Source organism: Myotis nattereri (assembly GCF_964212035.1).
Source record: "Myotis nattereri genome assembly, chromosome: 6".
NCBI lineage: Eukaryota > Metazoa > Chordata > Mammalia > Chiroptera > Vespertilionidae > Myotis > Myotis nattereri.
Window position 1 is genome coordinate 59,536,813 of NC_138081.1, and position 144,179 is coordinate 59,680,991.

Sequence of the window (144,179 nt, forward strand, 5' to 3'; positions counted from 1 at the left end):
AACAAATTACTTAAATTTTTTTTTATAGGTAATAGTTTGAGGAATGATACATCCTCCTAAGAACTCAGGGTGGTGGTAGGGGATCCAAACCCATTTGTTGTTTTTTTTAAAAATCCTCACCTGACGATATTCTTTTTTTAATTTTTAATATATTTCTTTTTTAATCCTCACCTGAGGATATTTTTCCATTGATACTTTTAGAGAGAGTGAAAGACAGAAACTTCAATGTAAGAGAAACACATCGATTGGTTGCCTCCTGCATGCACCCTGACCAGGGCCTGGGCCTGGGCCTGGGAGGAGCCTGCAACTGAGGTACATGCCCTTGACCAGAATTGAATCCGGCCGGGATCCTTCGATCCGCCGGCCGATGCTCTACCCACTGAGCTAAACTGGCTATGGCTGAGGATATTCTTTCCATTGACTTTTAAAGAAAGTGGGAGGGAGAGAGGGGGAGACACACACATCAATGTGAGAGAAACATGTGCCTCCCACTTGGGCCCCCATTGGGGGCCCGGGATCAAACCTGCAACCCAGGTATCACGCCCAAGACCCTTTGGTGCGAGGCCAGCTGAGCACCACTGACCAGGGCAAACCCTTTTTTTTTTCTTTTTAAATATGACCTTTTCTATTTCCAGAAAGTGGTCTATGGGGGGAAAAACAGCTGGGGAAATGCTGAAATTTCTGACTATAAATTTGGATAAATGTATCTGTTTGGATAGTTCACTCATGTGGTCTCTTATTAGTTTTATGTCCTAGTACTATACTCTGATTCCCAGTGATACTTTGTAACCAGATTGATAGACAAGCAGGTGCATAATCTTTACTTTCTGGCCCACTCATTTTTCAGAGGAGGCATCCAAACCTAAGAGGCCCAGATTCTGAGCCGACTGAGTAGTAAATTTTAAGACGATGCGCCACCTCTAACAGCTTCATCACGCACAAACCATGGGCGCAACTCAACTTGTTTCTAGTGCTAACATCCCATGACTTCATTGTTTAGAAATTAATGTGTGTGGAAAGGCGAACTGCTTATTTCCATAGAAAAGCGACAGGATCCGGGATGACTGCACATCTGGAGCTGCCCCTCAAGACAAAGGAACCAGAAACCACGCCTCCCGTTCTTAAATAACATTTATTGTTGTTGCAAAGAAGTCATTCATGAGAACAGGCCTCACATTTATGTAGAGATATACTGGTTATGATTATAGAAGCAGATTCCATGAGGTGCTATATACGAAGGATGCCCAACTACGACTCTTAATTCAGCAACCTAATATTCACAATGTGTGTTGACTGCCATTTCCTTAGTTACCCAAACATGCCTGTTTTTTTGTTTTGTTTTTTAAACATGTGCCTGCACAGGGTGAAGGGGAGAAAACAAACACAGAAAACGCCAAGGGCTTGCTAAAAAGGAGGAGGAGGCTAAAAAAGATAAAATGCTTCCCGCAGCAGTTCTGCTCAACGGCAGTCTGTGAGCGCAGGAACAGAGTTCACGTGGGAGGCAGCACGCCCCATGGTTTCTGGGGTTTAACGGTGGGGAAGCCCTTGAGGTTCTGTGTGGCTGTCAGGAGGGCGCGGGCAGCTCCGTTACGGAATCCAGTCGATGTTCAGGCACCGCGCTATAAATGCAAACATATCTGACACTTCTTCTATCACTTTGGCTGTGGGCTTCCCGGCCCCGTGGCCCGCCTTCGTGTCCACGTGGATAAGCAGGGGGTTGCTTTGCTTCCGGCTGCGGCCCACGATGTACTGGAGGGTGGCAATGAACTTCAGGGAGTGAAGCGGGACCACACGGTCATCGTGGTCGGCGGTGAGGAGAAGCATGGACGGGTACTGGATTCCGTCAGCCTCCGGTAGCTTCACGTTATGTAAGGGAGAATACCTGAAAGGCAAAGGCACTTTCATGATCTAAATAGCAAAAGCGGAGCTGTTTGTTCACTAGGACAATGAAGGAGGGCAGGGGGACCTAGTGGTTTACCAGCCTAACGTCATTAGCCACAGGCCCGCAGCTACTCTATGGCGACGACTGCAGACTGCTTGCACCGCCATTTCGGCCTTAACTGGCCAGGGCCACTGGAGATTGGGAAGAGCTCTGTCGTTTATTTGGCTCCTACTTTGAAGGACTGAATAAGAAACAAAACTCAACGGGGCCGTTGAAATAATCACACCTATGTGCACACTGATCGTCAGGAACTGAGTATTTTCAGATTCTTATTTTTTTCATTAGTATTGAGTGGACTGACTGTGTTTTTATTTAAACCCCCCCCGAGGATATGTTTTTCTTGATTTTTAGAGAAATACTGACCAGTTGCCTCCTGTACGTGCTCCGACCGGGAATTACTGACCCTGCAATCTCTGGTGTACTGGACGATGCTCAACCACTGAGCCGCCCAGCTAGGGACCAACTGTTTTTTTAAAGCACTGACTGTGGATGTAATAGGTGCAAGCCTTTCTTTCATTGAAGAACTTGAAATCCGCTTTCTGCCCTTTAATGTCTGTAAAACCTTTATTACAGGCTCAGCTCGGCAGTCTTGGGAGGATCACAAGGCCTACTTTCCTGCCCGTGCACCTGGGCCGGGCTGCTGGCTCCAGCAGAGAAACCGCCTGTGGCCAATGGCGAGAACATCCGTGAGAGAGCAGAGAAGGCACCTTCTGAAGTATAAGGTGAGTTGCCAGTCACGTTAACAAAAAGAGTTTTAGAAGGAAAGCACAGTTGAGTTACACAGTGATTCATACTAGTTAAGTGAAGGAAATCTCTGGATATTTTTTTTTTATATTTTATTCAATATGGGTGTCATGTTTTTCTTTTTTTTTTAAAAAAAATATTTTATTGACCTTTTACAGAGTGTTAGAAACATCGATGAGAGAGAAACATCGATCAGCTGCCTCCTGCACACCCTCCACTGGGGATGTGCCCGCAACCAAGGTACATGCTCTTGACCAGAATCGAACCTGGGACCTTTCAGTCTGCAGGCCGACGCTCCATCCACTGAGCCAAACCGGCCAGGGTGGTGTCATGTTTTTTAAAGGGTCAGCAATAATGAACATAATCAAATATTTTAGTCGAGTTTCATTGCTCCCAGTAGATGTGATGGGGACAATGGACTGTTTTCTGATCTCATTTCAGAGTGTTTCTGGATTAACCCCAGCCCTCCAGATAATAGTTCTATGGGGAAACTCTGCCTATTAACATTACAAACCTCCCCCACTCCTTTCACATGCCACATTTATATGTTAAAGATTCTAAGGCGTTCTAATCTGTTAGGCTTCATTTATCCAGCTCTCTTTTTTTTGGGGGGGGGGGCATGGTGCTTCCTGGGACACACTCCAGGCCAGGGGTGCAGGACTTGAGCAGGTCCTTATAGGGCCCCTTCTGGCTCTAGTGTGTGGGGCTGAGCTCTCTGCTTAATGGGAGCAGCTGATAAAAAGGTAAATGCAGGCCGATGAGTGCTAGGCTGGAAAATTCAAATCCAGAGAGAATATATAGGTGTGGGCAAAAGTAGATTTACAGCCATAATACAAAAATCAATAAATAATAATACAAGAGTAAACTGTTTTGCACTACAACCATTAACCTACTTTTGCCCACCCCGTTTATCACAGACATCTTAAGAGCAACAATATTTAGAACTTTTTCTCTTTTTTTGCTTTCAAATCCATTTTAGAAATATCAGGTTCCATCAAATATTTTGTTGTCTTCGTTGTCCAATTAACTCAGTATTTTCAGTTGAGTTTAAAATGGGACTTATCCCCCCAAAATGCTTATTTTTTCTAAGTTAATTTGAACGATGGCTTCTTCAAATATTCAACTTTTACTAGTATGTGCCAATGAGGCTATTTGTACACTTAATAACAGCTTTACAAAGTAAAGTCCCCCCAACTCTCTTGCCAAAGAACTAAATTTAGTAATTCAAGTCATTTTAGCTGAATTTCTAACTGGAGAGACCTCGCCATAAAAAGCCTATAAAATGAAAGAAAAAACTTGATAACTTTATAATTGACCAAGAAGACTGGGACACAGGCTTCTTGTTATTCCAAGGGCAATTCCTAAATACTGTTGATAATCCCGGAACCCCTACATGTGGGAAGTAAAAAAAGAATGTAGTTCTCAGTCCTGAGAATCTATCTGCCATTGTCTCGCTATCGCCAAAGTGGTGGAGGGACATGAAAGGGAAGCTGCACAGTATTTCCATAGACAGCCTGTAGTTTCAAACACTCGTGGTTATACTGAGAGCACAAGGTAAGTTTAACTGTATTTGCACATAGTCCTATTTTCTTATTTTTTTAATTTAAAAAAGGAAATCCCATATACATTGCTGTAAGGTATAATGGCACCTTTTAAAAAAGTGGTTTTTGAGGGATGTATCACAAATTTAGTAGCTTTTTAAAACAACCCTGATTTTTTATCTCACAATTCTGTACGTCAGAAGACTGGATTGGCTCAACTGGGTTCTCTGCTCTATATCTCTCCAGACTAAAATCAAGGCGTCAGCTGGCTGGGCTGAAATTCTGGAAAAAATTCTATTTCCAGACTCATGTAGGCTGCTGGCAGAACCCAGTTCCATGAGGCTATGGGACCGAGGTTCTAGAGGCCCCTCCTCTCATCTTCAAAGCCAGCCCTAGAGGGTCAAGTCCTCCTCATGCTCTGATCTCTGTGGCCTCCCTTTCCCCTGCATCCCTGACTCCGGGGGAGAGTGCTCTGCCTTTAAGGGTATGTCCCTGTAGACTGGGCCCACATGGACAATCCAGGATAATCTTAATTTAATGTCAGATGATTAGTAGCCTTAATTTAATCTGCAAAGTCCCTTCACAGCAGTGCCTCGATTAGTGTGTAAGAGAAGGAGACGGATATCTTGGGGGGGGGGGGCGGGGGAGGCACATTTAGATTCTGCCTTTCACGCCTCTGTAGTTTGTTTTTGCTAAAGACAAGATCAAAATAAGGAAGACAGGTATTCCCATCACTTCCCTTACTTTTGCAGTAAATTATATGCAAATATGAGACACGGAGGAAGGAGTTAAAGACCATACTAGTAAGTCTGAACAGTCAGTCAAAAGGATAGCAAATCGCTAGCAACATATACATCAATATGAATTAAAACCTTACTTGATAAGCCATTCAAAGTGGTGTTTGCTGTCTGAGCACCCATAATCAGTGGTCCAGGCATGGCCGATGGTGTATTTATGGAATTTCAGCATGTCCATTACTCCAACTTGGGCAATAACACAACCAAAGAGGTCAGGCCGCTGATTTGCACAAGCAGCTAAAAACCGAGACAGAAAGAAAAGGGAGGCAGTCTATTACTAAACAGCTAAATAAACCAGAGCAAAAGAACACGTAGGTGCTTTCAGAACCTTGGCTGCCTTTTTTCTTGGAGCACAGAAAGAAACCATCATAAATCACCTGCCTAATGGCCCACAAGCTTTGCCCTTCCTTCCAGTATATCCGAGGTGGGATAGTCTCATCAGCAACAGAGATTTACTCACCAAAGTAAATTTCAAGGGGGGGGGGGAGGGTTATTTGAAAAACCTGTGTCCTCTCCTCCCTACTTGCTTTCACAGGTGAGGGAGGTTAAGAAACCTGTTGGGGAGGGGTCTCAAAACAAGCCTGTGATATTGCAATCCTATCCATACTAATAAAAGGGCAATATGCTAATTAGACCAGACACCTTCTGGACAAAGCCATGGTGGCAGGAGCCAAGGCAGAGGTGGTTAAGGATGATCAGGCCAGCTGGGGCGAGCAGTTAGGGGGCAATCAGGCAGGCAGGGGAGCAGTTAGGAGCAAGCGGTCCCGGATTACGAAAGAGATGTCCGACTGATGGTTTAGGAGGGATCAGGCCTAAACCGGCAGTAGAGTTTCAGGATTGGGATCAGCTGCTAGAGGAATCAATCATGTGCTTGGAAGGTCGGAACTGTCATCTCTCCCTCAAAACTTCTGGCTTCTGAGGAGGGAGAGGGGCTAGAGCTTGACTCAATCACTGATGGCTAATCATCTAATCACTTGTGCCTATACTAGACCTTCATAAAACCCCTGAAACAACAGAGTTCAGACAGCTTCCAGGTCAGGGAACATACTCAGGAGCTGGAAGGGTGGCGTGCTCAGAGAGGGCATGGAAGTGCCACACCCACGCCTCTTTATACCTTACTCCAATCGGCTCTTCCATCTGACTGTTCCTGGGTTCCGTCCTTTAGAACAAACTGGTAAAGGTAAGAAAAGAGTTTGAACCTGAGGAGGGGGTCCTGGGAGGCCCAGGACTGGTGACTGACATCTTGGGAGCAGACTTGTGGGTGTGAGCCCTTACTCTGTGGGGTCCGTGCTATCTCTAAGTAGTGTCAGAACGGAAGTGAATTGGAGGATACCTGGTTGGTGCGGAAAAGTGTTGTGAGTAGAAACAGTTTGTACAGCCCAAGGCAGACTAGGCCTAAAACCCAGCTCAGGGCTCTGTCCTGTTTGTATTTATTGAACATCTGCCATGTGCCTGGCACTAGGCCTGGGAATAGGTGGGAAAGATAAAAAACCGAGGAAGCAACGACAGTGTTCAAAAAATTTAGGTGGGGTGCAGAGGTACCTAACCAGGTGTAAGGCGGTTAGGAAGGAAGTCACATCACAGCTGGCAAAAACATCGTGCCCACCCCAATTCTGATTTCAGGGCTTATTCCTCATGCTGAATCCCGAGTCCTACCCTTCGAGATCCCTGTCCTCCCCCTCAGAGGCGGGGGGGACAGGAAACTGTCCTCTAAATAGCACTTAGCATCCAGATGGGGGACTCCATCTCTGCAGGTTCCTTAAGGGACCAGGTGTGTCAACAGACACAAACTAATGCCTAAATATAAAGGGGTTACTGGGCGAACCAATAAATTACAAAGCAATTCTCCCACGACTGGAAGCAGATGGCATTTTCAATAGCTTCTCCTATTAAATCTTAAATTTGCCCTTAGTTCTTCTCTCTCTTACACCTGACCTGTAATCCACATGCAAATTCAGTTGTCTCCGATTCAAAATGTTCCCAGAACCCGACCACTTCCCAGGCCTTCCATGACAGAGCGCTGGCCTGTGGACTGAAGGCCTTCTATCACTACACCCCAGGGCCAGGCAACACTGTTACTTCCTGTACAGAAGTCTCCTACCTGGCCTGCTTTTTTGCCCTTGACTCTCCTTCCATCTGCACTAACACTGTATAGGATCAATGCATGATCCTATGGAAAAAAATAAGTCAAATTATGATACTTCTCTCAAAACTCCCACAAAGGCTTATTTCACAGTAAACCAGGTCCTCTAGCCTGGCTCTGAGGTCCTGCCACGGCTTACTTCCCCCTTGCTCACCATGCCCAGCCACAGACGTGGGTCTCCTCCCGCCTGCTAGACCCCTCCCAGCCTGTGTTGGGCTCAGGGCCTCAGGTGTACTGCCTGCTCCTAGGACGAGAATGAAAGCTCCAGGAAGGCAGAGGTGCTGTCTGTGTTGTTCCTAAGATTGTTATCAATACACTTTCTAAACTTAAAATGGAACATCATTTTGGACATAAGAGATTTTACCTCCAAAGGAAATTTTTTTTTTCTTTCCCCAACACTATATTCTATTGAGGTAAAGAGTCAGGACAGGAACTCAGATTCTGACATGACTCAGTATATTCACAAAACAAGGAAATTGAGTGTATGAGCTGCTACTTGCCGCCTTCCTCCACAGCCGTGGATGGAAAACCCCGAAAATTGCCATGTATGTTTTAAGTTGAGCTTATATATGCTATTCTACATTTGTATAATGGCCCTTCATGTGCTAATGACATTGGATGTAAGACCCAGCCAGCAAAGTTCAGGTCCACTACAGATTTCCATTACAACGTTCAGTGCTACTGAGAAAAATGCAAACTCAAATTTCATTAACTACCAAAAATTAGGTACTTAGAAGCAGTGCCACAAAATGATTAAAAGAGCAGAATCTAAAACCGCAGTGCTAGCCCCAGCCTCACCACTTCCAACCGTGACACGCTGGGCAAGCTACTCAACCCCTTGGCGCCCCGGTGTGTCCTACGTAAGATGGGCCATTGCCAGTCCCCGTCTCCCAGGCTGTGTGTACATCAAAGTCTCAGACTGGGCCTGGCACATGAGGTACTCACTACTTTGGGAAACACTTCTGTGACTACTTCATTACGCTTATGCTGTAGATCCATCTTTATACTTACCTCATTTCCCTCGCGACTTTTCTCTCTGTACTCACAGCATTTAGCATCACCGGGTATAGTTATTCAATAAATGTTTAGTGATAATCACATCGTACAAGTCCTACCACAATCAGAGGGGTTATCAGGCTCAGGACTGTTGTGCCTGGACTCTAGAAACCTGTGGCTCCAGTGTGTGGGGGAAGAGGTCCAACCGGTTGGAGAGAGAATTGCAGTCCAACCCAGAAGAGCTCAGAGCAGGGAGGCCAGACAGGTTTTGTAGGCTGTCATAAGTCAAGTTTAGGGAATGTAGCAATAGCTGGGCCTTTAGGCCCAAATACAAATGGGTTTTGTTTTCTCTGTACCACTGCTGCCATCCATGAGCCAAAGTAAATCAAGAACTGTCAACAGTGTACACAAAAATCCCAAGAGTGGTAACTAGTAAGTACAATGAATAAAATTCAGTCCTTACCCACTAGGAGGCCTCCATTTGAACCTCCATTAATTGTCAGCCTCTTGGGAGACGTGTACCCTTCCTTTATAAGATACTCAGCAGCACACTGAAAGTCATCGAAGCAGTTTTGTTTGTTGGCCAAGATACCACCTACAATGAGCCAAAGTGCAAGATAGTTAATCAACAGCACAAAACATTAGAAAACATGGCAGGTTAACCTAAGGGAATTCGAATGATGACGGGGCATAGTTTCAACTACTACTCAATTTAAACATAATGGGCTAGAACTACATTTAGAAAAATGCCTCATCAAAAATCCATCATCAATTCCACAATTGCTAATCCACCTGGTGGATTTATGCTTTCTCTAAGAACTCCTAGAATTTAAAAGGCATGTGCCCCAGAGGGAAGAGATGATCTGTTACATGAGTGAACCATGAGAACAAAAGAACCTGGACTTTGGAAAAGCGGAACTTAAAATGAACAAGATCAGAGCAGGGTTCAGTCTTCTCTGAGCTCCACCCAGCACACCTGATGGGTCTGCGAGGGCTCCCCTCCCAGGGAAGACGAAAGTGCTTTGCAGGAGTTTGAAGTGGGTAAGTGAGGACCAGATTCTCCAATTCTGCTGTAAATAAGAATTCGGTAGGGAGGTTTCTCAAGTCTTGAATGAAGAGGGCCCCAAACATCTTCCCAGGAAGCTGGGCTTTCTCATCTAGAAGTCATTCCAATGTGTAACACCACACAAAGCAATTCCTTAAAGAGAGAACATCTGTATGGTCTTGGAACATCTAAGAGTAAAAGCCAAACGGCCAACGCATGCCCCCAGAGGGACGGATGTCTAAAATAACTGCCTATGAAGTAAGAAAGGCAGACATCTAATTAGATATCTGAGATTAACCACGTCTGCAGAAATTCAATTAAAGATGAAGCAGTGTTACTGAAGAAACTTTTTCATATCAAACCAAATGTAAGGTTTTAATAAGAAATTATCAGTGAATTAGAACAGCTAGGATGACTCAGTTTTCAGGAATAATATCATTTTGGGTATAGAACTATATTTTTTAAAAGAGCATTACATTAACAGAAGGGAATTTAGCTGTATCAGTATGTTCAGTTCTAACTGGGAAAAGGTTCATTTCTGGTCCTTACACTGCCTAAATTTGGAGAAAGCTTATGAATCAGTCTAAACATGGTCTACTCTTAGCCTGTCAAGCTCCCCAAGGCTTTTGGGTAATAAATTCATTCTAATTAACAGAGAGATGAGAAAGAAAGTGCTGACCAGGACCAAGGGCCCTCGGCCCTATCAGAGCACGGTGGGTACCTGATGGCTAGAGGGGCCTTATAGAGTATGGGTTCTCTGAAGACACCACAGGAGTTTGTGCAGGTGTGTGTATTTTGGGGTATACCGCAAACATTTAAGCTAGGAAATCAGGCAAGATTAGGGGTCCAGAGGGAGCATGTGGATTTGGAATGTAAACTAAACCTATGGTATAGGGAGATTCTATTCTTAAATATTCTCCTTTTATCAGTCACCTCTTAATTATCACAATTTCACAGTATGATTTTAGTATAACTAAATTCTAATACCAGGTCAAAGTTAGAATTACATAATGAATTCTGTGCTGTTTCAAATACAATGACAACTGGTAAGTCTTTGGGGATGTCATGGCAGAAGCTGGCCTGGGATGACAGGCAGGCCTGGAGCCCATGTATCAACTAGGAACTCTTGTCAAGAGGCTCACATAGTTTGTCGTCAGCCCTTGGGATGCATGCGGATGCCCGGGGGTCAGGCCTGGGCCTTTCCTATATCTTGACACCTAACAGGCTCTTATGAAACATCTCTTTACAGGTCTACCATCATCTCTGCTGATTTGACTTATGCAGAAAACCAGGGCCACTGGCCTCAGGTTGGAGAAGGTAGAGAAGAACAGGTGGATGAAGGGTGGTCTCTGAGGTTCCTACTGTGGGAGAAGTGCCCTCTCACCTGGTGCAGCTGGCCACGCATGAGTGGCTCCCTTTGCCCCAGCAGGCCTTCTAGAAACACTGGGTGATGAGGAGGGAGCGGAGGAGCTGGTGGAGTGAGGTGCCACACCCTCCTCCATGGGACACAGGAATAAGGCAAGTGAGAAACATCGTCTTTAGGCTATTGGTTCGTTTACGAATTCCAGGTACACAAAAGCCCGGGAGAGGGGGTGTGCTCCATGTATAAAGAAAGGAAGAGGTAGGGCTTTAAAAGTAAAAATTATTATTCTTTGAGCAAGTTGTGACAATCCTGGAATGAAGCTGAGTACTGAAGCAATATCTTCAATCAACTACAACACATGCTCAGGAGGCCAGAGAATGGAGACGGAATCATTTAAACCAGAGAAGAACAATGACTTAGCTCTGTGTCTCATGCCTGCAGGTGCTGAAGTCACAGCAGCAACGCTGGGAGGGTGCGATTTCTCAGTAACTTTGGGGAAATGAGAATACCAGCAAAAGGATGCCCACACTGAGAACAGGAAAGCTCTAGTTTAGGTTGTTCTTTTCTTTTAAGAAAAAATGACTCGCTTTGAGGTCTGAGAGCGCCAAATAACGAACAGTAAAAGTCAGGTGTACAGGAGACAGAAAAAATGCCAAAAATGCCCCGCCCGCTTACTCTGATAGCGATAGATAAAAATCTACTGGCTGCACCGCCAACAAAGCAAATAGTTCTGATTATGGTCTAGAGCAGGGGTGGGCAAACTTTTTGACTCGAGGGCCACAATGGGTTCTTAAACTGGACCGGAGGGCCGGAACAAAAGTATGGATGGAGTGTTTGTGTGAACTAATGTAAACATCGTTACATAAAAGGGTGCGGTCTTTTTTTTTTTTTTTTTAGTTTTATTCATTTCAAACAGGCCGGATCTGGCCCGCGGGCCGTAGTTTGCCCACGGCTGGTCTAGTGCATCGGTCGCCAACTGGTGTCCGCAGACCACTGGTGGACTGTGAGGTCCGAAAGGTTGGCGACCGCTGGTCTAGAGTGAGTGTTTCTGAAAAATAGGCAAACAGGATACAAAAGAAAAGAAAATGTGTGAAGGCGAAGTTGTGGGGGAGGTAGAGGAAGGTAAAGGGGGATATATGGTGATGGAAGGAGACTTGACTTGGGGTGGTGAACACAATACAACATGCAGATAATGTATTGTAGAACTGTACCCCTGAAACCTATATAATTTTATTAACTGATTAAAAAGGTAAAAAATAAAAACAACACAAAGTTATTTTTAAAGGGGGAGTGGTACCTGCAATGTGTTTGAAAATATCCTTACTTTTCATTTGTTTAGTGAAATGCTCTTTCTGCTCATTCAAACATAGCTCTGACTATGCCAGTGATGGCGAACCTATGAACTCCTTTTTTTTTGGTTGATTTTTCTTTGTTAAATGGCATTTAAATATATAAAATAAATATCAAAAATATAAGTCTTTGTTTTACTGTGGTTGCAAATATCAAAAAATTTCTGTATGTGACACGGCACCAGAGTTAAGTTAGTATTTTTCAAAATGCTGACACGCCGAGCTCTAAAGGTTCGCCATCACTGGACTATGCCATATTTGCATTTCTGTGGAGAAAAGGCCTCACCTTTATGCCATGTCTCTCCGTATTCACCGCCGCCTCGGATGTTGGCCACTGCGAGGATGCCACCCATGTGTCTCACAAAGATAAGCCTGGACACACTGAGAAACAATAAAAATAGTGAACCTTCCATTAACCGCCAAGTAAGGACCACATTATTTCCCTCCATTTCTAAAAAAAGAAAATGTATCCCCCAAAACACTATGTGTGATGTCCTCTAAATCGGAGCCCAACATTTTTATATTACCTGATTGAAGCAAAACGTGTAACTTCTGGTTAATGTTTAACTGCAAAGCTCATACATGCTCATGAGCATTCAGAAGACCTCATTGGACTATATTGGCAAATATTTCACCATACAAGGTGGGAATACAAAATTCATAATGCAGACAGGGAAAAACAGAGGCCCTCATTTCGTAACGAACATCTTTTAACATCTATCTTGGCAAACAAGATACTGCCAGCCAGGTGACACAGGCCTGGTGTGAACGGTGCTGGGCTCGCAGGAACACCAGTAACGGCCCCTGCTCTGCTACCTTTATTTTTTTTCCAGTCTCTCTCTCCACATTGTTCAAATTGGAAAAAAGGGAGCTCTTTCTGAAGCACGGATTTTAAATAGTTTTACAGAAGCTCAGCTGTTAAACTAGACAACATACTTTAGGAGAGGTGGTGGACGTAAAGGACACACAGACTAGAACGTAAGAATGGAGAGCTCATGGCAGGAGAATGTTTTCTAGAAATAAACAGAAGAAACTACAGCACCAAGTTTCTAGGGAAAAGAATTAAGTCCTTTGGAAAATGTGGATTTCATGTTTTTCTCCTCCTCTTTCCACTCTGGTCCTAAAAATGCTGAGTGACATTTCTTTTTCTAGCTGCAGTTAGTTTAAATTAAATTTTAACTATTTGGGAACTATTTTGAGAAGTTTATCCTTCTTCCTTACAGTAACTGGGGAAACCATGGGCTTCTGCAACCTGCAGCCCATTTCCTGGATCTCGGGGATGAAGAGGAAAGGACAGCCGGGGTAGGTGGTGAGAGCATGCCATCATGCTAGACTGTCCAAATGGATCTTCAATTGCTTGGTCTTTTTCTTCGATACTGTTCATGCACCTCTGAGGGTCTCCACTGAAACCATCAGCACATCCACCGGGTTCTGGGCTGAAAGTGGCTAGGGGCGCTTCTTTATTCATCTCCTGATTCTCAACACAGCAGGCTTCATAAATACTTGTTGCACAAATGACCAAAGACAAATGATGTTAACTTCAGATCTGCTCAGGTACCAGTGTTGTCTGGCTCCTTGCCACCCTGTGGAGGCCAAGGATATGGGGCTCAAGGTACGAGCCTCTGCCTTGTCCATTAGATGAAGCACATGTTCACTGGCCTACACTCAGGTCTCACTGCAACTGCAAACTGAAGCTTGCATTTCATCACTCTGGGTGGGAAGAGGGGCAAACAATGACATACTGTATAGTCTGTTGTAAGGATTAGGTGAACAGCTATTGCTCTGCATCCTTAGACTAATAGACACAGGGAATAAATATGGCTTCTGGTTTTACCACAGACATAGATACTAATGAAACAGCAAATCTCACTGCCTGGGAAACTCTGCTAAGAGACAGAAAGCCCGTCTGTGGGCTCAGGCCTTGCCTAGCATGGTGCTTGGTATAGAGAAAGCAACCTAGAATGTAGAATGGTGATGTCATTGTGCAATGAATGAAGAGCAACTCATACAATAATGCCTCACTAATCTGCTGAAAATACTGTTCTACACAATGATTTCACACCTTTTCAGCTACTCACTAACAAAACCAAATTCTTTAGCCAGATGTTCAAGACAGTTCACAATTCAGCTATAAACCACTTCATTAAACCCTACATAATTAGCAGAATGCACTACTGATACCAAGTACTTGAAATAAAGTAACATTTAAATTTGGAATCTACTCTGAATTCATGTCCTAATAGTCACACTCATTTCTTTCCAAATAAGAAAGATGAATCTGAGAATCATATTTCATGGTGGGCACTATTTGGAAGTTGGCTTAAAACTGATCTTGCTGGTAGGAGTTGCCTTGCTTTTATTAAAAACTAGAGGCCAGGTGCACGAATTCGTGCACAGGTGGGGTCCCTTGTTGTGGCCTGTGGGGATTGGGCCAAAACCAGCAGTCCAACACCGCCTGCTGCTCCCGCTCATCCTGGCCCCACTGTGCCTGCTGTGGGCTCGTGCCCAATCAGTCCTGATAGGGAGAGGCTTGTGCTGCTACAGCGGCGCTCGCCAGCCATGAGCCCTGTGTCTGGTGCCCGTCCCAAGGGGGTTAAGGGTGGGGGGCTGGGATGTGATCAGCCCTCCAGGTGAATGGTGGGATGCCCTTGCTGGCCCAGGATCCATCCCGCTGACTTGTCAGGAGCCACATGGCGGCTGCTTTTATATTGTTTCTCCCTTGCGGAGCATCTAGGGAGGGGAAGCGGTCGCAGTGCCTAATGCTGACTGACTTCCAAGAGGCGGGGGGCGCTGTTGGGATCGTGCCAGCAGCGCCGATCCATTGGTGCCTGGCCCGTCCTCCGGAGATTGGACCTACAGGACTAATGAGGGAGTGAGTGGCTGCTGCCGGGCTGGGTTGGTTAGCTGAGCGGCACTCCCACTGTGGGAGCACACTGACCACCAGGAGGCAGCTCCTGCGTTGAGCGTCTGCCCTCTGTGGTCAGTGTGTGTCACAGCGACCGGTTGACCGGGTCATTCAGTTGTTCTGGTCGTTCGGTAGCTTAGGCTTTTATATATAGAGATGCTCAGCAAATTCCATTTTATACTGTGACTGGGATAGTAAAATCAGGTTTGCAAAGAACTGGCAGGAGACATTTATATAAACAATAGCAAATGCTTAAATTTAGATTTTTTTTTTCTCCCTGAATGTAATTACTGGGACATAATCACAGAAACTGTGCAGGACAGTTTAAAATGGATCAAATAATAGAGTACACAGAAAATATATTTATGGCTGAATGTTAAGATAGTCTATTTTAAGACTTGGCTGCTGAAAAAATATCATCAGAAGCTGCAAAATCCTTCCTTATGAAGAGAATACTGAGGGCAAATGCCAAACACGGAAGGTAGGCGCTTCCTTTGTTCAAAACTCCATGGATACTAACCTTCCGTACTCTGGCAGCTCAAGTTTCAGCATTTAGTTCCCAAACAACCTGTTCCACTAAAGACATCAGCTTGTGATGACCCTGGAATTCCTGACCAAAAATGCATGTAATTAACGTACTCCTATCCCTCCATGAAAATGACAAGCCAAGAAATGTATGGTTAACTATATGAGAAAAAAGCATGATTTAACAGACGAGGTTCTGGTTTCCTTCCACTGGATGGAGGGGATCATGGTCCATGCTTACCTGTAGTTGGGTGTGATCGAGATGTTGAAGCCGCCATAGCCATATAAGAAGGCAGGATGAGAGCCGTCCAATTTTATGCCTTTTTTATGCACGATGAACATTGGAATCTTGGTACCATCCTTGCTAGGGTAGAAAATCTAGAACACAAGAGAGCAGAATGGTGAGAGTTAGCACCACCTCGTCAACACCTGCAGGCTTTTCCATGGGAAACACACACAGGCAATAGTTCTCTCTTCCAGATGTGGAGCAGCACAGTGGAAATCAGCAGGGTCTCTGACGGTGGAGCAGCTCTCGGCTTGTGTGGCAGTAGATAGTGTGGAGCAGTGGAAAGCACAGGTGTCTGAAAGTAGGGAGACTTGAATTTGAATTCTTACATCACAGCTGTCTAGCTAGGGGACCTTGGACATACTGTTCATCCTCCCTCAGCCTCAGTTCTTCATCCCTAAAATGTGGCCTTCACAAGGTGCACAGAAAACACACATTTGTTTTCCGTTCCCAGCATTGCAAGAAGTCAGATTTGGCCACCCTGCCAAACAATTCAGTTTAGGGAGATTTATTTTCTGGAAAACGAAGTTCACATTCAACCGCCTTTCTAAATATTAAGATAACTCGACTTGCCTTCATTTTTCTATGTACAACAGTTAAATTAATGTTAGCAACAACAACACATATTAGCTTAGAAAGTAGATGGAGAAACACAGAAATCCTATTACTTAAGGTTAAACAAAGACATTTTTCTCCAGTATTTTTAATTAAGGCTCATAAAACCTTCCTGAATCTAAGCAACCTCAGGCAAGTTCAGTTAAGATTTCTATATTCTTCACTTTTTTGATAAGAGGAGTAAAAGGATAAGAAAGAGAATATTAAATGCTATGTAAATGATAAGCCACAGAATAGCGATAAGCCATCAAAAGCTGATAAGGCCCCTTTTGGACAGAAAATCTATAGAGAGCCTTCTCTTTGGGTAAACATGGTTTCTTTACCCCAAAATGACATCTACGACGTGCCCAGCTTAGAAATGTCACAAGTTACAGCTCAAGGACAGAAGCCTTTACACTTGGTGTTACTTGCAGCCATATTTTATCCAAAGCTTTTTTAGGTAGCAGTCCTATTGTAGAAAGATGCTACAAAATGCTTGGAAATAAAGGGGGGCGGGGGGCGGCAGCAATGCAGATTTGGAAAAAGGCATCACAGGCCACAATATGTGCCTACAAGTCTGGCAGGTTTTTGAAACCTGCCAATAGTAGTATAAGAAGCATTTGTTTCTGACTTGGATAAAAATACTAAGAAACAGATAAATTTGACAGTTTAGGAATCATGGAGAAGAATACTCCGCAGAGTTCAAAATTATCAGAGGAGCACAGTTTTATTTAAAGCTAATGTAGTGGCAATTAGCAGCCTCTGATAAAGTGTAACTCTGTGGGTGGTACAAGTAAATGCGGAGTAAGAGTGATTTGCAGGGGCTGATGAGCTAAAATTGAGGGCCTTCAACTCAGACTGGGGGAGAATCTGAAGCACTCTAACCACAGCATCACGACTTTATCCAGTGACTTTCATCAATGAAATTGATGACCTGTCTAGCATGCTGACCTTCCACAGGCTTAAATCCCTCAGTGTCGAGACCTTTGCTTCCATCCCACTCATTCAAATATTTGCTCAGTCCATTATTTGCCAGGCACGACACTAAACACTGGAGACGAAGATGAACTTAAAGTCGACAGCAACAAGCTCGCACTACAAACACCCATCGCCTTCGCTTTCCCTTTGCCCTTAGGACTTCAAACTCTTCTTCAAGGAACTCTGGCATCACACCCCCCCAAGACTCCAATCTGTTCTTTCACCACCTCCTTCCCTTCCTTATTTCTGGGGCATCCCCCCCCCCAAACTCTTACTATGACATTCAGTTCCTTCTACTCTATCTGGCTGTCAGCTTCCCTGGGCTTTCTTGGGCAGCGTGGGACCCTTGGCCAGACCTCTAAGTGTTACTAATGCCGAAAAACCTCTAATTCTAACCTAACCCACTGGGTTCCTTCTCCTCTGGGCTGCTGGGCACTCAGGAAACGCCAACTCGCTTCATTGAAAATTGATAATACTTGAACTCATGGGCTTTGAACTTATGCCTTATGCCTCCCCTGTCCCCCAAATGAATTCCTTATGTTTTGCTTCATATGTCTTTTAAAAATGTCTTCCTTATACCTTTTTTTGTTGTTGTTATTCCTCAATCAATTCCAGAGTAGTTGTTTCCAATATTTTCCATTTTCTTCCATTCCCAACACCACTATTTGTATCCCCCTACTCTGTATCTGGCCACCTGCTAGGAGTTCTTACAAAACCTTCTTTCTGCCATCTTCACTCACTGTCTGCAACCTCAGGGAAGGATCACTTGGCCTCGAGTCCATTCCTTACCAACTCCACCACTACCTCACTCTTCCAGTTACCACAACTTCTGTTTTGTATTCTCTTCCTTTCCTTGCCATACAAGCAAACTAAAATTTCTCCTATCCTATGTAACAAAAAGACCCCAAACCTTTTGTATTGCCCTCTCTACCTCTCAAGCTAAATTTCCATCTTCCTCTTCCTTACTGATCAAACATATCCGCAATAACCTACACCCACAACTCATACTGGGTTACCCTGTTCATCCCTTTGTCCCTACTACTGCTCTTTCAAAGGGCATGAATGAAATGTTTTTGTCCCTCCATCCCTACCTCTACCCAGTGGTGTATACCCTTTCCCACCTTTTCGCAAGTTTATAGAGACACATCTATGTATAATTATTCACACGCAATTATATATGAACTAGAGGCCTGGTGCACGAAATTCATGCGGGGGGGGGGGGGGGGAGGGGACCCTCAGCCCGGCCTGAACCCTCTCTCAACCTGGGACCCCTCGGGGGATATCCCTCTCACAATCCAGGACTGCTGGTTCCTAACTGCTTGCCTGCCTGATCACCCCTAACCACTCTGTCTGCCTGCCTGATCGCCCCTAACCACTCGCCTGCCTGCCTCATCACCCCTAACTGCCTCTGTCCCTGCCGTGGCGGCTTTGTCCCGAAGGATGTCCGGAAGGTCATTCGGCTGTCCAGTCTAATTAGCATATTATGCTTTTATTATTATAGATTATTATATCATTTGTTATTATAAGACAACACAGAATCAGGCTAATATTGGGCTACAACTTACTCCTCCCACTCCTCACTTATAAAACATCATGGACTCCTTTCCAGTTTAAAGCACCCAGATTTATCCCATTTTAAAAAAATTGCTGCCTAGTATTTCATTGTATAAATGTACACAAATTTATTCAAACATTTGTTCACTGACAAGACTATTCTTTTTTTGTTATCAACGATGAAATACATCCTTTTAAAATAAATACTATGCACTCATGCTAAGATTTCTAAAGGACATATTCTTTAGACATGAAATTGCTAGATCAAAGTATATGTGCATTTGAAAATTCAATAGATTCTGACAAATACAATGGTGTATCAACTTAAGCTCCTAGTGACAATGATTATCCAAGTGTCCATTTCTCATCAGCAGTGGATGTTAAAATGGATTTTAATTTTTGCTAGTTTAGTAGGCAGTATCACCTCATTATTGCCTTAAGATTCAGTTTTTAAATTAGCAAGCATTTTCATCTATTTATCAGTTATTGTATGTCTTATCCTCAGAGAATAAAGTATGCCTATCCTTTAAATTGTGTTACTGTCCAATTAGTTTATAGAAACTCTTCCTACATTAAAAGTAATAACCTTTTTTCCTGTCATGTTTTGTTTGTATTTCTTTTCAGTCTGTAACCTGCCTTTTAACTTTCTTTGTTTGGCCATTTTCTCTAGCTGGTCTTCTCTTTTATGTCTGTAAATCCCTTGCTGCCATGTCTCAGAGCTCCAATCAGCTACTGTGCTATGGACCTTCCTGTCCACATTTGCGGGCCCGTGCGAGGGGCTGTGACCTCCCCCTGGTACGTGCTCCTCTTCCACATTCTTTTATTTCACTCTCTCCTCAGCCACCCAACTGCCAGCTCCCCAAATCATATTTATGCCAAGGGTCCCCAGGCCCTCATTCAGTCATTTCAGTTCTCACAACCAGAGACCACTCCTCTCTCACTGGGCAGACCTGCTCAGAATCCTCTAATTCATTCGCCTCAAACCAGATGATCTCCCTGACTCCTCCTACTTGCTAAAGTGATGGAATAGAACCTCTATTTTTAGTAGCATAAAAAATTATAATGTAATTTATATATATAGACGATCCCTGACTTATGATGATTTTACTTACAGTTTCTTGACTATACGATGGTGCAAAAGTGATACACACTCAGTCGGCACTGTACTTTGAACTCTGCTCTCTTCCTGGGCTGGCTATGTGTGGTATCTACCCTCTTGTATGTGGGGCAGCAGCAGTCAGCCAGCTCCTGGTCCGCCACAATCACAAGGGTCAACAACTGGGACTCGACAGTGTAGTATTAAGTGCATCTTCAACTTTCGATATTTTCAACTTATCAATGGGTTGGTTTATCGGGATGTAACCCCACTGTAAGTTAAAGAGCATCTGTGTATATAATACAGTAGCCATCAGTGCTAGATAGGCAGACAAAATTAGACAATTGCCAAAGCTTAAATCTATGTGTTATTTTTCCATTTGCAATAGCTCACTGCTACCACAATACTCAGGTTCAAGTTAAAAAGCAAAAACACCTTTTTTTTTCTCTCTTACTTGTAACCAAATGAGACAGCTGACATTACACATGCATTCTTCTTGAGTGTCCACTGTAGGCACTGCCCTTTAACTGGATGACGAAGCTTTTACGGGACCCTTAATGGACAGGGAAATAAAGTGCTCACATGGGATCTAACAGGCGCCCACTTGAGTAACAGAAAAAGTGTGTCTATCACACAGGTGCATTACATGGAGCTGGCGGGCCCCATCCTCCCTTCTTGCTGTCAGCAGCGGAGGGAATGGGTGTGCAACAGATCCAGGTCAGCAAGGAGCCCGGGAACCAGTACTAGCAACAGGTCTGCCCCCTCCCCCCGGCATACCTCTCACCCTAAAAGATGATAAATGCCACCAACGTACCCACAGCAGACTGTCTTTGCAAACACCCATGAGATCTCCTAAGAGAGACTATTTTAGCATGTTTTGATATGAAACTTTCATCAGGAACACCATAAATCTATATATATAAAAGGCTAAGTGACTGACAGTCCGCCCAACCGACAGGCCAGTACATACGATGCACACTGGCAATCCTATATAATAAAAGCCATGCAAATTGTCCCCTTAACCGGGAGTTTGACCACTTGCTATGATGTGTGCTGACCACCAGGGGGCAGCACAAAATATGGCGGGTGCCAGCAGCTGGCAGCAATGGAGGTGCTGCCAGCACCGATGGGCCCCAACGAAAGTGGGACCACAGCGTGATAGTGGAGCAGGTGAGCGGGCGGCGCCAGGCCAAGGTGGGTGCAAGTGGGGCCCAACTGCTCTGCCGATCACCCCGCAGACGGTGATCAGAGGTGGCAGTGGGGGGCAGGGCTGCCTCCCAGCACCGATCAATCGTCCTGCAGGCAGGATGGTGGAGCAGGTGAGGGGGTGGTGCCAGGCCAAGGCAGGGTGCCAGGCGGGGCTGTGGGGCTGCGAGGCTGGGGTGTGAGCTGGGGTCCAATCCTTGCAGGCCACCCCGAGGGACCCTACCCCGTGCAGAAATTTGTGCACTGGGCCTCTAGTTTAAAACATTGACTCGCACATGCATGATACATGTAAATAGTATATTATATATACTATTTTGACATGTAATTTTTTGCAGTAATGTAATTACCGCACAAATCTTTCTTCTAATTAATTCCCTTTCAATGTGCACGAATTCATGCACTGGGCCACTAGTAAAAAATAACCATCACAACAGTGAGTCAAAGAAACAGTTCTTTCTAAACATGAGTGAGCCAGCCAAAGGCTGCTTTAACTTTAAATTAAGAAAGCTTCTTTCCTTAAATTTTGTTTTCCTCCGCTTAAAAAAAAAATCTTCATTTTGGAGCCTCTCACTGCAGCATAACAACGTCACTCCACATAGAAAACCAAGAACATTAGGCACAACGAGGCATAAGGAGCCGCGGCCTTTGTGCAGGATGGGCTGGTTCCAGCAAGAGGACAGCGACAGGTATTTTCTGAGCAACTGCAAGACTGTATCCCCTGGGAAAGCAAGTTGGTGTGTTATTTCTCAGCCCCGAGAAATTGAGATGACAGTTCCAAACTCTGGAGATTTCAAAAGATTCAGATATGAGGAGAGGTGGTCCTCCAGGACTTCATCCAGCCGGTCATCTCTCTCATTTTTACACATAACAAACATAACCACAAGAGTAAGAAGCCTGCTAAGGTAACCCTGCAGCTTATGGAAAATTACCACTCAGGTCTCCCAAGTCCAGAATTTCTCTACTGTATCACAAAGCAATTCACTTCAAATTATGACTTCTTTGTAAATATCTTTATTGGGAGTAATTTTGCAAATTTTTGAAACTGTTAAAACCTATTTTAGCCCCCCCCCCCCCCAATGATTAATCACATCTCTAGGGAATGCAGAAAACAAATATTCTCCCGAGAATATTGTATTTTCTTTGCTTTTCTGTTTTGTTACCCTCTTGAAAAGACGACTCAAGCATATCAAAAGCCATTTTCCAGATAAAGGGGTTATTATTTATTTATTTTCAAGCTAATGGGCCTGCTGGAAAGATGATCCTTCTCCACACAGTATTCACTGTCGCCATTTTGAAAATAATATTGAAATAATAAAAACCCCACCATATCCTGTCATGCTGTTCTAAAAAAACCCGAGTTTCAATAGTATTTTTAAAAGGCTTAATTGACATAATTCATTTCACAAATGAAACAAAAAATGCCTAAGAGAACCATAAAGAAAGCATCCCCAAATTTCTAAGTAATTAAATTTAAAGGAGCTTCTAATTTTGTACACTTAAAACCATATTCTAATGAGTGACTGCTTAACAGGTAAGAGCTCACAGATCTTTGAGTTCAAATCCTTTAAAGAAATGACTAAGGAAGAGAGAGAGAAAAGGTTTGCACGGAAAGTGCGTAGCTGAAAATGTCAGAAATGACCCATCCTTATGATCAAGCATGACTTTCCAGAGACATCACCAAACAGACAGGGTTTTACTCTGGAAGAGTGTTTTACTGTGAGACCGCAAGTCACTGAATGCGTGTCCAGCTGACTTAACATCTGAATATGGTTTCCAATAGATGAAATCAAAACATCTGCCTTTAAGGAAAAAAGAGGAGCAAGGAAACATAACAAATCCAGGGAATGTTCCTGTTCTTCAAGAGAATGACATCAATTATGAAAAAAATCAGCTAGTCTCTACCGAAACGATTACTTTTCTTGAGAGGAACACATTTAGTAACGAAATCAATCTTATTAAGACACTCAAAGCTGTGCAAGCATTTAAGCTCCTGAAAACAGTCTTCACCTCCGCATTTGATCCAGTTTATATTTGGTGCTGAGGCAGGTTCAGGACTCGCATAATCACCAGCAACGGGGACCTGCTCCTCCACGCAAGGGGAAGGGAAAGGCAAAGGGCGAGCCCTTCGGAGAGAAGAACGTCTGGTGATAGCAACTCCTGCCTAAGTTTAGAGCCTGACAGGTTTACAGGAGAACGTTCATAAAAGGGTGCTGGGCTCCCCCTTTATCCGGGTTGACAGAGGCCGCTTGTGTGGCCCGTGCCAGGTGTGGCGAAGACATCTGACAAGGAGCAGGGCTGCTCAGGATTCCTACGGTCAACACGAGCAGGGACTAAGAAGGTCCACCGCCGAAGAACCAAGCAGAAGGCAACCTCGTGCTCCCATTTTTGTGAAACAAGTCACATTCGGAGAACTTCATGGGTCTTTGAGCAGGCACTGCAGATTTCTGTAGAGTGCTTGGGTTAAAAACATGAGTCTGGCATTAGATAGTTATAATCCTGTCTATTTTATAGGCATTTAATTCCAGAGGGATGGGGAGGAGCTTAAGAGCGACCTTTAGGCCAAAAGGAAAATTTCCATTCTGTTTTGGTTTACCTTTCAAAGGATGGAGGAAGATTTAAAAATTACTCACGGGACACCTCAACCACAATAAAGTCAGCCTATTAGAAATCTGTTTTAATTTTTGGTACATTTCTTGATCACTAACTATGTGCTAAGTGCCCTACTGAGAGTCTGCAGAAATGCTTCAGCTCTCCAAGGCTCGGCCATCTGTTCTTCTGAATAAAAAAACCTATTCCCAGTCTCAAACTGTGGAGCCAGAAGTGAATCAGAGGGTGGAAGGTTCTGGAACCAAGAAAGAAAAGACAGTGGTAGAGGCACAAATAGATCTTGGACTACTGGCACTTTGATGAGTTTATTTTAGAGGCATTCAAGGGTTTTAAGGTACACAGGCATTCAGGGCTATGATGAATCAATATGACTTGACTGCAGAATATAAAAGCTGTCTTCAGTGCCACTGCTTGGATTTGCGGTCAATGCAAACACTTAATCAGACATTTTCACTAAAGTAAAGCACCTACTATAGGCAGAGGTCCAGAGAAAGCAGCACTGTTTTTGCAGCAGGCACTGTCTCTCGGGCGCTTGCAGGATGCATCCATTGTCCGGTAATAAGGCTCACTACAATGGGACTTAAACTGAATGTGGAATGCACATTTGCTGGTTTTGCTCTTAATGAAAACAGCAGGATAAATCCATCATCGAGGCTATGAGCTCTGCACTGTCTGCATTCAATAAACATTTGCTGAATGAATAAATGAGTTAGCATTGCATGTGAAACGCGCTCTTTCTAACCCAGTTGCCTCAGTTCCTGAGGCTCAACTTCATCTTGAATGCCTCTCACACACCCTCTTCTCCCGCCTGTCTACATGGCAGCCCTACCATCCCACAGGCCTCCTGCTTCCGATCTGGCACCTGTGACCAGATTATCCTCCCTGAGATCTTCCTTTTAATGTAGGCCACTCCCCACGCAATACCTCCCCATTCGCTACAGAATGGATCCCACATTTAGCTCTCAATGAGAGCTCTCCACTCTCGGCCTTCAACCTTTGTGAGTCCTTCTCAACCTCCTCTGTCCTCTGCACTGAAATGGCCACTTCACACCTCCAGACCCCCTGCTCCCAATGTTTACAGACTAAAGTATGAGCTCCTCTGCCACAAAAAAAAAAAATAAAAAAATTAATTGGCTTTTAGGCATTCACTTGTTTGACCCCCTCTGCTGCTACCCAATGCATCTCAGGCAGGTTCAACCTCTATGTGGCTATTTCTAGTCGCGAGAAAGGACTTTACAACAGCACAAACAGAGCTCATTTCCTTTGGGGGCCTCTCTTAATTGTTGGAAAGTTCTTTCTTCCCTGAAAACGTCAAAATAACTGAAAGTATAGAAAACAAAAATTAGCCAAGGCGCTGGAGACAGAACCTACCGATAGTAAATGCCTATAGAAGCTGTCAACTAAAATTTCCATACATTTAAAAACAAATAGTAAAATACTGCCAGTTAGTTTCTATATTTTTCACAACAGAGTTTTCCTTAGTCCTTATTTCGGTCAAAATACATGTTATTTATTTTACTTGATCTGTTTAAAACAGTTACATAGTTCTCACCAGGTACCAAGCATCATTTAAGGGCTTTATAAATAGCCCCTCATGTTAACATATGAGGTCTGTACCACGAATGCCCCCATTTTTTAGAGGGGATCACTCTGCCTCACAGAAGTAATTAGTCCAAGTCATATATCTCCTAAGTGATGAAGTCAGGATTTGAGCCTGGGCCATCTGAAGCCAGACTTCATGCACTTAGTCACCATAAACAAGGGATCAGCAAATCCCCTGGCCCCTCCTCCAGGGGCCCCTTCTCCAGGGATTACCCCCACCCCCCATGTGTCTCCCTTCGAGAGCTGTGCATCTATTTACCTCTGTACCTTGAATTGCACTTGATACAGCAGGCACTTGAAAACAAAAGCTAGATAAATGCATGAATGAATGCTCAAACTAGACCTATGCTTCGTATCAAACAACATAAGGGTATTTTAAATGGCAGTTCGTTATAAAAAATAAATCCATACAAACAGAGCAGCCTAGAGTCTGGCAACAAAATGCCTGTAAGCTGAGTAATAAAATACAAATTAATTCTGGCTGAGACTTAAGAGACTACATAAGCATGGATAAGGTTACACATTTCCAACTTATTATTACTGAAAAATATTTAATATCTGACGTTTTCCTTACACACAGCTGTTAATCTATTTTACACACAGGGGAGCTCTGTGGCTCCTGAATTGTTCAGTTATGGTAATTTACCACACGAGACAGTACCTGCATCATAAAGCCAGACAAGAATACCTGAAATCTATCTCAAATCCTCATTAACTCAAAACTACAGCAGACCGCTTACTTTATTGTATTTGAAAACATAAAATCAATAACCAAAATGTTGAAAAGACAAACCCTGGGCACAGCTTTAAAAATGTGTGGCTGGAAGTTAAGCGATCCTTAAAAGAGGACATTACAGGGAGCCAGATGCTAGTGAGGCGAAGGGAAGGCAGTGTGCAATCAAGCCATCCAGGCAGGGTGGGGGGACGGGTGAATTGCATAACACAGAGCTGGTCCTGAACTGAGGACAGCAATAACAGAAGCCCAGGAACCAGGAAGCTGGCACAACTGTCCAGGTATCATTTGCTGTTTGCATATCCAGGGGAAACAGATGCAGCAAAACACGGTGAGAAGCAAAGGCGCACAGTTTCATTGCAGAAAGATGATCGGAATACTGAAAAGGTGCATTTGGAAGTAAAATTCTCGGGCACAAAGACACTGAGGCCAGTTTCTGTTGGACACATCTAACGCTGCTATTACACTCCGAGCCCCTTCTACCTAGAGTCTTCCAGACAACACAAACGCAAATCACCCAAATAAAGCCTTTGGGTGAGTAAGAGGCAAGAAAGAAGCCCATCATAAAAGCCTCTGAGTGGCCTAAACAGTAATCATAAGAAGCCGGCTCATGAGCACCACCTCGCAGGTCACTGCCCCCACTGGGAACCCTGAGCCAGGAGCGGACTCACGCTGGCTGGCGAAGGCAGGTGCAAAGAGGTGGCCAATTAGAGGAGATGGAGCCAGAGGCTCGGAGGAGCATCACAAGTAGCTGGTGGGAGGCCACTCGCCAGGGGGCGGAGAAGAGGAAGCCGGAAAAATGGAAGGCAAATCACGAAGTTCACAGATCCTGCTGTGAAGGTCCGAGCACAAATTCTTCTGTGATTTAGGATCCCAACTTGGCTGTGCAAAATGGTTTACATTTGTGCAGTAGAGTAACAGTAGCAAAAATCTCATCATGAAACCATATATAGCTTCTTCTCTTTTGATGGCTATGAATCACTCTCCCCCCCCCCGCCCCCCCCACCCACACACATTTACCCCAGCACTACCATGATAGAAAGATCTCGGCTATTCATTTTAAAATGCAGAAATAATGTATTTTTAATCACACACACACACACACACACACCCCTTTTTATTATCACCAGTAATCAGGGTGGCATTAAGATAATAAAAAAATCAAAGTCTAAAGAAAAATGAAAGCTTCAGATGAATCAACGAATGATGGTCCACGGAAGATCTAGGAAAGAATGCTGTGTTGTGCTGATGACGGATGGCATCCGCGAGCGCTCGACAATTATGAAGTGTCAGGATCTGTGTGCAGAAAAGCTGGCTAAAAGCCAGCACACCAAGTACAAAAGCTTTCACTCAGTGAATTTCGCGTAATATCTGTTAGGGTCACCAAAGGAGGTACGCACATGGCGGAAAGGGGTAAAGACTTATGAATTTATTAGGTCATCTGGAAACCAGTTGGGCTGAGCCCCCAAATGGCGGCAGCCCCAGGGCAGGGGAGTCAGACTGTAAAGGACTGTAGGGGGCTTTTCCGGCAGGGGATTCTCTGGGTGGTCCTGATCCTGGGCAAGTGCGGAGGGGAGAGGTACTGGTCTTAGCAAATGGAATGTGGTCTAAGCGAAAGGGCATGTCGGTTGTGAAATGATCTGAAAGGTCAGTTTCCCAGGGGAGGGGGTATTGATTTGATCATTTGATCAGACTGAATAATATCTACTACCCAGTAACTGACATACAAGGCCCAGGGTTGGAAGGAGACCCCTCACTCCTGGCGGCAGCTGGGATCCCCGGCTTCCTGCAGCCTCCTAGGTCCACTGCTACCTGACGTTCACTGATTGTTCTCAAATGCTCATGGCCCATCCCAACACGCAAGCTGTGTCCCTGTGACTTCTCTATTCCATGCCATCCTCCTTGAAACCTCTCCCCTGACTCCCATGATGCAATCTCTCAACCCCCACTCCCCCAACTAACTGTTAGTGCCTCCTTGAGACGGTACACACCATTGTGGTTTTCAAGCCAAGCCCATTGGTTCATCTGCCCTGACCCTGGCAGCCTCAAGATGCTCCTTGACTCCTGACCCTAATTCTCTGAGCTCCTGGTAGATACCAGTGCCTCTGGCACAAGCCCTTTCAGAGGGTCCCCATCGTAGAGGGGATCAATTCTCACCCCATCTGGGTGCACATCAGACCCTCTGGGTTTGGACCAGCTCCTTTTCCAGGCTCGTTTCCTACTGCTGGGTTCCAGTCCTGGTGCTGAGGATTCCTCTGCTTTTGTACCAATCCTCCTCCTCCAACACCCTCCTCCTGGCTGCCCAAAGCTCTTCTCTAGGCAGCCTTGTCCCCAAGAGCAGTCCTAGCCACTCTTCCTCCTCTGGGTTTCCACAGAACCTGTGACCAACTTTCATATGCCAACCCCCTTGCCCCTGCCATCAAATTGCCAAAAAAGTTTGATTATATCCTCACTTCCCCTAATAAGTGCCACTCCTTCTTTATATTCCCAGCACTGCCAGATCACAAGGTAGTAGCTTAATAAGTGTTTGTGAAATAATTACACCTATTTATTTACTTAAGCAATCTTCTCATTTGAAAGTTCCATGTTATCTGAATTAGGAGGAGTAAGTATAACTATCGTTATCTTAAGCACCATGGAGCACAAGGACCCCAGAACCTCGAAGACTAACAGCATGGGGGGCATTACAAGGAATACAAACAATGAAAAAGAAAAGGAAAATTAAATGTATGAAATATGCTGCTTTGAAAAACATTAGAAAAACTAAAGGTCTTTAGAAAGTAATAAAAAAATCCAAAGTAATGATCATAAACTTTCATGAAACACAAGGAATGGGTTAACTGAATTTACATGTTAGTAGAATTACTTTTTTTTTTTTACAGGTCAGCTTGTCCAAAAGGTTCTCACACATTTGTGAGCAGGCAGCCTTGCAATAAATATGTGCTAGAAAAATGTTTTAAAAAATTACTTTGATGCTCTAAGAGGGAGGGGCAGTAGTATCATTTCTTGCTTTGGTCACAGACTATAACCCAAAATACTCTTAAAGATTAGCTCATGCAAAAAACTCCACAGAAGTACAGATGGTAGTAACATTCATTTTCTGACAATATTTGTTGGTTTTGAATGGGCAGGACCAGTTATCATAGGAAAGAACAGGCAGGTGTCCAACACAGAAATTCTACAGAAAGGAAATGTCCCATATATTTATAGGTTTTTCGCAATCACAGTAGATAATTTCAGAATGCATCATCTATCACAGCCTCTCTCACTGAGTATTACATGCATCTACTCTGTGCTCTGGGGACACAGCAGTGGGCAAAACCACTTTCTAAAGAACACAAACCAACAAAAAGATAATGCCAGCTGGTGATGTGTGCAATGGGGAACCAGTAACGCTGGGCGTGGGAGGAGGAGCTGGGAAGGACTGCTATCTTTGCAGCATGGAGAGGGAAGGGGTGCTGATCGGCGCAGTAAAAGGAAGCGAAGGACTCGGGGTGAACATGCTGGGGTGTGGGGAGTGCGTGCTCACTTGCAAAGCAAGGAAGCCCGTCTGCCTGCAGCTGAGTGGATAAGGGAAGGGCAGGGGCCTGACTGTGGGGCACACAGGCATTACTCCAGGCTGGTCACACTACCAGACACACATGATCACAGGGATATACTATTTAGTAAGAAGCCACTTTATCCTCTGAAACAATAGCCAGTAGTCACTTCCTTCTGACTGCTGATCTCAGAACTGGCTGCCCTGCCTGCTAATACTGACCCCAGCCAGGAAGTCTGCTGGCTAATGTATTAAGAAGAACATAAATCATTCCCCAAACTGACACCAGCACCAACTCTCAATACAAGAGGAGACTGAAATTCACCGTCACCTCAAGGAGAGGGTGGCTGGATCACACACATTTTTCCACTGAGAAAAATGCAGCACAGGAGAGGCACTCTAGCAGAGAGAGCCAGTTTCACCCCCACCACACACACCCCTGCAGTGGCCCCCAGGCCTGGGGCCAGCCCTGTGCTGAGGAGGAGGAGGAGGCCTGGGGCCAGCCCTGTGCTGAGGAGGAGGAGGAGGAGGAGGAGGAGGAGGAGGAGGAGGAGGAGGCAGCCTGGGGCCAGCCCTGTGCTGAGGAGGAGAGGAGTTGCAGAGGATCCCAGCCCTCCAGGGAGGGCTCTACTCCCCAAGGTTGGGAAGGAGAGGGCTGTGTCCCGAGGGGTAAGACAAAAAGACAGGTGGGCAAAGGGGAGAGAAAAACCTAAGCAATGACCAGATTCGCATTTGTAGACACCCTCCTGGTGCTATGAACAAGGCAAAGTGAACAGGCAGATGCTGGAATGGACACGCTCCCCTAAGGGACAGCAGATAAGAAGGGCGCCTGCTTTGTGTACAGCCGTTGCTTTGCAAGTTCACAGCACAAGAAGCAAAGGTCTTGGGTCAGTACTTCTAAATTAAACCTGTGAATATTCTCCTGAATTTGAGTTAGAAGCCACCTGGTGCCAGTAGGGGCATCAATGCCAACCCCAGTAAGAGAGGCCTTGAGGTCCAGCAGAAATGAAATGAAAAAAGCAAAAACATAAATACATAAGTTTTATTTAACTTCTGAGCATACTTTAAATGAAATTTCAAGTATGACCAACATTTAAGACTTAAAGCCCCTTATATTAAAATATAAATGTTATGTATGCATATGTATGTGTATAATATATATGATATAAATGGAAAAGGTAACGAGAATCTCCATTAACATGCAATAAGGAGACTAGAAGTGAACACTAAAACAATATTTACAAATCATTAAAAATGAATCTATGGGTCCGATTGTCTCCCCTTTCATACAGAGGGTATTTTTATTGTTTAACAAGTCCCCTAAGAGCTTACAAAGTACTCACTAGATACATGATAGGGAAACATTCTTTTAGAGGTAAGGAATCTTAAGGATTTATTTTAGAGGTGAAAAAACAACCGCAAAGCAAACACACTCCCAGACCAAAACACAACTGAGCTATATAGAGAGCGCAAATAACTTCCCCTGCTAACAAATGTGCGGGATTTGCACAGCTCTGGAGTTCTACCTTTTTGTCTTGGTTCTGCCAATTATTAAGGGTGTGACCTTTGTTAAAACACATCGAATGAGTTTTAATTTCCTCTCTGTAAAACGAGAGAGCTCTGCTAGTTGAACACTAATGTATATGCAATTGGAAGGCCTCTGACTTTGTCCAGAGCCCCGAACCATATTGGCAGAAAAATACACACCGAGGAAAAAGCAAGAGAGCAGCTATGAAACTAGGGACCTGCCCACCTCCCGGAAGGCTGACGCACGGCACGCTTCCATTCCGCACAGCAGGCGCCCTTGCAGGTAAGTACAGGAGGGCGGCTCGGAGTGGGTTATCCCAGGCAAGAATTCTCCCGCCCGAATGAAACCCCTGAACAGCCATCCAGACCCTGGCTTACCTCGCCTCCTCATCCTGCCAGAGATAACCCCTCGGAGTTCGTCTGGCTTTTAATGCTCAGAACACTATACACTCTTGTATCAACACTTCTGCTAACGTCAAGACAAGAGTTTAGGAATGGCACACACTCGTGTTCTAGAGGCAACGCTAAATGTCTGTCTTCGTGGGAGGAGAGCCTTTTCAAAAGGTGCTTCTCTCTCAGGAGCATATGATTTCTGCTGGTCACAATTAAATTTGAAAATTCAACTTTTTTGGAGTCTGTTTTTCCAACCCGGATCCTGAAATTTAGGTACCTGGCCACCAGGTGGCGTTTCAGTTTCTTGGACTCAGGGTATACAACAAGAAGTTGTAATTGAAGGCCTGTTCTGCCTTGTGTGGCAGATTGTTAGTTGTCCCTCAACATCCATTCCCGTGATGAAAAGGCCCCAATTTTTAGCTGGGTGCTGTTTTTCTGGCATACATCTCTAAACCTCCTCTTTGCTCTAGGTGTGGCCACGTGTTTCTGCTAAAAATAAAAATGAAATCAGACAAAATACATGTGCCCTTCTCACAAACATCCTTATTAAACAGCTGGCATGCACCTTCCCTGTCCCCCTTCCCGCTTTTCCACAGCTGCCTTCCTGCTGTCCGGGGAGTGGATGTAACATGGCTGGAACCCCAGCAGCCTTCTAGGGCCATGAGGTAGTGCTGGGAGCAGAAGCCATGGTGATGAAGCCACAAGAGAGAAGCAGCTTTGATTCCTCACTCCTTGGACAAAAGTCGGCCCCTGACTAATTCACTCTCTGCTTCTTTTATGTGCGAGGGACACAAATGTCTGTCTCCTTTAAAGCTATGGCTATTCTTACTGCTTACAGCTGAATGTAATCTGAGGAATATACCTTGAGATTTCCGATTCTGTTTTAAAAACAAATATTATTAAATAGCAAAAGATAAGTACCATCAGCACACATACTATTCATAGTTGATACTATGCTACTGATTCAGTTCTAATAAGCAGGAAATGACTTTCTACTTTTTAAAAAATAAGAAAATGAACTATAACATTTCCCCCAAAACATAGTTTTCTAGCAAGGAGCTGTTTGTAGGTGTGAGTAACCTGAAATCTACCCACCTCAACATCAGCAAAGCTCACCAACCTGTAACTTTCATACAATTCTAAGACCAAGGTAAGCAAAATTGAAGCCTTTAAACTCGGTATCATCTATAGATGTGTAAATACTAAAATCTCTGTGTATACGCCTATGAGTAGAGTTGTCACCTATGGAACCGAGTTGACACAGAGCCTGATCTCTGAGAGTGATGGCCTCTAATACAATATGTAAAGAACAATAAACCTAGACTGCCTCCCAGAAGTCAATCTAAACATTCAAATTAAATCAACACCTATTCCAATCTAACACCCTGGCGAAGCAAGCTGAGCAAATTCCTGAGACGCGGAGTCCCCGCCATCCCCCAGGTGAGCCCCCAGGAGAGCCGGTGATGGGGCTTCTTTCAACGGCGAATCCCCTGCTCTAAGTCACGGGCTGCGTTCCCGGCCTCACCTCGCTGCAGTCCCCGTTCAACATGTAAACAGGACCCGTCCCTCAGAGCAAAGTTCAGAGACATCAGAGGAAGGTCAGCACAGGCCTGGGTTCGCCTGGAGCGCTCATCCACCTACCACAGGGAAGGCGCAAGGAACCTTCCCAGGCCTGTCTTGGGGTTTGGGGGCTCAAAGCTCAAGGCCACCTTCTGATTTTTACTGAAAGTGGGTTACATATTCTCAGGTTGCTGCAAAGTAATGTACTTTTTAACCTCCGAGAAGGATTTATGTGCAGTGATGCAGAGACCGAAGCAACTACAGATGTGGGCCCCACAGCTCATTTCTCTATTATCAGTCAGCAAGAAAGCAGAGACTCTCTTATCACTCACAGTCACACTATCGTAACAGCTGCCATCTGCAGGGGAAAGACTCACAAATGTGCCCTCTATGGAGAATGCCTGCATGACAAAGAGAATTCTAAAGAAGGGGAGGAATCTCTTTATGCAATGGTACTTATGGCACAGCGAAGCATGATATAAAAAAATAACACAACTACTTAGGCAATAAACTGTCAAGAACAACTGACTAAATGCAAAGCAGTTTTCTGATTCCAAGCATGGCGACCCTTACAAAGTTCTGGAAATGTTTCCCCACTCACTCTTCACGGCCATGTCCTGAAGATTTCTGAGAACATGGTGTTATAGATAACAATGTCACTAATTCAGCTCTCAGCTCACTGAGGATGTGGATGAGTCAGTTTTCTGATTCCAAGCATGGCGACCCTTACAAAGTTCTGGAAATGTTTCCCCACTCACTCTTCACGGCCATGTCCTGAAGATTCCTGAGAACATGGTGTTATAGATAACACTGTCACTAATTCAGCTCTCAGCTCACTGAGGATGTGGATGAGTCAATATTCAAAAACTGTATGTGCTGCTCAGTGCAGAAGTTAGTATCAAAACACGAATTAATGTTCTGAGAACATGTTCTCCGAATTGGAAAGCCTGCATGCTGGCAACCAAACTAGTTATCACCACTAGAAACATCTAGACTAAACTAAAAGGAAAAAACTTCTTTACCCCAAGGCATCTTGGTAAACTCAAAGAATCATCTAATTTTAACATTTCTGTTACACTACACAGCAAACCACATTTGGGATGTTCTTGATGTCTCAAGGGTATTGCTGTGGGTAAACATCAAAAGTAAAATTCCTGTCTAGTGGTGTGGCTCAGTGGTTGAGTAATGACCAGGTCACGGTTCGATTCCCGGTCAGGGCACATGCCTGGGTTGCGGGCTTAACCCCCAGTAGATGTTGTGCAGGAGGCAGCAGATCAATGATTCTCTTGCATCATTGATGTTTCTCTCTCTCTTTCTCCCTTCTTTTCCGAATTCAATAAAGATATATTTTTTAAAAAGTGAAATTCCTACAAAGCGTAAGAGAACAGGAATCAGGATAAAAATGTATGTTATGTATTTATAATTCTTACTATTTTTTGTACTATATTGATTTACATTTGTTCTTGCCCCATAACACTGGTTCCTCCTTCTGAAAAATTGTCTTTTATAAAATGTGGAAACTACTAATGGAGTTTCTTCACAGTATACTCAGTTCACTGTTCTTTTTCACATTTATAAAATTTGTTTCATTTTGGGAGGAGAACAGCCAACTTCTCAGCTGGCTGAACAAAAAGGAGATACTGAGAAACCAAAAAAGTGCGCTGTTGCCCCACTCCACTCCTCCGCCGCACCACACTCAACGCAGCACAAACACCACTCCATTCACAGACGGAGCAACCTCTGCGCAGGCCACTGAGGGCACGAGTCCTTTCTTTCTCGAATTTTCGGGGAAATTGGGAAATCGTGGGGCTACGAAAGGGCAGAGGCAGTATCTGACGAAGGGTGGTGGGAAAGTCGTTCATGAGTATCAGTGGGGAGCGAGGAGCTGTGAAAGCACCCCAGGGCCATGGCCAGCTTCCACCCCCGCAGTGAAGGCTCCCTCCTCAACCCCGCCAGGAGGGTCCCTACCTCGCAGCTGGGACTGAAGCCTGCACCTCCCCCTCCATCACTGTGGTAACATACTTGGGGTGTTTCACCTTTCAGATCTCTATGTCTCTGTTTTTCAGTTTGACTATAAATTTCCAAAATTAATTTATATAAATTAATATTAATTGCCTGTGCCTGAAATCTCTCTATATTCCACAGCACCACCTGGCATTGGATGTCGTGTCATAAATATCTGCTGAAGACTAAATTTAGCTAACATTTCCCTATTACTTCACTGTTGTTTAAAAGGAAACACATAACTAATGATAGATGTAGACAGATTTTTCTGTTTATTAAGTGTCATTTCTAATGTTCAGTACTTCGACTTCTTTTTTGTGTTGTTGTTAATCTTCACCAGAGAATATTTTCCCATTGATTTTTAGAGGGTGAAAGGAAAAGGCAGAGACAGAGAACCATCGATGTGAGAGACACATTGATTGGTTGCCTCCCACATGAGCCCTGACCAGCACCAGGGCCTGAGCCTGCAACAGAGGTATGTGCCCTTGACCGGAATCAAACCGGGACCCTTCAGTCCACAGGGTGAAGTTCTATCCACTGGGCCAAACCAGTTAGGGCTACTTCTTCTTCTTTTTAAGGACATGGGCACAGAGGTTGTAAGCAAAATTATGTGGTCCTGTCATTCACAATAAAAAGAAAAGACTGGTCGATTGTAGATTTGATAAACTATCTAAAACTAAATTCCTAATGTACCCCAGACTGGAAGAAAAATGAAGTTTTCTAGGATCTGATTTCAAAATTCTATTTCTTCTTCTTCTTTTTTTAAAATGATTCAAGGATTTATTAAGTCATACATGCAAAACATATTGCTAAATGCATTAGCAAAAGATCAATGTAAAAACATTCCATAATTCTGCAAATGTCACTGTAAAAAATGTTGTTCTAGTGGTTGAAAGGTCCAATTTTGTATTCTTGCCAATGGGTAAGCTGTACAGAACATCTTAGCACAGGCACAAAGCACAAAGTTACAATCTGCCACCCAAAGAAACATGGTTAGGCAGAGCAACAGGAAGTGTGTCCACACAGGGAGGTGGAGGGGGGCAGCAACGGTCAAGGTACAGTGCTGGGGATCTGGCAAGACAGGGTGGTAAGAAGGTTCATAGTTTAAGAATTTCTAAAATACTTAAAAAAGTGTAAAAATGCAACACGTGATTTTTACATCTAGTTACTAGAAAACTAAGAAAAGCACTTATTACCTTTGAATAAAAGAACGTGAAAACAGGTATGCACTTTTACTAATGTACAAAAAAACTAATGCATTATCAAGAAAGATTTTATACCAGGAAGCATATTGCTCATTGAGAAGGGGGGGGGGTCTATAAGAAAAGCACTAAGTTAGCAACGATGGGAATGACCAGTTCCAAGATGAATTAAATGCCCAATTGTGGGAGAGATTAAAGGTTTAAGAAAAAGGAAAATCTTAAGAAAACAATGATTAATACCAACTTCCACCATCGACTGCATTTGACGGAAATTAACCTTTTTCAAATTTTACCCATGACACTTTTATTCAGTTTGTTACACGTACAATGTGGTGCAAGTTAATCTCCACTTCACATTTTGTCAAAATACTGTCTTCATCCTTGGATCACATAGTGTTCCCCACACTCCACCCCAGGGTGCCCGTGAGAGCAGAATACTTCATCAGAGGAACATGTGAGGAAGGGTTCTGTTCACGATCTCAGCAAAAGCTAATATACTGATTTTTTTAAAAATCTTACTACTGCCTTAACCGGTTTGGCTCAGTGGATAGAGCATCGTCCTGCAGACTGAAGGGTCCCAGGTTCGATTCTGATCAAGGGCATGTACCTGGTTTCGGGCATATCCCCAGTACGGGGCGTGCAGGAGGCAGCTGATCGATGTTTCTCATCTATGTTTCTAACTCTCTATCCCTCTCCCTTCCTCTCTGTAAAAAAATCAATAAAATATATTTTTTAAAAATCTCACTACTAAATAAAAAAGATCAATCCAAGGAGTTGAGTTGATATACAGAACAATATTAGGTAATGAACATGGGTTGATAAATTATAAATGGCAACATTTTGTAAAGGAGGCTGCGTGTGAAATTCGTGAGCAAGTGTCTGCCTTCCCTAACTTCAGAAGCTGGTCTCAAAGACAAAGGCCTTGAAACAGTTTAGTGCAGTGGTTCCCAAACTTATTTGGCCTACCGCCCCCTTTCCAGAAAAAAAATATTAGCGCCCCCTGGAAATTAATTTTTTTTAAATTTTAATAGCAATTAAACAGAAAGATATATGTATTAATGTTTCTACCTTTTTCATAAAATATAGTAAAGAAAGGTGTAAATTAGAAACATTGAAGTTTGAAATTATGAAACTATTTATTGAACTCAGAATAGAAAGGCAATACAAAAAAAGTTAAAACAAATGCACCTGTGGCCGTCACCGCGCCCCCCCTGGATCGCTGCAGCGCCCACCAGGGGGCGGCAGCGCCCACTTTGGGAATCCCTGGTTTAGTGCTTACTGTTCTTAGCACAACAATGCAACTTAGTTCACAAGGAATTCTGGCAACTCTTTATCTGAGCATGAATAGGGGCTTTTGAAAAATAAGGCTTTAAGAAAGCTTGTCATTTTAGGGCTAAATTTTAATAGAATGTGAAAGTTTGAATCCTTACACTTACTTGTTTAAATAAAACCTAAAAATTACTGATTGGTTCTAAACGCTTTTATGGAAAAGCTAATTTGTAACAAAATCTTGGCACTGAGTGCGAAGGCTCCATAGTTTTTGAGCAAAGCATACAGGGCAACGGGGAGAGGGCCCAACATTAACGACAGCAGGCGTTTTCTCTTCCTCTTCTTGGCGGGCAGCGGGCAGAGAACGGCTCGAACACTGTTTTGAGGCCTCGCTGTGTGAGAGCCGCCGAGCACTCCCGGCATTTTACAGCACCGAGCTCCTTGGCCATGGCTAAACCCTGCGGGTAGGTGGTGGGTGTCAGCTTCTTCTCCCTCAGTTTCTCAATCGTGTCTTTATCATCCCTAAGATCAAGCCTGGTTCCCACCAGGAGGATGGGAGTGTTGGGGCAATGGTGTCGAACTTCAGGTACCACTTTGCACAAATGTTCTCACATGATGCAGGACTCACAAGAGAAAAGCACCACAGTGGGGCTATATTTTCCAGGAAATACACTGGTAGTATCACTGATCAGTAGGCAAGTTATACCTACACCTCAAAATTCTATTTCTGATACAGATCAATTTTCTACCCACAGCTGCCGTCAGGAATGGATAAAGGCTATGTAGAGCGCAGCTTTGCTCTGCTGTCAGCAAAATACGATACCATATCCTTCACCCCTGCCCCACCCCCGCCCCACTCAAGGTGCTCTGGGCCCTGCCTGCGTGTAGGTCACACTAAGCGCACCCTCTGTGGCTGCTGTAGCTGCCTGTTTCTCCGCCCCTCCCTCCCCCTCTCTTGGGCACGGTCTGCTACCAGCTACACCGCCAGGCAGACGCGCAGCGTCTTCACCACTACTACCGGCACTGCCCAGCCAGGCAGGGTCATCGGTGCTGCAGTACGTGCTTCAACACGGCCACGGTGCCTCACCGACTGTAAAAGGGAATGCACAGCCCGGGAGAGTCTTTTTAAATTACATACGGAATAAACATAAACACCAGGGTCGTGTGGAATCGGAAGTGGCATCACCCTAACGTGAGTGAAAACAAAAACAGAGTATCTGTTTCTCAAAACGCGGTGGCTCCTTTCACACGCCGTCAGCATGCTTTCCATTCATACGCAGGTCCCTCTGGAGGGCAGCTTTTACAGCGGTCCGTCACTGTCGGCCAACACGGCCGAGAGCCTGATCAAAATGCGAGGACATCTGTCACACTCACGTCTGATGTCCGAGCTCCGCTGCCCACTCAGATCTCAACCACGGCGACACGGATGTTCAGTGAAACTAGTCTGTGGTGCTGTGCATTCCAAAGGCACCTTTACACATGGACAGATTCTGTTTTAACGACTCAGCGCAGTATGTGTGATGTGTACCATCGATAGATATGAAAATCTCCTGTGGGTATTATACACGGGCACAGCTTTGTTTTCTAAAACACGGAAGTGAGGAGCAGCGCATTCAGACTGTAAACCAATGTGTTCTGTCCAGGTACCAACTCTCTGAATATTTACCATGAACTTTCTCCCCGAGTGCAGCAGTACAAATAAAAGGTTGTAAGTGTCTGTGCAGCCAGGGAAGTTCTCACTGTGAAGTAAAGAGTTGGACACAGAGGAATTCAGGGAGTTTTACTATGACACGGGCAACTGGCATCACCCAAGCGCCTTTCCTCTCCATTTTCCCCTGGAGACTGCAGGCTGCTACCTATGTCCGCGGGGCAGAGAGATTCCTACTCCACACAAGCGCTTGCTCGGCTGCAAAGTTTTATCTTTCCCTTTGTAACTGGAAACAATACACATTAGGTGACGGGTCTCTCTGTGCAGCACCTGTGAGCATCACCAGTGTTATCAGAACAGGAAACAACAGCGACTAGTACTTGACAGGAGGGACGATCCCAACCACCCGCACTGAGAAGAGTTTCGTCCTGGTAAGAAGCTGCCTCCCTGACAGCTGTCACCATTCCAAGTCCCCTCCCCTCCCTGAACGCCAAAGGAAACTGCACAGGGGGGCAGTTTGGTGTGGGAAGATGGAGAAGATAATTTGTTTTTTTAATCTAGACCTGAGGGGCTGGGTAGCAGATATGAGCAGGAGACAGGGGGTCTCTTGTAGGCAGCTCTGCCCAGTTCTAGGGCAGAAGATGCCACTATTCCCGGGCATCCCTGCCACTGCTGATCTCCGAGGCAATGAGGTGCGCGCACACACATCCACGCCCTGGGGACCAGGCGAGGACTAGAAGTAGGCCCTGAGATGGCCAAATGTTACAGGTGACAGGGACACATGGTCTACACGTGGAGAAAAGGAAAAACAGCAAAGAATGACAGCCTAAAATACAGGACTAGGCTGAAATGGATATGGAAGACTGAAAGTCTGTTATATTTATTGCCAATACTAACTGGAAAAAAAAATCATTTTATTCTATGTGCCAGACACTTATTATACATCTTCTCATATAATCCTACAGGAATCCTGCAAAGTAGATACTATCTGTATTTTACAGCTGAAAAAATGGTGGTGGAAAGGTTAAGTGACTCGCCCAATGTCGCCCGACCAGGAAATGCAGATGTTAGGCCTGATGTGGCTTCATGACAAAGGCCCTATGCATCTCCTGAGAACATTCTGAGCTTATGAATCCTACTTATACAGACCAGAGAGCAGCTCACTTTTTCTTTGAGGGCTGTGTTAAGTGTTTAGGCTGTGTGTGCCGTACAGTCTCTGTTGCACCCACCCAGGTAAAGCGAGAAACAGCCACAGAGACTAGGTAAACAAATGGGCATGGACGTTCTCCAGCAACCGGAGGCCAGTCCGCCAGCTCCAGATACAGCTCAGGGGTTGGCAAACGCAGAGCTGGGCCAGATCCGGCCCACAGCTGGTTTTTGTAAACAAAGCTTTATTTCTTTTATCATCAAGATCTAGCCCAGCATCTAGACCAGCGGTTCTCAGCCTGTGGGTCGCGACCTCTTTGGCGGTCGAACGACCCTTTCACAGGGGTCGCCTAAGACCATCCTGCATATCAGATATATTTTTTTTTAAATATATTTTATTGATTTTTTTTACAGAGAGGAAGGGAGAGAGACAGAGAGTTAGAAACATCGATGAGAGAGAAACATCGACCAGCTGCCTCCTGCACATCTCCTACAGGGGAGGTGCCCGCAACCCAGGCACATGCCCCCGACCGGAACCGAACCCGGGACCCTTCAGTCCGCAGGCCGACGCTCTACCCACTGAGCCAAACCGGTTTCGGCATCAGATATTTACATTACGATTCATAACAGCAGCAACATTACAGTTATGAAGTAGCAATGAGAATAATTTAATGGTTGGGTCACAACATGAGGAACTGTATTTAAAGGGCCAGAAGGCTGAGAACCACTGCTCTAGACTATTTCTAGACAGTGAAGAGTAACGGGCCGAGCTCAAATAACGCCCTCGTTGCACAGAAACACTCTCAGGAGCATCGGTGCGCTTTGTTGTAACCTTCCTTCATTCCTAACTTCCTAGTCTGCGGTCAGTGGGGTCCAGCCCTCCAGGTGGGAGAGCCCTGATAAACACCTGGTGCCCGAGTCACCTCTCACTGCGAAGGGGCAGGGCCATTCTGCGCCATCGACCGATAAGTGATTCAGTTTCTGGGAGGCGTAGGACCTTGGGCAGCTGAATAGATAAAAAATGGAGATTCTTAACCTAAAAAGATGGTGACCACAGATTGAGTTTGTGGTGCCATGACAATGAACTGGTTAACTCACCCATTCTAATATTCTATGTTAATCCTCACCTGAGAATATTTTTCCATTGTTTTTGTTTGTTTGTTTTAAGAGAGAGTGAAAGGGAGGAGGAGAGACAGAGAGAAACATCAATGTGAGAGAGAAACATCAATTGGCTGCCTCCTGCGCAGGCTCGACGAGGGCCATGTGGGGATGGAGCCTGCAACTGAGACAGGTGCCCTTGACTGGAATTGAACCTGGGCCCTTCAGTCTGCAGGCTGACACTTTATCCACTGAGCCAAACCAGCTAGGGCAGTGGTCGGCAAACTGTGGCTCGCGAGCCACATGCGGCTCTTTGGCCCCTCTTCCACAAAATACCACGTGGGGGTGCGCACGTACAGTGCGATTGAAACTTCGTGGCCCAGACGCAGAAGTCGGTATTTTGTGGAAGAGCCACACTCAAGGGGCCAAAGAGCCACATGTGGCTCGTGAGCCGCAGTTTGCCGACCACTGGGCTAGGGCATGCTAATATTTTATGGTGTGCCCACTCTGTGCCAGGCAGAAACACATATGAAATTCAGACTGAAAAGACTTATAGCACCTGAGTAAATACTTCACATAGTGCAAATCTATGTTGCTATTTATGACACCATAAGACTTGAGCCAGAACACAAACCACTGCAAGCAAACAGACTAACACAGACAAACTGTGTTGCTTTGATAGCTACCGTAGTGAGATCCCCCAGACAAGGGACTTTGGCTTCTTGTCAAGAGTTGCAGCTATGGGAGAACTTGTAAGATCTGGGAGGACAGAAGCCATCCTGGCTCAGTGCCCAGACCCGGGAACTCCGAAAGGATCTGTCATCCGTATTTCTGTGGATCACCTCCACAGCTCCTGACGAGCTGGGCCGGGAAGGCCCAGCTTAGAAGTCAGATTTTCTAACTCGCATTATCAAGAGCAAACACTCCTCCATACCTGGACGGTCTGGTAATCGGAAGCATCGATTCCTTTCACAGTCACCTCTCGGAAGACTCTTGGCTCCAGCTCCTCTTTGGTGAGATCACAGTGATAAATGATGCCTAGAAGGAAGCGGAAGTCTACGTTTAGTCCACGAACACACCAGACACAGGGGGACAAGGATCACAAAGCATAATCAGATGCCATGAGGAGCGGGAGGAGCATCGGAGCATGAGAAGAGGGAAGAGCTAACTGTGGAAATGTAACAGGTCTGCTCCACACCAAGTCACGTAGGAGCACAGGCAAAATAACATGGGAAATTTCACACAGGGCCGTTATGTCTGAGAGCCGATTACGACGGAAAAGACAAATGAGTGCCCCAAAGTCAAGAGCCAGTCAGGGGTCTCTTGATGGCAATCTGGGGCTCTTGCTACCTATCCGCCACCCACTCATTCACGGACACACAGGTGGACAGCAATCAGGGACCAGAGATGATCGGGGAGCCATTCTCAAATTTGCTTTACCATTTTGATTACCCCAGTAATTGTGCATAACACAAATTGAAAAATATGCACCAAGATTTCCAGCTTATTTAACCACTAATTAAAATTCTATTTCCTGAATTTAATGCTGACATTTAACAACTAAATCGGAGGAACAATAACTAGGACAAGTCCCACTGTTTGAGAAAAACAGCACCGCTGTGGTTTATGAAACAGAATTAGTCATCCAGAATGGCTGGTGTGGAAACAGCCCTCCCACGGGATACTTTACACATACACTGTCAGATATATGGAAAATCTGCTCAGTGATCCCCATGCTTGCTGGAAAACCAGAAACCAAACGGTGCTCCCACAGGACACATTCTAAATGACTGATCTGGAGTGAAACCGTGGCTTGCGTTCTTCTCAACTCCTCTGTGCATGTTCTCCGCTAACAGTTGAGAAACATACTCTGCCCCCCACTGGCAAAGAGAAGTACATTTAGATTCCTTAACAGCATGACTGCTAATCCTGACGAATGCTATCCCAATCATCACGCTTACAGACACAGTGTGTGAAGGCACGATCACAGGGTGTATGATTAACATCAACAGCGGGGAGATAAGTAACATGATTCAAGTATTGGCTTTCTTCGGTATGAAGTATAACTTAAATACTTCCACGCTGCACTCTGGGCAGACGCTGAATTTTCCTAGATGAATGTCATCTTGAGGGAAGTGTCTATCTTCAGATTTACGTGAATTGTGGAAAAGCTTCTTGTTCAGTACCTGCTCCCCTCTTTCCCAAAATACACAAACCACCTGAATCTTTGAAGAAAAAGCACACCAAACCACCAAACAACTACAAATAGAGATGGCAGACCAAGCACGTACCCCGTGAGCAGCTGACTCGCCCTGGCATCACCGCTACCTCTAGTGCAGGGACTGCCAGGGACCCGGGAGCCAGGACTCCCAGTGCTGACAGTTACCGGGCCAGTGAGCTTAGACAGCCACCAAAGGACTAGAAATGCACATTCCCTAGTGAAATAAATGAATAGAAAATACACTCTAAATGCCTGTTTATCCAGAAAAAAGAAATTCAGACACTCAATCCTCTAAGAGTGGAGTGAAGTAAGTATACCACAGGGGCTGGCTACTGCCTGATCCCTATTCTTCTGTCTTCTGGGAAGAGGCTGTGTTAACCCTGAAGGTACCACTACTTAATATAGTTAGCTGATCAATACTTTCTATTTACATATTCGCACATTCACACTGTAATGTAAATCCTTATAATGTAACGATGTTTGGTGTCCAAGTACAAGTGAAGGTGGGGTTTGGAGAAATCCTAGATTCATGAACCAGAAAGGACTGGTTAGGTGATCTCTAGGAAATCAATTCCAGAATTTAAGGGTGAAAGAGAGATTTGGTATATGGGAGTCCCTTAAGGTGTCTGGACTTGAGGAGATGGGTCACTGATGAAAACAAGGCAGGGCTGGTCAGCTGGGATATTCCTGCTATAATCTGAAATAAATGTACAGAGGTGAAAGAAATGGGAGTTAGGAAAAGGGGTAACTCTATGAGAAACTGTGAAAGAAGAATCAGAAGGATAAGAAAGACTGGATATGTAAAGAAAAGGCAAAAGAACTTTGCAAAAGGTGACCCACGTAGAGACTGCTTTGTCTGATTGAGTTTGGGTTTTAGGGTTTTTAAAAGAAAAAAATAAATAAAAACTAAAACAAGTCTCTTTAAAAAATTTGTGCTCCTTGGTATTTTCTTAACAGAGTTGAAAATGTATTTATGTCCCCACAAAAGCTTGCTCATGGATGTTTACAGCAGCTTTATTCACGATTGCCAAAACTTAGAAGCAACCAAGAGGTCCTTCAGTAGGTGAATGTGTAAATGGACGATGCCACATCCAGAAAATGGAATATTATTCAGTGCTAAAGAGTAATAAAGACACGGAGTATCCTGAAATGCCTATTACTAAATGAAAGAAGCCAATCTGATAAGAAGCCAATACTGTGTGATTCCAACGATATGACATTCTGGAAAAGGCACAATTAAGGGGACAATAAAATAAACAGTGGCTGCCAAGGGTTGGGACATGGGGTGGGTTGAAACAGCAGAGCACAGAGGATTTTTAGGGGAGTGAAAGCATTTTGTAGGCTACCATAATGATGGATGCATGTCACTGTACACTTCTCCAAACCCACAGAAAGTACAACACTAAGAGTGAATCCTAAGGTAAGTTATAGACTTGGGGTGATCATGATGTGTCAGTGTAGGTTTATCAGCTGTATAACAAATGTAATACCCTTGGAGGGGTGTTGATGGTGGGAGAGACTATGCATGTGCAGGGGCAGGGATTATATGGTAAATCTCTGTACCTTGCCCTTAATTTTGCTGTGAACCTAAATCTGCTCTAAAATTCTTAACACATTTCGTACCGCTCAGGAGTTTTCTCCTGTTTCGCGCGCCATCTGTTAAGGACTGCTCACGAGTGTTCTCGTTTTTCACGCCCATGGAAAAAGGAGTGAATCTAGATACTTAGGTAAATTTTGTTTGGTCCCTCTTCATAGAGGAAAATGTTTTACGTAGTACCATACGTTAAAAAAGTACTAGGAACTTTTTAATTGTTTAATTGTTTTTGTAAATAAAAATGTTATAATTATTGAAAAACAACACCTAAAGTGCATTATGATGATTTAAATAACGTGCAGTTTGCCCAAAACGTGCGGTCCCTGGCGTATGTCTTAAGAGATTTCTATGCGGTACACAATGTGTTAATATATATATATATATATATATATATATATATATTTGCCTTTCCCAAACGGTTTGAGAAGGTTCTTTAATTTCTGGTTCCCAGAGCCATGCTCTGCTGTATAGGATTTTTACAACGTGCAAGTCTGTCTGGAGCTCACCTTAGACAACCCGCCGAGGTTTCCTGAGTACAGAATTAATCGGCTCGACAGCTAAGTGGTTCGAGCCACAGGGAATAAGAGCCTTGTCCGTCACGTGGCCCAGGCCGCCTGTTTTCTCCCAGGTGTGACTCAGGATACCAAACTCCTCAATGGCTTGGGCATAAGGCACGTCTGCACTAGGCACCTCCTTGGGGACCACAGCCAGCTGTGGCCTGCACCTGCCAGGTGGATCACACGTCCACAGCAGCTGGAGCAGCAGCGACTTTGGGCCCCGGGGCTTTGCTTCTAATTTAGTCAGCTGTCGTGGACAGCCAACCTTCAGAGGCCGGAGCGAGACGGCCTTTAAGGTGATATACACATGCTGACAATTAATTACATGGCCATTCTTACATCTGGACCAAAAGGCCTGAGTCTGGAAGTCCTGTTCTTTGGTTTTAGATATCAAATTGCATTAAGGAGAGAAAAAAACAAAGCTGGAGGCAAAATGAAGAAGAAGAGGAACAAAGCATGACAGCCGCAAATGAAAGCTTGTTCAGAAGCGGCCTGGCACTGCAGAACGAAGAACACGCTTCTCTTTTCAACCTTCACAGCCACGGTCACGGATAACATTTCACTGCTTGGCACAGAACCCACCATTCTGCACTGGGACAATGAGTTCTTTCTTCCCCAGTAATGACGACTTTGTTTCTGTAATAAATGGCCACGTGGGGTCATGGAAGGGGGTTTACGGGCCTCTGGTGACTCTGGCTTTTATTAAGTGTAGGTGAGTCACCCTCTACCCTGTTCTTCTCAGCCCTTTATCCATTCGTTTCAACTATGCGATTTTCCAATGTTAAACTTCTAGAACCGCTGTGACCTGAGTGAATGAACTGTGGGCCCTGCAGCAGTGGGTTGGGAATGGCTGTTCTGGAGGAAACTGGCTGTTCTTGGTTCCTGTCCATTAGCTGCCACTGTACCTCAGTACCAGGGGAGAGAGGTGAGGCACAGGACACCCGTCCGTCCCTGACTCCTGGCCCTGGTTTCCACATCCTTGTGGGCACTTTTCCTGGGCCCCCTAGATCTTCCGAAAGGCACATGGGAAAGTAAAGCTTACTAGGTGTGCCATCAGACCTACTTACAGAACAGCACTCTGGATTTTAATAACCCTGAGAGCAACCTGCCAGATGATAAGGTTCCTATGAATGGCTTGCTCTGTGACTTTGAGGTGCAAAAAAAAAAAAAAGAAGTATGAGGCATCACCATCATCTGGCCAAACCCCAGAGCCAAGTCAGTACCTGCCCAGCTCTCCCCTGTTTGCTGTACTTGCCAAGGATAAAACTATTGCAACAAAACTGGGTAGGACCAAAAGGGCTATGGAGGAACTTGAAAACGAACAAGGAAACGTGCACAAACTTTTTCAGCCAGACTGATCTCAGGATAGGGCCTGCTCGGTCCAAGGCAAACTGCCAACTGAACCAGGCTCCTGGGACAAGTCGGAGTACATGTATGGCTTCGGCAATTGCAAAAAACAGCCAAGGGGAGAAGCAAACAAAACCAAAACAAAGCAAAAGAGAGTGACCGACTTTTTAAAAGTAAAAAAGATAGCTATGTTGACTTTGGGTAAAATTAACTACATGAAATTTACATGAAAAGTAAAACTACAATTGATGGGCATTTTTTTCTTTATATTAGACCAAATAAGTTTTTTTCTATATGATGCAAGACTATATTTTTAGACTTATCTTTATTCAGTTCAACAACTGCAGGATCTATTCTTAGTTTATTCTCGAAAACAATTGTAATGTCAGATGTGAGTACAGATTTTTATTTTAAGCTTTTCGTTCTGTGCACTGTGACTGCCCTGGTCCATTCAGACCAAGGCTGAATCTAAGATTATATGTGCTCCTGCGGATTTTTTTCATCAACCTAGAACAACAGTTGGTCCTGTCCCCAGAACAGAGACTCAGGACTCAGGACTCAGGACACAAGATTAATGACGGTACAGTTTCGGCGGCTGCATTTCCCTTGGTTCTGAGCGTCTGTTTTTCTGTTTTACTCCCATTAAGTGATGTGGCTGTAATACAGCATATGTGATTTTCAACTTCATAGCATTATATTCCCATTTCCCCAAAGACACCCAAACACTGGTCTGGTTTTGGGACTGAGCCGCACTGGTGGGGAGACTCACCTGGAGACAGGAAGGAAGTGAACTGGTAAAAGATCTCGGTGTCCTTCTTCTGCCCGCTGTAGCCCACGATGCTGCCCACCTCGAGCGGGAAGGTCTTCAGGAGGGCGCCTGTGGCCAGGTCGTGGAGCTGCAGCGTGTTCTTCACGTCGTGGAGGTAGCACAACACCAGAAAGTTAGCCCTGACGCAGGCTACCCATTCTGAAAAGACAAGAACAGACAAAGCCTCAGGGGGTTTTGCAAAGGCGAGGACGGCACACCGATGTCGCTGGACAGTAGTTCTGGAGCTCCAGGGTGCTATGCAGCAGTGCGCCTGGCAAGGTGACTGTACAACTGCTTTTCATCATTCACCTAGCGTCCAGCATATTCTCTTAATAGTGACTGTCACTGTGGTGTCTAGAGGAAACAAAATACTCTCCACCCTGGGCCAGGGGCTGCGATTACCCGGATAATGTGTGTCCTATACATAACCTGCCTACCTACTCTGTGTTCAATATCACGCTACAGGAAATACAAGAAAGAAACAGCAAAAACAAATCAAAATCCATTTCCGTCAGGGTTGTTTATTCGGCAAAAATGTATCAAGCCTTTGGAACATTCCAGGTCCTCTGCAAGGTGCCGGGAGACCAGCAGGAAGATGATGGCACCTCTGCCCTTAAGATACAACCACGTAAAAACACAGCTAGTAATGGGCAAGCAAAGGTGAGGCACCGGCTGGCTGCAGACCCAAAACAGTGAGAGCCTTTCAGCAAGTGCTGAATTGAGTCTCGAGCACAGGCCAGAGCTAGGAATGAGGAGAGAGAAAAGGAATGAGAATGAACCAATGAATGCACAGCAGGAAGGGAGGGAGGGGAGGGAGGGAAGGAGCTAATAAAACAGGTGAGAGGTCTGTTTTTAAGAAGAAAAAGGTTGTCCAGTCTGGGGGTGAGTGGCGATGGTGGTCTGAAGGGGGCTTCAGTGAGCTGAGTAGGAGCGGAGTGTAGGTCAGACTTGGCAGTTACTGAGGAGCTACTGTTTGGATAAAGGGGATACAAATAGAGATGACATCCACGAAGGATACAGAACAAAGAGATGCACAGGGATGGAGGGGAGACCAGGAAGAACACACCTGCAGAAAGCCAGGGAAATCACACCAGTGTGGGTCAAGTCTGGAGATGTAAGAAAATAAATGAAAGGAAAAAAAATAAAAAAATAAAAAATAAATGAAAGGCAAGTTCCCCCCCAAAATCCCAGGGCTTGGTGATCGTGGGGAAATGGGAAGTCAGGTAGAGAGATGAGTCCTCCTCACTCCCAGGGTTGCAACGTCAGAATCGGTATGGTCCTGCGGCAGCACTGGGAGAGTGCAGGGGGGCGAAAAAAACAGAAGGGCAGGCACAGAGCACAATCTGTTTCGTTCTGGACAAGATGAGCCTAAGGCAGTGGTCGGCAAACCGTGGCTCGCGAGCCACATGCGGGTCTTTGGCCCCTTGAGTGTGGCTCTTCCACAAAATACCATGTGCGGGCGCACACGTACAGTGAGACTGAAACTCCGTGGCCCATGCGCAGAAGTCAGTTTTCGGCCTGGGCGAGTCTATTTTGAAGAAGTGGCATTAGAAGAAGTGGGGGGTGTCGATCAGTTGGGCGGGCGGAGGGATACACAGTGCAGGGAGGCGCGCACAATTCACGCACGAGCTGAGGATGGGAGAGTTGGAAGGGGTCGACCTCAGCGAACGTACCTCAATCAGATTGAGGATGTTTTTAGCAAAGGCCAGCTTAGGAGAACCCTAATTAAGTTAATAACAATGTAACTACCTATATAGTTTACGTTTAAAAAATTTGGTTCTCAAAAGAAATTTCAATTGTTGTACTATTGATATTTGGCTCTGTTGACTAATGAGTTTGCCGACCACTGGCCTAAGGGAAGGCCAGGCTGTCCAGAGGGAGAGATGCTGTTATGAATGGACAGATGCAACGACAGGACTGCAGGTAACAGCTCCAACACGGGGACAAGCCTTTCTTGGGTTTCAGGGGGAAGTGAATTTTAAATTCATTTTTATTATTAATACTTTTCATCTTCACCCGAGGGTATTTGTCCATTGACTTTTAGAGAGAATGGAAGGGAAAGGGAGAGACAGGGAGAGAGAAACATCGATGTGAGAGAGATTCGTAGATTGGTTGCCCTTGTCCAGAGTTGAACCTGGACCCTTCAGTCCACCAGCGTCTAATGCTCTATCCACGAAGCCAAACCAGCTAGGGCCACATGCTCATTTTTTAAAACCCATGGAACTAGTAGTTCACGCTTGTAACATTACCAGCTATCAGCACGAGCCAGGCGTCGTCAGAGGGAGCTCCGAGGACCACCAGAGCTCCCATCCGGTTGGGAGCAGCAAACCCTTCCTTCAGGTCAGACACAAAGAACTTTCCCAGCCACAAGCCAGGTGCTCCTTCTCCAATGCGTTTTTTTTTTGTTTTGTTTTGTTTTGTTTTTTTACAAAAGTGCCTCAATCAAGTAATCTATTTCATGCAGCCTTAATGTTTTACAGAAAGTAGAGAGGAAAAACAGAAGTAAATTACTTGTCAAGGAATCCTTGGTGTTAACTGCAAGCACATCAGAATTATACAACAGACAAAGCGAAGAAGAAAGGACAAGGAGATTTGCAGGCGCCATCAATAACAGCTCTGACTTTATGGCTGTGCTTTATGACTCATCTCTAGTTTTTATTCTCAACTGGGCATTCTGTGCTAATGATAGATAGCAAATTCAACTGCGCTTCCCTCGGATTGATGAGTTCCAGGGAATATTGAAGGTTTCCCCTTTCCAGTCCAAGGAACTTCTAATCTTCCAGAGGAAGGTTATAAAAATATATCACCCCCACGTCTCGAAGCAGCGATTTGCATTTCATTAGGTCCACAAGTGAAATAGGATGTCACCTTAAGGCACAGCCAAGCCACTTTTAGGGGGGCTTTAAACGGCAGAAAAGTCACATGCTTTGGGAAACAGGTCTCTGAGAGCTCCCCATTGAAGAATCACGGACCCAACCTGCCCTGCATCTGAAAACCACCCAGGACGCCCTGCAGGAAGGCTGGTGCTACCAAAGTCTCACTTGGACCTGCCAACATGAGGCCAGTTCACGGGGCACTTAAGAGGCACTAAATGCCCGGCTCTTACCACCCTTAGGGGGCACATTCTGTCTCAATTTGCACAGAAGCCACCAGGCAACCAGAATCACTACACACCCAGTTCCTCACAGGAAGTTGTTGAAGGAAATGGCCAAAAACCTGTTTCTTGACCCCTCATCCAAATATAAATGAGGGCACGGAGTGAATGGAAGGTTCTGGAGAGACAAGCGAAGGGATTTCCTTGGAGAAAGCCCCGTCATGCTGTAAGCCCCCCTCCCCACTGGGGAGACAGCACTGCTGTCCAATCCAACGCGCGAGGCTAAAGGGATCGGGACTGGGGCAGCTGGAAGGCAGGAGAAGGGGGACGAGTACTTCAGGGAGAGCTCGGATGGGCCGCTGCCTTGGAGGTGCAGATGTGGGTTTTGTAAGAAAGAGCAAGCATGAGGTCCTCTAGGGTCCTGGCCAACACACCTGCCTGCAGGGCTGTGGAGACCTCAGTACCGAAGAGAGTGAGAGGTGCAGCCAGATGCCCAGGGGCTGGGCAGAATCTCGAGCAAAGACCTAGAGCAGTGCTTCCTCCTGGGCCAAGGTACATGCAGCAGAAGGGCCCAGAGGGAGTGCCCCTGGGCTGCAATCCCTGAGGCAGTCAGCGTAACCATCTGACCACCTTTTCCCTCTACCTATGACACAAGGCCAGTTTAAGTGCCTGCCAGGCGCAGAGCGCACGGCCTTGGGCCAGGAGGGAGAGTCCCTCACTTTTCCAGGACTGTTCAGCTGAGACAGGAATACTATGCAGATATCGAAAGGATTTATTTTCCTAATTATATACCTTACACCTTCCCATTTTGAGGTGGCCCTCGCTTTTATACCCACTGAACCCATTAGCAGAAGTTCACCTCCAACCAGTAAATTCTTCATTAACTTGAAGATAACCGGACTCTTCTTTTGTGTAAAAAAACTTATAGCAAAATTAGTGAGTCTCATTCTAATCAAATCCAGCTTTCAGGCAATAAACCATTTATAACGCAGCATACCATTTGGGAACATCACAGAGAAAATGAATGAGGGAACTTAAGGGCACCCTGAAACAGGATGGAAACAGAGGTGAGATTCCTAAAAGGCTAATGGAGCTCAGGGCACACAGCAGCAACTGCACTGGATTTCAATTCAATCTGAAAATAGTTTACTCCTTTTCTAATAAGAGGACTGAAAACCACCCTACAATCTCTAATAGGTATAATACAAACAGCCAAAGGTTATTCAAAAGCAAAAAGCTACGGCTTTTGAATCCAAACGGTTTAAAAATTAAACGTAAGTGATTATTATACTAGAGGCCTGGTGCACAAATTCGTGCATGGGTGGGGTCCCTTGGCCTGGCAAGTGATCGGGGCCTTGGGCCGTCTCACCCAGTCCCGATACCGATCAGGGCTGGTGGGGGCCAGCCGGCTGGGGAGAGCGTGTCCAGCCCTCTCACCCAGTCCTGATTCGCTGGACCCCAGCAGCAAGCTAAACTACCAGTCAGAGCGTCTGCCCCCTGGTCGTCAGTACAGTCGTAGTGACTGGTTGGACATAGCATATTAGGCTTTTATTATACAGGATTATTACACAAAGAAAACTAATATTTTTTTTAAAAAAGCACCACCTAGAAAGTCTGGATTCATATCTTCACAGTGATTAGGATGGCCCTGCATAATATTGTAGTCACCACAAAGACGTCCTGCAGTGCAAACCTGGTGGCACTGTTTAGATACTTCATGCCCAGAGCTCAGAGGCTGAAGGTTCTTTACCTTGTAGTGGGCCACCAGAGGACGAGAGGCAGACCAATCTGCTGACGTGCTCACCCAACATGAAAGCACCGCTCTCAAGCAGCATGCAGTCTTACCCAAGACATCCTTCTCGTGCTCAGGAACCAGCACCTTCCACTTCGACTCCTCGGGATCCGTGAAGTCGATGTTGATGAGGCGATAGTTGGGAGAATGGCGATTGGTCTTGAATGTGAACACTGTGCCCTCGTTCGTCACGTAGTCATATTCTCCTTCAAAGTTGTCGATCAGTTTCACCCACTTCAGGATTCCTGGTGAGAGACCAAGCATCCTGTCACCTCTCCAGTGCTTAAAAGGGTGTGGTTTGTGCATGGGGAAGAGAGGGCAGATCTTATCTGTCTATAGAAAAAGTAGACACAATATTTGGAAGATCTAAGGTCTGAGAAAGAGCGAGGACAATGGGCACATTTTAAGGTTTTAAAACATGTGAAGGAATTCCACCCCCCTCCCCCCGAAAAGCCTGGTAGATGTGAACGTTGCCCCACGGAAACTGGGGGATCCTCCTCCACCTGAGCCTTCCGAAACTGGAGCACCTCTCTCTACCTCTACTGCCCTCACACCGGCCACGTCTTCACCAATTCCCGCTGGGTCTATTTCAGGGGCTCTCAACCGCGGTCATTCCACCACCGTGCGGGACATTCAGCAATGTGTGCAGGCGTGGTTGTCACAACTTGGAAGGGGAGAGGAGGGCTCCTATTCGAGTCCAGTGGGTGAAGGCCAGAGATACCGCTAAAGGTGCTCGGCTCACAGGACAGCCCCTACCACAAAGAATTAGGCTGCCCTGATCTGCAGATTACCTTCCCGCCTGGCCTTCCCACAGCCACTCCAGACCTTCTCAATATTAGCGGCTGTAATATTGCCACAATGCTGGAATATCCTGAACTGGTCCATGTTGGTGCCCTTCTTAAAAACGTCCCCATTACTCTTTGAATAAAATCGAATTCCTATTTATGGCTCCCTGGTCTCGCATGTCACAGTCCTTGCCCACTTAGCCAACCTCAGCTGGTTCCAACTTTCGCTGCACCTCTGCCCTCCGAGCCTTTGCTGGGCTCCTTCACACATGCCTCAAGGCGTTGTTACAGGGCATTTCCTCGGCCTGGCTCACTCTCCAATGGCCAGGCCCCTCTTATCGGTACCCAGACCATTTCTTCATGGCACTTCTCTCAAGATATGTATCTATCTGCTTGTTTATAATTTGTCTTTTCTATTCAGAAGTTAATACTTAGCACCTAAAGGAAGTGGCAGGTACTTCAAAGATGCAAAATAAAATTGGTCCTGAATGAAAGAAGGAACACTTCCCAGTCCCTTAGTGTTAAGAATTCGTCTAGAGACGGACATCACTAAAAAATATCTTAAATGTGGCTCACTATTATCATTTAAATGGCTCACCAGATGCCACTTTTAAATACCTGCTTCACAATTTATCAGTCAGGGATGTTCAGAGTACATCTCACAAGTTTCATAAACAAAGAGTTCTATGACTTCTAAACTTCTGGAAGGCAATGCCAGATCTCAGCTATTCTCCAATTAATCTCCTGGCTTCAATTTCACAGTGAAGTTACTACATTAATTTGGATAGTTCATTTATAGTCCCTGAATTTTTCAAGGCAGTTTTACATTTATTATCTCATTCATCTTTAGAGCATAATAACTTTATATAATTGGTTGTCAAATTAAAACTCATCAAGAAAAATATCCCATGATAAAAAGAGAGTGAGTTTTTTGGTCTGACAAAACTGGATTAAAACTGCAGCTCAACAATATTTAGTTGTGTGACCTTGAGCAATCTCTTTATCCCTTGATAAGCCTAGTTTTCTCAACTGTAAACTAGCACTAGCAAAAAGATTTTTAAAATATTAAAGTGACCTAGAAAACTACGATACATCTATACGATGGAATACTACGCTGCTATAAAAAAGAAGGAATTCTTACCATTTGCAATAGCACAGATGGAACTGGATAGCATTATGCTAAGTGAAATAAGCCAGTCAGAGAAAGATAAATATCACATGATCTCACTCATTTGTGGAATATGAGGAACTAAAATAGAACCAGTCATAAAAGCATAGAACAGACTGTCCAACCTATGAGGGAAGGTGGGGGGTGAAAGGGGTAAGAGATCAACCAAAGGACTTGTATGCATGCATATAAGCAAAACCAATGGACACAGATGGGGGGTGGTGGTGAGGGCACGGGGGGGAGGGGAGAGGTCAATGGGGGAAAAAGGAGATATATGTAATACTTTAAATAATAAAGAATTTTAATTAATAAAAAAAATATTCAAGTGACTACTAATACCTACCTACTCCACAACAAAACCTCAACAAATACTTTTAAATCAATAATTGAAATGAAAACTAATAATAAGATAAGCAGTTTTTAAAAACCTATCACTTTCCTACACGCTAGCAATAACCAGTTAGAAAAAAATGGGAGGACTGAGAGAAGAGTTCATTTACAACAGAAGCACAATTAATAAAATGTTTAGGAATGCACTTAACACGAAATGTGGAATCTATATGAAGAAAGCTCTAAACTTTTTCTAAGGAATCTTAAAAATAACAATAGTACATACAAATCCTAAATAACTGAAAACACACACCATATCCCTAGATGGGAAGACTCACTATTTCAAAGGCGCAAATAATCCTAGAGAAAATTTGCCAATTTAACACAATTCCAATCAAAATCCCAATGAGATTTTTAATGAACCTGACAATATCATTCTAAAGTCCAGCTGGAAGAATCGGCACAGAAGGATAATAAATATGCTTTTGATAACAGAATGAGGAGGAACTTCTTGTGCTACGATGCTCTGAACAAGCCCCCGGCCCTCCTGAAGGCAATCACCATCCTGAATGCTATGGTAATCCTATTTTTCTTTGTTCTTTTTCTGCCTTAATATGTATCCTTAAACACAATCTTACTTATTTTTGAACTTCATATATAATGAAACATACAACATGTATTCTTTTGTATCTGACTTCTTTCACTTGACATCATGTCTATGAGATTTTTCACCCTCTGGTCATTGTTATTGACTTTTAGCTAAATCCAATTGTGCTCAAAGAACATGCTCTGTCTGGTTTTAATCATTTAAAATTAGTTCAGAAAAGCTTTATGGCCTATTTTTTTTCTTAAATGACTTTTAACTGCTCCTGTATGTGACTAAAAAGAATGTGTATTTTGCAGCCTTTGGGTGTGATATGTTAAATGTCTATTAAGTCATTTGTTAATCATTGTTCAAATCTATATATTTACTGATTTAGGGGGCCACTTTTTTTTCTATCAGCTCCAGAAAAGAGCTATTAAAATGCTTCTCTATGATTGTAGATTTATCTATTTTTACCTGGATTTGTATTAATTTTTCCTCTCTGTATTTTGAAATCATGATTTTATATATACACATAGATATTTAAATAAAACTGAATTGAACCTTTTATGATTATGAAGTTTTATTTCATTTGTAATGCTTTCTTACTTTAAAGCCTATTTTGATACTAAGACAGCCATATCATTTTCATGATAACAACTTGGGCCAGTTGTCCTCTGCAGAATGGTTGGTCCCAATTATGTAGCTTATCATTTCTAAAAAGATTTATTCTTTTCCATATCTCTTAACCACTCACATGCTTTCCACCTCCTGGTGGGCTATATTCTAGTTGATTTCTTTATACTTATATTCTACTTTGTTAGTTCTCTCTTCAGCTGTGTCTAATCTTGCCTTTAATGTAATAACTGAATTTTTTAATGGTAATAATTATAGCTTTATTTGCAGAAGTTCTACTTAGTCCTCTTCCAAATCTGTTTGGTCATTTTTTATTTATTTATTTTACAGTATCTTGTTTCTTGCTTTGCTACCAAGCTTCCCGTTTATTTTTTGTAAAAGCAAAACATAGTTTATTTTAAAAGTGTATGTACTAGTTTTACTTTAGGAATCTGATTAATTCCATACTGGTGTTTCTGCTGCCTCTATTTCTCATGCTGGTAAATTTCTTCATTGCCTTTGTGATTTCTGTGAACTGACTCCCCTTGAAACATCATCTGTGGGAATTCTTACAAGCCTCAGTAGAAGTGGCACTCTTCCAGAGAAGATTGGCATTTGCCTTCTGTTTGCCTCTTGGGAGGCAACCAAACTGGGAGCACTTTAAATTAAATGCTTGGTATGAGGATTTCTGGACCTCATAGGGCCAATCAAGGCAACCTGCACACAGGTGAAGATCAGCCTTTCTCAAGTTTTAGGAGAATTGACATCCTGCCTACCCCTCCCCTTCAGCAGTGACAAGGTAAAGATGGGCAGGTTTCCTTCTTACGCCCTCCCTCCGCCTCACCCCCCAACCCTACCTCTGCTAGGTTTATTTCTCAGTCATTCTGACACTGAGGGTATCTCTCATTACGCTCTCTACCGTGGAGACCAGAGCTTTGTCACCCATCCCCCTGGCCCAGGTGGCCAGCAGAGGGAAGCTCAGCCTCAGGGCCCAGCAGACATGTTCAGGAGCAATCCAGGATTCCTGCTTTCACTTGGTCTTTGGTTCTACGGGTTCTCTTCTTCTGTGCCAACTCAGCAATAGTTAGAAGAGTGCTTTATAAAGTTACAGCATCTTAGTTGCAATTAAGCAGCTATTCAGAATATATAATCTGACAAACTCCCTCAAACAGAAGTCCATACAATTAATTTTCATAAAAGGTTAAGCTCTGCAATTCAAGTTAGAATTTTATTTTCAAACCGCTAGCCTCAAAAACAGGTGACCACTCAATGGTAACCAACTTGTATCTTAGTTTACATAAAATATATTGGTTTTTTTTAAAAAAAACAACCCTAAAAACTATTCCTTAGAAGAATAAGTAAAAAATTAGCTGCCAATGCAAAATTTGTAGATAAACAGAAAGGTACATTTATCTATAATAATAAAAGTGTAATATGCTAATTAGACCTTCCGATAAAGCCGGGACTGCAAGGGAAGACCGGGTTCCAGGTGACTGCCAGCGGCCGGAGGGAAGCCGGTGCAGGCAGCCGGGGGAAGACCTACTCTTGCACAGATTTCGTGCATTGGGCCTCTAGTTTATAATAAGAATCTTAAAACGTAATGTTCTGGACTATGACTTTTACAGAGACAGAATCTTGATTCAGGGAAATGTCAGATTCCTTAAGTGCTCCCCTGACAATAAAACACTTTGTAATGTAAAACCTTTAGTCCTCAAAGTAACCATCTTAGCATTTCTGCTTGAAAAGGTCTTGAAGCCACTGCAGTGGTACTTCTTATGACCCTACCCACCTCTGCAATAAGTCACTGAAATATCCACCCAAAGCGAAACACAGTAGCAACTTCCCCCAGGACCTGTTTAATCAGCTAAGCCTGAAAATACGGCACACGCTTTAAATAATCAAGCTCCACTGAACACACACACAAAATCAAAGTCTGTAGTCTTATCTGCCACCAAAGTTCAGAAGCATTAACCTTAGTCATAAATAGATACTGTAAGTCATAAATTTATTCAGATTAGGGAAAGTGCTGGATTTATAAAAATCCAGCTATAAATTTGAAAAGCAGTGGAAAGTATAGGCCTCACAAGGCAGCATGTTTAAGACAGGAGCTCACTAAATCCTTTTGCTTTTCTGAAACCTTTGCTCCTCAAGGGCTTTGGACCCGACACAATTCTAAAGAAATGGCATTTCGGATGAAGAATGGGGCTCATTCAGTTTTGCTATGCATAACTTAGAGCATTATTGATTTAAACGAAAAACAGAAAAATTACTTTTAAAAATAGACTGGCTAACCATCTCACTGTCTGCTCACCTTTTCTGAGGTTCCTCTGCCTGTCAGTGGCATTCTTCACTCTGAAGCCAACAGAATTCAATTCCTAAACTTCTCTACATTCAAGTTAAATCACTTTTTATAAACCTGCTTCTGGGTGGGGGAATGATTTGTTGACTGAGTGAAGATTAGCTTAAAGTAAGCCATCTGCATGCTTTCCTGAGAGTGAACTCATTACTTTTATTGCTTTCTCTGAAAATCAATGGTATTAACTACATTTAAAAAAAAAAAGGTTTTGCAGGCTCTCTAAGAACAGGAGCTAAGAAGTGTTTTTATACTTTACAAAGCACCTGACATGTAACAATGATAAACCAATGCCAACTGTGGGTCCTGCTCTGAATGGAGGGGACCAGAAGGCTGTGGCTCTCCTGGTCTGATGCCTTCCTTCCACCTCACCTGCCACATAACTATGGTTAGAACATGGGCTAGGAGTTCAACTGACATAGGTCTGAATCTTTAAATGGCATCAGGAAAGCGAACTGGCTTCACCAACCTGTTTCCTAGGTTAACAACACGTGCTCCTCAGAGGTTTCTGAGAAGACAAAGAAATAACTACATTTGTAGCTTAGAATCTGGCACACATAAATGCTAAATAAACAACACTTACTACTATGCCAAATAATCTGTGTTCTTCAAATGACAAAAATAAGCTAAATGTGGCTTCTGAACAGCATGATTTGCTAATAGTGAATTTTTAAAGTTTAATTTCCATTTCTCATGGCACGCAGCTATTTTCCTAGAAAAAGCCCTTCTAATCCCTAATTTTAAAATTAGCAAAAATACTGACTTTATCATTATTTATTTTACTTCAAAGTTCATATTTTTATACTACCTCTTGATGTTCCTATACTGTTTTTTTTCCTTTGGCATAGCCACTCTGACACACACACACTGTTTTCTAATAACCCCTGCCCATCACAGGAGTCTTCTTCCTCTGTTGGTCTGGCTTTTAATGCTCAGATGACTTGGCTAAACTTTGGATAAATCACTTAAAGGTTCTTGAATGTTTTTCTCTCCATTTCCACTGTAACCCCCAGATGCCCAGTCCTGCCAGGCCTGAACCATGGGTCAGTGTTGTCTCAGTTTTCTGAAAACAAGAGATCATCTGCTTTGCACTAGCCAGAGATGGCTGGATGTACAATGTAGGTGTCTGACAAATACTGAGCTTCCTTTTATCTTCATGGGTAGATTAATTTCTTATGCGGGAGAAGACAATTTTCATTAATGACATGAAAGCTTTAAAATAAAGACATGGGGAGCACTGAAAATTTCATCAATCTAAAATGATCAAACCTTCAGCATAAAAGGACAAAGGAGAGGGACAAGTTAATGAAAGTCTAGACAAAGTACACAGTAAGCAGATATTCGCTTACAAAAATCAAATATGTTAGCACCATCCACCTTTTCCACCAAACACTTCATAAATGCTGTGACACGAAGACCACTCAGGCTCGCTTTTTTTAAGAAATTGATTTTAGAGAGAGGAAGGGAGAGAGAGAAAAACATCGATAGGTTGCCTCCCGTATGTGCCCCAACCAGGGATTGAACCTACAACCTTTCGGTGTATGGGACAATGTTCCAACCAACTGAGCCACCTGGCCAGGGCCAATTTGTTTTTTAATTAGTTAACTTATATTGTTTAACAATAAGCCCACCTAATAATTTAAATATATAAAAATGAAGTAATAAATAAAAAATGAAACCAGAATTCTATGGAGAAAGAACACGGTAATTGGCATTCATAAAGAACTGGAGAAAGCAAAGTCCTATGCACTATTTTACAGTCACATGGGAATATTGTACAGGACAACAGCACAGTTTAACAGCTGTTATTGTTTCTTTCAGATTCTATATTCAGAGGTTTGCACAGTTCTATGTACACCTGCACTTGCAACTCAAATGAACAGTTCTTGGGTGGTGGCCTGCTCCTGTCAGAGAATGTGCAACTACTGTGATTGAGCCAATTTTCTTGAGATCAAAATGGATATATCTTTTTTTAAAAAACAAAACAAAACCACAAACCCGTAGTTTTATTAAATGGAAGTATATTTAACACTAGCATAAAAGTTGTTGACTTCATCCTGCTGTATGTGTGAATGGCATCTGTGGTATCTAAGAATCTTAGGATGCGAATCTTACTTTAGAAGTTTAAAAATGATGCAATGACCAATCAATAATAAAGAATTTAAATTATCTTACTATAATGTAACACACAATATAGACCAATAATGAGGTAATCAAATAACTAAAAGTGCACTCAATATATTGTACAGTTTGAAAATCTAGGTCACCATCTCTAAAATATACTTATTTTACATTAACCAGAACATGGTATAATTAGTATGGGGTCTTACCTACGTGCCAGCATACCCGATACAATTTCTGGGTCTGGGAATTTTCAGCACAGTACGTCCTGCAGTTGGAAAGCTTTACTGCTTGACAGTGGTATTGGTATGATTTAAATGTCAGAAGAGAATATTTAAAATGAGCCATCTCCAGAATTTGTGACTGGCTGGTTTCATGCTTACTATCATGACATATGAAGCTTCAGGCAGGAAAATCAGGCTGTGATTGTGCATGTGGCTCAGTACTGAGGAGCTGTCCTATGATTATGTTACCCTGGTTAATTCTCACTGGTCCCCTCTCTCTTGTCTATGTTGGTTTGCCACATTACGTCTAGACAGTTATACTGTTTTACAGACCAAAGGGCCAGCTTCTCCTTAATCCTCTTCATCTGCAGTATTCGCAGGATATTTTCACATTCATATGCAAAAAATATGGTTAACCTCAATCTACCGAGAAAATGCTGAAGCCAACAAATACATTCATTCAGTTTTTCTTCATTTTATGGGATAATATGGGGTAGGAGGGAACACATGAACTAAGACAATGTGATTAAATGGAAGATGGTTTCTTAGAAAATCAATTAGAAGACAAAATAACTGCTTTTAAAAGGCATCCTGGAGTAATTACTAGTACCTGTGCGTGAAAGATAACTTACCAGTGATGCCACTGGATTCCTGCTGCAGGTCACAGTACCAGAGCCGGTTCACTGGGTCACACCCCTCCCTTATTGATAACAAGACATAGCGACCATCGTCAGACAACTGGGAAGACAATAAAAGCAATGCAGGAGGCTGATTAGAATGTATTTTCTGTGAGAGTACTATTAAATATTAAGCAAAAACTAACGGTTAAACTCAAATGCAATAAATTTATCCCAAACTTATGAATGGATAAGAAAGTTAACAGAAAAAAAAGATGAACATCCATTTTAACTTATTTCACTCCTAATCAATGTTTAACAAAACACAGAGAAATATTTAAGTAGAAAATATCATCAGATGTAACTGAATGTCATAACTTAATGTGATTGTTATTTAAATTCAGTCTATTCTTTAACTGAAAATATATGCAATCTGTCATATTGAATATTAATATCCCTGACTCTGAAGTTTCGCCACAGGTTACGTATTTTAAAAGTTGTTCTAAGTGAGTAGAAGTTACCAAGATGGGCATAGATGTAAAGAAGTTCATGTGTGGTTCATATTGGTCACATTAACAATTTTTGTTGACCAACTCTTCATGCATATCTTTAGCCCCCTCCACACAAGATGTCAGAGAACAAAGGCCCATGCTTCTGTGGGTTTCTTTTATAATTAAACAGGATAGTCTTAAATAACAAAAATAATGTTGGTAAAAAAACTAATGCAACCAACATTATGGTTTTGAGTTGTTAAAACCTAAGTAGTATCAAACTATATATATCCTTTTGTAACTACTTTTTAAAATTCAACATAATTAAAAAAATAATCCATGTTGATATATGTACATTTATTTCATTTAACTGTTGTATAATATTCCAATTTAAGAATATACCACAGCTAATTGATCCATTTTCCCACCAATAAACATTTAAATTATTTCCATTTTCTTCCTATTACAAGCAACACTTTACAAAAATTCTTCAACAGCCCTGACCGGTTTGGCTCAGTAAATAGAGCGTCAGCCTGTGGACTGAAGGGTCCCAGGTTTGATTCCGGTCAAGGGCATGTACCTTGGTTGCGGGCATATCCCCAGTGGGGGTTGGGCAGGAGGCAGCTGATCGATGTTTCTCTCTCATCGATGTTTCTGACTCTCTATCCCTCTCCCTTCTGCTCTATAAAAAATCAATAAATATATTAAAAAAAAATTCTTGAACATGTTTATTTGTGGCCTTATGTTAAGTGTTTCCCTTATATAAGTATGGCCTTTTATAAGTGTTTCTATATAACTAGGAGTAAAATTGCTCAGTGGAAGGACATGCACAAACTCCACTTATTAGATATTGCCAAATTAAGTGATTACCAACTCACTCTCTTACATTTTATCAGTGTGTAACCGTTCTTATTTCTCCACATCCTATTGTGATAGTTAATTTAATGTGTCAACTTGACAAGGACAGAGCACCTAGATATTTGGTCAAACATTCTGCACGTTTCTGTGAAGGTATTTTTTAGATGAGATTTACATTTAAATGGATGGACTTTGAGTAAAGGTGATTACCCTCCGTAATGTGAGTGAATCTATCCAACCAGTCCAAGGCCTTAATAGAAAGACTGCCCTGCAAAGGTAGGAAGGAATCCTGCCAGTAAATTGTCTCTGACGGGCAATCTTCCCTGGGGTTCCAGCCTGCCAGCCTTCCCTGCAGACTTTGGACCAGTCAAGCCACCCCAATCACATTAGCCAATTTCTAAAAAAGTAAGTATTTCTCTCTATACATACACGCAGGTCCTGTTGGTTCTGTTTCTCTAGAGAACCCTACCACACTTACAACTGTCATTTGTTCATTCAATAAAAATTTCCTAAGCAGCTATTACGTTCAAGTCGTTTTCTAGGGGACAAAGATGTATCGGTGAACCAACCAAGAAGCAAAAAATGTTCCAGTCTAGGGGAGCAGACAAACACACATATAGAATTATGTAGCATATTATACAATGAGAGACGGCATGGAGAACATGAACAATCTCGGTAAGGGAGGCAGAATGAGGGGGAAGGGACTATAGTTTTCAGTGTGGCCGTCAAGGTAGGCCTATTAAGAAGGTGTCTTGTCCTGGCCAGGGATCAAACCTGCAACCTTCTGGTGTACAGGATGATGCTCCAACCAACTGCGCCACCTGGCCAAGGCCCCATTGCTTTCTTTCTTTTTTTAAAAATTAATTTTCCATAAAATAGTTTTATATCACATTTGTTCAAATGCATTTCTCTACAACTACTCCAACATAGCTCCTTTGGAATTATTTCATAACATGTGACTTTATCAAAGACTTTGAATCTCAAACATAAAATTTCAAAATATTAATTTTTAGATGAAAGGAAGAAGAAATAAAAGTCATTAGGTGATGGTTGGGGTTGTTAATTTCCAATAAGACACTGTGTTGAAATGTTTCTTCTGATACAGCAGTTACAAACTAGAACCTTCAAAAAACAAGGGCAGAACCAAAGTATAATAAAAGAAGCTTCTGCAGGGTAAGCCTCCCGTAGCCCCAAGCTCTGACAGAAGCAAGGTACAGCATCTTCCCTGAAAATTAAGTGGGTTTCCAGTACTTTCATGCAGTTGACAAGACACTCAAGACTTTATCATTAAGGTATATCCCATCTTGGCTCTGGGTGCATTAGTTATGCCTGAAGAGCTTAATACCCAGCCACATCCGCAGGTGGGAGAACACATACACTGGTATGGTGATGGGCAAGAGCAGATGTAAAAGCACAGGCTGGCTGTGCTGGTGCAGCCCTGTGGGGAGTTCTCTTCCACGGAGGCCGAGTAGAACAGTCCTGCTAAGGAGATGAATGGAATGAGGATGGTCAACGTAGGAAGAGACAGAAACATTCTCCTCTCCCACTTATTACCTGCCACCCTGACTTTTTAAAAGGTAGATGGTATTAAGAAAGTTTGGTTGTTCTGTTGTTTTTAATTATGATCTAGTGCTGCTCCCTATCTTCTTGCTTCTTACATCATCCTAGCTGCCTGTAGTATATTAGGGATCCCATCAATAATTGGATAGGCTATTCCCAACCGGGGCCCCCATTTCTCTATCTTTAAACACAACTATGTAAGCTGAAAAGCCCAGATTGGATCTAATTTCAAATTTTGTCTCCTTTATTCTTTGTCCAGCTGCCTGCTAAGCCAATTTGCATATTTCTAAGGGCACCTATCCTCAGCAAAAGAATTAACACCAGTCCCAGTCCCTTCTGCGGGTTATTGACTCAGAAGACCAGAGTATAAAACTAAGGGCTGTTTAATCAGCACAGGATTAGGGCTGAAGTAATAAATGGCCCCTCTCTGCTCTAGGGATTATTTTACCTAGGAAAGACCATCATTTCTCTATAAACACAACACACCGTTTATGACTCTGTAAGCAGGATACATTCCTGCAAACCTTTCTAAATTCTATGTTAAAAGTAATTTAAAATGCATTTGCTATGTTTGTACATGGAACATTTCTAGAAGATCTCCAGGAAACAGGCAGCAGTGGAGGGCAGGTGGGAGGGAGATTAAATTAAAGTGTCTTTCCATTGCCTTCTGACTTGCACTGACTTGTACTTCTTATCTTTTTCCCCCTGTAGGTAATGTATTCTCTTCTCTGGCTGCTTTTAAGATTTTCTTATTATCGTTGGTTTTCTGCAGATTGATTATAATGGGCTTTGCGATAGTAGCCTGCTTGGGATTTGTTGAGTGTCTTGAATCTGTGGGTATGTCTATCAAATTCATAACATTTTTGACCACTTTTCCCTCATACGGGTGAGGAACAAGTAGTTTTACACTTGTGAGTACACAAAACACAGAGTTTATTATTTTATTATTATTTATTAATGTGTTGTTTTCCATATGCACAACCATAAATCTACTTTCCCCCATCCTTTATATTTTTGCGTCCCCTTATCCCTAACATGCCAACTACATACCGTTGAATCCGCTATCTGATAGGTCAATGAGACTGTATTCATTTTTGTTTCAATTTATTTTCTCTTTGTGGTTTAGTTTCAATTGTTCCATCTCCAAATTGCCTGCTATTTTCTTTAATAGTATCTAAACTACTGTTAAGCCCATGTAGGGAACTTAAAAATTCAGAGAGTTTATTTTTCACCTTTAGAAGAGCATTTGGGTTGTTTTTATATTTTCTTTTTCTTTGTTCGTTATAATAATGTTTTCTAAAATCCTTTTAAAATCACTTTTTAATAATAGCTTTTAAAAAGTCCTCATCTGCTAATTCTACTACCTGTCATTTCTGGATCTGTTATATTGACTAATTGTTCTCCTGGTTATGTCACATTTTTCTGCTTCTTTACACATAGTAATATTTTTTATTGGGTTCTGAATATTTTGAATGTTGTCTGGATTTTCTTTTCTTCCTTTAAAAGTTCTGAGGCAGATAATTTGTTGGTAAATCAGCTTGTTCCATTCAAGGCTTGTTTTCAAGCTTTGCTGGTAAGGTCTACAGCCTACTGCTGAGGCAGGGCCTCCTCGGGGTCTCCGCTGAATACCGCGTGCTCACAAGGTCTTTCCACTTTGTCCGAATGCGAGTCTCCCGGCTGTGTTAGACCTCTGGTAGTGGCTGGCTTCACAACTTCCTGGTAGTTGTCCTTGGCTCGAATCATGGCGTCTCCTCCTGTGCATGCACCACTAACAGCTAAAGACGCAAGGGGATACCAAGGCAGATTTCTTAGTGGGCAGTTTCCTTCTTTTTGTTCCCTGCCTGCAAATTCAGTGGCTCCCGTTTTCCTGGATCCCAAGTTCAGCGAGACTGCTGTCCTTCGGGGCTCCTCCTCTTTGAGTCCAGAAAATACTTCCAGGCAGGGAGCTGGGCAAGCACAGGACTGGTCACTTTCACAGATGAAAATCTTGTGACGCCTGCTGACCAATATCTGCAAACAGTTGCTCTGTCTATTTCGTACGGTTTTCTGTTTATGGCAAGAGGGCTAGTCCAGTACCAGTTACACTGTCATGGCCAGAAGCAAAAAAATCTGTCATTATGTTTTTAAAGCATTTTAATTTGTTATTGGATAATTACATTTTGGGGGTACATTATTGCATATAATTGTAAGAATTAATAATGCAATATAGGACTAATTAAAAAGATAACACCCACGATTAATAAAAAATACATAACAATGATATATTTGCTTCTGTCTCATTACATAGTAGGACAGTTACACTATTTCTGTTTCCTATTCCAATAATAGTTCTATGAACTGCAGTCTTTGAGACATGCTTCTTTTATTTTATGTGGAGGTAAAATTTTCAAATGTAACATTCACTTTGACTTGCTGCGCTGCTCTTATCAAGCTCACATACACTGATTCTTGGTATCAGTGCAAGGTGATCATATCGAGCTTAATGTTGTCTAACCAGGACTAAGCATGGACTACTTAGGGTTTTACTTGCTAGCAGCAACCAGTGTGTTCATTAACCCTGGGCAACACATTGATGTTATAAGCTAAACAGCTCTTTCTCAAAAACAATTACTTTAGAGCACAGAAGTAGTTTATACGGTGAAATAAAAGTGGGATTCCAGGTTATAGTTTTATAAAAGATTCTAGAAAGTCCTGTTTACTTTGGCTGCTCTTCCTTAGAGTCCTTTTCCCCCTGAGTTCTGAAGCAGCCTCCTATGCCAAAAATGAATCATATTTTTGTTGTATGCGTTTTTGTCACAAATTGCACATGATAGCAAATGACTCAGATGCATTCTCTTCACCTTTTTCTAGGCTCATTATAGTATTTTCAAAGATTTGCCAGAGTTTTTGGAAAACCTCACATAAATTTTATTTACATTAATTTTTTTTCTCCATTCTCATCCTCATTGTATTTCCAAACTACCTGTCACTATGTTTTAAGTGGTTCTCTTGCAAATGAACATATGACTTACCTAACTTTTAAAACTTTAATCTAAGAATTTGTACTACTCTGCTTTCATTAACTGTTAGTATTGATGTGCTGGCTTCCACATTATTAATTCTGAATATTCTATTCACCTTGCTTTTCCTTTCACCTTTCTTCTTTGTACTGTATACATTTCTTTGTAAACTCTTTAGGAGTTTAACTACTTTAGGAGTTATATATTCTATCTCTAGTCCTTATACAGTTTCCTTAAGCTTTTCATATACATAGCTAATAAACCAACATCTAAAATTTTAGTTCCACCTTATTCTCAAACCATGTCATCAGCAATCTCACAATTATAACTACTAAACATAATGAAATGCAGCCTCATTAATAACACTTCATATTTCTGTTCTGTCCTTTAAAGACAGACAGAATCTTTACAGCTAAGCGCTAAAAGTCGTACTACATCAATCATAAATGATAGTTAATTTGGTTGTAGTTATTTATCCAACAGAAAGATAAGGCAGCAAAACTCACTGCGAAGACCACACCAACTTTCGATGACAACTGTTTTAAGCACATCTAATAAGTTTTTCTCACCATTTCTGGCTGCAGTAAATAGCAGTTTATATTTCATCTAAAGCAGGAAGTCTCTGGATGCTCTGTTGCTGAATGGTGTTTAAGTCAGCCTTTTGTACTACAACGACCTTCGTCACAACCCAGAGATGTTCCACAGCCACTGAACAAATCTGCTAAACTGGACACAACTCTGAATTTTCAGACGTGCAAGGTCTCAAATTTCAAAATAATTTGTAAGTCACTGTTACCCCAAAATATGCAGATTAGAAATATACGTTCTTGGACTATAATTTAATCAATAACAATACATAGTGAACCACGGCCTCACATTTAGACTACATTTCAAGGCAATTAAAAAAATGAACTTGGAAATCACTGGGAGGAGAAGATAAAAATCATGTGGATGAGGAAAGACACCTAAATATCATTAGAGAATTAAAAGAATTAGGAATTAACAAAATTAAAGTTAAGGTGACTTTCCTGAAATCCAGACAAAAGAGAAAAACAGCAAAGTTATGGGCCCAACCATGCCTCATGGGACAGTGTACATTTCAGTCCATGCAATACTGTGTTTGAAGGGGGTATCCCATAATAACAGCTACCATCCTCATTTGCATTTATCAACAGGTAAAGCATAAAGTACCAGTATATATACACAGAATATGTGGACTTCCATCAAACATATTATCATTTTCAAAGAAAAACTCGTGAGGGATTTTGTGCTAGAGCTGGTGAACTACACATGCACCTGGGCTTGTGTTAATAACCGAATCTTCATGGGCATGAAGTTTCTTTGATATACATACTTTAAACTTAGAATTCAACAAGAGGGTGGAAAAAGTTTTTCATAATTTGAATCTACATGCACTTTTTCAGACTGAGGAAAAGTATTTTATTTTATATATTATGATAAGAGAATTAATTGTGTGTATAAAATAAGTATACTGAAAAGCAGTGAGACTTAAAATTGTCCAGGAAATTAACAAAGGGAGTGAAAATGGATTTTAATAGCTTCGAGAGTTAATCGTGTTCCTCTCAGAACAGGGAAGTTTATCAATTTTATTTCAGAGACGCTTTTGAATTCCTTTTGTAATAGATGTTAATCATAAAATCTCTTTAATATTAAGTGTGTCTGCAAAACTTAACTTAGAAAAACTTTTAAATGTCAAACTAATCACCGACAATGATGGCTTTTCTTCTATGGGACTCATTACGGGCTTGTAATAAAAATGAGAGAGAATGTCAGTAACAGAAGTAAAGGGTAGTCATAAACACATGGGATGTGTATTAACAACATTTCTAATAGGTAGTCATTAACTCAAATTACCCAGCCTTCCCAATACAGAGACACTATAGCAATGGGGAAAGAGACATCAACCCCAACACTGTCTGATGTGCGGCTTGTATGTCAGAAATAGATATAACAGAACATTCTAGGAAAAGATAACCCATTCAAAGTAAAGTAAATAATGTAGGTCTAGACATGACATAGCCACTGCTCTTTCCAATCTACATGGTAGATATTCTGGCAGGTAAGCTTGGTTATTTAAGAATCTACTGTTTGTTTTCTTTCCTCCCTTACTGAGCAATAGAGGGGTCAGGTGAGACAAGTGGTTGATTGGCAAATGCTACCTGACTATTATACCCCTTCGCCCCCCCGCCCCCCCCCCCCAATTAGGAGCTGTTTTATGTATACACTAGTGGCCTGGTGCACAAATACATGCACATTGAAAGAAAATTAATTAGAAGAAATATTTTAATATCGCTATTCACCTGTTCTCTATAATAGAAGTGTCAACCAAATTCACAATTGACAATGACAGATGGAAACACATGCATGCAATTGGCGCAAGCGAGATACATACATATGTGTGTGTGTGTATATATATATGTGTGTATATATATATATATATATATATATATATATATATACATTTGCTTAATTAGACCTGCTTTCTGATTTAGCTAAATTTTCCTGCCCAGTGAAGCACCCCAACTTCTCTTTCAGGAAACTGTCAGCAACACAGCATTAAATATCAACATGAAGCAGATTATTGTAGATCACGCAGGGAGAACAAAGGGTAAAATATTTAACTGCAGCAGTGTTTGACTATACTCTGCGCAGTGAGAAAACCTGAAGTTATTTTCAAGGTCCACCATTTCTTACTTCTTTTCAGTCAGGTCAAGTTTCAAAGGTTTCTAAATCTCTGTTTTCTGGCTAATGAAAATAAAATAGAATTCCACTGAGTCTCCCATCTACCTACTCCAGGACTTCTGTGAGGATCAAATGAGATGAGGCACGGGAAAACGCTTCACAGACATTTGGTTACACTTCACAGATATTTGGTTAACGTGTGAAATGTTTGCACCTGGCTATAAAGCAAGTCACGTTCCTGGGCTGAAGAAACTTCAAGGAGGCTAGTCATTGCTAAGGACAGGAAGCCGGGCGTTGCTATGTCATTACCCAGCACCTACAGCGACCATTTCTGGGCTGGGCTGTGGGCCTCATTTTGCGCCATGGAGTCTCAGCAGCATCAGCTGTGATTTGGTGGGCTGTCGCTCTGGGGTTGTGGCAGCGCCTGTGTCCCACTTTGGGGAGTGTTGCTTTGTGAGCGAGTGTTGCTTTGTGAGTGCCAGGTCGGCGGTGCTGTTTCTCTGTAAATGGCCAGTGTACGTCATGGTAGCTCCTGTGTTGAATGTCTGCTCCCTGGTGATCAGTGCGCGTCATAGCGACTGGTTGGACACGTACCATATTAGCCTGTTATATATTAGTATATAGATACAGAGCAGCACGCCTCTAACTTTACCCACACCCAGCTCTTCAGTCTAGCTTCGTGACTGTTCTGCCTTCCCAGGTGTGCTGCTGAGATGTTCCTGCTGGCAGTCTCAGGCTCAATTACTGAAGTTAAGTCAAGAGGACAATGGTGTGTTTAAAATGACACACAAACCAAACATGGGGGAAATTCTGCCATGAGCCCCCAGACTCTGTATTATATAAAAATACTGAAATAGAATGGGTTACCATGACAGAAACATCTTCCATAAGGGCCAGTGCTCTGCTCTTTGCTCCTGAGTATCACTGGGTCCCCGCACAGTAGTGGACACAAAGCAAGGACTTACTAGGTATTTGGGGAATAAATGCATGAACTGTCCTGACCATGGAGAAGGCTGCTGAGCAATTACTATTCCAAGTGAAAACCATCCAATGAGTGAGGGGAGGGGAGGCAGAGTTCCCCGAGGAACATCTGCACGTTTCTGAGCACGTATGTTCTGTAGGCGAGGCTGGGTGCACACCAGGCCCAGAAGGTCTTCTGTGCATGAACCTCAGAAGGAGAGTAAGAAAATTAACATTCATGAGTGCCTATGGGGAGGCAAGCATCAGGCAACGCTTTTACGTGTTAATATATGTTAATATATATAAATGTGAACAAACATGTACATATTAACTCTAAGGGTCACAAGTGAACACATGAAAATGGCTTATAGACATTTAATGAATATTAAAAATTAGGATTACCTCTGTACCAAAAAACTGGTATAATAGAATTAAGTATAATGGAATTAAGTTCACAAAATAAGATTCAGCTAGATCATCAGAGAGAGGCAGGCTATTTTCTCCCTGGTCTTTTCTAAAGGGACTGAATACATTTTCAGAATCTTCATTCTAGAGCACCCTCTGCTGGGAAAGCGCCTCAAAATGCTTGATTTCTTTGTGTGTGTGTGTGTGTGTGTGTGTGTGTGTGTGTGCGGCACGCGCGCCACAATGCTCTACAAATCATTTTAAATAGTTTTTCTTTTCTTTTCTGTCCAAGAGAACCTTCTAAAATGACAATTTCTATCTTTCCATAATCACTGCCCTGCAACGAAAGCCTCAAGGTCACTATTAAATAACAACTGAGGCCACTGTTCTTCCAAGCCGAATGCTAGATACCTGCTGCGTGTTACCCCAGGGCCAGGAGGGTGCTGCTGGGAGGGGCTGAGAGGCGAGGCTGGTGGGAGGAGGGCAGTGGTGAACACTGCCTGCATTTCCATGGAGAACCCATGGATGTGGCTTTCCCTGGACCAAGAGGCACCGACAAGGTAGCTGGCCTCCAGTCACCTGAAAGGCCCCTGCTGAAAAGGGAGGGGGCAGGGGCAGGAGGCGCCCGAGAGGCACAACTCTCAGGGGAGCCCGACTGGGAGAAGCTCAGAGGGACAAATGTAAAAACACAGAAAGGTCCACCAGAAAGTTTATAACCCGCATCAGGGAATGGCAAAGCGCAGAGGTTCCCAGAATTGAGGGGATCTCACTACTGAAGGATGCCTAAGAGCTGGTGGCCTGCTGAGCAGCCAGAATCAATCAGCAAACAGCTCCCGATGAGCAAAAATCCTGTCCCCCTTCTCTGCCGCCTCCTCCCTGCATCAACACTGAAGACCAAAAGCCAGGGCGAATTCCAGAGGGGAGGGAGGCATGGGGGTCCGGCCATTGCTCAGGATGTCCCCACCTGTAAAACGTCATTTCCAAGTTCCAGTCTCATCACCCCCGAGTTTCTGCCTGTCCCTTCATCTTCCCTCCCTGCCAGTCCCCAAGCAACCACTGATCCGTCAATATCACTACATACTAGTTTGCATTTTCTAGAGTTTTATATAAATGGAATCTGACACTGTGTACTTTCTCTCCCAGCTTCTTCCACTGAGCATTAATAATTATTTTGAGATTTATCCACATGTTGTTAGGTGTGTAAACAGGCCATTCCTTTTTACTGCTGAGTAGTATTCCATTGCAGAGATATACCACAATTTGTTCACTTATGTACCTTTCAGTGGACATCTGGGTTATATCCAGTTTGGTTGCTATGACTATTCATGTCCACATCTTTGTATGGAAAAACAACCAAACAGATAAACAAACAAGGGGAAGAATTAAATAGTCCCTATCCCATGTGCTCCTCAAACCTGAGCTGGGGAGAGGGCAGCAGCATGCAAACTGGAGTTGATATCTGGTTTTAGACTGCAATGGAACTTTAGCCAAAAGTGGCCTGAAGGCCATGGGTTCTGCCAGGTGGAAGGTGGTCGTCCTGGGGAGAGATGAGTCATCAGCATCAATGGGAAGAGTAAAGGCTGCCTCCTGCCAGTAGCTTAGAGACTTGTCCAAGGTCACAAAGACCTGTCCAATGCAGGAAAGCGGGAGACATCTGCGAAAGAGGAGCTGAGTCATGAGGAAACAGCAACTAGGACACAAAGGGAATTCCCCGGTGAGCCTGATTGCAACAGCCAAAGGGAGGAGGGCGGCAGCAAGCCGGAGAATCACATACACCCACACGCTCGGCCCCCGCCCATGAGCGCCTCGCACTGCACCCACAACACCGGCGCTCCACATCCCCGTGATCTCAAATCCAGCAGCTCTGTTCTCACCCAGAAGCCTGCTGCAGGGTCTATGAGATGCTGTGATATATCCTCCCATCACAGACTTTCAGGGCTGAAAAGCCCCGAAGGAAACAAGGCTTGCAGGGATGAGGTGACTTGCCTATGGCCACCAGGTAGGACTAGAACAAAATTCTCCTGATTTCTGCTGCAGTACACCACCATCACTGTAACACGGGCTCTCCACTCAGAGATACTGTTAAATGTGTTCATGAAATACCAGGTTCAAAATGATGATCCTAAAAGCAACTGCCTGAAAAACAGAAGCAGCAATTGCGACACACGTATTTGGTGCATGGTTATGTAAAGGACTACTGCTTTTCTCTAGGATGTGGGTCACTAAATAAAGGCTGTTAGGAAACTGTTTGCTTCATTTCCAACCCATGTCCTGATTGCTCATCCGTACACCAATCATGGGTGACGCCGGTCTAGACAGTCAACAGCACACCAGCCTCTTGGATCCCCCTGGCTTTATCACACTCCTTTGCCAGGTATAAGAAACTCCCACATCAATATTTTTTTTTCCTTGATTTAGATTTTTCCGACCTGATACTGGATCATCAATTTAGGAGGGGCCTCAGGCTGCTGAAGGCTTCTACCTACAGAACTATAGTGCTCATGCTGAAATGACAGAGAGATCCTCTATGCAGCAAGAAGGTCCTCTCAGCGCAGAATGATCACACACAGCAGGGTGAGGGGGACGGGGACACTCACCTACGTCAGCCTGACCTGCCTAAGTCTCACAGACTTTCTTCGCACTATTCACTGATTAGGGTCCTGAGCCAATATCAAGTCCCTCAGGTCCCACTTTGTCCCTGTAGCACTTTTTTTAAAAAAACAACTTCAATTATTATTTCTGTTCAGTAAAGATGCATCTCCTCACTTACTGCCATTCTTTAAACAGTCATTGCTGTCGTTTTGTGTGGCCTCTTCCTCTGAGCAGAGACACAGAGCACATGGGTGTTAAGAAGATACAGAGGCCGGACATACCCAGCAGGCAGTTCCAGCCACGGACTTGCATGGTAACCGCCCCGGCAGGTATCCTATTTTGTCCATGCAATGGGATTGATCACTGCTTCTCAAGGTTGTGGCAAAGACTTCATTAGTCAAGTTATGTAGAGTGAACATCTATTGAATGAATGCTAGAAGGATCACTGAACTACTTAAATCTGGTTTTCTATTCAGTTGCCTAGCTAGCAGAATGGAATATACAGATGTTAAATGTTTATGTGATGTATCGCCCCTGTTATTTTAAAAAACTGCTGCTCATAACAGCATTATTCATAACAATGCTGCTGGAACAATTCACATGTCCATCGACGAATGAATGCATCAACAAAACGTGGTGCATACACTGATGAAATATTATCCAACTTTAAAAAGGAGGGAATTCTGACATATGCTATGACATGGACAAGGCTTAATATCATGCTAAGTGACATAGCTAGACACAAAAGGACAAAGACTCTATGACGACATTTATATGAGGCACCTAGAGTAGTCAAATACATGGAGACAGAAAGGAGCAGGTGGTTACCAGGGATCAGAGAGGAGGTGGGTGGGGATTTATTGCTTAATGGGAACAGTTTCAATTTTGCAAGATGAAGAAACTCCTGGAGGTGAATAGTGCTGATGGTTGCACACAGTGTTAACATACCTATTGCCATATTATACATACAATGAATAAACTAGCAAGCTTTATTTTATGTATATTTATCATGACTTCAAAAAGTATTGAACAAAAACTAGTTGCTTCAACCAAGTGCTAACAAAGAGATCTGAGCAACCAGAGTTGCATGTATTCCAGTTAAACTGTTTTCTTTTACACCAATTTGCTAAAATATACTCCTATTCTGGCATTTATTTTTAGTGTTCCTGTTATTGTATCAACCAAATAATTTTACTTTGATTAAAACAGGCCTGGTTCCATGAAATTATTAGCCTGGAAGGAAGAAATTTCTCCACAACAGCATGTTTTTGAATTTATGATGAGTCCAGAAGGAATAAAACTTGATTACTAAAATATGTTATTTTAGGTTTCCCCCCAAATAAAGGTAAAGAGAAGCACATGACCTAATGTTTTTAGGCTGTTTTGGTAGCATATTTTGTCTCCCTAATTGTTTCACTCAGATGAAAGTTAAAATCTATACTATTTTTTAAATAAATACATATCCAGAGTAAGCAGAAGCCTTAGGTATGAAGAAAAGCTGATATAAGAAGAAAATTTAGTGGGAACATACAAATAGAGTCAGAAGAACCATTAAAAACAAATGTGAGAAATATGGCAATAGTAACTATACAAGCAAAGCTTGTAGGGTAGGGAATTAGTAGAAAAGAAAAATCATTACAAAAGGGCAGAGTTTCAGGTAATAAAATATAAGTCCTATAGATTCATTTTTAACACAGTGTATTAAAGTCTGGCAAAGTTTTTCTGTAAACCTTTGTGGGCCTTGTGGCCTTCTGTGGCAACTACTGAACTCTGGTGCTGGAGGTTGACTGTAGTCACAGACACTACATAAACAAAGAGATGTGCTGTTCCAACAAAAATTTATTTACGAAAACTAGCAGCAGGTCAGATTTGGCCTAAGGGCAAAAGTGTGACAAGCCTTAGTCTAGAGAAACAAAATAAAGAAATAAAGGGAAAATTTGGAATAAGGTATATCAACCCACATGAACTAAAATACCATGGGTTCCTACTCTTTGCCCCAATGAACCAGAACCATGAGCAGAAGTTCAAATTTAAAATGTCCTTTTCTTACCAAATTTTTAATCATTTCTCAGAGAAGAGCTAAACGGCTCAATAAGCTAAAGTGTTTCTAGTGGATTCCTCATTCCCACTTAAAAATGGAATGATAGTCTACTTATAGTAAAACATTCAGAATGTTTTTCTTTCTTTCTTAAAAAATCCTTACCTGAGGATATGTTTATTGATTTTAGAGAAAGAGAGACAGAGAAACGTCAATGTGAAAGAGAAACATCAATCAATTGCCTCCCATATGTGCCCTACAAGGGCATTGAACCCGCAACCTGGGTATGTGCCCTGACCAGAAATCGAACCAAAACCTTTTGGGATACAGGACGATACCACAACCAACTGACCCACCTAGCCAGGCCTGTTTTTCTTTCTTTAAAAAAATATTTCTTAGTCCCCAGAAGTCAATTCACAACAGTAAATTCTTACTCTAAGCTTTTTCAATTGATTATCAAGATACAGAATAAAATCTAGGCCAGTAACTTCAAATATGTATCACTTCAATAGAGGTTGGTTATTATCAAGATCCCTAAGGAATGTATGAACTATCTATCTATAAGATGGGAAGGAATCGCCCAGCTGGCGTGGCTCAGAGGTTGAGCGCTGATACCATGCACAAGGAGGTCCCGGTTTGATTCCTGGTCAGGGCACATGCCCGGGTTTCAGGCTCAATCCCCAGTAGAGAGTGTGCAGGAGGCAGCCGATCAATGATTCTCTCTCATCACTGATGTTTCTATCTCTCTCTCTGAAGTCAATAAAAACATATTAAAAAAATAAAACAGGAAGATATCTAAAGAATACATATTTTAGTGTAAAAACTAGTAAACCATCTACACAAAGAGCACAACTGTGTAAAACAGGAAAACACACACTCTCTACATTCTCATTTGCATATGAAAGGAAAATGGATACTCTCCTCACCTCTAAGGAGGATTCCGAGTTTCACAATGTTCATGTTTCACTTTACGTTATTCTGTACTTATACATTTTTTACCATAAGCATGAATAACTTTTAGTATTAAGATTTTTATGTTGTTAAAAGGTTTATCATCAACTTCATTATTAAGAATAATTTTGAATGCCAATTTTTTTAACAAAAAGACTAGTCCCTCAAAGGACTTCTACCACTCATAAAGGTCATCATGAAACAAAGATATTTACATATACAATCCATGGGACATGGTCTTTTTGGGTAAAATTTCACAACAGTACAATACCTCAGCTCCACCCATCCATTTGGGCTCATCAGGAAACTCAGCACACAAAATATCTTCTGACTGATCAGTCCCCAAGACATGGTAGCAGAGCTTCTGGTGGAGGTTGCTGGACGTCTCTGTGCCTGGAAGAGTTAACAGTGTAGACTGAAACGCAGTGTGCAATTTTAAGAGAACCTATTCCACCCACTCTGTACTATGCTAGAATCCAAGTCACGTATCTGGTTGTAGAATATGAGGTTATTACATAAAAGTTAATCGTTTTTCTATATACCAGCAATGAGCAAACGGAATTTCAAACTAAACACAATACCACTTACATTAGTACCCCCAAAAGGAACACCTAGGTATAAATCTAACAAAATATGTATGAGATCTAGAGGAGGAAAACTATGAAAACTTTGATGAAAGAAATCAAAGAAGAGCTAAATAAATGGGGAGATACTTCATGTTTGTGGTCAGGAAGACTCAATATTGTCAGTTCTTCTCAACTTGACCTTCAGATTAGATCCAATCCCAGTCAAAATCCCAGCAAGTTATTTTGTGGATATTGACAAACTGATTCTAAAGTTTATGTGGAGAAGCAAAAACAAAACAAAACAAAACAACAGCCAACACAATATTGGAGGACTGACATTATCTGACTTCAAGACTTACTGTAAGTAATCAAGACATTGGTGCCATTGGCAAAAACAAACAGATCAATGGAATAGAGTAGACAGCCCAGAACCAGACCCACATAATACAGTCAACTGATCTTTGCTAAAAGAGCAACAGTTATACAATAGAGAAAAGATAATTTTTTCAACAAACAGTGGATATCCACATGTAAAACAATCTACACACAGACCGGACACACTTCACAAACATGGACTCAAAATGGACCACAGCCCTAACTCTACGTGCAAAACTATAAATATCCTAGACAACAACACAGGAGAAACCTAGGTGACCGTGGGTTTGGTGGTGACTTTCTGGATACAACACCAAAGGCACAATTCATGAAAGAAAGAACTGAGAAGCTGACCTTCATTCAAAGCAGCCGTGGGCAAACTACGGCCCGCGGGCCGGATTCGGCCCGTTCGGCTGTTCTATCCGGCCCGCGGAGCCGAAAGAGCGGAGGGTTCTCTTGCTCTCCCCTCTGCTCCTTCACCAGCAGCAGTGTTAACATGGCAACGTCGGGAAACACGGCCGCAGCTCCTCCTTCTGAGTCCAGTTTAAGAACCCATTGTGGCCCTCGAGTCAAAACGTTTGCCCACCCCTGAATTAGAGCCATCTGCTCTGTGAAAGGTACTGTCAAAGACATGAAAAGACAAGCCACAAAGTGGGAGAAAATATTTGCAAAAAACATATCTGATAAAGGACTGTCATCCCAAATACACAGAGAATTACTAAAACTCAACAATGAGGGGAAAAACCACCTGATTAAAAAAATGGGCCAAAGACCTTAACAGACAGTAAGAGATGGCAAATAAGCATATGCAAAGATGTTCCACATCATAGGTCATCAAGAAAACGCAAATAAAACCGAGATATCATTATCAGAATGGCCACAATCCAGAGCATGGATGACACCAAATGCTGATGAGGATGTGGAGCAATAGGAACTCTCATTCATTGCTGGTGGGAATGCAAGATGGCACAGCCACTTTGCAAGACAGTTCGGCAGTTTCTTCCAAACCTAAACATACCTCTACCACATGATGCAATAATCACACTCCTTGGTATTTACCCAAAGGAGTTGAAAACTTATTTATGTTGATGCAAAAACCTGCACACAAATGTTTATAACTGCTTTATTCATAATTGCCAAAACTTGGAAGCAACCAAGATGTTTTAGGTGAGTGCATAAATAAACCGTGCTACATCTAGACAATAGAATATTATTAAGCACTAAAAAGAAATAAACTATCAAGCCATGAAAAGACATGGAGCAATTTTAAATGCATATGACTAAGTGAAAGAAGCCAATCTGAAAAGGGTAGATAGTCGATGTCAACTAAAGGCATTCTGGAAAAGGCAAAACTACAGAGATGGTAAGATCAGTGGTTGCCAGGGGTTAGGAGGGAGGGAGGATGAAGAGGTGGAACAGAGGATTATCAGGCAAGTGAAACTACCCTGGTATAATACCACAATGGTGGATACATATCGTTACGCATTTGTGTGAACCCCTGGAATGTAACACCATAACCTGAAGTCTAATGTAAATAATTGCTCTGGGGTGATTATGATGTGTCCATGTAGGCTCATCAACTGTACCACTGTGGTGGAGATGCTGATAATGGGGGAGGCGATGCCTGTGTGGGGGCAGGGGATGTATGGGAAATCTCTGTACTTTGTGCTCAATTTTGCTGTGAACCTAAAACGGCTCTAAAAGCGAACTATTAAAAAAAAAAAGTTAAGAATCAGTTGAGTATCATCTGGAAGTAATTCACAACATATCTGCTGATTCTTTGAGGCTGTTTTAAGACTGAACTATTTTTATTTTATTCTGAAAATGTACCAAGCTTTCGGAACAATGAAGGAAAAGATAATACCACGACACACAGTGTAATATTCAGATCTTATGTCATAGAAGTGTACACTTGAAATCTCTAGGATCCTATTACCCAACATCACCCCAGCAAATTTAATGAAAAAAAACACAAAACACCACCACCTCAGAGCACTTGGTGACTTTCCCAGGGCTTTCTGGGAACACCGGTAAGAAGTGCGCCGTCAGAACCACTCAGCGTTTCTGCACGGGCTCCAGCACTCACCCTAAGTGGCTGCTGAGGTTCTCTGGACAAGAGGCCAGCAACTGACAGCTGGGAGGGACTGGCTTTCTTAGTTCAATCGCAATTACTATGGTTGCCACTGAAAGTGGAGGGTAACTGAAAATTTTCATGTTTTTCACAAGTTAACTTCATAACATTGTTCTCTAACAAGAAATGGCCAGTTACATGCTCTTTTGATCTCCCAGAACTTGGAAATAGCCAACAATTTCTAGCCCACTGGCACTCTCAATACAGACACAGAGGTCTTTCTTTAGCCAACATTCTTGATTTAAAAACCTCTTAGCTCCTCTTGTAGATCCCTGGTGAATTCAGAGAAAGGTAATGAGTAGTATAATCAAAGGCAGCAGACGGTAAACATAGCCAAAAGAAATGAAAAGTGTTAAGCCTTATTCCCAATTCAACAGGGAGGGGGAGGCGGTAGACAGAAAGGAGAGTATAACTAAAGATACAGCAGGTCATGAAAAGGCAGGGGTCCTCAAACTACGGCCCACGGGCCACATGCGGCCCGCCGGGTGTTTTTGCCGCCGCTGCCTGTCCTGCTTAGCAGCCGACTCGTCCCGGGCCCACAGTGCGCATGTGTGGAATGTCTGAGGGACAGTGAACTGGCCCCCTGTTTAAAAAGTTTGAGGACCTCTGTGATAACGGGACAACAAGCACTTGCCAGGCCCAGGCTCTGAAAAAGGTACCCGAGACTCTGCATCCCAGCTCCACATCTCTAACAAAGGGACCGTAAAACCCACCCGTCAAGACCAGCCAAGAAACATGAGAACGCTATACCTCGAGTGGAATATGGAGTGGCATAAAGACGCTGATGCCGACAGCCTGTACCAGCAAGGTATAAGGCACAGGACCCTTCCTGTCTGGGAAGATGAGGAGTGAAGGGGGAAAGAAAGAGGGACCACTGAACACAACAGGATCTTTGTGAAACTGAAGAGGAGAAGAATAGGTGTGTATGGGAAGTTAACAAGAAGAAAAGTGTTAAGACAAATGCAGCCAACAGGAGACTGTAACTTCTGACCCGGGGAAAAGATCAATGATGATTGCAGCAGAAAAATTTTATAATCACTCAACATCATTAAATAAGTTGGTTTTACGAAAAAAATCCATCTTCTCCATGAACCCCCTGGGACATAGAACACATTTGTGAAAGACTGATTGCAATAGTGGCCTCAATTTTTCACAGTTCCCAGTATCCCCTTGAATAGGGGATGGTAAACAGAATGCAGGGAAGTGACAGTATGACAGTAGCAAGCCCAGGCATCTAAGAAGTTGTGCCTTTCAGCTCTCCCTCTTGGAATCCTGCTGAGCTGCCATGCAAATTAGCCTGCTAGAGGATGAGAGACCACATGGAGCAGAGCCGAGGCCTCAGACATGTAAAAGAGTCAAGCCAACTGACCTGCAGCTGACCACAGACAGACACATGATGAACTCAGCTAAGCCCAGAAGAACTGCCTGGACAACCCATAGACTCAAGCGAAATAAATGGTCGTTATTCTAAACCACTGAGGTTCGGGGTGATCTCTTATACAACAAAGTTACGTGGTACAACGTTCTTTGAGGAATCCTGGCTCTATTCCAGGGGTGGGCAAACTTTTTGACTTGAGGGCCACAATGGGTTCTTAAACTGGACCGGAGGGCCGGAACAAAAGAATGAATGGAGTGTTTGTGTGAACTAATATAAATTCAAAGTAAACATCATTACATAAAAGGGTACGGTCTTTTTTTTTTTAGTTTTATTCATTTCAAACAGGCTGGATCCGGCCCGCGGGCCGTAGTTTGCCCACGGCTGCTCTAGACCAAGCATGTTAAACTCAAAGGCTAACACAGGCCAAATAAACACGGTTTAAGTTCATGTGGGCCGCAAAAAAAAACTTCCATTTTCATAGAAATATAGGTTTATTTCGATAGACATGCTGAACACAAAGGGCTGAAATAAATGAGTAATCATTAACATAAATAGAACATTTTAATAAAAATTAATATTTTTTCTTGAACATTAACTTACTAGGCACTGAATAACTGCACAAATTAATAGGTGTAATGCAAATAAACCTATTGTTCTTGTTCTTCGAAAGCGAAATATTTCCTGTTGTACACACCAAACAAGTCAGTCCAAGACTAATAATGTGGCAATCGGTTGCTAAAATATTTGCTGCTAGTATTAGTGGAGAGAAATGGTGCGCCTGCACGTAAAGCGCATAAGGGAAATGAATGCAACACGATTATAGTAATCTGTCATTAGCGAACGTTGTAGTTCATTATTAATAACTAGAGGCCCAGTGCACGAATTCGTGCATGAGTGGGGTCCCTCACTCTGGCCAGCCATTGGGGCTGATCAGCCAGGGGGAGGGGCTGCAGGAGGTTGGCCACCCTGATGGGGGCTATCAGGCCAGCTGGCTGGGGCAGGAGCCGGGGTTGTGGGAGGTTGGCCGACTGGCTGTGGGAGCACACTGACCACCAGGGGACAGCTCCTGTGTTGAGCATCTGCCCCCTGGTGGTCAGTGCATGTCATAGCGACTGGTTGACTGGTCGTTCGGTCACTTAGGCATATATATGTGTGTGTGTATATATATATACACACACACATATATATACACACAGACACACACACACACACACACACACACCACACACATACTAGAGGCTTGGTGCACGAATTCATGCACATTGAAAGGAAATTAATTAGAAGAATGATTCATGCGGTAATTACGTTACTACAAAAAATTACGTCAATAGTATATATAATATAGCATTATAAAATTAAAACATGTGTGAGATTGGTACCAGTGAGAACTTTATATGTATCACACATGTGCGAGTCAATGTTTATTTTTAAATTGCCATTGCGCATCATATGTACTGGCCGATTGGACGGTTGATGAATAAATCGCGATGTGGTTCACGTTGAATGTCAACTAAAACAACTAAATTCACGCTTGACAATGACAGATCGAAACACACATGGGATTGGTGCCAGTGAGAGCTTTACATGAATCACACAAGGGTGAGTCAATGTTTATTTTTAAACTGCCAGTGCACATCATATGTACCCGCTGGTCAGTCAGTGGGTCGGACGGTCGGTCACTTAGCCTTTTATATATATAGATAGATTATGTATAACAGGATATTGTAAAAATTAAGTTACGGAATTTTTATTACAACATTTCTTACATACTGTTTATTGGCTGGGTCCCAAAAATATTCGCTGTGGGCCACAAGTTAGACATGCTTGCTCTAGACCAAACGGTCAGGGATTAGTTTTTCTTTTAAAGTTATGGGAGTCACACTTCTATTTAATAAAAAAAGGTGCTTTCACCTAAGTCTTAACGTACCATCACTTTTTCCATCTTGTTGGGGGTAAGAGTTGTAGAACATTCCCTTCCCATCATGGGTCCAGGCCATACAGCTGAACTTGACTCTTTCGAGCACATCTGGAAGCTCTTTAGCACCATCGACTTTCATAAACTTGATTGTCACCCAGTCGGAGCCACTGGCACTCAGACCATAGGCAAAATATTCACCGTCTTCACTGAATGCATAGCCTGTGGAACATAGGAGCAATCAAACAGTGATGGGGACACAGTGCCTGGCCCTGCTCACTGCCCTTCACTGCTCCACAACACTCTGTCATACACGGAGGCAGACTGTGGTAGTGAGGAACTCTGAGGGCCAAGCCCATGTCTTACAGGCATTTGCCTTATGACCTTAAGCAAGTCTTCATTTCTTCATCTCTAACATGAAGTGTTGGATTCTAAGCCCACTAAGTTGTTTCCATTTTTTAATTTCTATCAGTTAAAAGCAGAGCTCATCTTGGATTTTCAGCACATTTTATTTACACTCTAAAGGAGCGGTTCTCAACCTGTGGGTCGCAACCCCTTTGGCGGTCAAACGACCCTTTCACAGGGGTCGCCTAAGACCATCCTGCATATCAGATATTTACATTACACTCATAACAGTAGCAACATTACAGTGATGAAGTAGCAACGAAAATAATTTTATGGTTGGGTCACAATATGAGGAACTATATTTAAAGGGCCAGAAGGTTGAGAACCACTGCAAAGGGAACAAGTAAGGAACAAGGAAACTGCCTTTGGAGTAATGATTGAATTAGGACACACACCATGAAACAGAACTAAATTGGAGTCATTAGGTAATTTTGGGGATGGATTCCAAACTATCTGAGTTCATTCTTTACAACCCCGTTTTCTGAGCATCACTGGCACTCGATTATCGCCCATACCATCCGAACACCACCAGCCCAGGCAAATAAGGCCTGAGGGTTTGCAATGAAGGATCTCACGCGGTCCACATACCAAAAGTGGCCGTGGAAAAGGAAGAAAAGCAACACCATCTATGGACTACTCTGCTGTCCAATTCTTTAGGGACAAGAGAGATAGATCATTGTCATCACTATGGAATGTTTCCTGACAAATATAGCAGCTTTCATCATTGTGAATTATCATTATGGTACAGCATTTGGTACCAGACACCAACACCAGGAATTTCCTCTTAGGATGTTTGCTGAACTTTACCTGGGGGAGGGGGGGGGGGGGGAGGGCTTGTGGAAATTATTCTAAGAAACCCAACTATTTTCAGAGGTTTTCTACTATTTTTACATGAGACCTCTATTAATGGGAAATATGTCTAAAACTTCAAAAAGCCTACTTATTAATCACTTACAATTCCTTTAAAATATCCAGGCTCATAAGTATGTAATTGCAGAAAAGAATCTAGAAGATGATGGGGAGAAAATATTCACTTTCCACTCTATATAACATTGTAGTGTTTGAATTAGCTATACAGAATTAGAAAATTTTCAGAAAAATTCCAAATAAAAATTTGGATTTCAAATTACATTAATTTTATTTTTGTTAATCCTCACCCAACGTAGTTTTTCCATTGATTTCTAGAGAGAGTGGAGGAGAGGGGAGAGACAGAGAGAAACATCGATGTGAGAGAGGCACATCAATTGTTGCCTCACACAGGAGCCTGCACCTGAGGTGCATGCCCTTGACCAAAACTGAACCCATAAACCTTCAGTCAGCAGGCTGGCACTTTATCCACAGAGCCAAACCAGCCAGGGTTCAAATATGTATTTTAAAAATATATATACTAGCTGTAGCTGGTTTGGCTCAGTGGATAGAGCGTCTACCTGCAGACTGAAGGGTCCTGGGTTCGATTCTGGTCAAGGGCACATGCCCAGGTTGCAGGCTTGATCCCGGGGGGGGGGGGGGGGGGTGGACGGACGGTGCAGAAGACAGATGATCAGTGATTCTCATCTTTGATGTTTCTATCTCTCTCTCCCTCTCCCTTCCTCTCTGAAATCAATAAAAATACACTTTTTAAAAAATGTATATACTATCAAAAGAATCTGAATGTTTACCTCCCATACTGTAATTTCCCTATAATACCACTGTCAAACACCCAATCCAGGTCCCATGTTGAATTTTCCTTTTCATCCATCCGGACATGAAGATGGCAACAATTCCATAAAAAAGTTACTAGGATGAATTATCAAAGTGAGAAGTGAGACTCTGTTATAATGAAGTCTTTCTGGATGAGTTGCAAGATAGACCTTTGCTAAAACTAAATGAATCCTACACAGGGTACATTATTGCACAGAACAAGTATATTAATAAGTTCATTTAACTCCAAGTTCCAATTCATGGAAGAATACTCTTATTAAGCTGGCTGGCATCTTATTACTTTCAATACCAGTTAGTAAAGAATCATCATTTACATTCACAGCCCATTTGGAGAGAGGGAACCACTAAATGACTGAATGCCTTTATTTTTATTGTAAGGGCAATTTTGGTCAAGGGCATTTTTATTTTTATTCTAAGGGTTCTTGCACAGATCTGTTTAATTCCCACCTAACTGATTATAGGACTTCAGTGTTCCAACTGCTCAATTCTGTAGGACTGAACCTACACCTGTGCTTTCTTAATAAAACAGAAGATGAGCCAACTGCACTAAAAACATCTTGAATGCTACCAAGATGTGGTTCTCAGAGGATATAGTTATTAAACCATAGAACCACAAATTTCCTGACCCTAGGACTAGTGTTTATGGCACAAACCGGGGGTAATCGCTATGGCCTGTGGAGGAGGTTATCTTTGGGACAGGATTATTTAGGAGACATATAGCAACTGTAGGCTAAACTTACTCAGTTTTTAAACTTGCACCTTTAGAGGTCAGGGTACCAAGTTGTCCAATTTTTACAAGCTGGTATGTTTTTACTTTTAATTCTAACATACTAACAATTATCTAAATTTTAAAACTCTTAATCAGTTCCCCCCACCGCACCCAAGAAAAGGGATCTTGCAAATAGTCCTTCCTATTTTATATTTATAGTTGAAACATTCTTTGTATAACTTAAATGTCTTACAGAAGAGGATTGTGTTTCTAATCACAGATAGTTCTCAGGGATATTATGGGAAATGAAGAAGATACTTCAGGGTCTCAGAAGCCCTAGGCGCTAATTTGAGGCCAGTGACAAGTATTCTCCAGATCTGCTTCATGCCATCAGAAGGACACGTGATTACTCACGTGTTCTAAACATACTGTGCAAAAATAGCTCTCCTGACATTGCGTGTGCATCTGTTCTGCAATGGGTCCACGCTCTGTCTGGTATTTCCGAGGTGAGGTGACTGCTCCAACACAGAGCTTGGCGTGGGGGCCTGGGACTCCCGGGGGCCTGGCTGTGGAGCACTCACCTCGTAGCGCCACGGTGCCATCATCGGAGAGTACGTTGGGGTCTAGGAACACTCTGGCTTCACCCTCTAAGGAATCCTGTACATATAATACTCGCTGGTTCTGCAAACCTGTATTGTAAAAATAGAAATACCTGCGGAACAGAGACAGTCTTTATTTAGCTGTGGAGTTTTCTATTTGTGGAGTAAAACCAAATGCACATAAGCAAAACACACACACACACACACACACACACACACACAGGTACAGCAGCAAATGGGACATGGGGACTAGGTTATAGGTCCCACCATCTCCCCGTACCTAGAGTTTACCTGAATTGCTTTAAATATTCAAATCCTGCACCTTAACTAAACATAGACAAAGACTTTTATTTGCTAATAAAAGGCAGCTGGTTAGGGGTCGGCAAACCTTTTCTGAAACGGGCAAGACTGAAAATATTTCAGGCTTTGTGGCCACACATCTCCGCTGCTACTACACAACTGTGAGTTTGTACAGAAGTCGCCACAGACAATATATAAATGAATGGGCATGGCTGCGTGCCATTTAAACCTCCTTTATAAAAGCAGGTGGTGGGCAGGGCTTGGCATGCAGATCCACTTTGCTGATCCTTGGGGGGAAAAGGGATAGTAAATTATTGATGATACTTCCAATGAGGCTTAAAAACCTAACTAGAGAATATGTTTGAGTGAGTGTAAGAAAACAAGGGAAGCAAATTATTAGGTTCTACTTCCTGGACAATTTTCATTTTTGCATAGAAGAAATGCATATAATAAAATCTTTTCAAGTAGTATAAACCAAAGATAATTAAATTTTAGAGGCAAACAAGTCTCCATTGTTATTTATGAATCATGCAATCTCACCAATTACTAGCCATAAGAAAACAATAGTTTTTTACACTCTAGATTTCGTCGTAGGACATATCTATACTAAATTTCTTTCTTTGTTTTTCTTTTTTTGTGTGTGTTTGATTATGCTCGTTGTTGGTTTTTTTTAAATTTATTTTTAATTATAGGGACATCTACTAAATTTCTTAATCCTTACTTGAAGAATCTGGACAATAGACCAAAAGATATTCTCATATTTAAGCATAGAAATGAATCCATTTTATAATGGATTAATTTGATAAACTGGTAAGTTATTCAGAACTTGTTTTAACATTTAAGAACGCATTCAATTAGAAAAGTGAAATGAAATTAAGTGAAAGCAACGTCACGTACCGCTTTCCTTTCTTGAAGTGGCAACTATACTTGGGATAGTCATACAGCTCAGTCATCCTCTCCTTGTATAAACCTCGGATGGGGCACTGCTCAAGGAACGGCACAGTGATCTTGTTCTGAGCCTCCACAAAAGCCTGCAGAAAAAGGTAAATGGCCCGAGAAAGTCAGATACAAAATTTACCATGAGACATGTTATACTTTAACTTGTATCTGAGAGATGCAGCAATTCCACTTCTGGGACTAGATCCAAAGATGTTGAAGAGATATTACCTACAAGAGCCAAGATATAGAAATGACCTAAGTGTCCACTGATGGATCGAATGGATAAAGAAAATGTGATCAATACGTGTGTACAGTGGAATATTACTCAGCCACAAAAGGGAGGAAATTCTGCCATTTGTGACAACGTGGATAGACCTTGAGTGCATTATGCTAAGTGAAATGAGTCAGCAGAGAAAGACAAACACTGTATGGTCTCACTTATATGTGAAACCTAAAAAAAACCCCCACACAAACATTCATAGAAAAGAGATCAGATGTGTGGTTCCCAAAGGCAGGGAGGTGGGGAGGGAGGGGGAAAGAGGGAATTGGATAAATGTGGACAAAGGTACAAACTTCTGTTATAAAATAAGAAGTATCAAGGATGCAATGTCCAATATGATGACTATAGTTAACACTGCTGTATGACATATATAAAACAGTTGTTAGGAGAGTTAATCCTGAGTTCTCATCACGTATTTTTTTCTTTGTATCAATATCAGATGATAGATGTTAACAAAATTTAACGTGGTAATCATTTCACAATATATGCGTAAGTCAAGTCATTATGCTGAATACCTTAATCTTACACAGAACTGGAGGAGGGGGTAGACTAAAAAAATGTAACAGTGGAAGCATATTTTCCCTCCATAAATAATAACGAATATTTACAGGCACAAGCTTCGTACCAGGCAAGTATTAACTCATTTGGAACTCACAATCGAAGTTCTTTAATTAGCCCACCTCTGTGGATAGGGAAACTGAGTCTCAGAGGGGTTAAAAAGCTGCCGGCATCATGCAGCGAGGCAATGGCAGAGCTGGCTCCTGCGAATCCATGCTCTTAAGAGCACGCTCAGATCACACACAGCCAGGAAACCACACTCACACTGTGCTGCTTAGTCAGCACCTGGGGTCCCAAACATCAGAGTTAAAGATACAAGGTTAGAGATACCTAGGCGCTATTTTTATCAATTTTGTTTTTGACTTACTATCTTTCTAAGACCTACTACCTTGTCAACTTCACTAATATTTTTTAAAATTGGAAAATGAGTGGCAGTGAATAAGAATATCTATAATACATGGTTTCTATGTAGAGCAGGCGATGGCCTGCAGGAAGGCAGGGGAGCCTGCCAGAGTAGTTTTTTGCAACAGACCAGTTGTAGCCAAGCATACCCTGTTGATAACTAAGCAGTTAGAAAGTAGCTTTTGATTTTTGTTACAAAATGGATACATAGTTGCAAAGCCACTCAAGAGGCAGCATTTTGGAGATTACTAAGCATGTGCAGGAGCATTACCCGATTTCATGGGGGAAGGAAAGCCATGCCTACCTGGCAGACATGGCAATGGAGGTAGGTGGTCAGTCGCCGATCAAGGTCATGCAGTGAGTTAGCAATAGCTCTGCATTACTTTATTCCAGACATTGTGACTGAAGCTGAACAGTGACCGGAGCTGACTCCATGTCTGATGTGGGGTGTGGAGATGAAGCAGACCCACCCAGGGGATAAGGGGGGCAGCCTGGGTCTCCTCTGACTTTCTCCCGCTTGGGCTGAGCAGGACAGGCACCTTGGGGTGCTGGACCACCAATAAGAATTTAGTAAGAACCTAGGGTGCCTCAGCACTAATCCGGGATTGTGAAAGGAGGGGGGACAAGTCTAAGACCAGCTCCCGTGAGAGCAGAAGCCACATGGAATGGCTGATATCTAAGAGCAGGAATGGCCATTACAGTGGGAGTGAGATGGGGAAAATGGGCACAGCGCACGGTAATGTGTAGTTTTGATAGCGATTTCCCAGAAGGGCCTGACCCTGCCCTCTGAGGAGGGCGCCACAAACTTCATCTCTCGTCCTCTGGTTTGTGTGTGGATGAGGCTGCATCCAGGCCTTCTCCTGGCTGCAGGACAGCCTGGCTTTAGGAGGACTTGGTGAGTCCAAGAGTCACAGATTGCCGGGGGGTTTTCCTTGGAAAGGTGGAACTGTGTTCTCTGATCATGTCTCAATTCTGCGTTGCTTCTCTTACATGTCTCGTGGCACAATCACAACTGCTGCAACAGAATCCATCGCAGGCTAAAGCAGACACATGGCTCTTCCCGTTTAAAATGATCGTAAAACTGTTAGGCCAGGTATAACAATGCCACCAAATACCCACATAACTCTAGGATTATTACACCCAATTCTGTCACCTCCCACCCACAAGTGTTAGGCAATGACTGTAAACAGAGCAGCGTTTAAGGACTGCACCCTTCCAAGTCAAATACCTAGACGCAAAACCAAACAGTGTTCAAATTCCTCCACGTCTGAAGTTCTTTCACAGTAAACAGCTTTATAACTCGGGCAAATCCTTGTCCTGAAGGTGGTGGGAAACTTTCTGTAAAGGGGCTTTGTGAAAGCTGGGGTTCCACAGAATGCCAATAAAATTCCTGGCATTTTAACCAGGAAAATACCTTCTTGCTCATTTATGGATTTAATAGTCTGGTTTCTTGGTCTAAAAATTAGAACAAATTTGGGGGAAAGGTTAAAGGAAGGAACCTGGAGGAATTACATGATGATAGAGAAGCAGGCTGGGGAGAACTAAAATGCTCTCCGTTCCTCAGATGTTTTAGCATCTGAAGTCACTCTTCACGATGTTATCAAAAGAACCGAAACCTGAGAGCACACCTGCAGCAAAGCCTCTAAATTTTAGAGGCTTTTGAAAAGGATCAACAACAGTTCAGATGCTATAGCTATGGATGAATCCGAACACATTTTCCCAAGAAAAGCTGCTCAAAACAAAGAAATCCTGGTCATATATCATTAGAAAACTTCAAAGCAAAGGGAAGTTTCCATTATGCAAGATGAATAAATTCCAGAGATCTCTGTGCAATATGGTGCCTATGGGTAACGATACTGTATTGTACATATAAAATTTTAAGAGGGTGGACCTCAAGTAATTTAATTCTTACTATTAAAGAAAAAAAAATGCAAAGTGCCTCGGCAGAGAGTCGCAAGGTGTGGGAGCTGGAGATTCCTTTACCCCAACTGCCTTCAGGAAGAATTTTTTCAAGTTGTCCTCACGTGTCCTGTATTTCAATCCACAAAATACCTCGAGTCCTCTGACAAGTACAATTCTTACATATGTAATAAAAATGATGCACAGTTACTCATTACACACACACACACACACACACCCCAGCTTGACTATATAACATGGAATTACAAAGATGAATTAAGGATAAGAATAAGTGCTACAGGAGAACAAATGAAGGGGACACTACTTCCAGGATAAGGCGGGGCGGGCTGGGGTAGAGGCCATGTCAGGACGACCAGGAGGGAGCTCCAGGCAGAAGACCAACTCGGGCACCAGTATCCACCTCCAAATACCAATAAAAGCTGGGGTAGTGCTATCTACATCCCACTGCTGCAAACTACAAGTGTGTGTGTGTGTGTGTGTGTGTGTGAGAGAGAGAGAGAGAGAGAGAGAGAGAGAGAGAGAGAGAGAGAGAGAGAGATGACTGTTTAAGCAACTATCAGGGGGCTCTGAGAAAGGCAGTGTGGGTGTCACACATGGCCTGAAGAACACCAGGATCCCACCAGTCCCGGTGGCCAGAGGGGAAGCACACTTGCACACCCTCCCCCTCCTTGCTGGAAGTTTAGCAGGATCTGGAAGGGCAGGGATAACCCCATAAAAAAAGTCAAAAGGTGGCAAAACTGATCCCTGAGGCTGCAGGACCCAGGGCCAGGAGGGCCGAGCAGCCACACAGAAAACTGGAGGTCGGTCATGTCAAACAGAACGTCAGAGGCAGTGGCTTTAGGAAACATGCCTAGACCCTGAGACTATAAATGGGATAATGCATGTTATCAGACTAATATGAGGACTCATTACTTCAAAGAGAAAAGAGTGCCCCTTATTTTCCAGTTCTCACTGAATATTTTAAAAAATCAGCGGTCCACCAGACAACAAAGGAATCCTTAAAGCCCAAGCAGTACTGTGACCGCAATGCCATTAACCTCAACTGAGTGAGGTGCCTTTCTCTCCCTGGCCTCCCCGCCTCCCCCAACCCCCAACTCATTTCCAAAGAGGAGAAATACCAATTCTAATCTGTGAAATCTGGAATTCATTGGGCTTGTCTTTTAACTTCAAAACCCCAGAATGTCTGCGTTCTGAGAACACCTGCTCTCAGGTAAGGGAAGCTCCTGGCGCTTCCAGCTGCACATACTTAGCAGACCAGGTGTCTCCCACCCTCTTGCCTGTCCCCATCTGGGCAAACCAGTCCCCTCACCGGGGCTAGTAACTTCTGTCAAGCAGAAGGGAGCAGAAACCTGCATTTTGACCTGAGATTCAGCCTTGTTCTCAAATCTCGTCACTAGCAGGGAGCTCATTCTAAGCTGGAACTTGGGCCCCACCAGCTCTGTTCTTCAGTGTATATACCACTGACCAGAAACTCGGCCAGGAGGGAGGGGAGGTGCACCCCAAATCCAAACCTAACTAAAAACCCAATCATGAAAAAGTTAAACACATACGCATCCTCTCTTAAATAATTCCTGTGCATCAATGAGGGAATCCAAATTAGAACGAGAATATATAGAAAAACAAAAAAGATCACTAAGAATTGAAGTTCATGGGGTGTGGTAAAAACATTCAGAGTTGACATCTGGTTTTGTTTGGTACGTTTGTGAAGTCCCTCGGATAGAGCGGGGCTGTCACCTCTGCTGGCCATCAGTGCACCCCTCCCCTAGACCTGGGACTGATGCAGGGTCCTCGACACCCATGCAGGATGAGGCTCGTGGTTTGTCTAGAACAGGGGTAGGGGACCTTTTTTTCTGTCAAGGGCTATTTGGATATTTATAACATCGTTTGAGGGCCATTCAAAATTACCCACTTAAAAATCAGCCTGCTATATTTGGTCAAACGTTTAACTCACCGCTAACGCCTTGGCAGGGCCAGACCAAATGATTTCATGGGCCAGACGTTCCCCACCCCTAGTTCAGAGGCTTGTTATGGTGACTCCCACACTCATGGGGTAGCTGACCTGACTGAGTCCCACAGCACGGAACCCAGGAGTGTCCCTGGGCTAGGCTCAGGAGACAGTGTTGGTGCCTGGGTGTGCCATGTGCTGACGGACAGTGACCACACCGTGATTGAGACATTTCCTCTGGTCCCAGTGAGGCGCTCAGTATGCTAAAAAAAGAAAAGGGGGGGGGGCTGGCTCTAGGAAGTGCTAGTTATACGCTAAACAGTTTGGGGTTTACCCTCTCTCTCAATCAGATTTTATCATTTCTGGGTCCTGGTAACTTGGACCACCATCTGTCATAATGTTACTGATACCTGTATGCTAACTATGATCACTTCTTTCCACATCTTTTATATAAGCAAGCCCCGTTTATTTTCATAAGCAGTCTTTCCTCAATTCTTACCGATAAGCAGCAGTCAATGAAGTAGTTGTGAACCCAGGCAAAGCAATCAGGATGCTTTGCGGGGCCACAGATAAAACACTGGGAGATAGGAAGTTATGTCACCTTATGAGGTTTGGGGCCACAGGACTGGATCTTTCCCTACCACTCAGGAGGATGCTGGAAAATAAAACCATCAGAGAAAAGCAGGCGACCTAAGAAACAAAGAGAGACAGGTGTCCAGAACTATCACGTGCACTCCTGGATCAGGCTGTGCTCAAAGACACATACACCATGGTCATCAATTTTGTGAGCCACTTCACAGTGCTTTTATATGAGCTGGTGTGAGCTGGGTCGGAGTTCAGGCACCGCTCACCGAGTCCTGACTAATACAGCTCTTATAGGAGTTGTGCTGAGCAAGGAGAGGCTGGCCGGATATGAGCAGGCTGGGAGAGGTGGACTCGACCAGAAGTTGGCTGGGGAATCCCGAAAAAGGCACTTTATCAGTAAATGAGAAAGAGTGACATTGAAGTAAACGTTCAAACAAAACAATTTTAAAACAACAGAAGAAAAAAAAATAAATGGGAAAAGTAAAGGAGCATAACTTATAAGTCCTAGAAATAAGTGCTGCTTTTTTTAAGAAAAAAAGAAGAAAAAACTCCACACATTCTACCAAAGCACTGGCTAAACTAATCAAAAAAAAGGGGACAGACATGACAGGTAACTCAAAATTAGAGACAATAAAGAATATAACTACAGACAGCGAGAGAGTAAAATTTCTATAATTAAAGAATACCACGCATAACAGGTGCTAGTAAATTTTAAAATCCCAATGATACAGACCATTTTCTAGGAAATAACAAATGACTAAATTGATCCAAAAAGAAAGAAGATCTGAACAGAGCAATAACCAGGAAAGCGAGTAGAGGAAAAGAGCCCAAAATTGCAATAAAAGAATTTTCCTCAGAGAGCTCAACAGATGAGGCCTCTCAATTATTCAACAGAAAATGTCCATGCTATTTGAACTGTTCAATAATAAATGCAATGGCAAGCACTTACTTGTATCTACCACTGAGCTGCATCGTTCAAAAACACTATCACTTAATTTTCACCACAATCACACACAGTTTTCTCCAAATTATAAATCAGAAAACTGAAACCTAGAGCTGCTGGACACCATGACCAATCTCACACATCTAGTAAATTCTAGAGCTAAGACTCAGACCTGTCTTCCTATAGCTAAAAGTCGCTCATTTAATAACTATACACTATTGCCTTCCCATGATAAACAGGTTCCACGATCTCTAAGGGTTCTCATTAATTGCTGGGGGGAACGGGTAGAAAGAAAATTCTGGAAGCAGGGAGACAATTCAGGAAGCTACTGAACATCTAGCTCAGTGGCAATGCATGCCAAACAGGGACAATGTCAAAGGAGATAAAACCAAAGAGAGAGGTAGATTTTACAGTCAGAACTGGCACGGCAAAGAATCTTGTGTATGATTAGATAGAGATTCGATTCCAATGGTCAGAGCACCAATATTATACAGAAGAGTCCAGGATGCCTTTATTATGGCATAAGCCTTCGTTTCCCCCAAGAAGAAAAATTAAGAGCCATAAACACTGCCCCCCCCCTTACCCTCTAATTTACAAAGATGCTGTAAACACTGAGGCATCTACTAAAACTTCAGCCCCTTGAAAGTGGGCCTCGTAATAATCAAAGGTGTTATTATCTGGCCCCGATCATGTCTAAGCATTCTCTAGAGCAGGTTTCCCAAGCTTTCTGGACTTTAAGAATCACCTGGTGAGGTGCTTGGGAAACAGATTCCCACCAAAATTAGATGCTCCAGGAGTAGAGCTGGGAAAGGCTGAGCAGTGGCCAGGCGATGTCTAGGCCCGAGAGCTTTCTCCCCCGGACATGGCAGAATGGGGTGGTGAGTGGATTGTAGGGACCTAAGTATAGAGGAAGAACGGAAAAGAAAGAGCCTGGGAGAAGTCAGAGTTATCTCAGTTCTTTAATTGCTAGTTCTTCCCAAAGATGCATACCTGATACCAGCATTTCTCAGAAACGGTAGGTGAAGGAAACCAAAGCTGAGCAGCTGCCTACAGGGAAAATATCAATGCTAAATGTACACCAGCACTTCAGCATTAAATCGGTGGTTTAGGGTCTGTTTTCCTAAAACGATGGTGAGCAAACAAGGCCAGATACCTAGCTTCTAGCTAAGATGTGGCTCCGCCTCTTTGCGGCACTGACCTCTGGCAGCTCAAAAGTTAAGTGGCTTGCTCGTCTCCCATCTGGTCCTCCTAGGCTGGTATTGAACGCCATGTCGGCAATGGCCACATCTGTCTTGCCTATGACAGTGTATTCCTTCTTTTCTGCCCTCTCTCCCATTTAACTGAGTTCTCAGTGGGCACACAGGTAAACTTAGGGCAGGGGAACAGAGGGAGGGACCAAGCACACACAGAGAAGGAAGAGAGAATGAAACCAGTGGAACTGTGGCATGTGGGGTGGCCAGCATCCACTCTCCTTCCCTGGTGTCCTCCCTTCTTAGCAGGATGGGAACTCCGAAAGAGGGGCCTTGTGGCTTCTACCAAATCTTTTCTTATTCCCAGCAGAACAGCCAAGGAGTGAGCAGTCATCTGGAGCTCGGCCGATCAGAACTCCCTCCCTGGGGCACAGTCACTTGAACAAGTGGAAGAGGGTTGAATGACTGGAGATCACTCATGCCATTCGCAGTGCTGAGTGAAAAGTGGAAATTCCTGCCCTGCAGTCCTAAAACTACCTGCTCCCTGCCTGTCCCACCCTGGCCTCCTCAGTCTGTTCCAGGAGCTGGCCGCCTCTGCTTGTCGTAAATTCCCTGTGAGCTTAACTTGGCCACAGTCAGTGTCTACTGCTTACATCAAAAACCTTGTTGCAGAAGGCAAACAAAGGAGACAGAAAAAGGAAGCACGCAGTGCTTAGAAAAAGCTGACCCAGTATCAGTAACGCCCTCCCTCACACTTTTTTAAAAAAATATATTTTATTGATTTTTTACAGAGAGGAAGGGAGAGGGATAGAGAGCTGGAAACATCGATGAGAGAGAAACATCGATCAGCTGCCTCCTGCACACCCCCTACTGGGGATGTGCCCACAACCAAAGTACATGCCCTTGACCGGAATCGAACCTGGGACCCTTCAGTCCGCAGGCCGACGCTCTATCCACTAAGCCAAACCGGTTAGGGCACTCCCTCACACTTTTGACAATTATCTCATCCACAGATCAAAAAATAAGTTGTTGCCTAAACAAATATTTCAACTGTGGATTTATGAGATGTCCATTTACAAATGATAATGAGGCCAAGCATTTCCGGTGGAGCTGGTGAGACATTTAAGACCTCAGACAAGACGTCTTGAAGATTGAAATAATACAGGGTAACATATTTACCTAAAGCATTTCCCGCTTCCACTAGAGAAGGGATGATGATCCAGGTTCTTAATGAAACCTTAATGGGCGTCTCACAGCCTTGCCTATGGGGTTCAGAAGGCAGCAATTAAAAGTAACGCTACCACACAGCTTTGCTTTAAGGTACTCCTGGCCTAGTTTAGTCATCATGCCTGGGAACAATGAAGCAACACTCAGAAGTCATAGGACCATTAAAACACACACACACACACACAAACAGTACTCAGAACGTTGTCTTTTTGTAAAAACAAAACAAAACACACACACAAAAACCCCCCTAGAATTCAAAAGGAAAGTCCTGCTTAGTTTCATGGATGAAAATTAAGTCTTTAAAGTTCAACATTCTCACGAAGCAATTGGAGGACTAGAGCCTGAAGGTCTATACCCCAATACATGTACGCAGGAGTGCCCAAGCAGCACTATTTGTTTGTACAGACCATTGCTGGTACAGCAAAGGAATCTTTATATGCATTCACTCAGTTGGGTGTCCTTAACGCCTTATCTAGATGAACTGAGTATGATTATATGCATTTTATAGATGAAGAAAATGCATCCAGGTATCGTTGCTTACTATGCTCACTGAACAAGAATATGAAGGACCAAGGGCTACGATCTGTGTGTTTTGACTTCTGGTCCCACCTGGCAAAATCCTCTATTCCTTCACCTTGCCTCCCAACAGAAATACCATCCCAAATGCCTGCAGAGCTCACAGGATGAAGGAACTATTCATAAAATGGATATTCACAGCTTGTCTGAAAGTCTTCAGAGCACATCATACACTGAACCATCCATTTACACTTTGAATGAATGTATTCCTCAGTCCCGAGGCTGTATCTGCTGTCTTTGGCTTAGAGACATTGAACTAGAACTTCACGGTAATGGAAGTCCTGGGAACAAGCTTTCTCTGGCTGGTTCTACAGATGACAGCACCGTGGCTCCCTGAGTAAATGCAACTGGACAGAGAATTCGTTGCTCCCCTCACTCCCCATAGCTCCGCTCACGCTGGCTCTGTTCCCCTTAGGGAAGACACTGTGCAGGGAGAGCTAGGCCACACTGGTGCCAGAACTGAGCAGAAACTCCTCACGCTACACGCTTTTAGGGCTGACCTTAAAGAATGAAAACAAAAGCAAGACACAAACAAAAAACCAAAATTTCATAATAGTCAGAAAGGACACATAAAAACAGCTGCTGACCTCCCTAAACGGTGACATGAAATACCTACACAGAAATCTGAGGCTACCTAAACATCCTAGAGATGATCAGACGTCCTTAAAGATTTAAACCTTCCCTGCCAAGGAAAGAAACAGCGTGGGGACAGGGGAAGAGAAAGGTAAAATTTCCAGGTTTCCTACCCTGCAAGACAAGGATTTCTCCTCTCCCTAGCCCAGTGATGGCGAACCTTTTGAGCTCGGCCTGTCAGCATTTTGAAAAACCCTACCTTAACTCTGGTGCCGTGTCACATATAGAAATTTTTTGATATTTGCAACCATAGTAAAACAAAGATTTATATTTTTGATATTTATTTTCTATATTTAAATGCCATTTAACAAAGAAAAATCAACCAAAAAAATGAGTTCGCGTGTCACCTCTGACACGCGCGCCATAGGTTCGCCATCACTGCCCTAGCTCCTTATTGGCAGGTGTCATGGACTACCCCTAACTAGTCAGCCAAAGTGGGATCTGGGAAGGGAGAGCAAAGCATGTCCTAGGAAGGAAGACCCATATTGTATATTCCTTGACCCTCTCTGAAACAAATAGTAATTTCACATTTTTAGAAAGAATGAATATAAACAAAAAACAAATGTTTTGTTTTTAGCTGATTCCCTAAATCAGTTCTTCTCTCATGACCCACAAAAGCAATGGGGAGGGACCACAACATTAGTAACAAAGAAACAGAATTTGCGGAGGATGAGGCCCAGAAATAGGGCTTTTAAAAAGATTCCCAGGTGATTCTCATGTGCAGCCAAGGTTGAGAACCACTGACATATATGCATCTGATATTCTACAGTTGGTTCCCTCCTGCATCAAAGCCCCAGGACAGTTTCTGTGAAAATCAGACTTAGCAATTAGTTACAATTAAGGCAGTTATCCTCTGAAAAGTAGTATCATTCTTCTCTTCTCTGTGTATCTCCCCTTCAGTAACTCAGTAACAAATTCTGGAAGATTCAACTATGAAACTGAAACTTCAAAAAAATAGTAAGATGGGGAGACTCCGCAAGAGGTAGCTGGACCTTGGGGCTGCAAAACAAGCCCAGTGATGCCAAGAGAATTTACCACTGGCAAGAAGGACAGCAAATAGTGGTGCAGAGTGGACCGAATGCATGGCAGTGGGCAGAGGGGCAGGAAAACACATACTCAGTTAGTACGCTCTGCGACCTGTCAGTGAACTGCCGCCTCCGCCTCCGTGAGGAAAGCAAAGCAAGCAGCTCCAAAGGCCCCGAGAGTGGGCAGAGACAAAAGTCCATACGATTCCCCTGGCCCTGTGATCATCTGCGCTGGGAAGATCACGGGACGATTTTAAAGTCTCTGCATTTGGCCCCTGGGCCACTGCTGATCATGAAGAGAACAACTTATATGGATGGGAGATGTTACTGGGAGCGGTGACAGAGGAAGGGGGCTCCCGCCACGAGTACATTGAGGGGCATGCAGAGTGGCTTGTGGACAGGCAGAGGGAGAGAGGGAGATGGCCCGGGGAAAGATCTGAAATAAGATCTGAACAGGGCACACCAGAAGGCGCCTGGAGACTGACTGAGGGAAGAAAAAAGAGCTAAGGCAGAGCGTGGGCTTTGGGGTTCGCTCACTTGTTTGAAACAGGAAACTAGAGGGAATTTTAGGCAGTTAAAAATTAGGAAGTCAACCACCCACATGTTAATATCATGGATGGGGAATGGGGCAGTCTAGTTATTAGTAGAATGGAGGCTCAAATTACCTCAGTGGCAAAATATTGGGGTACAACAAGACACTACAAACTTCCTCCGACGAGCTGCAAAGGACACGCTGGAAATGCCTGTTGAATGAGTAGTATGGGTTAACTGCCTGTTGGATCTGCCCATCCAGTCCTCGAGGCACTGTACTGACTGCAATCCTCCCTCACTGGCCCCTCATGCTGAAGCTTCCCACTTCACACCAGCGAAGTCTCTCTACGTTCAGACACTTCTAGAATATGTAATAGTGAGGAGATACCCACAGTGCTTTGAAACCAGAGCGTTCCCTTTATCTCAGTTTTGTTCTTTAGTTTGTATTTCCACATAAATCCTCCTAGAATCATTTTTACTAAGATCGTTTTTAAAGTTGTAATCATTCGGAGCACTGCAATCTTGTATCCTCTTCCCACTTACTATTCTATCAGAAGTACTTTTTCATCTTATCAACCTGTATAACCCAACATTTTCACAACTGCACATATGATTTCACCAAGCAGATTCACCACATTCTGCTCAAGCACTACCCTATTGCTGGAAATGCGCATCATTTCCAATGTTTCACTACTATAAATAATGCCCCCAACTGGCCCTTTTCTAGACCTCCATAGAGCAGACATGACAGCACTCTCCCAGTAGACTTGAAATCTCTTCTTTATTCCCTAGTATTTGCTTTTTGCTGTTGCTATCAGACAGGTCTAATTTTTCATTATTGACCGTATATATGAGTGCTACTGATGTTAGATTTACTTAGTACATAGTCACGCTATTGATTTAATTAATTCTACTAAATTTTAAGTTGGAAATCTTAGGTTGCCTAGATACACAATGACATCATCTACAATTAATGATCATTTTATTTTTGCTGTCCATATTTTGGTTCAGTTTTTATTGCACTGGTCAGAGCTTTGCAAACATAAAAATAGTGGTAACAGAGACAGTTAAGCCAACTGTTTAGGTTGTTGTTTTGATTGAGATGTCATCTTGTTAATGCACTATTATTCCAAGTTAGGCTTTTAGATTTTCTTTAATTTCTTTTTAAAATTTCCTTTTAGCCACATGTAGCTACTGAGCACCTGTGGCTGGTCTGAACTGATAGGTGGTATGAGTGTAAAACGTACACTGGATTTCAAAATTTAGTTTGAAAAAGGAATGTACAATACCTTAGAACTTTTTACTAACTACATGTTAAGATGTTAATATTTTTGCGTATGCAGTTGACCCTTCAACAACACAAATTTGAACTGCATGGGTCCATTTATATGTGAATTTTTTTCAATAAATATACTGTCACTCTCTGAATCATGGGTTTTGCATTCTCAGATTCAAACAACCGAGGACAGAAAACAGTATTTTCAATCCATAGTTTGGAATCTGCAGTTTGGGAGGGTAAGGGGTCCTAAATCCAACTCCCAAAGATCAAAAGTTATTCATAGATTTTGAACTGCTTAGGGGTCGGCACAACTAACTCCTGCAATGTTCAAGGGCCAACTGTACTAGATTAAATAAATACATTACAATTATTTGCACCTGTTTCTTGTTACTTTTTAAAATATGGCTATAAGAAAAATTGTAATTATATGTGACTGGTATTATATATCTACTGAGCAGCATGGGTCTACTATTTCCTCTTTACAAAGCACCTCTGATAAGTTTTCATATCAAGGTTGGATTTATTCCAAAGAATCAATTAAGTTGTGTAGGATCTCCCACAATCTGGAACATTTGCTATAAAATATGCTTACATGGGCTTTGAAAGCTTGATAGGATTCATCCAGATTCAACTCCCCGTCCCTCGCTTTAGAGAATTTTCTAAGGTACAAGTCTGCTCTGATATTCCCTTTCAAAGGATAAAGCCTTACATGCCAGGCACTGTCAGAATTAGATAACCCATATTAACTATGGATTAAATCAAAGAACTACTGATAGCACTTCAGATCTTAGTGTAAAGGGCTATAGTATAAATACAACAAGTAGCTTTTTCTTTATTTTGGAAGCAATGTGAAGATTCTCCTTTTTACCCTAAGGTATATGGCTAGCACACCTTTTTGTACACGCGAATAACTATGAGTAGGAAATGTTCGTGCTGCTCTTCTGCTCATTAGAAAAATGTACCCTACCTTTTCAGTCTAAGACCCAAACTCAACTCATCAGATCCCAGATGACGTATCAGCTTTTGTCAACAACAAGCCTGTTTACAGAGAAGTGAGAGAGGTGTGCACGGAGGATACCGAGGGAAAGATGAGCTTGCACGGCCCTCTGACACCTGAGGTTCCTGCCAAACAGGCTGGCGGGTGTGGGCAGGTGAGCCCACACAGGAGGACCTATCACGTCCCAGGGCATGAATATGTTTCTGCCGCTTGTATTCCCAAAGCTAATATACCCCAAGTCCTCTTCTTACATCTAAAGTTGAAACAACCTGGCCTACCTGGGTTCCAATACCAGTTCTACACTTACTAGCTGAATGACCTTGAACATATTACGTAATCACTCAGTAACTCAATTTCTTCATTTGTAAGATGGGGAAAATAAAAAAACATATTTTAGAGTTTGAGAATGAAATGAGATAGCGCAGGCAAAGCTACCAGTGAAGTGCCTGGCACTCAGTAAGCATCCGATAAACATACACCGCGAAAATAAAAGTGTATGGGCATTAGTTCCATCAAAGGTTGACTGTAAAATCGCTAATCACCCAAGTCTCATCTACTAATGAGTGGCTTGTTAACCACAGGACCAGCAATTATTAATTAAGGAATAGCAAAGTGTGCATTCATTAACACATAAACCAAAACTGGGCTATTCTGACATTGCTGAATGACTCCATCACCATCAAAGACCGAAGAAATCCAGGTTGTACTTGAGACCTCATCCTAGAGACAGTCCTTGGGGAAGGCTTTCCAGGGGGTGCACAAGAGGTTCGCTCCCTTTGCGGGAGCCCTCCGTTCATCACCGGTTATGCAGCTGCCTGTGATTCTCCATTCCCAGGGTCAACCTGTCCCAGCTCGGCCCAATGCTGGACCATCAAGGTGGCCTGTGGCAGGTTCCAGGTGAGGAGGCAGCCCCACATCTGCTCCCTGGTCCTCCTAGCCTTCCCTGCCGAGGTAGAGCCTTTGCCTGCTCCTTAAGATACCCATCTGTTTCTCATCTAGAAATCTCTACCCACCCACCTCTATAACCCTGTGTTTCATGAAAAGAAAAAGGAAAAGTCCAAATACCATTCTCACCCAGGAAAGGGAGGGGAGGAGGATTAGAGATAGAAGTAAAAACCATTGCAAAGTCTCAAAAATGGTGCAGTGCTTACTTTTACGGACAAGGGATAGGGAAGAAGCTGTAGTCGTTTCTGCAGTCCTGTCTTACCGGTAGCTCCTCCTGTATCTGGTGGTCTCTTGCCACCATTTGTACCAGAAAAGAAATGCCAGAAAGGATATGTGAGGGTGGGGAAAAGGAGGCAGGCGAGAGAGCACGTGGGAATGCAGGAAGAAAGAGATGGCGTGGGATTTACTCGAGTAGGAGCAACCTCTTCCTGCCTCTACTTTTCCTCTTCCACAGTCTCTCGCCCAGCTAACCCCACTCCTTTCCCCGTCAAGCTCTTTTCCAAGGATACACTGGAATTTTTACTCCCCAGCCAGGAGCTGTGCAAGGGAGGAACCCAATCCCACTGCCAGAGTCACACCAGGATAAAGTATTTTCCTGGCAAATCTGAACGGCCTTGGAAATCCGAGTTCAGTTCTCCAGAGAACAGTGGTGTATACAGCATCAAGGGACCACAAATACAGGAGGTACGAAGACACAGGCTTTTCAGAAGCTGGTCTGCAAAATTTCAGAGTGCACTGAACATTTTTCGTTGTTGAAAAGAACAGTAAATATTCTGGGATTCTAAAGAAGCTCAAGTAAACTTCTGAGTGGTGAGCATATTAGTGGTGAGCATAAACTGTAAATACATTCTTATGTATTAATAGGTAAATATAGTTATAAATAAGAGTCAAAGAACTTGAAGTGGGCTGAGAAACACTCTTCCCTCACCCAGGCGAACTTAATTAACCACGAATGGTATATGTACATGAGGAATCCCAAGGGACAAGTCCTGGGCACTTCAAGGAAGAAACAATACCTGAGGAACATAGCATTTAGAGGTAGCTTTTTAATGAAATGAGACTTCAACTCAAAATACTACGTGTTTCTCCAAAATAATAGGAAAGCTTTATGTTTTCCAACAGAGAAGAAAATTCTCTGCCTCACCCCTTACTTCTATAAAATATAAGAAGATATTTACGCCCTAACCTGTTTGGCTCAGTGGATAGAGCGTCGGCCTGCGGACTGAAGGGTCCCAGGTTCGATTCCAGTCAAGGGTATCTACCTTGGTTGCAGGCATATCCCCAATAGGAGGTGTGCAGGAGGCAGCTGATCAATATTTCTCTCTCTTTGATGTTTCTAACTCTCTATCCCTCTCCCTTCCTCTCTGTAAAAAATCAATAAAATATATTTTAAAAAAGAAGATATTTACTATTTTACTTATCATTTCATTCATTTTGTTGTTGCTGCATTAAAATCAGTAAATAATCTAAAATCAGCATTTAGTTTTCAAGACCTGATACTTGTTCAATTATAAGTTTTTCTTTCTTTAGGGGAAAAAATACGTTAGGCAATTGTTTTCTTCAGATTATTTTTCTCTAGGTTTTCTTTTTTTTTCTTTTAATCAGTTTTCTTTCTAATATTTTTATATCAAATAGTTGGTTCATCAGTGTCACTATAAACCATAAACATTATGCAAAACAGTTACTTGATCTTCTCTGGGGCTGAAAGTGCTTTCAACTTTTCTCATGAATCGTTTGACATAAAGTGGTAGTACTTACAATAATAGTCACCCATCCACCATACCACGGCAGAAAGGGCAGGAAGGAACAGCCATGGTTACCAATGCCTACAGTTTGGTGCTAGCCACTAAGGCTGTTGAAACTTTAATTATAAGCCCCGATTACCTTTGTCTGCTCGCTGTCTGGGTCTTCAAGCCAAGCATAAGGGTCAGAAATTTTATGCCCATGATAATCCTGCACCTGCAAAAGACAAAATGCGTTAGTAGATAATTAGTGTCTATCCCCAACTAAATTAGTATTTTCTGAATGTGATGGAGAGATAGACAAAAACACCCTGATTGGCTCACTGGCAACTGCTTGTGCCCAAATTGCCACATGAATCAGAGTTGGCATATTCTCAAAGGCGTCAAGCCACCCTTCATGAAAGGAATGTTTTACTGGAGAGGGAAGAAAGACGAAAGGTCAGGACAGGAAGCAGCTCTGTCTGTACACCAACCCAAGGCTGCTGCCATGCTAAAGAAACCCGAAACGTGCTGTCAGGGGCACAGCACAGAATTACACAAAGCAGCGGGAATGACAGAGGGCACGGCCAGGTGCCTATTTTCCTGTTCTCCCTAAGCCTGCTCACTGTTAGAAAATCCCCCTACAATATGTAATATGATCGGTTTTGCTTTGCTGTCTGAACTGCCAACAAGAAACTTACTAATGTGTAGCTATAATGACTCTAATTGACATCAGCTGATTCTCACTGAAAAGGCTGACTTAAATGCAATGAAGGAGCACTTCCAAACTGAAGCCTTTCTTCCCTTTTGTGTATTGTTATGAAATGCTTTCTTTCACTGTTCATAAAAGGAGGCATAACTACTCTGATAGAAATAAAACTGCTTAGTGTGAGCCGGCCTGGCTGAGGGTGGTGTCTGCGAAGCCCAGATTTCTGGGCCTGGATTCAGAGACTGTCCGAGTCTAGAGCAGCCATCTGGAGTCACCCCTCCTCAGGTGATAATGCCAAAAGACATTTTGCAAAGGTAAAAATCATTATAAAACCTCCCACATCAGACCATCCTGGTTAATCTAGATAACCGAATCGCCATTGACAACATCTTTCCAATCAAGTCTCTCTGAACAACTCCAACATTCCAGTTAAGGCTTCTCCTAGAAGGTCGTCCGGAAGACCCCCACCATCTCAGATGAATCTTTAACCGGTCTTCTTGCTCCCTTTTATCACACCAGACGGTAGGGGCTATTCCCTAAGGCAGTGGTCAAACTGCGGCCCCTTGAGTGTGGCTCTTCCACAAAATACCACGTGCGGGCATGCACGTACAGTGCGATTGAAACTTCGTGGCCACACTCAAGGAGTCAAAGAGCTGCATGTAGCTCAAGAGCCGCAGTTTGCCGACCACTGCCCTAAGGAAAGCAGACACCCTCCTGGAAGACAGCAACCTGCTGTTTCTACTTCGGGTCAAAGTTCCAGTGCGGCTGCTGCCAATTGAGAAGGATATCCCTGAGCATAAAAGCCCAGGCCACCAGGATGCAAAGGGTCTGCACCTGTCCTCCTCCGCTGGGAAGGGGGGACACACCTGGGGAAATGACACCTGGAAGGATGGGCAGGTAAGGTGGAACACCCGGGACCTGCTCTCATCAAGCCTTGACTGACCAGTGCGAGGGACATAAAACCAGACTGAAACCTCTCCTGATGAGTCTTCATAAAATTGCCAATTTTCAGGGGGAAAACACACACACCAATGTTCAATCCTTACCTAAGGCCTCAACATTTTAGCTGTCACAACTGAATGAAGGCTATTAATCTTCTCATCCTCAAGTCTTTTACATTTTACACACCTTGAAGTGGTTATAAATTATGCTTAAAACAACAACCTTCCTTTCCCTGACAATAAGAAACCAGATAAAGAATCCTGTAGTGCAGTGGTTCTCAACCTTCCTAATGCCGCGACCCTTTAATACAGTTTCTCATGTTGTGGTGACCCCCAATTTCATTGTTACAAATTGAATATAATTAAAGCATAGTGATTAATCACAAAAACAATATGTAATTATGTATGTGTTTCCGATGGTCTTAGGCGACCCCTGTGAAAGGGTCGTTCGACCCCCAAAGGGGTCGCGACCCACAGGTTGAGGACCGCTGCTGTAGAGGATCTTCCAATTCCACATTTTTAGGAGTGAGGCATGGCAGGAACAAGGTGGGGCGACACGCCCAGGGCCATACCGAGTTCAGATCCAGAGCTGGGACTAAAAACAATCTGCCAACAGCTTTCCTCCAAATACTCCTCGGAGGGGACAGATCAGACGCGTGAAATGTGTTCCTAAAACTCTGACACGTCCAGAGACTTAACTTTTCAAAGGGTAGTTTTCAAAACTGTGACAGTTTTATGACTAAGTGAAGGTGTTGCCAAGTGCTAAACCCAAAGCAATAAACCTTTACTGGATATCCACACTGTTGTGCCCAATGTTTTAAATATTCCTATTTTACAGATTATGGGAAGCAATTCCGAGAGCTTAGTAAGAGTAAAGGCCACATATTTGCTGTGAGCTCACGACTGCGCCACAGACGACAACCACGTTATCTCATTTGTCCTCACTGTGAGGACACAGTTTCCCCGGCGTGGAAACGGAAGCTGGAGAGAGCTACAGCAATTAAGGTCAGGTGGCTAATAAGGTAGGACTGTGACCCACTCCGAGGCAACCCAAAAGCCTGTGTACTGAACCTCTTGCCAATGAGCTGGGTCAGGTGCAACCTGGCAGGTGGACAGCTGGACCTTGACTGAGAACCCAATGTGTCCTACAGCATGCTGCCTCTGAACGGCAGCGTTTACCACCAGGAAGCAGCCTCATCTACTCAGAACCAGTGTTGCCATCTAAACCAGACTGAGGTCAGTTACTGAGCCGACATTAGCAACCAGGAAGAGAACACCCCAAAACAATCCCAGCTACCATCCCAGCAGCCAAGCGCCTCCTCCCCCCTTTTCTTTCACCACACAATATCCTAAATAGTGCGGATAGCCACAGCTCCTGAATTCAAGTGATGCAGCATCTAAATCCTCATTTAAGTTTGCAAATCATTCCTCACCTCCCCAAGAGCTCGAAAAAGAGAGCCCAGACAGGCCACTGTTACTATTCAATATTTTGCTCTTACGGTTCAACAACGTGCCTGTTGCCTTCAGGATAAAATGTAGACTCCTGTACACACAACAGGCAGAGTCCATGAAACCTGCCCCGCTCTTACTTCTCAACCCCCATCCAAGCTCGTCCATCCATGGATGCTCTGTTCACAGTGGCCTTCCTGCCGTCCTACAAACATGCCATGTCATGACCATTCAGCCCCACATAACTATGGCTTTATTTTAGTCATAAAGCTAGGAATGTCCTTTCTACCTTATTCAACTGGCCAACTTCCAGGCTCAACTCACATATTATCTTCTGCTCCTAATGAAATTACTCCCATCCTCCCGTGTTCCCCACTCACCCTACACACCCTTCTAACGCCTGTACCAAGCCTGTACCACAGATTGGGCAATGGCTTTACCCAGGAAGTGTCATGGTTTGCAGAAATCCACCAAAAAGGACTGCACACTCCAACCCACAGGGCAGCAGGAGACTGCCCAGCATGTGGCTGAAAGATGTTCAAGTGAGAGAGACAGAGAGCTACAGCAATCCCTAGTACCTGCCGGACAGAAATAAACCCATCCTAGAAGTCAAGGCTATAACTTGGGGAAATGCTAAATCCAGCCTAGAGCTTAGTAATCAGGACTCGTCACAGGAAAAAGATACCCCATGTAGACTATCAGGGCTGGGCTGAGTACCCTGTGAGATGGGCCCAGGCTGGACCACAGCCACTTTCCCTTGGCCATGAGGCTTAGGGTTATGAGTTTCTTGGTGAGAAGGAACTGGAGAGTATTAAAATCCATGCTACAGTATATATATATATATATATATATATATATATATATATACTCTTTTGAATTAATTATTCATAATCTATTTGGTATCTTCATGAAACCCCCACTTAACCCTTTCAAGAACCATTAAACATAAATAAATAAACCGTAGGATTCTGGTAACACGAATAAGGAAAAATAAAATGAGAAACAACCCTCCCTCCCCCCAAAAAACCCCACCACACAAAACAGTACAGATCTGAAAGGCACTTATCAAACCACATAATGGGCAATTGTTTGCATTTTTATCAATCCTGCAAATTCAAAGATCCTCAAGAACCGAACGGAGATGTTCCCATGTCTTCCCCTGACTAAAGCCTAGCGCGCCGCAGGGCTACTGTCATGTGAATGAATGAATGACAGATGATAGTCTTACTGTAGAAACAAGCCAGCCCTGAATATTCCACGTATGAGAAAGAAGACCTGTAACAGGTAAATGACCTGCCACAGGGCATCCTGCTTGTGAGTGACAAAACCAGAACTAGCACTCGGGTCTTCCCACCCGCTCTGGCGTCTTCCCATTCCAGCAGGATCACTTTACTCCCAAACACAAAGGAAACAACCTTTTGAACCACCGGAACAGGGCTTCTTGGGTTGTTAGAGTAAATTTAATAAGCAAGCAGCTGAACAGACTGAGAAAACATGGTTACCAGATGGCCACTGGTCAAAGAAACTATGAATGCATCAGTGCCACTTGGAAGTCTTAATTTAAAGCAATACGTCCTTTACACTAAAGCCGCAGTACCCTTTAACCTAAAGTGAGATGTGCTTTAAACTACAATCTGGCATAAATTGGGTCCAAGGGAGCAGAAGAAAATGGAACTGTATTACACAAAAATAGCTTTAATCTGATTCTATTTTAAGTAATCTGAGAAATCTGGCTACTCCTAAGAGAATCATGCCTACAACACTTGGATGCAATACAGTTCTTAAGATGCCAAATTAATTTTTACTCACACATAAAGGGCCCCCCAATTCCGCCCACCGGATCTCAACAGCCATCCTGAGTTCATCTACAGCTGAGGTTCATGGTGGCTAACCCTTCCACGAAGCAAAACTTAAACTCATCCTGAAAAGAGGCCATCCCCTCTCCCTTCTAGGTCCTCCTCTCACCCGCTATCAACTCCTTTTCTAGTTTAGGAAAACTTGGATCAGCACTGCTACACCGCGGGGTCCCTGTCGGCCTTCGCGTTACCCAGTCCTGTCTCTGCATCCCCAACGCCCAGCAGCCGGCCTGGGGCAGGGTAAGCGCTCAGTACACGTTGTAAAACCGAATGAATGAACTTCAACTCTAAGAATTCTTCATTTGGAAGTTTAGAAAGTTTGCTTTGTGTTTCAATCCTACATCATCTATACACTTACACTCTTTCTCCTGCCACCATATTTACGCACGAGCTTCCCCAGTCAAAAAGCAGTGACACCTCCTACCTGGGCATCTGCCCTTGACCCCATTGATTTCGGGGAGTCTCCCAGCAGCGGCCGATGCCGGGCGGCGCCGCCAGCAGGCGGAGAGTGCCCACCCTCCACCCCCCCAGAGGCTCCGCGGCTCGGGAGGAGCCCGCGCCCCCGGCCCGTTTCTCGCAAACAAAGGCCGAGGGGGAGGGGAGGGACGCGGGGGGCGAGGGGCTGCGGGGCCAGGAGCTGCGGGCGGCGGCTGGCGCGGCACGCCCGGCGGGGAAGCCGGTGGGCGCGGGCACTTGGTACTCACGGCGGTCTCGTCGCGGTACACGTCGGGGTACTGGAAGGACAGCATGGCCGGGGCGAGCAGGGGCCGCGTGGGGCGCGGGTTCCGGGAGCGGACGCGAGCGAGCTGGGCGGCTGCGGGGCGAGGCCGGGGCGCGGGCAGGAGCCGAGCGGGCGGCGGCACGCGGGGAGCTCTCGGCCACGGCGGGCACGACCGGACCGGCAGCGCGGCGGCGAAGGCGTGCGGAAAGCAGGAAGCAGCTGTCGCCGTGGCCGGGAGCCCCGCCCCGGCGGGCGGGCGGGCCCAGCGGCGGCGGCAAGAGGGAGCGGGCGGCGCCGTGCGTGCGCCGGGCCGGGCGCACAGCTCCCTCTGCCGGAGCGCCGGGCGCGTTAGCGCGGGACCGCGGAGCTGGGGACGTGCCGCGCCCACACCGGCCGGCTGCCTCGGGCCACCGCGCCGGGCACACGCCGCCGGGGACGCGCCCCACACAGCAGCCCGGAGCACTGCACAGGGCACACACTGGAGTTGGGCACACGCCGGCCCGATACGCGCCCGACAGGGCAGCCCGGGGCACTGCACAGGGCACACGCTGGAGATGGGCACACGCCGCCGGGGACGCGCCCCACACAGCAGCCCGGAGCACTGCACAGGGCACACACTGGAGTTGGGCACACGCCGGCCCGATACGCGCCCGACAGGGCAGCCCGGGGCACTGCACAGGGCACACACTGGAGTTGGGCACACGCCGGCCCGATACGCGCCCGACAGGGCAGCCCGGGGCACTGCACAGGGCACACGCTGGAGATGGGCACACGCCGCCGGGGACGCGCCCCACACAGCAGCCCGGGGCACTGCACAGGGCACACGCTGGAATTGGGCACACGCCGCCCCGGGACGCGCCCCATACGGCGGCCCTGGCCGCCGCACAGGAGTACACGTCCGATTACCCCGGCTGGGGCCAACCCGCCTCCTCCGCCCTCCCGGAAGTCACTCGGCTTCCAGCTCCCTTTGCCTCAATCTGGTGGGGTGCGGAGGGGGGGGTGTGGGGGGAGGCGCTAAGGGAATGAGCTGCAGGGGTTGATTATTAACCCATTCCCCCATCTTCCTGGTTTGGGGCTCCTTAGGGGCCATAGAGACCTTGCCTCTCCCTAGTCTTGAGAGCAGGAGGCTTGAGGTGACCTAATTTCCATTGCTTGTTCTGACTCGGGACTTGGAAGGGAAGGGATAATGGATCTTGATGAAAAATCAGAATGGGACAGTAGACAGAATTATATGGATGGTGCAGGCAAAGATGATACGAACAATTTTATGACAATGAATTTTAAAATTTTAGTATGATGGTCAAATTCTTGGAAAACTGCATCTTTTGAACACTACATAAAAAGAAAAAGGAAAGAAAATTGACCTATAACTAGTAAATGAATTAGTAATAAAAAAAAATCCAGACACAGATGATTTTCAGCCTACCAAACATCCAAAGAGAAAGTAATCACAATTTCATACAAAGTAGTCTAGAGTATAGAAAAAGGGGGACTATCCCCCAATTCATTTATTAGGGTCACATAACCTAGATATAAAAATCTGACTCTACAGAAAACAGGAAAGAAAATTATAATGGCTAATATAACTTAGTCACAACTGAATCAAGAAAATTCTACCAATGAAATAGAATAAAAACACTCCTAACAAGGAAAAAGGTCTGGACTGAATGGCTTCACAGATAAATTTTACCAAACACTTAAAGAAGAATTAACAGTTATCCTTCTCAAACTATTTTTTTTTAAAAAAAAGATTCCTTTTTTTAAAGATTCCTCCAAAGATCATTTTATGAGGTCATCATTACCCTGATTTCAAAACCAGACAGACATTACAAAAAAAAAAAAAAAATTGTAGGCCAATATCCCTGATGAACATAGATGCAAAAATCCTCAACAAAATATTAGCATACTGAATTTAGTAATATATTTTTCTTTCTTTTTTTAATCCTCACCCGGGGATATTTTTTCATTGATTTTTTAGAGAGAGAGAGAAATATCAATGTGAGAGAAACAGAGGATTCGTTGCCACCTTCATGAGCCTTGACCAGGGCCCGGGCCATAGAGGAGCCTGCAACTGAAGTACCTGCCCTTGATTGGAATCAAAACTGGGACCCTTAGGTCCACAGGCCTACCCTCTATCCACTGAGCCGAACTGGCTAGGTTTCAGCAATACATTATTTTTTTTAAATTATACACCAGGATCAAGGGGGATTTATTTCTGGAATGCAAGATTAGTTCAATATTAGTGATATGCCATATAAACAAAGTGAAGATAAAAATCATAAATCATATCAATAGGTGTAGAAAAAACATTTGACAAAATTCAGCATCTATTTATGATTTAAAAATCTCAGCAAAGTAGAAAGAGAGGGACCATACTTTAACATAATAAAGGTCATATATGACAAAATGCTAACATCTTACTCCTTCAGAAAAGCTGAAAGTGTTTTCCTTAAGATCAGGAACAAGATAAGGATGGCCATTTTGATCACTTTTATTCAATACTAGAGGCCCGGTGCACAAAAATTTGTGCACTCGCTGGGGGGGAGGGGAGGGAGGGTTCCCTCAGCCCGGCCTGTGCCCTCTCACAGTCTGGGATCCCTCGGGGGATGTCCACCTGCTGGCTTAGGCCCGCTCCCTGGGGGGATCGGGCCTAAGCTGGCAGTCAGACATCCCTCTGGCAGCCCAGGAGCCTTTGGGGGATGTTCACTTGCCAGTGGGGAGCAGGCCTAAGCTGCAGTCGGACATCCTTAGCGCTGCTGAGGAGGCAGGAGAGGCTCCCACCACCACCACTGTACTGGCAGCCATCAGCCTGCCTTGTGGCTGAGCAGAGCTTCCCCTGTGGGAGTGCACTGACCACCAGGGGGCAGATCCTGCATTGAGCATCTGCCCCCTGGTGGTCAGTGTGTGTCATAGTGACCAGTCATTCCCAGTCGTTCTGCTGTTAGGGTCAATTTGCATATTACCCTTTTATTATATAGGATAGAGGCCTGGTGCATGGGTGGGGGCCGACTGGTTTGCCCTGAAGGGTGTCCCGGATCAGGGTGGGGGTCCCGCTGGGATGCCTGGCCAGCTTGGGTGAGGGGCTAGGGCTGTTTTCAGGCTGGCCACACCCCCTTCAGTGTGGAGGTCCCTGCTGGGGTGCCTGGCCAGCCTGGGTGAGGGGCTGATGGCTGTTTGCAGGCTGATCAAGCCCCCCGGTGGGGACCCTCACCCCATGGGGGTGTGGCCAGCCTGGATGAGGGGCTGAGGGCTGTTTTCAGGCTGGCCACACACTCTTCAGGGTGGGGGTCCCCACTGGGGGGCCTGGCCAACCTGGGTGAGGGGCTGATGGATGTTTGCAGGCTGGCCAAGCCCCCCAGCGGGACCCTCACCCCATGGGGGTGTGGCCAGCCTGGGTGAGGGGCTAAGGGCCATTTTCAGGGTGCACAGCCCCTTCAGGGTGGGGAGTCCCGCTGGGCTGCCTGGCCAGCCTGGGTGAGGGCCTGATGGCTATTTTCAGGCTGGCCACACACCCCGGTGACCCAAACTCCCAGCCTCTCCTTTTTTTATTTTTTTTTCCTGGGATTTATTTATCTTCTACTAGAGGCCCGGTGCATGAATTCATGCATTGTGGGGTCCCTTGGCCTGGCCAGTGATCAGGGCCGATTGGGGCCAGCCAGCTGAGGGGAGGGACTGAGGGAGGTTGGCCGGCTGTGGGAGGTTGGCTGTAGGAACGCACTGACCATCAGGCTGGCTGGGGGGAGGGACCACAGGAGGTTGGCCGGCTGTGGGAGGCCATAGGAGGTTGGCTGTGGGAGCACACTACCCACCAGGGGGAAGCTCCTGCATTGAGCATCTGCCCCCTGGTGGTCAGTGCGCATCATAGCTACCAGCCGGTCGGCCAGTCATAATGGTCGTTTACGCTTTTATTTATATAGATAATTGAAACTTTGTAGCCTTCAGCGGAGCCCAGGGCCAGCCAGGGCAGGTGGGAAACTTGATTTCCTCCATTGCCGGGGGCAACTCAAGCCTCCTGCTCGCTCCAGCTCCATGGCCACTGCCATCTTAGTTGGGTTAATTTGCATACTCTCTCCTGATTGGCTGGTGGGCGTGGCTTGAGCATAGTGGAGGAATGGTTAATTTGCAAGTTTCTCTTTTATTATATCGGACACTATTGGAAGTCCTAACCACAGTAATTAGACAAGATAAAGAAGCAAAAGATATTCAAATTGGAAAGAAAGAAGTAAAACTGCCATTATTTGCAGCTGACATGACACTGTGTATAAAGCAGCAGTTCTCAACCTGTGGGTCGCGACCCCTTGGGCGGTTGAACGACCCTTTCACAGAGGTTGCCTAAGACCATCCTGCATATCAGGTATTTACATTACGATTCATAACAGTAGCAACATTACAGTTATGAAGTAGCAATGAAAATAATTTTATGGTTGGGTCACAACATGAGGAACTGTATTTAAAGGGCCAGAGGTTGAGAACCACTGGAAAGAATCCTAAAGATTCTACCAAAAAAACTATTAGAACTGACAAATGAATTTAGTAAAATAGTGGATACAAAATTAATATTCAGAAATAGGTTGCATTTTTATAAATATATAATAAACTAACAGAAAGAGAAATTAAGAAAAAAATTTATGATTGCATCCCCAAAAATAAAATACTTGGAAATAAATTTAACCAAGGAAGTAAAAGACCTGTACTCTGAAAATTATAGGACATTGAAGAAAGAAATTGAAGAAGGTACAAATAAATGGAAGCATATACCATGCTAATGGATAAGAAAAATTAACATCATTAAGATGTTCATACTACCCAAAGCAATCTATATATATTCAATGCAATCCCTATCAAAATACCAATGACATTTTTCACAGAACTAGAACAAATAATCCCAAAATTTATATGGGACCACAAAAAACAACAACAAAAAACAAAAAAACAACACACACACACACACACACACACACAACAATAGTCACAGCAATCTTGATAAAGAAGAAAGTTGAAGGTATCATGTTACCCAATATCAAATTAACCTACAATAATCCCATAGTAGTAAAAAAGTGTGGTATTGGCATAAAAACAAATACATAGATCAATGGGACAGAATATAGAACCCAGAAATAAACCCATACCTATATATTAAATTAATCTATGAACAAAAACAACAACAACAAAAAAGAAAAGGCAAGACTATACAATGGGGTAAAGACAGTCTATTCAATAAATGGCATTGGGAAAAGTGGGCAGGCAAACAAAAAAATGAAACTAGACCACCTTCTTATACCATACACAAGAATAAACTCAAAATGGATGAAAGACTTAAATATAAGACCAGAAGCCATAAAACTCCTGGACAAAAACATAGGCAGTAATTACTCTGACATTGCTCTTAATAATATTTTTATGATATATCTCTTCAAGCAAGGGTAACAAAATAAATAATAAACAAGTGGGACTACATCAAACTAAAAAGCTTTTCCACAGCAAGAGAAACCATCAACAGAATGAAAAGACAACCTACTGAATAGCAAAAGATATTAGCCAATGATACATCCAATAAAGAATTAATATCCAAAATTTATAAAGAATTCACACAACTCAACATCCTCAAAAACAATCCAATAGAAAAATGGGCAGAGTTCCTGAATAGGCATTTCTCCTAAGAGAACATACAGATGACCAATACACATATGAAAAGATGCTCAACATCACTAATTATCAGAGAAGTACAAATTAAAACTACAATGAGATATCACCTCACACCTGTCAAAATAGCTATCATCAATAAATCAACAAACAAGTATTGGCAAGGGTGTGGAGAAAAAGGAACCTTCATGCACTGTTGGGAATGCAGATAGGTTCAGTCATTATGGAAAACAGTATGGCGTTTCATCAAAAAATTAAAAATAGAACTACCTTATGGCCCAGCAATTCCACTTCTGGGTATTCATCCAAAGAAATCCAAATCACTAATTTGAAAAGATATATGCACTTCTATGTTCACTGCAGAACTTACACTAAAAAATCAGAGGTCCTCAAACTTTTTAAACAGGGGGCCAGTTCACTGTCCCTCAGACATTCCACACATGTGCACTGCGGGCCTGGGAAGAGTCGGCTGCTAAGCAGGACAGGCAGCAGCGGCAAAAACACCTGGTGGGCCGGATAAATGTTTTTGGCTGGCCGTAGTTTGAGGACCCCTGATCTAAATTATGGAAGCAAGCTAAGTGTATATCAGTAGAAAACTGGATAAAAAAGATGTGGTACATATATACAATGGAATATTACTCAGCCATAAGAAAGGAAATGTTACCATTTGAGTCAGCATGGATAACCTAGAGCAGGGGTGGGCAAACTTTTTGACTCGAGGGCCACAATGGGTTCTTAAACTGGACCGGAGGGCTGGAACAAAAGCATGGATGGAGTGTTTGTGTGAACTAATATAAATTCAAAGTAAACATCATTACATAAAAGGGTACGGTCTTTTTTTTCAATAGTTTTATTCATTTCAAACGGGCCGGATCCGGCCGGCGGGCCGTAGTTTGCCCACGGCTGAAGAGGGTACTATGCTAACTGAAACAAGTCAGACAGATACCATATGATTTAACTTATATGTGGAATCCAAAGTACAAAATAAATGAAGAAACAAATCAGAAACAGACTAATATATACAGAGAACAAACTGATGGTTTTCAGATGGGAGGGGCATTGTGGGTCTGAGTTGTGAAGAGATTAAGAAGTACAGATTGGTAGTCACAAATAGTCATGAGTATGTATATAGTACAGCATAGGGAATAATAAATAATATTGTAATAATTATGTATGGTGCCATGTGGATACTAGACTTATCAGTGGGAATCACTTTGTAAATTATATAAATGTCTAACCACTATGCTGTACACCTGAAACCAATATAAAATAATATTGAATGTCAACTGTAATTGAAAAATACATAAATAAGTAATTTTTAAAAATGATTTTTAAGGAACATATGCCACAAACTTTTGCAGCAAGGATTTAGGACCTGGAGAAGGGGCTGATGCACAAACGGATATACTAGACAAGAAATATAAATTTAGAAATTATTGGGGGAGCCAGGCGGAGACCTACTCTCTAGTGGAGTGGCTTCCTGAATCTTCGGATCCATAGCTTTTTATTTACTAGAATACACATTTGCCCTTTAGCAAAGCAAACAATCATTTCAATGGTAAGGTTTGGTAACCAATAAAAAGATTATTAGGTTAGGGCAGTGGTCGGCAAACTGCAGCTCAAGAGGTACATGCGGCTCTTTGGCCCCTTGAGTGTGGCTTTTCCACAAAATACCGACTTCTGCACATGGGCCACGAAGTTTCAATCGCACTGTACATGCGCGCCCACACGTGGTATTTTGTGGAAGAGCCACATTCAAGGGGCTAAAGAGCTACATGTAGCTCGCAAACCACAGTTTGCTGACCACTGGGTTAGGTGATTGCCTTCAGCCAGCAGTGGGGTAATACCATGCTGATTCTCAGCCCTTGCTGAATATCAAAGTCCATCAGCCTTCTGACGGACTTCTCACATTTATATGTTAACTACTTGTTGGTCTTTGCCTCCAGCAAACATAAGCAAAAAGCTTTGGGATTCTTGAGTGCATTTTTAAGAGTTTAATAACCCAATATAAGATACATATGTGGAATGTAAAGCTTATGAATACAGAAAAATATTTTCTAAGGAATTTGTCATGATGCAATATAATGGCAACTACCATAGTATCATGTACTTTTGTGGTGCTCAGTAGGTTTTGTTTATTTAGATTGACTTCTATAACAATCGCAAATGTTTTAAATTTTCAAGTTGTCTTAAATGTGAAAATATTTCTCAAAATATTTCCATAAGGCATAATCTGAAATCTCCTAAATATTCCTGGATAGTGGGAAATATGTCTATAAGAGGAACATGAAGGGGAATGAGCCTAAGGAAATATCGACAACTGCACCAAGCAAGTTAACTCAAACTAACATTTCTGATTTTAAAAAATTGCTTCTGACTTAAAATGGTGAAAACAATTGCATCATTTATTAAAATTTGCCCAAATAATATATTCTTAAAAGCAAATGCTGTTCCTGATTTGTGTAACTGTTGTCTGAGAAAATGTTAGCTATTCTTTATTCAAATAATTTAATTGGATAATTTCTGAATATGTTTTCTTGAAGCTAGTTCCCTGATGATAAGAATGAGACTTAATATCTTTTGAGATATGCAAATGTAATAAAGTAGCATCTACTAGTATGTGGAATTTTTTCTACCATTGCAGGTAAAAAACTGCTTGATATATTTTGAAGTTTTTCCCTTAATTACAAAAGAACTGCACATACATATTAGAAAATTTAGAATATATGAATAAGCCAATAAAATTAAATAAAAATTTTATGTTAACAAGAAAGAGTAAAAAGTCTACATTAAGAATGAGAATATCTATAGCACATATGAATATTAAAATCTAGTATGCAGAAAATATTTTAAATATTCTGAGAAATTAGTAAGAAAACATTTATCAGCCCACTGAAAATGGGCAAAATGTTTAAATAGGTTGTTCATGAAAGATGTTCAAATGGCCAATTAACACATGGAAAGGGGCTTTACTAGCAATCAGGGAAATTCAAGTTAAAACCATAGTGTCACACTTCTAAAATCTGCTCATCAGAAGTGTGAGCTCACTCCTGTTGACTTCCTTACCTTTCACAGGCAATCCATCACCTTTTATTCACTAACAGGCTCTGGGGCATGCTAACACCTGCCAAACTCTCTTATGCCCAGTCATCAGGGTTTCGAAGTTCAATGGTCTGCCCTCTGCTGGCCGGACTCAGATTTGGTAGCTTTGCTTTCACTCCAAGTTGGGCTGGCTCTTACTGCTGTTAAATATTAGGCTCCTAATGGGAGCTTTACCCTGCACCAACTGCTTGACCAATTCCCATTGCCCCTGAGTCCCTTTACTTACCTTGTGAAGTTTCTAACTCATAGAGAGCTTTCAAATGCTTATGCTACAGTACAGGTACTGCAAATGTTGTATGAGGCTCTCTGAAAGGAAGACTTCCCCCTTCTTAAGGCTGCTCACCTGCTCATGGCTTAACCTCTCCAGTGAAATTTTCTTCTAAGGCCAAAGTCTGAAGCTTGCTCTACTTTCTAAGCTACTGATCCTCTCTTAGTCCTCAAGTATGTTGTCCAACCTCTACCTAGATCTTTAAAGTGGTATTAGACATCTCTTCCCTGAGGTACTACACATATCCTAGAAGTTTGCAGTGATAGCATTTGCTTCCAGTTTATTCTGATTAAGACCATTCCTGTGAAAAGTCGTGTGTATAGAACCTACAACTGTGATGAGCACTCATCCTGTGTGTACAACTCAGGATTGTCTGCTTCCAATATGCTCAGAAGAATATACAAATTTAATGATCTACTATAAGGCAATCTCTCATCAAAATACAGTACCAATACAAAGTGTGTTACTAAAAATTTACCTAGAAATTCAAGATTTGCTATTATAATTCAAAACCTTAACAAGAATAAGATTTTCTCTCCTCCCTACCCCCTCTTGACCTTGTTAGACTTAGTTCTTCAGAATCCATTCCCTTAGAATTCTTGTGTGCGTGTATGTGAGTGTGTATACATATACACCTTTCCATTGTTGAAATTGCTTCTCTCAAAAAGGCTCTCACAAGTCTAAGAGCTCTTGATCAGATTACTATTTCCTCGCCTACAGGTTTTAACAACCCACTAAAATCTTCTGCACTTTCAGATGAATATCTTAGCCTCAGTTCAAAACTTGACCTGATGTTGCTCTGTTTACCTAAAATATTTCTTTTGCATCTATGTCAGTTATCGGGAAATTTATTCCTCATCTATATTTAATTGCTACATTAGTCTTTCTGGAATTTTCCCAATTATCACTCAAGAAAATTTTTACTTATGCACTAGGAAAATGGATAAAAGAGTCATTTTTAGGATAAAATGCACATGTTGGGTAAGGCATCAAAACTTCACCCAGTTTTCCCTGAAATAATAAAACATAAGTCTTTCTCAAAGAAAACTGCCACTTAACAAATATGTATAGGCAACACCCATGTACAAGGGATTGAATTAAATTGTGGAATCATAAAAAGGCATAAGATCATTGTGTTATTTTCAAACGTTACCTCAGATTATTAAATTAGCATTTTTTTAAAGAAATATTTTTATTGCTTTCAGAGAGGACGGGAGAGGGAGAGAGAGATAGAGAAACATCAATGATGAGAGTCATTGATCGGTTGCCTAGCTCATAACCCAGGCATGTGCCCTTGACCAGAATCAAACCTGACCCTTCAGTCCACAGGCTGATGCTCTATGCACTGAGCCAAACCAGCTAGGGCTAAATTAGCATTTTGATAGCTACTTCAGAAGTCTTTCAATTAATTAATATCTATTGAGTGGGAGTACCAAGTTAGTAGATGGAGATTCAGTTATGAAGATCAAACACAGTTCATGTTCTCATGGAGCCTAGATTCCGATGGGAGACTAGTGTAGTAGGGCCTGTAGGATAGGGTGCCCTGGGAGCACAGAGGTCACCTAATGCAGTCTTGGAGAGATAGAGATGGGTTCCTCACAGGAATAATGTCTAAGCCACAACCAGAAGAATGAGTAGGAATTAACCAGGTACAGACCAGGAGATGGGGGTGAGGCAGGAGGTGAAGAATGTTTAATGGAGCATCCTATGGAAATACTGGGAGCTGAGGGAGAGAGATGCAATTGAGGGATCATGTTGCTTCGGTTCTCTTGGAATACACGGAACAATGTGGGAATGAGGAGAGAAGAAGACTGCTCAAATCATCCAGGTCTCATATAATCATTGTTGGTAGGGAACTAGGAGAATTGTGCACTGGTTTTATAATAAATATATTTCATACTTTGTGTCAGATAATGTCATGGATGTAAAAAAAACAATACGAGTCAGGGTAGGCCTTGCTGCAGTAACAAAAAGATCTTAAAAATTCAGTGCCTGAGAAAATAAGAAGTTTCTTTCTCACTTTACAGGACTGAGTGGTTTCAAGTCAGTCGCCAGGTGAAGGAAAGGAGAAGGTGGACTCTACTCCTTGCACAGACCCAGGATGGTTGCAGCTGACCTGTCTTTAACACATGGCTTCCAATGTCCCCACCACAGAAGGGGAAAAGCAGATTTGAGTAGATGGTTTTTATGGGCCAGGCCTGAAAGTAGCATACCGTGCTTCCTCTCACAGCTCATCAGTCAGAATGGAGTCTCCTGGCTACATTCGCTGAAAGGCATCTGGAAAATGGAGCCCAACTCTATGCCAGGAAGAAGAGGATCTGGGGAAGAGCTGCAGTCTCAGCTACAGTCATGGAAGGAAGAGCTGGTGGACTGTTAATCAGAATGACTGTTTACACTTTCCCCTCAAAGCCCTTTGTCTGCTTGCCTCTGGTCCTTGTCTTCTTTCAATTCCTGTATAGGTCTCCTTAGATTATTTACCTCAACTCTACTCACCAGTCTTTCCTCACCTACCTCGGTACTTGGAGCAATCTCCTCTGACTCTCAGCACAGCAGGCTGTTTGCTCGCCCAGCCCTGTTGGTCAGTTGGGGCAACCAGGAATGCTGGCTGGTGAATCAGTAGGTGGCACCCTCTATCAGCAAGACACTGATTCCAAAGCAACACAGGCTGCGTGCAAGGATGTAGTCCCATTCGGGAGAACACAACAACATTGGCTCACTTGACCTACTTCCTCAAGACCCAGCTTTCAAAACGAGTGACCACACCCAGACTGACCAGTGGATTGTTAAAAACAGGGATGTCAACATGCTCTGATCTGACTGCCAACAAAAATATTTCCCTTGCGTAGAGGCTTTCTTCATGTTGCACTCAGGAAGGGCAAAGAAGTTCAACCTGTCTGGGTTGGAGAGCACCATGAACTGCTCTCCTTGGGGCTTCTCCTTCGGAGTTATAGAAAGAGGTGTGCGTGTTGTTTTAATGGGAGTTGGAGCTACTACTTTCATAACTACTGATTAGTCCTATTTGCTGTTGGGAAACCCCAGGGCTCAGCATCAAAGGCCTCATTGTTCGGCTATTTCTCTCTCATTGTGTCACCCTGCCGAGGTATCCTTTCACTCAGCAATATCTTCTGGGTCATTTTTCAACACACCGAGAAGGTGTGGATGAAAGTGGTAAAATGAAGACTTGGAGGCACCTTTCCTCATCAAGAGTTTGAAACTGACATTCAGCAGAGATGAGGAGGGATGAGAAATTTGTTTATGTCCTTGGGTCTGTCTCTTTTTTGTACAAATTCAATATTTTAAAATTATAGCTGTGCTTCTAATTCATAGAGACCTCCACTGGCATGATAAATAAAATATAAGTGCTACTTAGAAAAAGGAAAGCTTCATGTAAGAATTTTTATTACTCTCTTTATTTAATATACAAGCCTCATAGAAATTTGGGTAAATAATTTACTTTCCTTAAGGCCAATTTAGGTATTATAGAGTATAAGAGATTAGTACTTTGATATTATCTATAAACATCACATAATTATTGTTGACCATCTAATTTATAGCCATATTTCAAATTGACTAGCTATCTGAACATAATAATCCTTTGTTAGTAATGCTCATCTCTTATTCTGTTAGTCTTTTTTTTAAACCTTTCCCTAAAACATCTCTTTCAAGAAGCCTTCCTTCAATCACCTCTACTTGAGTCATGTTTCTTTATATTTTACATTTGTATCCTAGTTATCGTAGTGAGGCCCCTGGATCAGTCAGGATAGGCCAAGTAATGCTGTGGTAATAAATAATCCCCAAATCTCAGTGGCTTAAATCACCAAGTGTATTTCTACCTCATACCCCATGTACAATATGGCTCAGTAGGGGGCTCTGTTCATGTGTAGATACTCAGGGACCTGATCCAGGCTGACAAGAGGCTCCATCCTAACATATGTTCCATAATCATCATGTTAGGGTGAAGTGAATGTAGCGAAATACACACTAGTTTTTCATATTTTATTGACCAAAGGAATGCACATGGTCACACTCAACTGCAAATCAATAAGAAGCAAAGGATAAATTAACAAACATTACCTTCTATTTAAATAAGTCTTACAATTTTAAAGTACTTTCTTTTCTCAGGAAAGTAGGAAAAGTAGCTTTAATAATTTTCTAATTTTTATATATAAGAAAACAAAGGCTTAAAGAGATTAATGTATTTTAAGATCAACCACGTTCCTTTTAGGGTAGGCTGTCATGACTGCTAGAGTTTTAAAAAGTTAATTATCTACAGTTTTTCAACAGATTTGTAATGTTTAAATGAACAGCTGCCAGTGTGTGGCACTAACCTGGTGTTGAGAGTGATAGGAACCAAACAGCATTTCTCTAGCTACGGTGCCATCAGCAATCAAGAGAACTCCAAATCCCTTAAAGCTTCCCCTCTCCACTATCCTAGGAGTCACAGGACGTATTTGCTAAGTGCTAATCAGTATGGTCAGCCAGCTGCCACGTGTCCTCTGTCCTTGCCCTGACTGCATGGCAGTTCCTGCTCAGCCCGGATGCCTGTGTTGAAGGGATTCATGCCCCCTCCAGAGGGATGACGCACCTGTAAAATGGGTTGGGGCCTCAGGGGGGCTGTCTCCGTTCACTTAGGAAGCCAATGCTCACAGTGGGGAAAACTCTTCTAGCTTTCATTGACACTTTTGTTTCAGCTCTTTCTCTTTCAGACGCCAACATGAGCCTTTTGCCGCTCTGTGACGCGCACGGGATCTCCATGTCCTCTTGGGTCAGACATGTGGGCCTCAGCTCTCTTCTCTTCTAAAGATCAACTCTTCCCCGGGAAGCCCTTTAGTCACTCGTGCAAACAGACACCTGGTGACTCCCCCGGACCCAACTTCCAGGCTGGCCCATACTTGTCTGATGGCCACATCAAATGGACCTCCTCGCTATGGTATGTTAGAGAGGCATAGACTTGTTCCTCCATGTGGCAAAAAATATTGCTAATGAATGCAGTGGATTTAAGCACATCAGTAGTTCATTATTTGTGCAAAGAGCACCATGAATTTCCGATGTTCTGCCACATAAACAGTGATAATAACTGGTATAGAAAAATAAACACTGAATTCCCCAGCCCAAACCTAAATTTTAGGCTCAGATCTGTGCCCTATGAATTACTTTGGGAAAGTACCTTAGCCCTTCTGAGCCCTTTCATCATTCATAAAATGAAGGAAGTAGTATGGATGGATTTCTAAGGATTTTTTCAACTATGAAGTCTGTGAATTTGGACAAGATTTATTATTTGCAGTTATTGTCAACAGGTGGCAGCAAAATCCCAATCTTTACTGAGTTAAGAAAAGAGAAAGCTAACTGCCTTTGATTTATCTTCAGAATTTTAGAAAAGGTTTAGTTAATTTTGTTCATCTTAAACACATGAGAAAATGAAAGTGCCACTTTTAAAGACTCCGTAAAAAAGAAAATTTGTACAATATATGTTTTAAAATTAATTGAAAAGTATGGCTTTTAACATGAATGTGTTTAGAATGAATTTAGGACTTCCAGTTATTTTGAATGTAGCTCTGTCTAAAGCTCTTCGGGTGCTAAAACGGCCATATAAAGTGATATTTAGAATGGGTCATTTGTATCTTTGTCTTTAACTTAGCTATGGGAGGGTGGATTAACAACTTCAGAAGTTTCTTTTTGCATTTTGTATAAGTTTGGCTTTTTTTTTATTAAGTGTGCTGGAAAAAAGTCAATATACTTTGCAACATATGCTATCATTAATTATATTTCACATGTTACCATAGCTCAAATCTCATTAAAATGAATTTCAAAGAACTATTAAAAATGTAAAATCTTATTTACTTATTAAAATTTTGCTAATTTTAACAGTTTGAAATGAATGGGCTATTTATTGAACTTTGACATTTTTATTATCCACAAGTTTTGTTCCAATCAAATAGAATCTATAATAATTAAAGCATAATATGCTAATTAGACCAGATGTCCTTCCTTCTGGACAAAGCCCCAGTGGATGGGGGACCACGGCAGAGGAGGCAGAGGCCCCTGGCCATGGCGGTGTTAGGGGGCCAAGGCCCTTGCACAAATTTCGTGCATCAAGCCTCTAGTACTAATATAAAATATATAGATGCATTATTAAAATGGCAATGCAAATGTATTTATGCCACTTGATTCCATTTGATTTAATAAAACTAATAAAACAATGATATATGGAACTGGGTAAAATGATATAGAAAAGACTTGAAGATAGGAGCTTTATTGTAGGCAGTCTCTTAAAGGAATTTACAATTTTAATAATGTGAATATTTAGATAGTATGTTATTCTTTGAAAATTAAAGGGAAGGTATGTAAACCATAGACCTGCACTCTTCCTGAATGACAGACTTGTACATTCAACTCCCTCCTTGACATCTCTACTTAGGCTTAGTATGGACAAAAAAGGCTTAGTACAGAGAACTTGATATGAGCATGAAACTTTAGGTAACTTAGATAATCAAGTCCCTTAATCAGGACGTGATTACGTTATTTATTAGCAGTGTTTGAACCTTTATAAAATTCTTTATATTAAAAAAATGTTAGTTTAAAATCAGCATCATCAAGTTGACCATCAAGATTACAGAGCAACCAATAGACAGAGGAATTCTATAAAACATACAAGGTACAATTCTTGTTGGTTAAATAGGAAAACATGGTTCATATAGAGTTCTGAAAAATACGCTCAGATGTATATTGAAGTACATCTTTCTCTGATGTCACAAATTCTGGTTTTTACAGCTGCAGAGATTTCATGGTGATAGCCAATGGGCATAAAGCCCAATACTCTCCAAACTCCACATTTGTGGTGTTTTTTTGTACTTACACTAGTGCTTACCCTGATCCAGGTGCCATACTTCCTCCAGAGAGGATATAACCTGGTGTCTGTAGTTGCCCTGCCCAATGAGGTACCCACTAACTACATGTGGCTGCTTACATGTAAATTAAATACAATGAAAATGCATTTCCTCAGTCACACTAGCCGCATCTCAAGTGCACAGTGTCTGGCTAATGGCTACCATTTTGGATAACACAGACATAGCACATTTCCATTATTACAAAAAGTCCTATTGGATAGCACCGGTCTAAGATATGGAACACTATGGGTCTCTATGTGTTCCGGTGTCATCTTTCATATATATATATATATATATATATATATATATATATATATTACCCAACTTTTACAACTGGAAAAACATAAAATACACATCGGGAGGAAATTACACACTCGCTTTGAAAATGGTCTCCTTAGCTGACTATCTTTGTATAGCAAAGACTATGTTAATTATTGTTTGGCTGGAGTGTGTCACAAGAAACAAAATATCATGACACCTTTGAAAGAAAATGTCTCTTGATAAAATCCTTTTCTAAGGTAACTTTACATTATCTGATACAGGAGAATATTTTTCCTTCCATATAAAAGGTGCTCATTATTCTATTTTGGATCTGATAAACTGGATCCAGCTGGCTATAAGTGGATGGTTGTGACACTCAATAGAAAAGTTAGGCAGTAGCACAGTAGCTTATTCTCTGACCTACTTCATCCTGGACTGTCTTGGCAGCCTGTATTTAAGAAGTCCAGGCACAGGAGATTTAATCAGAGTAGACTCTGCGATATCTGCTTATTGATCTACGAGTGAATCTTGTCAATGTGACTACTTATTCTACTTTAGAATAGTTGTGGTGAGTCAGCCAACTCAAGGTAGCTACTTATTCTCCTTTAGGGCCTGGAGTTGTAGAAACATGTTAAACTGAAGTGTTTTCCCCACTGAAAACACTTACTACATTATTTTGTGTTGGCATGATATTTCACAACAATATTTAAGAACATTGTTGCCCCTTTTTATAGGTGAAAATAACTCAGAAGCTCTCAGTAAAGATAAACTACATCTTTCCTGGATGGCAAAATAGCTCTAATTTTCAGATGTAGTACATGTGTGTATATCCCAGATACAATCTTTGCATACAATACTTGATATCATGCATTTTTTCATGGCACCTAATAATGGCTGGTTTTATTTTTAATTGGCTTGAAATGTTAGATTTCATAATAAGAAATGATTCCCACAATTCTAAATTATTACAGTTTAGTATCCAGAGTCAAGAAACCTGACCTGTCTGTAGCACAGAGTCACTGGGTTCCCAGAGGTGTTACAAAACCGAGTAACCTTGCCTAAGCACTAGGATGTTCCTGCTCCTTTGTTTGGGAAAGTAGGAGGGGCTTAGAAAGCTTGCTGGACATAAAAATTATGAAGGAATATCAGAACATACTTGCTGCATGTATTTTTAAAAGATATAAATTTGTTATTGATTTCAGAGAGGAAGGGAGAGGGAGAGAGAGATAGGAACATCAATGATGAGTTGATTGGCTGCCTCCTGCACGCCCCTACTGGAGATTGTTCCTGCAACCAGGGCATGTGCCCTTGACTGGAATCAACCTGGGACCTTTCAGTCAGTGGGCCGATGCTCTATCCACTGAGCCAAACCAGCTAGGGCTCCTGCATGTATTTTTTTAATAATAATAAACTTATTAAAACAATCATTATGTAACAGAATTTATCTACATGTTTAAAAAGCTAGATAGCAAAGAGCTTTAACCATCACAACAGCTACAGAAAGTGAACACTTAGACCTCTTCTGAGTTTAAACGTCAACTCTGACTCATGCCTGCCTTCGTGTCAACCCCGAGCAGGACAGTGGTGCGTGACTGTGCTGGTTGTACAATGGGCCATTCGCACAGCCATAGAAGATGGCCTCAAGTAAGGCATTTTAGCTACATCATCAGAGACTCTCGGTCACTCCAAGAAGTGATTGGAGAATAAAGAAGAATGTTCTTTCCCTGAGGTTGAGGTCACTGAGGTGGAGCAGACGTGGCTGAAAGGTATGGTGAGTGCTTTCTCTTTCTGACATGTGCTGAGGTATGTTGAAAACTTGCTCAGACTTTGAGCCAGTGGTAGTCTGCATATGCCTATCTCCTCTGAGACTCCTGGGATTTAGAGTAGCTTTAAAGCAAAGAATGAAGAAATATTAATGATTTTTAAAGTCCTATATTTAGTTAGTTATGCTGATACTTAGGTCACTTTAAATTTTATGTTATTGGGGAACTCTGGGCAATTATACCAAATTTCTGGTTGTGACACTGATCTCTCCTTAGGAATCCTATATAATAAAGAGGTAATATGCAAATTGACCCTCACTCCCTTACAAGATAGCTGCCTATAACCAGGCCGGCAGGGGGATTAGTGAGGGACGACCAAATGACTGAACAAGCAGGCTTTACAAAACCGAGTAACCTTGCCTAAGCACTAGGATGTTCCTGCTCCTTTGTTTGGGAAAGTAGGAGGGGCTTAGAAAGCTTGCTGGACATAAAAATTATGAAGGAATATCAGAGCATACTTGCTGCATGTATTTTTAAAAGATAAATATATATTTTTTTGTGTTTTTTTAATTTATTGCTTAAAGTAATACAAAGGGTATTACATATGTGTCCATTTCCCACCCCCTCCCCCGCCCTAGACAGTCCCCTAGCCTCCCCTAGATAAATATTTTTTAATATCTTTATATCTTTATGGGTGACCAGGCCGGCAGGGGGGTTAGTGAGGGACAACCAAACGACCGAACAGCAGGCTGCATGGGGCAACCAGGCTGGCGGGGGGCCATGAGGGGTGACCAGGCTGGCAGGGGGGGCAATTGGTGGTGACCAGGCTGACGGGGGGGAAGTTAGGGGCAAACAGGCTGGTAGGGGGAGGCAGTAAGAGGTGACCAGGCCAGTGGGGGGACATTTAGGGGCGACCAGGCGGTGGGGGGGCAGTGGGGAGTGATTTGACTGGCAGGGGGGTAGTGAGGGGCAACTAGGCTGGTGGGGGGACAGTTGGGGGTGACCAGGCTGACAGAGGGGAGCAGTTGGGGGTGACCAGGCCGGCAGGGGGGGCAGTAAGGGGTGACCAAGCTGGCGGGGGGGGGGGGCAGTTAGGAGCAACCAGGCTGGCAGGGAGGGGGCAGTTGGGGGCGACCTGTCTGGCAGCAGAAGGCAGTTAGGGATGATCAGGCCAGCAGGCAGAGGCAGTTAAGGGCAATCAGGCAGGCAAGGAAGCAGTTAGGGGCAATCAGGCAGGCAGGCAGGTGAGCGGTTAGGAGCCAGTGGTCCCAGATTGTGAGAGGGATATCCGACTGTCAGTTTAGGCCCTATCCCAGCAGTCGGACATCCCCCAAGGGGTCCCGGATTGGAGAAGCAAAGAATGAAGAAATATTAATTCATCCCCCTGTGCATGAATTTTGTGCACCAGGTCTCTAGTTAACCAATAAAAAGCAAAGGCAGATGGCCAGCTGAGAATAAGATTACTTGTGTTCAGTTGGCATTTTGTTGTAGGAGATCTTCATAGTTTTGGGGCATGGAGTTAGGGGTTTTGGGTTGCCTTCTGGGTCTGCCTCCCAAGTCCTTCCTAGCTCATCCATAAAATAAAGATTTTGGGTGATATTAGTTCCAAGATCTCTTTTATGACATACTCTTTCAATGAATTTAAATACAATAAAAAAGGATATAACTCTTTTTTATTGTTGTATTTAAATTCATTGAAAGAGTATGTCATAAAAGAATAGTTTTAGATTAATACTAACCCACAAAGACTGGTATATATTTTTCAGACAATTAGAACTTTCATGCTTGAAAAAATCGTTAATCCCTAACATTGGTATATTAAATTGTCCCTCCCTTATTCTCACTTTATTTACTTTTCAATATTAAATCTTTATTTTGGAATAGTTTTAGATGTACAGAATCTTTTCTTGCAAAGATACTGTAGAGAGTTTCTGAGTACCTTGCACCCAGTTTACCTTATTAACATCTTATGTTACTACTAGAGGCCCGATGCATGAAGATTCGTGCAAGAATGAGCCTTCCTTCCCCTGGCTGCTGGCACCACCTTTGCTCTGGCTGGCCAGAACCACCTTTCTGCCTTTGCTCTGGCCTAGAGCTGCCTTTCTGCCTTCGTTCTGACCCAGAGCTGCCTTTCCACCTTCCCACGCTGCCCAGAGGCCCAGAGCGGCTGGGGGCGGTGCGGAACACCTGTGTCATCAATGGTGATGACACAAGCATCCTGCCCTGCCCCTGGCCTCTCAGCACCTGTGTATGCAAATTAACCCGCATAATTAATCTTTTTTGGGTTAATTTGCATACACACTTCTGATTGGCTAGTGGGTGTCGCGAAGGTACAATTTTCATCTTTCTTTTTTATTAGTGTAGATGATACATTTGTCATAACCAATAAACCGATTTTAATACACTGACATTAACTAAAACCCATACTTTATTCAGATTCCCTTAGTTTTTATCTAATGTCTTTTTCTGTTCCAGGCAGGATTCCATCCAGGGCACTACATTACATTTAGTGATGTCTCCTTAGGCAACTCTTGGCTGTGAGTTCCTCACACTTCCCTTGTTTCTGATGATCTTGACAATTTGTGGAATACTGTTGAGGTATTTTGTAGCTTGTTCTTCAATTGAGATTTGTCTGACGTTTTTCTCATGATTTGACTAAAATAAAGGTGTGCTTTTTTAGGAGAAAGATCACAGAGGTAAAGTGCTGTCTCATCACATTATCTCAAGGGTACATTTTATCTGCAAGACTTATCACAGTTGTTGTTGACCTGGATCACTTGGGCATTTGTGGGATGTCGCCATTGTAAAGTTACGCTCTCCCTTTTTCCATTCTGTACTCTATGGAAGAACATCCCTTTGCCCAGCCCACATTTAAGGGGTGGGAAGATTTAACTCATTTTTAAGTCACCATAATTAAATTTTAGAGTGCAACCTTCTAAATGTTTAGCCAACAGTTTTGAGACTAGTAGGTAGGTTTAGCAACAAACAGTCTTGTTAGTCCTTACTAAACCGGAACAAAATTGCTGGGAGAAAAGAAAAAGGATATAACTTGTCCTTCTTTAATATTTTAATGTTTCTCCCTTCTCTCTTTGTTAAAGATTTTAAAATTGGTTTTTAGAGAGAGAGGAAGATAGAGGGAGAGATAGAGAGAGAGAAGAGAAACATCGATCAGTGGCCTCCTACATGACACCTACATTCCACCTATCGGGGACTGAGCTTGCAACCCAGGCATGTGTCCTGATGGGGAATCGAACCAGCAACATTTTAGTGCACTGGACAACTCCCAACCAACTGAGTCACACTGGCCAGGGAAATATTTCTCCCTTCCCTTAAGGAAAGTTGAACTAACTCTCAAGAAGGGCAAAACAGGAGAGAGAAACCAAGATAACATTAAAATATTAAAGAAGGACAAGTTATATCCTTTTTCTTTTCTCCCAGCATAGGCATAGGCAAACACCTGAAATTGCTGCCTCGCACAACCACTTCAAAAATACAACTAAAAGACAAAATGAACATCATCCAGAACCACAAGAAGGCTGGCTGAGTGGAAATTCTACAACTAGAAGGAAAGAGAAAAGCACACTGAGACTCAGAGGAGGCGCGGAAGTAAAGTGCAGAGGTACAAGGGCTGGTTACTGAGGATTCGGTGTCTTTTTCAATCAGGAGGGAGTCACAAGCTCCCGACTGCTCTGAACTCCAGTTCCAGGCAAGTCTCTGGGGACCCAGACTCATACGAGGAGAAACTGGACTGTCTGGCAGCAGGTGGAACTTGAGGGCGGCTTTCTCTCATAGGTGCTTGCAGCGATTATCACAGGATACTGAGACCCAGGGCCTCTTTGGGCAGGGCTGAGGAGCAGCCATAGCTGTTTGCTCTGCCCTATTGATTCCCTGAGACCCCGCCCCACCCAAGCTGTGCGCAGAGGCTTTTGCACATGAATGACCTGGCCCTTTGCAATCTAAAATTACCTAACAAACTGCAGCTGGGTTAGAGAGACCCAGAACATCCAAAAGAAGGCCCAAGGCCCCATAACAGCTTGCATTGCTTCACAGCTGGGCCTCATCTGGGCACCTCCAAATCCCAAACAAAGAAGAGGAATCTGCAGATCTCTCCATAGCTCCTGCTGGGTAGCCTCAGGCAGAGGCTAAATTAGCACCTCCTTAGAGATCCAAGAGCCAGTGTACCCAGTGCTCAGAGTGGGCCCATCCAGATTACAACTCCTCAGATCCATAAGAGACACACTCAGGGGGCAGACTCAGTGAGCACCAAAGCCCCACTGAAGCAAGTCTTGCCCCACAAGGGTGTCTCCCACACAGAAGTTCTCCCACGTAGACACAGCTGATTCTCAAAGCCAATTGGCCTGGAGGTCAATTCCTCCCACTGATACCAACTACAATCAAGGCTTAACTACAACAAGACTGTGCACACAGCCCACAAAGTGGTGCACAAAGAGTGCCCACCTCAGGTAATTGGGGAGGCTGAGCCACTGGGCCCTATAGGACACCTAGCACAGAAAGCCACTCTATCAACACAGGGAAGTGGCCAAAATGCAGAGACAAAAAAACAGGTCACAAATGACAGAAATGGAGGAAAGCAAACTACTGGATATAGAGTTCAAAACCATGCTTATAAGGTTTTTCAAGAATTTTCTAGACCCCGCTGATAAATTTAGTAAGACCCTCAATAAGTTTAGTGAGACCCTCAAGGATATGAAAAAGGACCAACTAGAAATTAAGCATACACTGACTGAAATAAAGAATATTATACAGAGATCCAACAGCAGACTAGAGGATCACAAGAATCAAGTCAAAGATTTGAAGTACAAAGAAGTAAAAAACACCCAACCAAGCAAAAAGAAAAAAGAATCCAAAAATATGAAGATAGTGTAAGGAGCCTTAGGGAGAACTTCAAGTGAACCAACATCTGAATTATGGGGGTGCCAGAAGAAGAGAGAGAGCAAGATATTGAAAACCTATTTTAAGAAATAATGACAGAAAACTCCCCCTACCTGGTGAAAGAAATAGACTTACAAGTCCAGGAAGCACAGAGAACCCCAAACAAAAGGAATCCAAAGAGGACCACACCAAGACACATCATAATTAAAATGCCAAGAGCAAAAGACAAAGAGAGAATCTTAAATGCAGCAAGAGAAAAACAGTTCGTTACCTACAAGGGAGTATCCATACGACTATCAGCTGATTTCTCAACAGAAACTATGCAGGCCAGAAGGGAGTGGCAAGAAATAGACAAAGTAATGAATAGCAAGAACCTACTACCAAGATTACTTTACCCAGCAAAGCTATCATTCAGAATTGAAGGTCAGATAAAGAGCTTCACAGATAAGAAAAAGCTAAAGGAGTTCATCACCACCAAACCAGTATTATATGAAATGCTGAAAGGTATTCTTTAAGAAGAGGAAGAAGAAGAAAAAGGTAAAAATAAAAATTATGAACAACAAATACATATTTATCAACAAGTGAATCTAAAGATCAAGTGAATAAAAAATCTGATGAACAGAATGAACTGGTGATTATAATAGAATCAGGGGCATAGAAAGGGAGTGGACTGACAATTCTTGGGAGGAAAGGGGTGTGGGGGGTGTGGGAAGAGACTGGACAAAAATCGTATACCTATGGATGAGGACAGTGTGTGTGTGGGGGGGGGTAAGGGCAGAGGGTGGGGTGGGAACAGGGTGGAGGGGATCTTTGGGGGGGAAAAAGAGGAACAACTATAATAATCTGAACAATAAAGATTTTTTTTTTTTTTAAAGAAGTGCAAAACAGTATGATTTCCAGTCTTCCTCTCCCCCAGGGTCTAGTGAAAATAATCTATTACTTTAAAGTTGGAGGAAAACATGGTTCTCTTTAATTGCTTTAGCAAGGATTGGGGAAATCTGGGTCAACCTAACTTTTCTACGTTCTAGCTATGGGAATCTTAATATTTACATGAAACAGTTTCTATGCTTCAGCACCCCTGAAACTTCCGTTTGTCTCCACCCCTGTAGGAATAACAAAGTCCCAAAGTGTGAATGTTCATGCCCAAACAAAACATTTCTTAATCTATTATTTTACCTTATTTTTTAAATTATAGAAGTAATATGTTTTTATAATATAAATTAAAACAATCCAGAAGTCCATAAAATATAAAAGTAGAAGGCTCTGCACATGGTAGAATTTACTCTATTATTAAATGTTGAATCCTTTTTGGCTTTTAATCAAAGATGCTGGTGTTGCTTTATTAAACAATCTCTCCTATAATACAGTACACAGAAATTAAAAGAGGGAAAGATCTGTTTAAAATTTGGCTTGGGCTGTTCATTTGTTATTTATTTAGCAAATATTTATTGAATGCCAATTATGTGCTAGGTGCTAGCAGATATGTGGGGGTATAAATGATGTAAAAGCAAATTGCCCTTCAAGTTGCTTACTATCAAAAGAGAGGAGCCGACTTCCATAAACAACAAAGAAATAAACCAATGTCTTCATGCAAGCACATTTGTCTAGCACAGTACTTTGACAAATAAATTTTTGCTTGGTTAATAAGATTATGCCCTACTCACAGTATACTTATTAGTTTGCTTAGTTTATTGAATTTGGAACAATATTAAAAGCGCTTGAGCGAACTTTAAAAATGGTGAGAACTGATTCTGTTTTAACTATATGAGACACTTTCACTATTTTTCTGAAACTGCACATGGTAACTCTGTTTTGATAAGATGATGAAAAAAGATTTTTTTTCCACTGATCATGCTGTGAGGAGAGGATGTTGAATCTAGCATCCTAATCTTTTCAAGCATATCAGATACATTACACTTAAAACCTCTGATGCCAAAAGAATTTCTATGGTATAAGTTCAATGACTAAAATCTTCTATAATCACATCATCTATAATCACATAGACGGCAACAAACACCATTCACTAAACATGAATTAATTTTATTGTAAATTATCTATGATTAAATAAGCTTTTCAGTATTGTATCAGAAAATTCTTAAAGAAAAAAACGCAAAGAATTTATTCACACTTATTTACAGACCCTTTCAATATATATACAAATTATTTAATAATTTTGGTCTTTTGTATATACAGAATTTGATGTTATTTTTTACTTTATACTATATTTTTCTATGTTCACCCATCAGACTTATTATTTTCATAAGTGCTTAATATTCACAGCAATGATCTTTGATCATCTAATTAGCCTCTATTGTTGGAAATTCCTTCCAACTTTGGATAGTATATGTAATGTTACTCTAAGCTTATCTCTTTATTTAGAGACACTTTCCAACAGTATGATTTTCTCCTCTTGAGTTGTTTTCTTAAGGTATGTTTCCAAAAGTAGGTATTGCATTACTGCCCATTAGATATGCATTGTCCACTTGTTCTACAAAATAAATGTTACCCATTCATAAACCCTAGAACGGTAAATGGACAAAACTTTTTCTCAAGTCCTGCCAATACTATCATGATGAAATTTCATTAGTGCTAGGCCAAAAAACCAACCCCAAAACAAACAATGAAACAAAAACAAAACAAAATAAAACAAACAAAAAATCTCAGATTTTTTTGTTTCTAATTTTACTGGTAAATCTTGGAGTTATTTGGAAACCTCTTTTTACTAATGTAAGGCACATAACATCAATCCAGGAATCATGCCCCGAACACCAGGACTGTGTTCACAAGGAGCAGAAACCCAGTGCTGGCTGCCTCAGGACCTCCACTGGTTGTTTCTTCTACTTGCCTTTCTCTCTCTCTCTCTCTCTCTCTCTCTCTCTCTCTCTCTCTCTCTCTCTTCCTTTTGTTCTCTTTTTTATTCTAAAATTAGATTCTCTGGGTATATATTCAAAGACAATGAAATTATGTCAAAGAGATATCTGCATTCCCATGTTCATTGAGGCATTATTTACAACAGACAACACATGGAAGCAACCTATCTGTCTGGCAACAGGTGATATATATGGAGTACTATTCAGCCACAACAAGAAGGAAATCCTGCCATTTGCAATGACATGGATACATGGATGAACCTTTAGGGCATTATGCTGAAGTGATATAAACCAGTCAGAAAAAGATAAATACTATATGATCTAATTAACATGTGGAATCTTAAAGCAAAATAAAACAAGACTTATAGAAAAAGAGTTCATATTTGTGGTTACTAGAGGTGGGGTGGGGGCCGGGAGAGGGGATGGGAGTGAGGAGAATTGAATGAAGGTGGTCAAAATATTCAAACTTCCTGTAAGTGCCAGGAACATAGTATACCACATGATGCCCGGGGAGTAGGCCCTAAAAGTTCTCATCACAAGGAAAAATACATTTTTTTAATTTTTGTATCTATATGAGATGATGGATGTTAACTAACTATGGAAATGACTTTGCAATGTATGTAAGTCAAGTCATTATGCTGTATACTTTCAACTTACACAGTGCTGTATGTCAAATATATTTCAATAAACTGAAAGAAAAAAAAATATTAGATTCTGAACTGCTAAAACTGGAACAGGAGCAACACAGATGAATATTGTGTACACAAAAATCATATCCCTCAAATGGCCTTTGACTCCCTGAAACTCCCTGGTTTTCTACAGGGAAGAGGAGAGGATGGTGCCAGCTCCCAATCCTGGAAAGCTTGCTTAATAAAGAGTGACTGATCCTCTTATGGGGATGATCCCCCATATGGTCTCCCTCGCCCTCAGTGAACACAGATATGGCCATTGGTGCCCCTCACAAAGAGCGTCAAACTACCACAAAGGGGGAAAAGAGGTCCAGCATATATTATGAGCAAACAGATTGCTTAATACAGCATAAACAACAGCAGCTCAGATTGCCGGGAGAGTCCATCCCTACTAAAATACAAGAAGGCAAGTTTTGCAGAGGTAGCTTTCTAAAGCTAGAGTGGTTACACTAGGACCCACAGTCTGAACTTTGACAATTATGTGAAGTAAAGGACAAAGACGGGGTTATCAATAATAATAATTCATCAATGGGAGTGTGTTCTCTACCTTTCTATGCTCTGTGAACCCTTCAAATGACACCATTGTTTCCGTAGATGGCTGGGCAACGCCCCCCCGCCCCCCCCCCCCCCCGGAAATCTTTGTTGCCTTCCTTGAAAAACATTTAAAACAAACAAGCCCCTTTCTCTTCCCATAGACAGTACAAGCGATATTAATGGTTATCTACCTGTGATAAGCACAACAGTCTCATTTTACCTGACTTGAAAGGGTCATCTGTACTGCCAAGCCCAATTAACTTGTCTTACTCTCACACAAAGAAGAAGGTTACTGAAAGGCCACATCTTGCCTTATATCTTGGCTGCTCTGGTACAATGGCTTGATCAAAGGCCATCAAAGCCGCAGGCCAATAAAGGCAGACCCTGCTTTTTTTGGAAACTGGCATAGAGCCACACACGGGAGCCCATGGGTTCTTACTGAAAGGCTCAGACGCCAAGACAGGATTTTATATGTACAGGTCCTCCCAGAGGCTGAGAGAGGCCCTGGGCCACCTCCCAACTTTATAACAGAGTTATAAGTAATTGTGGCAGATTTTAAATGTTCATGGATAATAAAGGAATGCTTTTCATTCTAAAGCAATGCAATTTAATGGAGCTTTTCATAAAATAATGACAGGGTTTATGAACAAATATTTAAAGTAATACTCTATAGGTGGGACACCCATGATGAGACAGAAGCTTACATTTAAACGATGAACATCTTCAGTCAATCAAAAACTTCCTTTGGGAAAAAGAACCGCAAGTATGTATTTGAAGCCCTGGGTTCATGGGAAGCCTGAGTTATCACATGTCAATGGCTCCACTGGCAGAGATCCTACATGTGCATACTTTAACTTGGTCACAAAACTCAAATTACTTTTCTGGTCCCCAGATCCTGGGCTAGTGCTAAAAATCCACTGGACACTCAAATATCTGTTGGTATATTTGGTGCTGTTTCATAGATTTCTAATGCTAGAAGGAAATAAACAAAAAAGCCATTTATTTGTCCTCCAGCTTTTAGGAAAGCCTGACTCTAAGTCACCCTAGGTGCTTAGCTACATATGCATGTCATTGTGGCTCTTGCTCCCATTAATGATTCATTTTGATGTTTATAAATCTGAATTTTTGAAGCAAAATTAAATGGGATTGGGATTATTTGATCTGGAAAAAAGAGAAATTTGGCAGGATTTCCAGATGTCCCATATGGATAAGGTTTTCTGGTAATTCTGTTTTTAGAAGAACACACACACACACACACACACGCACACGCACACGCACACGCACACGCACACGCACACACACGCACATGCACACACATGCACACGCCACCACTCACATGCACTTACACAATATTGGAGTCCAGATTAAACAGTACAGGGCAGTACTGTTAGCACAATTCTTATCAAAATACGATCTGTATTCTCCAGATTTAGATTTGGCAAACCTAGCAAGGATGAACATTGATAAGTGTCTTTAAGTAACTAAACATCTTCTGTGTAGAAGAATAAATGAATTTAAACTAGGTTGGACAAGGCATACATTTAAGACAAGAGAACTTTCAAACTTCAAAATATATTGCCAAGAAAACTTGTGGCATTGTATCCTCTGGTGGAATGAGGATATTAAAAACCAAACAAGATAATTTTCTTTGATGTAAGTGGTTTGATCTTTACTGTGGTACAAAAGAAAAATGAATGAAGAAAAACTATTCAAGGTCTAAAAATAAGCTAATGTACAACTTAACAATTAAATTTAACTTCTCTGAAATAGTTTTAATACTTTTTTTTTTTGGCTACTCCTTTCTTATTATCCCAACTCAACTGGATAGACGAATTGATCACTTGAATTTTAAAGGTACAACTGAATGTATCTATTTTCTTTCAGTTAGATTGGAGTTGGAGTGCTATTGTCCTGAGGCATTTTGGAAATGAAAGTTTAATACTTAGGAAGGAGGGAAAGCCAACACGAGATGAAACAGGCATATTATGAGCCACTTTAGCTGGACTGAGGGGATGGCAAGTGGGCATGGTAGAGCACAACAGAGCTTTGAACAAAAGCTCTTGGTATTCCTGGGAGTGTGAGATGATGGTCCTTATGAGCAGGAGAAGCCCTCAGTGTACACAACAAAGAACAAAAGGTTGTGTGACAGAAGCTGAGTGTCTTGATTCTCTTTTGTCTTATTTCCTTGCCTCTCTCCAAGTAAAAGGCAGAGCTGCTGTTCTAGAGAAGTGCTGACACCAAGGTGTTCACATCTGGTAGACTTGACAACTTTACTACACATTTTGGGACGAAAGAGAGGCTTATAACCTAACTATAAGCAGATAAGTTGAACATATGTTTTTGAGAATGTCTTTTGGTACCACTGTCTACTCTGGTGGGCAGGATTAGGCCCCGCAAAGATGTCCATGTACTAATCCTTGAAGCCTGTGAATATGTTATCTTACATGGCAAAGGGAAATTAAGGTTGCTAATCTGCTCACCTTAAAAATAGAGAGATTTTCCATGTTCCAGGTGGGCCCAATGTAATCACAAGGGTCCTTAGAAATGGAAGAGGGAGGCAATAGGATAGGTCAGAGTGATGTGGCGTGACAATGAGTATACCTATGTTTGCTGGCTTTGGAGAGAGAGAGAGAGAGAGAGAGAGAGAGAGAGAGAGAGAGAGAGAGAGAGAGAGAGAGAACCTGGAACCAAGCAATTGGATAGCCTTTAGAAGCTGGAAAAGGCAAAGAAATGGATTCTTCCCTAGAGCCTCCAGAGAGAAGTGCAGCCCTGTCAATATGTTGGTTTTAGCCCAATGAGACTCATGTTGGACCTCTATTCTATAGAACTGTGGGCCTATAGATAGAACTACCTATAAAATAAATAAATTTGCATCTATAGAACTATCTATAAAATAAATAAATTTACATCTATAGAACTATCTATAAAATAAATAAATTTGCATCATTACAAGCCACTAAATTTGTGATAATTTCTTTCTGCAGCCATAGAAAACTGATAAACTACCCTTGCAATTCCAAATGATTGTCCTCTCACCACACTAAGGAGTCACTGGAGGAAGAGAACCAGAGCCGTGAGTGTTCAGTAGCCTTACACATATGCCATTCACCCATGGCAATGGGCTATTTGCAATGCTCTGTTCTTCCACTCCAAAGTAGAGACACCGACTAACCTAATAGCTAAATGTACTGACTTGCCTTTCCCACCTCCAACAAAAGCCCTCCACAGTGGCCACTAATTTGTTGATTTCATTTTATTATTTTTCATCCAGAGTACACATGATAGAAGGTTTTTCACATGCATGACACATTTTGTTGGGAGTATTCAGGGTCAGGTTAAAATCCCTGGTTGTGCATTGTGACCCCAATCATATTATTTAGCCTCCAGTTCAGGACTGGGGACACAAGTGAGATATTGAAATAGCGATTTTCATTCAAACAAAATGCAAATTGTATACAATAAATACCCTAAACCTGCATTCTAAGATAGAGAGTAAAGGGCTGTTTAGGCTACATAAGAGGTTGATTTACTTTCCTATCCTTCTGGTTTGTAGTGTGTGTGTGTATACTTTGGGTTCATTGAACTCACTATTATTCAACAGTTCCAAATCATTCTTTAGTTTCCTGTAAAATAAGAATGAAAATAGAATGACCTTATGCCTGACCACAAGGAACCACTGACAAGGCTAAAAATGCTTTTGAATTATGTTATGTTCTCTGGAAAGAAGAAACTGAGATATGAGTTAGGAATACCCCATCAACCTTCTTTTCTTACTAAATGCATACTATTAGTCTCTAGCATTTTTGGTGTTATGATAGTTAATGTTAGTTATATAGTTACATGAATTATTACATTTAAATCTCCCATATTACAGATGAGAAAATGAAGCAAAAAGAGATGAAAAAAGTTGCCCTGGACAATGCAACTAGAACTTGGTGAATCCAGGATTAAAATCTAGGCCTTCACAGCCCTAGTTCTTAACCATGAAACTTTATTAGTTTCAAGGTCATGCCCTCTACTGGGAGAAGAGATAAGCTTAGCATGTGATTTTCTAGTACAACATAGGCAGGTCCCCTCACACCAGGAATTTTCCTAACTTTCTTTTCCACCTATCTGCACCCTGCTTAACACTTCAGCCCAACTCATTCCATTTCCTTCCCCCAAATTTTCCTTACCTCTAAAGGGCTTCGCACATAGTAGGCACTGCTGGGTAGTGTAAATCCCCCTGCTCCTTGCCTCAGAAGAGCAGGACTTGAATCTCTGCTTCCCCACGTATTAGCAGTGTGACCTGAGTCAGTGACCTCACTGAAAAGAAGAAGCAAAAAAGAAAACAAAAGTAATACTCATCACATGGATTTATTATGGGTAAAATATAATACTGTTATGGAGATAAAATTTGTTTATAAAAGTATTTTGCAAATTAAAGTACCATTCAAATATGAGGGGCAATAGGATTAAGTCAAATAAATGTTGTATTGCTTTTCTTGAATGAGTCCTGAAATTGGTCAACTGCGTCCTGTCGCATATGAACACATAAGCATGAATGCATTATAATGCTGTTGAGGAAGGCTGCTGAGATCAGTATTGTATATCCTGGTAAAGAGAAGGCTGAAGTGAGTTTTCAGAACAAACTCCAAGTGTTTGTCTGTTCAATAGACAATTGTGAGCAACTCCACAAAGTCTCTGGCTTCAAATTAGAGCAAAAGGGATTTGGTCCAGACATAAGGAAATGCTTCATGAATATAAAGACTGTGAAACCTACTATTAAGGGAAATTGTGGAGACAAATAACAGCCACAAATAAGTTACTTCATGCTGCCAAATTGACCAAGGAGAAAAAGAAACACGTTTATTTTTCAAAATGTGGATGTTCTAAAGCAATGAAATATCTTCCCTCACTAAATTGACATATTTTTTTGGTCTTGATGGCACTGAAAAATTAAATTATTTTAAAAAGAATTAAAATATAAGAGATGGCACCTCTTCCGGGAAGAAGAGAAAACAAAATGAAGAAAATATTAGAAATGAAACTATTCAAACTATGTATTTGTGGACTATTATAAATACATATTAAAATAATAAAATCTCTAAGAAATTGTCTCAATGAAATTAAAACCATCCCATTTCATGCTACGTCACTCCATATATTTGAGCACTCACCATTCTTATTCTCAAATTGGGGACCACAACACCCTACTTGGCATAGCAATTAGGAGTCGAGAGGCAGTGTGGCCTTAAATACCTATATGGATGTTACACAGATCAGGTAGAACTTGAATGCCATTACAGGCATGGCTTCAGTCTAGCTGTCCTTTGTACATGTCTTTCAAAAGAATGGGACCATTTCTGTGATGACTGAATACTGACAGCAAATGTAACCCGAGTCCAGTTAAAGGTCACTGACCGAGTGCCACACTCCACAATGAGCTTATCAGGGCCATCTCTTGAAATAATAGTCACTTCCAGGCCTCCTTCATCTTCTTCACTCTTTGCCTTCCTCCCTCCTTCCTCACCAGAGCCCACCCTTCCCTGTCAGGCTTGTATCCTTCAGCAAGGTTCTCTCTTTTCTTGGGCTTTTCCTGTTGCCATCACAAAGCCCTCAATGTCCTTTATGGAGTATCTTAATCTAACCTTGAGTCAAAGGCCATTCTTGCCTCAGGAAAAAGAAAACCCCTTAATTTAATGCCTTTCTTTAAATGGGAGAGGTTGGAGTTTTAAAACCAATACTAAATTAACATGTACTGAAGAAAATTTCTAAGCTAAGCTATGGCATTCCTTAATTTCCTTAGAGAATCTGGGGGTGAAAAATGTTTCTGCCAATATGTGGAGTGTGTTGTGCAGGTAGCATTCCTTTGCATTTCCTGGGTAAATGACTCTATATTCCTAAATAAACTACAGAAGTCATTTTTCAACAAATGTTCCTACTGATTCTGTCAGAATGATTATCAAAATGGACTTGTGCCATCACTGCTCCAGGTCTTATGACACTGCAGGCACTTACTATCTTGAGCAGTTGCACTCCAACTTCCAAGATCAGCAGTTATGTGGAAATAAAAAGGATCAGCCTTTTATTGCAGCAAATGTGACTAGTTGATTGCCAAAGACAAACTCAGCTGTGCAGAGAATTGGCAAAATCTCCAAGTAAACTATCTAGGTATTTCTCATGGCTGGGTGTAACTAATGATCCTGTATAGTGTTTGGTCCAAAGTAGTTTATTCACAGTTCTCTGACACTGGGCCTGCCTGGCACTCCCAGATATAGATATATATATATCCATCCCCACAGGGCTCCCTCCTCACTTTATTCTGGTCTCTGTTTATCTGCCCTCCTCAGAGAGCCTCACCAACCATCTTATCTAAGAGGGCATCCCTGTTGCTCACCACCTCCTATCTTGCTTTAATTTTCTCCATACATCTTATAGATTTTGTTTTATTACAGCTATGCCCTCAGTGCCTCACCCAGTATCTAGCATATGGTCAGTGCTCAATAAGCATCACTAAACTAATGAATGGCTGGCTGGCCAGCAGGTTGTTCAACCTAAAGGGGGAATTGGTCACTTTCACATATAATTACAGACAGCCACTGCCAGAAGTCTTTTGATGGTTCCTTTTATTCCCTCTCTCCTTAACCTGATTCTTCCTGATTCATTATGCATCATGTCC

At 42.7% G+C, this 144,179-nt stretch overlaps 1 protein-coding gene and 1 pseudogene across 2 annotated transcripts; both read right to left on the reverse strand.

The window, feature by feature from the left end:
• Positions 1-611: 611 nt before the first annotated feature.
• PREP (prolyl endopeptidase) lies at positions 612-110,831 on the reverse strand. The gene is made up of 15 exons (XM_081094882.1): positions 110,592-110,831; positions 105,096-105,170; positions 88,134-88,267; positions 86,919-87,049; positions 83,535-83,744; positions 77,429-77,550; positions 61,616-61,721; positions 52,858-53,049; positions 47,880-48,077; positions 42,326-42,429; positions 15,592-15,728; positions 12,207-12,301; positions 8,627-8,758; positions 5,105-5,261; positions 612-1,882 (listed from the first exon to the last, which is right to left on the reverse strand). Exons 1-15 carry the CDS (start codon positions 110,634-110,636, stop codon positions 1,588-1,590), a joined length of 2,133 nt encoding a protein of 710 aa, XP_080951008.1. The 5' UTR covers positions 110,637-110,831; the 3' UTR covers positions 612-1,587.
• On the reverse strand, positions 64,269-64,483 carry LOC308521381 (phosphatidylinositol N-acetylglucosaminyltransferase subunit Y-like; annotated as a pseudogene). The gene has a single exon. The product of its transcript is annotated as a phosphatidylinositol N-acetylglucosaminyltransferase subunit Y-like (transcript).
• Positions 110,832-144,179: the final 33,348 nt, after the last annotated feature.

Coding starts and splice junctions, on each gene's coding strand:
- PREP (XM_081094882.1), bottom strand. CDS start 110,636: ATGCTGTCCTTCCAGTACCCCGACGTGTACCGCGACGAGACCGCC. Junction 15,729..42,325: donor CCGATTACCAGACCGTCCAG/GTATGGAGGAGT, acceptor CTTGTGTTCTAG/ATTTTCTACCCTAGCAAGGA. Junction 12,302..15,591: donor TCGATCACACCCAACTACAG/GTAAGCATGGAC, acceptor ATTGTTTCTCAG/TGTGTCCAGGCTTATCTTTG.